The sequence below is a fragment of the Diadema setosum genome, chromosome 19 (genome assembly GCF_964275005.1).
Source record: "Diadema setosum chromosome 19, eeDiaSeto1, whole genome shotgun sequence".
In the NCBI taxonomy this organism is placed as follows: domain Eukaryota; kingdom Metazoa; phylum Echinodermata; class Echinoidea; order Diadematoida; family Diadematidae; genus Diadema; species Diadema setosum.
The window spans coordinates 16670197-16814375 of NC_092703.1; the positions used below are offsets into that span (position 1 = coordinate 16670197).

Consider the following 144179-nt stretch of genomic DNA (forward strand, 5'->3'; position numbering starts at 1 on the left):
AAAGTAGCGATTCAATAGAATTTGCACTGTTCTCTTCTTCTCTCTGTCAGGTGCTATTGGTCTTGCATGGGTAGCGTCCTGGGTTGTTCTAGTTTATGAGGAACCCAGCTTACATCCTTGCATATCTGACAAAGAAAAGGATTATATTGAGAAGCACAGATCCTACGCATTGGGTGTATCGGTAAGAAAACGTACACTGATTATTTTTTCTTTTCCCCACATTATTATGGCAAGCTGCTTTCAGGGACACTATCGGAAATAACAATATTCAGTAGCCACGCAGGTTGTTTTTTATTCCTTAAAATAAACCCCTGTAAGGTCATCGAGTTGTCTGACCTGTTTACAAATGTCGATTGTTGTCTGCTAAAGGGTCGGTGATCTGAGAATTTTTCACCCAATGCTTTGTGCAAACTGCTATTGCCAGTTACCCTGTACATAGATAGGATCACTGTTCGCTATCATTCATTCTTTAACTCAATGGTATAGCCATGGAGATGGTCTAGCGAATATTGGGTCTGATGGGTCCTATTTTGTGTAGATGCAGTACTCAGTGTGGTGCATGACACTACTTTGCAAAGGGGGAAAAGAAATTCAAATGATACATCACAGATTAGGTTTGAATGTGGTTATTCTTTCATGCTCTGTTCTCCGATGATAGTCGTGCAATTATAAAGTCCGCCGCACACTACCATAATAACGACCAGACCGATCGCACGACTCTATAAAGGGTATACACGACCAGTCGCACGACTCGACACCGCACACTTTACGATCAGACTAACACAACTAAGCATACGACCGTTTTGGCTTCAGTACTCATGGGATATCAAAGTGTATCAAGAAGCGAACGCAGTGCGCACTATACGTGCGCTTCCATTTTATTGTAGGTCTCTTGCAATTGGCTGAAAGTCAACGACCTCACTAGCAAATTCAACATGTAAAATCTCTACGACTAGCACAATAAAGACCCAGTTCCACGACTGGAAACTGGCAAGGCTGGTGACGTCACACTTCCAGTTGTAAGGTCGTACGACCGGTCCGATCACATAGTGCAACGGGCTTTACATCAAAAGGACATCATGACAAGCGACGCGATCTGAGTTGACAGGAGATGGTGTACGATGTGATGTCAGAGATTGGGAAGAAGCAACAAATGACAGGGATGGTACAGTTTCGGTTGAGATAGAGCTTCAGGTTTCCAACTTCTTTTGATGCTTTATATATATATATATATATATATATATATATATATATATATATATGAGAAACCCGTTATGAAATAATTATGAAAGAGCATAATAGCCTAACAAAGTTCAAAGTTCAAAGTTCAAATTTATTTATTTCATATTTCCATTTCTCAATGATGAGATTACAAAATTATTGACAACAAAACAAGAATACAATATATATATACAATCAGGTCTTTTGATTGTAGAAGAAGAAGAAGAAGAAAAGAAAATATACTTGACACAAATGTACATGGTCATATCGTGTGAAAAATGTCACTAGTAAGTATAGGAAATATGATGGGGCCTACATAAAAGCTTTAAAGCTTGTAAAACTGTAGGTTCCCGAGTTCATAGGCATATAATTTTACACGGAGAACGGATATGTTTGTCTTGACCAACTAAAATTACACCAGTACAAAAAATCGATGAGTAATAAACTAATGAACCACATAGATATCGCTCAAACCAGACTGCATACAAATCTCGCAGTGTTTGAAAAACAAAAATGCCATATTATTTAAAGATGTATCGGTACCATGAAATAACTTGAATAACTTGGTGCTGCGGACAAGGACCAAAGACTGGGAGCATAAAAAGGATGCTAAAAGCTTGGTAGTGTGTATCCACTAAGTAATAACTGTTTTAATTTGCGTTTGAAGGTGAATAAAGATAAGGAAGAAGTGATATCTGGAGGGAGATCATTCCAATATCTGCATGGGTCCAGTAAATATAATTGTTTTCTTTGCAAAAATAGTGCGAGTACGGGGATGGTGATAAACAACAATGCTTAGAGGAATTAAAAGTTTATTTGATGAAAATTTGTGTTGAAATGGCTAAGATATCCAAAACAAAACGATCCGAGTAAATGGTGGGACCCATCTTTTATTGGGATCGCTTTGTTTTACTTTGTTTTTGGATATCTCAGCCATTTCAAGACCGATTTTCACGAAGTATACGTTGAATTCTTCTTAGAATTGTATGCCCTTTGAACATTATTTTCATAAAGTGGTTTCTAAGTATCTCGCAAAAATTTAGATGCTGAATCCTTCCGTCAACCAATACTATACCATCCCTTTACATATACTATCATGAAAACGCGCAAGTTTACAGTCCCCCACCCCCCCCCCCCCCACAATAAAGTGACCGACATAGGAGTCTACGTAAATGTCATTTTCATCCAGTCCGTAGTCGGATAGGGTGTAATAAACCGTTGCGTTGGGATATGTCTTTCATTACACTAATTGTCGTGTGGTGATGCTTTACATGCCCAGATAACTTTTGACCTTTTCATAGTGAAACCTGGACAGAGGCATTCATCAAATTTGAACACAGTCATATAAATTCAATGTCATATCATCACCAATCTCCCACTGTGGATAGAGTCGCGTTCGCCCTCCAATCGTCTCGATGTTGACGTCACTTCCGGCCGTAGCCCTGTTCGTCTGCATGTTTACAGCCGCAGGTGTGGTCTATCTGTTACTCTTGACCAATCTGCCTCTCTACATGAAACACGTCATCGGTTTCGATATCATGGCTGTAAGTATACCCAAAACTTCTCAAAACTTCTCTAAGACTTCTCAAAACAGTTTTTGTCGACACGACGATATACATATACATATTGTCTCGCAAAGTCAACTTCCCAAAAAGTGTATGTTGGCGTAACGACTTTCATTATCTCGCCAATATTACCAAAAATTGTATGGACATGACGACATCACTTCTTTGGAAGTCGACTTGGCGAGATGAGGTATGTCACCATGTCAACGTACGCTTTTTTGGGGACACGCTGTATCAACTTGGCCTCATTTAAAGGTATAATGTCGTCATGTCGACATACACTTTTGGGGAAGTTAGATAAACTATTTCTTCTGCAAAAGATGGCGCTCAGAATCGTTTTTAACCTTCATATCCGAGCACATACTGACAAGCTTTTCCTTGAGCACAAAATTCTGAAAATAAATGAGTTGTATTTGTTACAACTTGGTCAATTTATGTTTAATTACAACTGCAATCATCTACCCAAAATATTTCATTCTTTATTTCACCGTAACAGCCACGTACATAATTATCCCACTAGACAATCTAAAGAATTTCATCTTCCCTTAGTTAGAACTGTACACACTCAAAATACATTTGTTTATACCGGACCCAGATTTTGGAATAGCTTAGATAATGATCTAAAAGAATCTGTGAAGTTAATTACATTTAAGTATAAACTCAAAAAATATTTGTTTTCTAAATATACCAGTTAATTCTGTTTAATGGAAAAACCCGTCATGTTTCACTTTTCCTTGAGATTTTGTAGTGTGTCCACAGACCTTTTCCATCCCTCTCCTTTTCCTTCTCTATTCTTCCCTGCTACTTTTTCCTCGTTCTTCGTTGTCCAGTATCTGTCTGAGTGCATTTCCTCAAATTTTGTTATTTCTGTGTATTGTGTTATTGTTGTTGTCGTCGTTATGTTTTTTGTGGCCGATTGCATATCTTTTTCCATTCAATTTTCCTGGCACACCTGGCCCCATAGTGTCTGTGCCACAAATGTGATATGTTATATAGTTTATACGATTGCATCCTAAAATCCTAGTAAGTATTGTTTATAGTATCAACATCATTATATCAATTAGTAAAATATACAATAGTATATAGAAGAATTGAAATGAATATGTCTATTTGGTATAACAAATTGGTGCTGTTGTTGTTTTGTTCCAGTGTTCCACGTTTTACAAGCGTGGCTTTTTTAGTGGAACACTGTTTTCCATCATTGTGATTATTTACTATTTTTGTTGCCATGACAAAGTGCATTGTTTCTTTTTACGACACCATTCGTGTATAATATACTTTATATTGTATTGAAAAAAAAATCCTTTATCGGACGAGTGTAAGAGTAATGAAAAAAAAATTGTATCACTTTGGATTATGTCAACTTTTTCTTTTCTTTCTTTGTGATGATGGAAATAAATAAACTATTGAATTGAATTGAATTGAATTGAATTGAATTGAAGTCGTCTTGGCGAGATAATTCTAAGTCAACATGTTGACATACGTGTACACTTCTCATTTAGTCGACTTGGCAAGATAATGCATGTCGCCATGGCGACATAGCTTATTAAAGCTGATAAGTAGACATGGTGAGGTACATAATACTTGACATGTCGACATGATAAGAATATTAAGTACGGCTTGACAGGATGAATTATGTCGCTATGTCGTCAACTCGAATAGCACTCAGAAGCGTCCGTACTATAAGTTATGTCTCAAACAGAATCGATTTTGGAGATATTCAGACATCAAGGCAAACTATATATTTTGTCTTTGTAGGTGGGTCTTCTGTCGTCACTCCCATACATTTGCCATTGGCTGATGTTGCAGGTTTCATCCCATGTAAGCGACTCTCTAATTGGACGGAATCTTCTGAGTAGAACTATGACCCGGAAGCTGATGGCGGATCTCGGTATTGTCATGTTATAGGCCGTTTGATACTTACAAATAATGCGCATTTCGCTCAAAACCCGAGTCTTCCATTTGCAATGAATTTGTATTTGATTTTCTTGTCGTTGTTTCCTTTGTTTCTACTTTTATAGATTATTACATTCTTTAACGCTATATTGAATAAACATGATAGAATATCATAGTTATGTAATATTTATCATATGTATACGGTGAATGTTCATTTCTATTTTCCCCATTTTTTGAAAATCTCTAGATGTATATTTATTATGACACGAATGAAATTTGTAAAAGTTTGATAAAGAAATGAATCATAATCTAGACGCACACAACAAATAAAGATTTCTTAACACATATGTGTCTTGTTACTCGTTATTAGTCTGACCTTAGTATTTGTTATCTTGGGCAACTATACTATGATGCTATTCGGAATACATGGGTTGTAATCCCCCCCCCCCCCCCCCCGAAAAAAAAGAACTACCATATATTGCCTGTCTTCTCGCCTTTGGTACGTTCAAACCAAATCTGGTCTTGAGATAGACTGATACGTAACATCAGCCTAGTTATGGTCATTCTCCAAGGTAAAAAGGTCGACTTGCCTATTGTGCGTTGCATTACGTTGAAAACGCAAAATGTAGATGATTTCGATGCTGACGCCGTTTTACCTATCGATTGTTCCTCGCCAATATCACAGGTGCAATCATCACTGCCGGAGGGTTGATTCTCGTTTGTACCCAGGTGTCGACTGCACCTTCCATCACCGTGCTACTGATGACCATAGCAGCTGGTGGCATTGGCATCTCCTTCTCCACGGCGTTCGTCAACGCCATCGACCTCGCCCCGATTTTCTCGGGCACCCTGACGGGGATCGCAAACTTCATCGCGGTATCGTCCGGTTTTATGGCTCCACTCGTGGTCGGGGCGTTGACGCAGGACCAGGTATACAGCTGCAAAGAGTAGATGGAAAATTTCATGAAGTCGTTTGCTGACCAAATTTGATTGCATAAAGATACTATCAGACCTTAATCATTTATGCATATAACCTTTTATGCATTTATCCAATGTATGTCATAATCGTACATCACGACAACGTATACACCTAGAGAGATAGATTAAGTTTGAATTCAATTCTTTTCATTGACATTTATTTCAATTTTTCGACAGAACATCACATACTCTTCAGTCTTTGGTTTCTTTGGTTTCTTTGGTTAAAAGCAGAGAAGGAAAGGCGCCGCGTATAGTTTTTTGTAGGAAAGATGATTTTGTCTCATTAAAGACACTCCTCCCCCCCCCCAAAAAAAAAAGTGTTTTTAGTGACATCGTGGTATGACAATGGGGTATGGGCCTGTTTTTGCAACCACTGCGAGCTGTAAAGTGAGTTGTCAAAATGCCCTTTAAAGGTATGAAATGTGCCCTTTCGTTGTATAAAGACTGTACACTTTGTTAACTATATTACTATATGGGCGCTACCCATGATGTATCCGTCAGCCCCCCCCCCCCCCCCATTACACACACGCACACACACGAACACGCGCATACACACAAAGTGAATAGTACATGAACATCTGAACATCGAGCTCAGACGATACAACAGACAACAAGTACAGTGTCATATTAAAAAAAAAACACACACACACGAAGAGCATATTGACGTCAGAATGTGGACACGTTTTAGTGTTTAATTTTTGATTTGTTTTCACTCCCTTTTTTTTTGGGGGGGGGGGGGGGCGGGGACAAGTATCACTGTTATTGATTGATTAGTATGAATTTCGTTAATTAGATTACTAGTAATCGTGTATTTTCTTTTTAAGCTCGGATAGAGTGTGCACTTTGAAATATTTTTCATCACGCAGAACGACTCCCGAGGCTGGCACATTGTATTCTATGGCATCGCGGCGGTAGACCTCTTTGGCGCTCTATTCTTCCACGCCTTTGGGTCTGGGGACGTACAAGAGTGGGCAGTCGTGGCGGAGGAGGAGAAAAATGCTAATGACGTCACGCGAAGTGACCATGAATGTAAAGACGGAGAGGGATACATCGCGCTATCCACGTGAAGCTTTTCACTCGAGGATGGTATATCTTAGCTCCATCGAGTCAGTGTGCTTTAATCATTATGCCTTCAACTATCTCAAAAGACGCAATAAGAGTGTGTTAACCGCTGTACATGGGCGCGTATACGCACGCACGCACACACACACACACACACACACACACACACACACACACACACACACACACACACAGACACCAGTGGCGGTTCTACTTTAATTTTCGTTAAAACAGAAGAAATAAGAAGAAAAAATGGGGCACATGCGCCGCTTTATTTTGTAACGGCGCCCTCCCTTTACGGAATTCCTGTATCCGTCCCTGTGCGCGCGCGCGCACACACACACACACACACACACACACACACACACACACAAACATTTTTCTGCAAAAGAAAAGGAAAACTATATTGATATCAAAGAGAGCGTCAAGGACATTCTCCCATCCCACTCCACCCCAACTGGAGCTAGGAGTTGCACCTGGACCCTACCAGAAGCAGTACAAAGTACTCTTCCTGCTGACTGTGCGCAGGTGGCATCAACAACCACCACATTCAAGAAGGTTGTGCTTACTGTACAACCGTTGAGATTTGGTAGGTTGTTTGAAATACTAGGAAGAATTGTTCAGGTATAAACCTCTAATGGTGTCATTATTAGTATCATTTTGATAACTGCTAAGCACTGCAACAACTATTATTGCTTCTTCTGCTATACTTGTGATAATAATACTACTTCTATACTGCTATTTCCCCATATATTATACTCCAACTAAATGTATATTTTCATATCATGTTTTTATACCGAGGCTACAATATCATAAAGAAAATTATATTTTGTATAATGCTTCATCAAGGTGGACATATATTACTATAAAAAAGGACTCTTAGATTTTTCTCTCTCGCTGTTGTATCATTCAGGTTAGACTTCTTTTTTTTCCCACAGCTGGGCTAGTAGGAACCCTGGTAATTAGACCCTGATGCTGCGATGCACAAGTAGATAGTTATTAATTTTATAAATGTATGAGTTATACATGATTTTTACAAGAGACAATTTCACTCTTCGTTCAGACTGACTATGCTTATTGGAGTCGTTACAGAGAATGGAAGAATGGGGGAAGTAGGAAATCCACAGTGCTCATGTCTATGAGTAGAGAATATCTATTGTCTCACCTGCTGTGTAACTGAAATTGTAATCTACTGAAATTTATTAGTCTTTCTTTCCGTGCAGAACCAATAAGTTCCTTCATTTCAATAAAGGTAACTCTCAAGTTATGATATACAATGAAATAGTTCACGATGTTACTTTCATAATGACAAGAGAATAATTTCTTCCATAAAGTTTCACATTAATTTTTTAGGTTAAATTAGCCAAGCTGAAGCTGTGCTTTTTGGAGACTGCTAAAGTCGGCTTGCTGCGTCCTGCATAGTCTTATGAATACAATGGTTTACATGACCTTTCATTCATTCATTCATTTATTCATTCATTCATTCATTCATTCATTCATTCATTCATTTTATTTCCACACGGTCACTTGTTTCAGCTGTTCTTCAACAAATCCGTGCATGTTCATAAAAAACAGTTACATCACGTAATACAAAAACATAATAATACACAAAAATCATACTGAAGAAGAAGAAGAAGAGGAGGAGGAAGAAGGAAAAACACCTGCGTTTACAGGCTACACATCATATTCTCTATCCCCCACCCCCCCCCCCCCCCCCCCGACACAAATAACTCTACGCAAAGTCTATACATGTTTGGACTTTTACATAAGAATAAACAAACAAATATACACAAAACACATGACTCCATCACTGAAAACAGTCTCGTTAATCAAAAACTATATATTCAATTTGAATCTAGTGAAGGACATTTCTTTCAGATTCCTAGGCAATCGATTCCATTCTTTAATTCCTCGAAATGAAAAACTTAAATTGTGACTTAAAACTTGTAATTTGACTTAAATTGTGCCATGGTCAAGCAGCTTCCGAAGACGAGTTAAGTGTGCAATTGTTTCACAATGTAACGGTTATGATACTATACAAATTGTGTGTGTAAGATAATAGTAACCTTAAACACCAGTTGACCGTCGACCGACCGCATACTATAGTACATGGAAATCATGTATAATGATCGCGTTGATTATGTATAGTGGACTAGTCTAGGCGATAGTGTGTTGCAATAAATGATTTTCACTTTGTTGGCAGATAGAGATGTCTATTAAAATACAGAATTCCATGGAATCATTGATTTGTGTTTTGACATATATTACGTTCTTTCTGTTGAGAGATCGAGAGGAAGCGGAAATCTTCCATTGCAACATTTAGCAACAAGGAAGTAGTGTTATAAAAGAGAGAATTAATAATAGAGAAGGCAGGGAGTGGGCGGGAAAAGAACACTGAGGAATTAGACAGTAGACTGTATTATCATGTCATGTCTTTCATCAACTGTTTGTTGCAGTGGTGGATCCAGGGTGGGGGAGGGTGCACCGGGCGCTTTCTTTTTTATTCATTTATTTTTAATACCAAATTAGTTCCCCCTTCCCTCCCCGCCCCCGCTCTCTCCACTATTTCGGGTTCGGTCGCTGCGCTCCCTCGCTTTGCGCCCCCTCGCTTTGCGCCCCCCCCCCCCCTCCCCCCACCACCACCCTTAACGGAATTCCTGGATCCGCCCCTGCTTTGATACATGTATGTAATTATGTATGAAATACGTATGCGTACATGATGTATCGAAGGATAGATGAAGTAAAGTTGTTCAAAATGCTGTTTTCTGCTTAGAGGCTTCGAGTGAGTTTGAAGAGCAATAGTATTTATGTGTGTGTTATGTGTGTTTATATATTACGGCTAATACTATGTATATCAAACATAAAACAGAAACCAAGTTCATGCTGTCATTGCCAACAGTTTATTTCGGCACACAAATTTTCGAGCGATTCGCTGTTCTCTCAGAATCAAGAACACTTGAGAAAGGGCAAATCGCTCGAAACTTTAGGTGCAAAAAAAAAAAAAAACTGTTGGTGATGACAGCGTGAACTTATTCTTATTGCACCAACATGTACCACGTGGACTACTTACTAAATACCATATATATATATATATATATATATATATATATATATATATATATATATATAAATATATATATGAAAATAATGGAGGAAAATAAACAAATCTTCAGTCAAATCCAGATTCAAATGACATTAGAGAAGAACCAATATTTACCCCCCAAAAAAGAAGTTAATACTGTTGTAGAAATTTGAATTGTTAATTCAAATTAGGAACTTTGAAAGTAATTTTGGGTTCCTGAATTTGTCTCATGAATTCGTAAATTCCCGAATTAGAAGACTTAAACAAAGAAAGTATGTCCGTTTAATCGCCTTTGTGGCTGTACTCCCTACGTCAGTTGAAGTTGGAATTGATAGAAAATTCTTATATTTCCCCTTTAGTTTCCCGCTTTGTGTTGTTTGAGACTCTAAAGAGATAAAGGGAACGAAAACTTACTTTTACTGTTTCATTTACGTCTCTTATTGTATTAATAATTTGGTCTTTCGTCATTATTGTTATTGAAGGGCATTTGCATATAAATGACAACATGTCAATTTTTGCATTTGTTCTTGTGTCTTAGAGGACAAAACGAATGTGTTCATTCATGCATAAAATTTCCCTGTATATTGACCTATCAAATACCAACTGACATTAAATACATTCCTCTATCGTGACATTCTATGATATTTGTCTGTCTGTCTGTCTGTCTGTGCGTGTGTGTGTGTGTGTGTGCGTGTGTAAATTTACACGGGCATTTTGTTAGTATACGGAAAGAGATTAGTGGATGCGGGGAAATGGATGGAGATTGGATGGATGGGGAGTATTTTAACAATTGGAATAGGCCGACTTGTTCGAAAGATAAGATTGATGTTCTTTTAAACAAGGTTTTTATGAAAAAGAAATTTATAGAATTCGTTTTATAGGGTGTACTGGACAAACATCCGTCAATTCGAGTCAATATTTCTTGAATCTGCGTATGAATAGCACAAAATTTTAAACATTTAATCATTGATATCAAGCTAATGTATCTATCTCTTGTATATAATCATGTATATTACTGTGCTATCCTAGCGAAGGCAACTGATCAGTACTTTGAGTATATAGCTTTCAAACCGCTGTATGATGTCGTATTATTTTATCGGTTAATATAGTTAGCATTTGTTCATTAGTAGATTGAACGATACTTGGGTCGAATAATTCGCTTTGTATCACACACACAAGCACATGTCGTGACTTTATATTTACAGATCCCTAACATAGGGAAAGATTAAAGAAAGTATATTAATTCGCATTGTCCATTTTAGAAGACACCATGTCAAGTGGATGGACCCCAGCGCACTGCACATGCTGTAATGTCAGAGGTGAATAGTCCTTCTCAATATTGTGTATCATAATACTATGGTAATGAAATCAACAGGCGGAATATTACTATGACATAATATGTTTTGCATTTTGGAGTTTACTTTCCAGATGAGTTTTGCATTCTTGAATCAAATTATGCTGTTACTGTTGTTAATAGAAGACATAGAGTTTGCCTGTCATGGAAGTTTGACGATAGTGCATTAACGCTATTGAATTCACATGACATTGTATTTGGTTGCAGGCGACGATCATGATATCATACATTCAAAACTGTATGCTTTTACAACTTGTTTCGTAATAAGTAATGTCCAGCGCCTTCAACGTGCGTTTTTTTTTTTTTGTAACAGAAACAGAAAAATTATCTTTGAGCATTCCTTCTTTTCCCAGACCTTATTAGATAGAACCAGGTGACTGATTTTGTCTAATTGAGTCCGAGCTATTGTAGGTCAACACTGACTGGACGTGTCCAGCCGGTCACATTTTAAAATCCCGCACTGAATTTCCTGTAATGTTTTTTTTTTTTTTTTTTTTTTTTTTTTTTTTTTTTTTTTTTTTAATTGAACGATGAAAATGAATTGAAGTGAAGTGAATTGATTATATCTTCCAGAAACGATTGGGATTTGTGATTAGCACAACGGAATTTTCATGAAAATTTCCATGCGAAACATTCAAGTGCTTGAGGCATTTCATAAAATGAAGCTCCTGGTTCAAAATTCGATAGTGCAAACATTGGGGATTAAAATTTCTTCTACATCTATGCGCCACTCTTCCTTATAGGGCCTAAATATAATTTAATCTGCCGCTAACTAAACTTCTGCTTCTGCTAGAGTGAGATTTGATGCTTGATTGTTCCAACTTTCCGTCAGACCTGGGTTGTCAATAATCTATACATTTGTTTTATATTTTGGGGTGTTATTTTCTGATATTTGTAATCGAATTAGGTCGTTTTTACACAGGGTAACATTGTGTCTTTGAGTTTGCACTAATTAAGATTTCGGGGTGTCATTTTCCAAAATTTGCGTTAAATTTGTGTTAGTTTGCATTGATTAGTAGTTTCCATTGAGTTTGCATTGAGTTTGCATTGAGTTTCCATTAGTTTGCGTCAATTTGCGTCAGTTTGCATTAGTTTGCATCAGTTTGCATTAGTTTGCGTCAATTAGTAGGACCGGTTGGTTGTCAATGGCGCTGTAAGACGCGTTCGTTCTAGGGGCAAAACTACCCTCGCAAGATGTAAAGAGGATAGGAGCGCATGTTTTCTTGCCGATAAACATGGATGCTCTAGGTGCTGTGTCGTGGTGGGGGTTTTCGCCTGCATTTGATTTTCAAGATAAAGGTAGGCCTATGTACATTATGAAAAGTAAGCTAGCTCCGACTCAAATCGAGGAGGAAAAGTCATTAGGCCCACCCGTTGAAATCTTTGTTGGTTATGCATGGACGTGGACGTAACTGTACGCAGCCCAGTCGCTGTAAAAACGCCGTGCTTCGCACGGCGTCTGGTCGGGCTAATATGGATGTTGAACGCTGCGTTGGTTTCCAAGTATGATGAATGTTGTCCTGGCCTTCAAATCGTTTGCGAATCATTAACTTTTTAACCCCAGGGCGCTCCTTGTACTTGTAGTTCTACTTCTAGGTTCCTACACAGTTTTCCTGTGGTGTGGCGCGCCGTTGGGGCTGGTCGCAGTTAAGGGAATCCTCTGAGTATTACTGTAAATTTACACTGATGGCAGTATTGGCAGTTCCATACCCTTAACTAGACCCTATGTATTAACGGGTAAATTACAGAATACCGGCAACCAATCACGGAGAGCGCAAATCGCTCTGAAAAGAGCGTAATTACGCTTGCCGATAGCAACCATTAAAATATTAATCCGATCTGCGATACGGTCCGTGATTCGGCTGTCGACGATTGCATTTGTTTACGTGTGTTTTCTTTGCTCTGTGCGGTGAGAAGTGTGGTATCTTACGTTGTTCTCGGGGGTTTCGGGGGTGTCCCCCGAATAATGTAGTTCTAGATCCTGACGATGCTAGTCTAGACTAGCCGTTAAAATTTACCCGAATTTACGATATGTACTCACGTTTTTAGGAGTCGAGGATAGTCCATATCCTAGAAAACGATAGAAATTTAGGTGAAACTAGAAAACAATCACTTATCTAATTGCTGGTGCTAGCTTACAGTTTCAAATACGCACTGTGTGGGTGCGCTTGACAGCCCACCATGTTGACTCTATGCACTCACGAGTACACATAACAGCTTATGCGTACGTGTGGCAGTGGTAGCGCGTATTGAGCCTGCAGAACGCGCGCATGTTTAGTAGTACAGTGTACAATACGTATAGCAGTTGAGTGCGCACATGTCTCTTGACAATACGCGTATACGCGCTGCATTGCCAAACTAGTGTGTAGTGTGATTGTATCGTGATGACTTGTGTCGAAAAGAGATGAAGGAAGAAGGGCTGCCAGCTGTGATGACGTCATCACGATTAAAATAGTTCCGTCAAAATCGGGTCGATTTTCTTTATCGTCGATTTACTCGAGTTATCTCGATTTAGAGCAGTTTTCCTCCGAAACCACTCAATTTTCTTAAAAATTGTGTGGTCAACCTACTTTTTGACGGCCGTTCCGTTTCTGGCCTTTTTGGGGGCCCCAAACGTCGGGAAAGACGAATTTCAGCCCTTCGGGCTGAAATTCATCTCTAAGGGAGAGCCGCCGGAGGCGGGGCCGAAGGCCCCGCCTCCGGCGGCTCTTATACGCACCAATATGCTAATTTATATGAGGCAAAACCGGTATTCTGTAATTTCCCCGTATTAACACAGCCAAGTCACTGTAAAATAGCGACAGGGCTGTACCAGGGCAGAGACTCCAACCCCAAGCACCTTCTGATCTGGAGATTCTCACGCCTGAAACCCTGGCCCTAGCAAACTGGACACTCCAACTTGATGTGCGCAAAGCGCATAAAATATCAAGAGTGCTAAGACCTAAGTTTCTTGTGGTCGGGTGCAGCTGGAAACTCTAGGGTTCTAGATGCTCTCTCGTGCTATCTCAGGCTTATTTTTCAACACGGTCGATGGCACTATGTAAGAGATCATTTCAAGTGGGAGAAAATGCATCTTAAGCGGGAGACACAGAGCCAAGGGAACGAGAGATTTTGCGAAAATGGGCTTTCGGCGGGAGGTTTCCCGTCAAAAGCAGGAGAGTTGGAGTCTCTGCCAGGGTGGTGCACAACAACAAAGCGAACACAAAGCGAACATGGCAACTGCGTTGAGTTTTGATACTTGATGTGATTTTTGTCACCTCAAACTCCTTAAAGACAATCTTCATTTAAAATTAGACTTCATTTCTATGTTATCAATATTGACATACACTGTACACAATTCACAACTTCCCGAAAATGAAGATTATATAATGGAGGTTTAAGAGATGGTGTTCCAACTGGCTGTAATTATTCTAACAGTTGTCAGTTTTCTATTGATGTACAATAAACCCTACAAAAGAATTCCACACGTGCATTTGTGCCTTTGATGCCGGGTTTGATGCCGCCGTCTTGCTGAGCAATCTGGAGATTCATTTTGAGCGTTGACATAATGTTGGCTATATTTTGCTTGTTCATTCATTAAATCTAAATGAAATCTCACTTAATGATGCGCAAAGCATGTAAAACAAAAGTCAATCCCGTCCAAAAATATGTGCACAAGTGTAAATCAGAGCTGTATCATGTGAAAGTGTTTAAAACTGTACCCTCCAAGAAAGCCAGTGTTATCACTTTTCCTTTGCGCCGGTGAATACGGTAATTCCGACAAATAAAACTGAAATGGAATAATCTCATAAGTATAAATCTTTATCAATAAATATATCAGATAAGCGGCCGGGCATGGCCAGTCGAGTAATTTTCATTTTTATGTCATCATTCTTTGCACAATTTCTATTCGCGCATCCCTGTGTCTTTACCATTATGATATATCACCTATCTTTTATACATGTAAGTAGGGATGGCGAAAGGTACCATCAGAAAGACATATCTTCCTCAGAAATGGCTGGTGATTATGCAAAATATTTGTCAATTGTCAATGTATTCCTATCTGCATGGCAGATCCAGTTTGGCACATGCTTCAAATATTTTCCAGTGGCAGCATCTAACATGGGTTCAAAGGAAATAAGACAGTTGTGACTCCATTTTCTTGAACCTCCTTGATTATATGCAGCATGTGCGAATGGTACATCGTCTTTCACTGATGGCCATTTTGAATAATCGGGAGTTCATGTGGCCGATCGCGTGAAGTATAGCAGTATTAATGTTGATTTATCCAAATCATTAATTCTTAAAGGAAACCAAAGTCCAAATGAAAATGTGTGCATTGAGTGGAAGCAGCAATATCAGTAGAACACATAAATGAAAGTTTTAGGAAAATTGGACAATCAATTCAAAAGTTATAATTTTAAGTTTAAATTTTTATAATTTTTAATGTTTTAGTGCCATCATCTCGTGATAAGGAGACAACTAGTTTTAGTACCAGTACTTCAACTACACTTCATGCTGTCATTATGGACAACAATAATAAAAAATATACACTGTAAAAGAAAATTCAAAATGTTTCACTTTTCTAACATAATAAAAGAGCACTTGACATACGTCTTTCAGAAAGCAGGAAATGATATTACCATTTAATATATACTGTAGGTCAGTATTAAGTTTATGAAAAATGAGATTTTGTGGAGTTCTTATGTTTTCAGTTCTCAGTTTTCAGTTCACAACAGTTTTGTTAAAAATTGTTACAATTCACAGAGTAATGGTACAAAGCTGCGCACTATTTCAGAATTCTTTGTGACATCATTTTGCAAATAGTACTTCATGATGTGTCAAACATGCCAACATTCTGACAAAACTGAAATTGCCTATAATTATGTGAAGCTCTTTCAACCAATCACTAGAGGATACATTTTTTACCCAAAATATAAAACAAAATATTAAGAAACTGTAAGAAACTGTATCTGTGAGAGCCACAAATTACATATCGTGTTGATAAATGGCAGATATGATCATGCCTTATGAATTAGTTAGAGCACAAAAATAGCCCATCATTAATTTACTTAGGCTTGTTATTCATTAAATTTTTTAATTCACACTCTTTGTTCCCTCCAATCTCCCAGATGTGATCGAGAAGGTCAAGGATTTGAAAGTTGATTCATCGAATGGTGGAAGTCTACAAATTCTTGTGGTTGGTAGTGGAGATATCAGGCATGTTTTGACCACAGTGGCTAGAGCATGGAGACACAGAAGGAAACTGCTGAAAGTAAGTTAGAAGACTTTTCTTTTATTTTATCAACAAACATTACAAGAAATAATACTTAAAAGATGCTTTACAGCAATGGATTAGCATAAGGATTGACATACATACAACTTACAAGTATGCCTGCTTCTATAAAAAATAAAAAAAAAATGCAGTGGTAGTATCATACTGATAATAGGTTATGATTAAATACTACAGTCTTCCTCTGTACTACTAGTATATCAAAGATTGATTACATTAAATTAATATACATATTATATATATATATATATATATATATATTTTTTTTTTTTTTTTTTTTGTACAAGTGCAACATAATCAATGCAGAATACCGCCATTATTTTTTTTTTTTTTTTTTTTTTTGGGGGGGGGAAGGTGTTTTATTTGTTGAGTTTTCTTTCCTTTTTTGTTTGTTTGCTTCAAATAACAACCGATTTCATTTATTGATAGGGCAGAATGAACAGAGTTTCATGAAATGACATCACAACCAGATGATCTTTATTCAATTTAGCATAAATTGTCTTTTTTGGTTATTGTTGTTTTAGGGGCTTATCCAGCCTTCGTCAGTAGGGTCCTCTTCTATTTGTATCGTGTTGAAATCATGGGTTAAAGTCATGTTTTTATTATACATGGCTTCATCAAAGCTGTGCGTGATAGCTTATTCTGAATGCTCTGTCTCATTGTGCCATGAATAGATCAGGGCTAACGGACAAGCATTTCCTTACTTGTTGTTCTGTGTAGTAGTACTTTGCCATAGTCATGAATATGAAGTGTGGTCCTGTCAGTGCCTGTGCTTCAAACCAACTTAACTCTCTACATGTTAAGCCTTAGGAGTGCTGTGCAGAGTCAATGGGGACTTCAGAATTGAGTAGGAAAGGGGTTAAGACTAATCCGCAGTGTCCTCTCATGCCCAGTTCTACATCATAGAAGGTAACCTTGAGGTGTACGTCCGTCAGCTCCTGCTCCTTCACCTCTGGCTGGAATCCCCCCTTGACCTGGGCCTCCAGGAGAAGACGGAGAGTTTCCTGGAAATCTTTGGCAACACCCTCATCAGGCAGCAGACTTTTGACTATGTCATGTCTCGGAGTAATGAGCTTCTCAGGTATGTGTGCACAACACAGCCACCATCAAGGCAGGATGTGGTCTTGTCTTTAGACTACTTTTCACTCCACTTTGTATGCCCAGAGTGTATAAACCTGGTGAAGTGGTCCCACCTCACATCCAACTGGACCTCATGGAAGACCGGCTAGTAGTGCAGCTGAATATGGGCTGTCCATCAGCCTATTCAGATGGAAAAGTGAAACAAACAAACCAAAAAACTATCATGCCATAGTCAAGTGTGGTCCACGGTTTCTTTTCTTTAGTTGTTGCTTGGCATCATCTACTGTACAAGCTGGCAGGAAATCAAACATATCGCAAATTACAATTGTACACAATTACAGTCAATTCACTTCATATCTATGTTTAGATAAATAGATGAGGTGAAATTGGGCTCTTTGAAGAGTAAGAGTTGCATTAAAACTGAATAAAATATTACAGAATTATTAAATCAGAGAATTTTGCATGTTTCAGCATTGAGTGATATTGGTCACAACATCATTTGTACATTAGATGAGGTATTGATGTCATTGATTCACTGTACTCCCATTTGCTTCTTCAAGTCTTCTTAAATTGTCCATCTTCATATTTATAGGAAGAAATTACACACTGGCCTCAAATTAGAACTGTATTGAGTGGACTATAATGACTATTAAGAAATTTCTTTCTGCCGAGATCAGTGTGAGTTGCTAAAGGTCAGAAAAGTTAATGATCAAAAGTTTATCATTTCATTTTATTACAAAGAGGACTTTGCACACGTATCTGCGCTTAAATTATGATTCATTTTGACATGTTTCTTGTACAACCTATAGTGTACTTAGAATGACAGGCAATGATGTGTGCATTTTCTTTCCCCAGGCTGGTGACGGATGACAAATATCTATCCCTGAGAATCCCGTCACTCCATCTATCAGCCCTCAAGTTCAAAGAGAGAGACCACATGGAGGCTATTCTGAAGTTCTGGAGAAACCCAGATCTGAGAACATTTGACATTGCAAAATGCTGGTGAGACAATGGATGCCAATATTTATGTGGTAAATGGAAATATGCGATCTGTTATTGTTGCGTCAATGCGTTGATGCGCGTTGTGTCCATGCCAATGGCGCAGTGTGCGTGTGGTTACGGTTGGCATGGGCACAACGCAACTTTTATTTTCATGAGAAGATGACGCAGATTTAATTGATTCTTGACTTTGATTTTGACTTGTGAGACAAATGGACGTGGACATAGTCTCTGCGAGCTCTTTGATGTCGAATAATCAAAAGTTCGACTATATTTGTTATTCTGTATAGAGTCTAGTTATCCTGGCGCATTGGATGCATCCTGGCGCATTGGATGTACGCATGATACGGAGTAACGGAGTTTATACATGTATCGGGAGACTGAGACTGTTTGATTTGTTCAATAAAATCTATGCAACGTCAACTGGAGACTGTCAGTGTCATCATTAACCCGGCTTACAACAAATGGTGTCAGGAGTGGGATGATGACAGCCTGACGGAGTGATCCACTTCATCCAGTTGAAGAACCCTGTTCGACGAATAACAGCCTCGAGTATGACGGAATAATGGTCCACGTTTCGCTCCGAGGAGACCTGCTGTTTTGACTACACTTAGGTAGCGGACAGGAGTATGGAGGAGTGCTGGGTAATCTTGATCTTGATCTTGATGGTGTAGATCGATCTACGTTGATCAGCCCTGGTAGAGCAGCACTACTCTGTGAGGCAGCTTCATGATGATCAGGCTCGTCGATGGTGGGCTGGAGACTGGAGCTGATGATGGTCCGTCGGGAGTTTTGCTGTGGACGTCGGAGTGCGCTGGCGTGCGTTGGGGGCGGCTGAACATCAATCGGGATGCGAAATCGACGGTTACAGAGCTGCGATATGGCATCTCACGCACTGAGCAAGTATTTTGTAACTGAAATAATGGATGATGCTGAACTTTCGTTTAACCGATTGGACTTCATGCAGATTTTGGACCTATGATGCCATTATTTGGGCATTACGTTTCATGTTTGAAATTGGTCAGTTTAACTGCGTAATTAGTCATGTGTGAACAGTTTGTTCATAAGGATGCGCAAATTGATAATTTCTCTTCATTTGGACAGGCAATGAAAGGATTGTGTGTAAATCTCGCTCTAGGCCATGCACTAATTGAAAAGTTTAGTGGGTATTGTGAAGATGGCACAGAAACACCTTTTTCTAATTGGATGGAAATGTTCAATCTCACTGTTGAGCCTTTCAGTTTAAGTGATGAGGAAAAGGCTAGAGTTTTAGTGAACAACCTCATAGGGCCAGCAAGAGAAGAGATTCGCTATTGTCTGTCGGACGAGAAGCGGAGGAGTTTTACAGAGATTGTAAAAGCTCTCCGCCTGTGTTTTAGTCGAGAGAATTCTCACTATTTGCGGTGTTTGTTCTATAAACGTGTTCAACGTGATGATGAAGACTTGGCAGGCTTCAGTAGGGCTCTCATGCGTCTTTATGCAAAATTGGTAGATGCTGCAGACGATGAGAAGGAAGCTGCGGCTCTGAGGCAGCTTAGAGACGAAGCTCTGTCCAGCCAGTTTGTCAGTGGAACACGGGATGAGAGGGAACGAATTTTGTTGAGGCGTTTGCACATGAAAAATCGGGGATGCCGATTTGAAGTGCTTAGGAGAGAAGCACTGTTAGTTCTCCGTGAAGACTGTATGCTAGAGGGAGATGGGCTGAAAACTGGGAGTGCTGATGCTGGAACACAAGGAGTGTTCACTGACCCGGTTGCTCAGCAGCTAGATCTTTCCTCAGATACAGCGGGACAGGAGAAGGAGGATGCCATATCTACTCTTTTGGATGGGGGATCGCAGATTCTGGGTTGCGTTGATGTAGATGAGGGTGGTGCAGAAATTGATGCTGGGGGACATGGACATGAGTCATGTGATGAACAGGTTGATGCAAAGGATTTAGATGCTGGGTCGCTTCTAATTGCAAAACCTGTGGGAGAGGGTACCAAGAGGGGTCCCGAATTATCACATGAAGGTCAGGATGTCCAAAAGCATGCAAAAGTGCAGCCACCTACAAGCACTCACGTAGCGCCAAAGGAGTGGTCAATTTCAAAAGAGGGGAATATTACTCATGGTAACATTGTTGTCAATGATGTAATAACAAGGGAGGCATGCATACCTATCTGTAACGTGTGGAAGAATGGATGTCATGTTCAGGGAACGGTATGGGGGCCCTGGGAGTCCAATTGGAGACCGAATTTTCATGAAAGCTTGGTCGCTGCAGGTTAGAAATTCGTTGTCCGTCCATGGAATTCGTTGTGACTTGATTCGCTTACTAGAGTGTATATAATTATATACGTTCATGACTGCAGCTGAAACTTGTGTACCATCTCAAGTAGCAATGGAATTAGGAACTATATGCCAATTTAGAGATGCAATGCGAGAAATGGTTATCAATATAATATGGTTGTTTTAATTGATATGTGATTGATAAGAAGTTTTTAATGAGATATTGGAATAGTGATATGAAAGCATTTGAAATCACTATTACGCGGAAAAACGAAGGAACTATGGCTATTGTTTTAATTGTTTTGTTGGCAGCTGAACAACATGGCATTCTGACAATATTAGTGGTTGTTCAGTGAGTCAGAAACTTTTGATAATGAGAATAGATGGTCGAAAATTCATGCTTTGAATGATCCCTTAATTTGTGTGAAGTTTTGTCAATGAGCAAATTGTTGACTGTGACGATATGACACATAAAGCGGGGAAGTTACCTTTATTATTATATGCTTGCTAAAGCGGGGAAGCTCATTTCTGTTAGTAGTGAATTCTAATATTCCGTGACTTCACTTTGTTTTAAGTGTTGCATTTCCTGATATAATTGTGTAATATTGAGTAATTGAGAAATATTACTCTTAGAAGATAGATTATTATCATACGGGTCGTATGATATAATCGCGGGGAAGTTGTCGTGTTGTATGTACAATTTGCATATGTATTAAGAGACCTGTCTATGTTGTGCCTCGATATAAATCTTAATTGATACAGACATTAATGTATGGTTTTATATACGACGCAGAACATTGTTCTGTTACGGCACGTTTGACGTTATTCTGGGCTTATACCAAGACCATTTTCCCGGAGAATCTGAACATTGCTTACTGACAATGTGGAACAACTGAGCTATACATTGAAGCGGAACTGAAGATAACGTATTGATGTGTTATTCTCTTGGCCAGAACCTTTATGCCATGTATCTGAGTTTGTATGATTTACTGTTAATTTGGAAGGTTCAAGAGTTTCAGCTTTTGGCAGATTTCAAAAATAATGTTCGATTTTGTAGTATTTCCGCGTTTGTATATTTGACTGGAAAAGCGGGGAACACACGCTTTCCTGAAATATATTTTAGTGATTATCTACTGTTAATCCGCTCTATATGGGATTGCTGTAAAGTGTATAATGATTTGACATGAAGAGCGGGGAATTTTTTGTTATGTATTATTATGTACAATGTTATGAAAATGATATGATGTAATTGGGATTATATAACCCATGGTTGTGTTATATAATCGCGGGGAAGTTTGTGGTAAATGGAAATATGCGATCTGTTATTGTTGCGTCAATGCGTTGATGCGCGTTGTGTCCATGCCAATGGCGCAGTGTGCGTGTGGTTACGGTTGGCATGGGCACAACGCAACTTTTATTTTCATGAGAAGATGACGCAGATTTAATTGATTCTTGACTTTGATTTTGACTTGTGAGACAAATGGACGTGGACATAGTCTCTGCGAGCTCTTTGATGTCGAATAATCAAAAGTTCGACTATATTTGTTATTCTGTATAGAGTCTAGTTATCCTGGCGCATTGGATGCATCCTGGCGCATTGGATGTACGCATGATACGGAGTAACGGAGTTTATACATGTATCGGGAGACTGAGACTGTTTGATTTGTTCAATAAAATCTATGCAACGTCAACTGGAGACTGTCAGTGTCATCATTAACCCGGCTTACAACATTTACATCTCCATTTCTTCATCAAGACAGAAATGTGTGATTTTAGAGGAAGGAATATTTCTTTTAAATTTTTATGATTTCCCAATAAAACATTGACTGGCTATGTTCCTGCAGTGAGACTACATCATGAGGTATTACATTTCACATGTCAGGGCCCTGTTTTATGAAGAGTTAGAATTGATTATATAGTTGATTTCTATCGTAAGTCTATGGCAGCCTGTGTGGTAAGGAAATTTATAATCAATTATATCTTTTGATAAAATGGGGCCCAGAACTCAACCTTGGTGATAGAATGGTGAGGTAATGATTGAAATTTTGTAGCTGGTCAGCTTAACTCTTTCACTTGCTGTCATTTTCCTGTGCACATTTGAATTTTTATTTTCTGAAATGATATAGAAAAAAAGACAAGCTCTCCCCAGTGTCATTTGACCAATATGCCCTTTAGAATGACAACGAAAATTCTCTAATTAATCTTGTCCACCTCTCACTCTCCATGATGTCAACAGGGACAACAGACTCCGCAAGCACCTTGAAGTGCGCTATGACTCCCGCAAGGGAGCCTTTGACTGGGACTACAGCATGAAGCTGGGCGACCGAGGGAAAGGGGTGATGAACAACCGAGAGTACGGCTATTGGAGGGAAACAGGCATGGGATTTGAACTGCGAGAAGCGGACTACAGCGTGCCAAATAGGACCATGGCCTCGGGACTTGTCATAAGAAAGGTGAAAGTTGTTACAGCATTAGATACTGTAAAACATGATATATTAGTGGCACGAAATTTTCGCGAATTGGAGCAAACGGCCTTTTTCCTGGCATGAAATTTTCGCGAATTGCCACTGGCATTCAATGCATATAGTGTCAACAAGAAATTTTGCGTGCATTTTAATTTTGCGAATCTTGGTGCTCCTGAAATTCATGAAATTAAAATGCATGTGAACATTCCTCGTTTTACAGTAGTGGGAGGTGTATGTGTGCAGATATTCGTATACCATTTGCCATGATTATAAAAGATGTGTGAACCATCTCAATGTAACCCTCGGATGCCAAAGTTGCAGTCCTAAATGTGAAAAAAAAGTCATATAAGGTTATCTCTGATGATAATGATAATTTAGGATTGCTTTAAATTCAAAAAATTGTTATTGGTATCTTAACTATTATGTCTTGCCTCAATTTAAGGGACTAGTAATGATATGAAATACAAGACTTTGTGAAGCTTTTGTTCAGATAGATCCACAAAATTTTTAGAGCAGAATCTATTGCATAATTTCCTACTGCAAACATTGTATGACAGCAAGGGTTTAGTTGAACTCTGTTTGATTGTTTGCTTGCTTTGCATTTCCACATGGTGCAGGGAGGTGAGAGGGTTGCTGAGAGAGGCTACTGGGGTGACATCACGTGTAGCCCCTACCTCAGCTATGGCCTGGAATGTGAGGAGGAGAGCTTCTTCAAGAAAGCTAATGGCGTCTACACCAAGGTGCACATTGAGATACTCTTGGCAGGGGTTTCTTTGAGAGGTTGAATTACATGTGTCACTTTGTAAGGCATTATATACTAATTTAAGTGTAACAAAACTCACTTGCATGGAGGTAATGTTTTCTGTTCATGACAGTGGATCAAGGTAATTTAAGAAGTACACTTTTATATTCTTGCTTTGTAAGAAGCCCTGCTGAATCCAATCATTTTGCAATATTCCCACACATATGTATGTGCTAAGAAGCTGTTGTAGTATGTCTTAGATTTTTGTCTTCTTGACTTAAGTCTCTGATTTTTTTTTTCTCTTTGACTTTTTTGCTTTGATAAGATTTATGTGTGTGTTGTTGTTTTTTTTCATTTTATTATCAGTGTAAATTCAAAATAGCTCTTTCCAAACTGTTTCATGCCATTCCAATCGAAGCTCTGTTCATCTAAATCTCTTCTCAGACATGCCAAGAGATATCCGTGTACAACGTCTTGTCCCTCCTCCACGAGTTCACGCACAGACAGAAATATGTGATGCCAACTCCCAAACCACAGCAAACTGAATCAAAGACTGAGAGCAAGCTAGTCGAGATCACTGAAGAAGATGAAGAGGAAGAGGAGGAGGAGGAAAAAGCAAAGGGGATGGAGGAGAAAGAAAAAGAAGCCGATGATGCTGGAGAAAGGGAAAGATTTGAAAGGCAGGAAGAAGTTGGAGACATGATGTCATCAAAAGAGGAAACAAAGAAACAACAAGAACTCATGCCATTAGAGGATGTTGAGATCCATTATCTACCTGTGGGATCAGCTGGAGAGTTACATAAGAAGAGCAAATACAAGAAGGCATTTGATATAGTCTACTTTTCCAACAGGTGAGTTGTTTGCTGTTTCTCCCTTTGATACGACCATTAACATATATTTGTGTTTCCATTCTAAACCAGCAACTGAATTGGCTTAAGAACATGGCTGTCTTTCTTACCAAAGTTTGATGATCTTACTCAGAAGAATAGCAATTAATTCGTAATCACTGTTTTCAGTGTCACGTCACAGATATTAGAATTCTGTCTATCATCACACTGCATACATAAGCATCTGTTGGTCCACTGGACAGTCTTGATTGCAGATGGTTTGTAGGACTGCAGATTCTTTCAACTTATCAATGTATGGAACAAAGTAACTGCACACACACATACGAGGTGTGTCAGAAAAGTTCCGGGACTGGTGTCATAAAAGATTTATTTCAAACCCAAACTTCAAACTAAGAGGTTTCATCTTCAAAGTAATCTATCTGGGGTATGTAACTGTGATCTTAGCTCTCTGCAGCCATCGGATTTTTTTCTACATGATTTTATATACACATCCTCTGTTTCAGGTCTTTCGGCAATGAGCACAGAGCAGCGAACAAATTTGAAGTTTGCGGTATGGTTGGAGAAAACTCCATCAGAAGCACAGAGATTGCTGCAGCAAGTGTACGGAGATGAGACGATGTCATGCACACATGTTTTTGAGTGGTGCAACAGGTTTAAAGAAGGACGAGAGGACGTGGAAGATGACCCCAGGAGCAGAAGGCCCTCAACAACCAGGACTGAGGTCAACATTGAGCGCATCAGGCAGATGGTGCGTGGTTATCATCAACTGACTGTCCGAATGATGGCAAGTGAGCTGGGCATGAAACTTGCATGCGTTGATTCTTCTGGTCATCACTCAGGAGTTTTGGCATCATCTTTGCGCATATTTTCCGCACATCCACATCATCAGTGAGAATCTTCCAGATGCTGTCCCGATTCGTGCCCAGCTCATTTGCCATCATTCGAACAGTCAGTCGACGATAACTATGCACCATCTGCCTGACGCACTCAATGTTGACCTCAGTCCTGGTCGTGGAGGGCCTTCTGCTCCTGGGGTCATCTTCAACAACCTCTCATCCTTCTTTAAACCTGTTGCACCACTTAAAAACGTGTGTGACATCGTCTCGTCTCTGTACACTTGCTGCAGCAATCTCAGTGCTTCTGACGGAGTTTTCTCCAACCATACCAGAAACATCAAGTTTGTTCGCTGCTCTGTCCTCATTGCTGAACGACCTGAAACAGAGGGTGTGTATATAAAATCATGTAGAAAAAAAAAAATTTGATGGCTGCAGAGAGCTAAGATCACAATTAGATACTCCAGATAGATTACTTTGAAGGTGAAACCTCTTTAAAGTCTAAAGTTTGGGTTTGAAATACTAGTAAGTCTTTTATGACACCAGTCCTGGAACTTTTCTGACACACCTCGTATTGCAACATGTGCATTGGTCACAATCGTGCATTTACAAAACAATTAACTTTTTAAATGATCCTATTTTTACTTAGTGTGTGAAAGAAGGATCTAGTTGCATAAGGAGTGCTATAACATGACCAGAACCTTGGAGCAGGTCAGGTGTGGCAGAGATAAACATGTGCATTGATGATTCCCTGCAGTGTGAGGACAGAACAAATTCAATCCCCTTTAGTTGTTGAATGGTATATTAAAGACTTTTGTAACTTAATACAAATGTATTGGGATTGTCATGTATAAGAATTCAAATGGTCCTGTTCTTAAAGATGTGGCCCAACGGACTTGTAACATTGCGGGGCTGCACACTCTTCCATTTCTTCTACTGGTTCGACCTGTCTGTCGGCCAGTAGGTAACTATTTTTTTTCCCCCATTTTTTACTTGTCCATTTCTGAAATGCAGCGTTGCATATTGTGTAAAGACCATAACATACCATTGCACTTGAGCCCTGTCATAGTCTGTGGTCCTCCAGTGAAATGGATTGTTACGTTATTTCTTAAACTGTATTTCATTGTCCATAACTTGACCCCTTATTGCTGATTATCTTTTCTCTTCCACTCTACCATAGCATGGTCCATCACCTCACACCAGACATCTCTGCCGTGTTTGCAGACAGTGCAGCAATCATCTGTGAGACGGCGAGATACATGCTGGAGCTGAACAGAGAACAGTCTCAAGTGTTTGTGGACAAGGTCACAGCCATGGCCAAGAATGCTGGCTGCCAGGTACATGTAGGTTACATGACCAGGCTAGCTGGGGTTGGGGTAGGGATGTCAGTAGGGATGTGGGTGGGGAATGTGAATGGGGTATAGCTGGCTAGGGTAGGGTGGGGGATGTGAATGGAGTGTGGCTGTCTGGGATGGGATAGCCATAGGGGATGTAGGCAGGGAGTATGAGTGGGATTGTGGGTAAGGGAAGGTAAAATCCATATATGCAAGTAGATCGAGGTCTGCTTTGTTTTGTGATCTTCTCAACTCCTGCAATCTGTGTCTAGCTGAATGTAGCACACTCTCATTATCTGTGTAAAATCTGACATCATACTATTATTTGTGTTAATTCTGACATCACACTGCTACATAGATTTGTAATGGGTAATTAAAATGTTATTTGCATTCCATCTGTTTTGCCAGTCATCACAAATTCCACAATATTCAGTTGGCATCAGCATAGTGCAGTGGACTATCATTATAGAGAACAAGACACAAAATTGAAATCATACTGCTGCATCATAAACTCACACTCTTGTTAGTTTACTTGTCTAATGTGACAAACTCTTGATGTATTACAGAGTGATTTTACCAGGAGGTTGATTTTATAGCAAGAGTTAATTATGTATAGGATGTTGCCTTACACCAAACCGCCTTCTCTTGCCAGAAATTCACAAATTCTTACACTTCCATGAAGCTGTTTGGAATGCTTTGGATTTTTTCATGCTACCTGCTGATATGGACACTTTGATTCAATATCACACTCCTCATTGTACCAAATAGCGTTGGAGTAGGCAAAAGTCGTGCATATGGAGTCAGAACTTTCCTGTTAGTGCCGAGACCCGCTAAGCACAAATACTGGGAATTCAAATTACTCTTTACATTTGCCTGCAGTATACCATGCAAAGTTTCAAGTTTACAATGTATTGTGTGTTGATTGTTTTTATAATGTGACGATCGATGAAGCACATCCTTTTCAACTGAGAGTGTACACATAAACAAGCATTTATTTTGGCTGACACATGATTTTGTATATGACTGGTCATTAGTAAAGTGTAATGACTGGACATTGGCATTTCGGTGACACTATTGTAACTTGGCAAGATTTTGTTATTTGTTCACTCATGGAAAGGGTGATTTATCAAGTGAAAAGGATCTGCTTTATCAATTTATAAAGCAAATGATACACATTATTTTCTTCAGGCATAATTAAAATTACCCACACTCATTTTGAAACAGTCCAAACACCCTCAGCTATCACCTCAGGCATGTTGGACTCTTCCAAACCTTTATGTGGGTAATTCTTACTAATGCCCTCTCTGATGTATATTATATGTATACATATACTTATTTCTGGAGTTTCATTTTATTTGTTCCTGTACTCTCACTCTCTTCAGGTTTCAGGCAAAGTTGATGGTTTCAAGGACTCCAACATGAGGTTCACATTCCAGAGGAAAGACCCCTGACTCCACTCAGTGTCTGGGACCATACAGCCCTGTTATTCCAAATCACAGTGAAAGACTGTCTAGAGAAGGTGCACATTTTGCACCTCTACCGTCTCTGCTACACCTCGATTCGTTCTGAGCTGATGTATTCTCAAAAAAAGAAAAGCAAAGAACTTTCAGTCATATGACCGTACTTATACATAACAAAGACATTTTTCATATTCCTAACTTTTCTCTTCATGGGGGTATTTTGTTTCTTAAGGAACCCAGAGAGAACAGAAACCTCTATGGGAAAAAAAAAAGAGAGGAAAAATTGTGTTGTCAGCCCTTAAGATTGTTTACTATGAATCTGCAGTATGCTTCCAAGTTATACCATACTTGGTATAATGTGTCTGGGACCGTACAGCCCTGTTGTCGATATGCATATGGTTGAGAATGATAGCAACACTGATGTATGTGTATGTGATAGGTCTTACTATACACAGTTTGTTTTCAGAATTTATCTGTCCTCTCTCAACCAAATGGGAGAGTGATGTGAATATTGTAGCCTTTTGACAAGGCCCTCTTGCTGTTTTGGAGCAAGCGAATGAGGGTGAGCAAACCAAGACCAGAGCAGCCACACGATGTTTTGAAATTTTCATAAGGTAAAGTTAAGGAGCCCAGTATAGAATTTTTGTGTTTGTATGCCATCAGACTTTTGTGTGTAATCTATACATGTATGATGTACAGATCAAATGGCCTCATCATTTTTGACCTACATGTATCTACAAAATGTATCTTGAAATACAGTCTGTAATGAAATTTTTGACTTTTTGTATGTAGTAAGCTGTGTACATCTAATCAGTTCTTTATTAGTGAGACAAAGAGTATTTTGTAAAATGTTATTGTATTCCGTCCTAACTGGTATAAATTTCTACAGTTTGAAGACTCTTTTACTGGTACATGTACATGTCTCCTCATGCCTGCCATACCAGATGGCTGTCTGTGATGGAAATTGTGACATGAATTGCATACCTGAATGCTTGAAGTCTTGTAGCTCTCATGTCTGCATAAATGTGTTATACTGTTTACTCCATGTTTCAGGGGATTTCCATTCTTGCAAATTTGTGAGTCAACTGATATTCCAAAAGTAAAAACATGTCAAATTACTGCCTCTTATAAAACAATGCAAAATGCATCCTTTTTAAGTTGGGAAATCGATATTTTTTTCTTTCTTAAAGGGATGGTACTTGAGTCTAATTTCATCTATTTTTGTTTGTTATTTTTTTTAAATCTAGATTTCAGCCACTCAAACAGTTGTCTTTCAAGTCACTCTGCATGAAATAATTGAGCTCATTAAATAACTGCCACATCAGTGTACATCACAGTACTTATCATCTAAATGTGACCAGGCATTTTCAGACAGAACTCCCAGAGTACAGAGTGGTGTCCGTGGGTATGATACACATGTTGTCTGACACTTACAGCAAATATGTTTGTATCATGCCCAAGTGTAAAGAACTGCTGGTTTCCAGGCAATAGGGCAGAATGCAGAATGCCGAGAATGTGTGAAGCATATATCAGGATTGACAATACGGAGGTATCAAACATTCTTTTTGATTGTCATGACAAGCCATTGAAGGTTTTAGAAAGCATCATGAAATAAAAAAGGAAAAAGAGAAACACAACATGTATGCAAATATTATTCTATGCTTCTTGCAATAGACCGGTTCTGTAATGTATTCAGGTTTTATGAATGTTTTGTTCACAAAAGTTGGTTTAAACAACTGCAGAGCTTGCCGGGGGCTTGCCAAACCCAGCAACAACTCGGCAAATTCCTACCTATGGAACTTAATGGGAGAGAGCAATTGAATGAAATGCTCTGTTACTAGGCTGTTAGAAAACAAACATCCATTAATTGTGATAAATTACAGAAATGGTCTATTAAGATCAAGCAAATGGGACCCAGTGAATCCTTGGTGTTTGTGTGTGTTTGTGCAAACTGCAAAAGTGAAAATTTTCCCATACCAGTAGATTACATGCAACCAGAGGCTAGGGCAAAAATAAAAGGCATTCAATTTTTTTTTTTTTTTTTTTGCATGCCATATGTTCCAGTAATTAATGGTCTGAATCTGTGGAATTAAAAACATGTAATTCATCTTACCTGGCTGAGTGAAAAAAAAAAAAAAAAAAAAAAAATTACTTGCATGAAATATCCACTTTTACAGTAGGGTCCTACAGTGTACTCCTGTTATAGCAAACATGGTCACCCATGTGAAAAAGTACTTCAAGTACTGCAGGAAATACTGCAGTATTATTGCAGTACTACTGCAGTACTCGTAGTACTTTTGAAGTACTTGCAGTAATCATAGTATATTTGCAGTACTTTTGAGGTAGTACTGCAGTACTTCTATGGTAGTACGGCAGTATTATAGCAGAACTACTGCAGTACTCGTAGTACTTTTGAGGTACTTGCAGTAATCATAGTACATTTGCAGTACTTTTGAGGTAGTACTGCAGTACTTCTATGGTAGTACGGCAGTAATTGTAGTACCTTCGAGGTACTTGCAGTACTCACGCTATTCTCATTGTAATTTTGCAGTACTTTTGAGGTAGTACTGCAGTACTTCTATGGTAGTACGGCAGTAATTGTAGTACCTTCGAGGTACTTGCAGTACTCACGCTATTCTCATTGTAATTTTGCAGTACTTTTGAGGTAGTACTGCAGTACTTCTATGGTAGTACGGCAGTAATTGCAGTACCTTCGAGGTACTTGCAGTACCAATGGTACTCACGCTATTCTCATTGTAATTTTGCAGTACTTTTGAGGTAGTACTGCAGTACTTCTATGGTAGTACGGCAGTAATTGCAGTTCCTTCGAGGTACTTGCAGTACTCACGCTATTCTTATTGTAATTTTGCAGTACTTTTGAGGTAGTACTGCAGTACTAACACGTCTTCTATGGTAGTACGGCAGTACTTCTATGGTATTACGGCAGTACTTCTATGGTAGTACGGCAGTAATCGCAGTACCTTCGAGGTACTTACAGTACTCACGCCATTCTCGTTATTTTGCAGTACTTTTGAGGTAGTACTGTAGTACAGTACTTCTATGGTAGTATATATACGGCAGTAAATCGCAGTACCTTACATCGAAATACTTGCATTACTCATGCCATTCTCATTTAAATTTTGTAGTGCTTTTTTGAGGCAGCACAGTACATTGTAGTATAGTATTGCAGTACTTGAGAGGTAGTTTTATTGATGATTCTTCTGCAGTTTATAAGTTGGAGTACTGCAGTACTTTTGATTTTTTTTTTTTTTTGAAGTGGGTTATTGTCGGTAGGACCTACTACTATTATAAGTAAATCTGCATTACTGTATAGCTATTGCAATAATAATTATGTAGAAGCTTAGTGATGCTCATGCATGTATTTATTTCTGCTATAAAAAAAAATCATACAATGGACTAAAACTCAAACCTCTTTGTAGTACCTGTGGTTAACGCTATTTTAACCTCAGACCAGATTTTTACTGACGGGGACAATTTAACTTTCATATTTGAAAAAAAAAAAAATTCACTATCTATTTTTAAATATTCCAATTTATGCAAGAAATCATATTTTGACTGAAACAGAGCTGCCAACCTCTGGATGCATGATTTAGTAATTTTTCAAGAAGTGCCCATTTCAATGTCTTAAACCTAATCAATGACTTAATGCAGCACAAAATCACACCGTAAGGTAAATATTCTAGCTCAAATAGGTTTTTACTGTTCTTACATTGTCACAAAATAAATCACACATTGACATAGTGTGAGGTTCCTGCCCGAAGAGACTTTATTCTTGCCAATGATTGACTTCATTAACATAGCAGCAGTGAAATACTCAACATTCTACAATAACAGCACTGTAATTTGTACATGATATTATTGGCCCCCACCCAAAGAAAAATAGAATTACACATGCTTATAAAACATTGGTGTGTTCCTTGACTTAATACCATTATTTAATATCTAAATTCTCTTGTTCACACTTAAAAAAATACTTTGAATTAATCATGTCATGTTAATAATAAAACACAATGGATAATACACTTGCAAATTCTATATAGGCGACTATAAAATCATGAGTTGTAAGTCAAGATACATAATGTTCATCTAAATACATTGCTATCATTGACTCCATACGGCCTTAAAGTCTTTGCTTCAAAAACAAAATCACCTTTCTATTCAATATACCATAATCATGTATTGGTCTCAATCAAGGATTCACACCCTATGGGTGACACTGATAAGTCAACCCATTGCTGTTGTGAATGGCTGAAACAGCAAAGTACTATACATGTATAGAAAAAAAAAGACAGTATAAAACAACCCAATATTCACACACTATCATCAGAAATTTCTGTTGTAAATGGCAGAAACAGCACATTTAAACCAACATTCTTCATTGAAATATTGATACAATGAAACCCCGCTGTAACGAGGTCCGTGGGACCGGCGATATTACCTCGTTACAACCGGTACCTCGTTATAACCGTACGCATCAAAAACAAAGAAAAACACAAGCACGACGTCATGATATTATACCCATCGATGAAAGTTTAGAACATCCTTTGCATTGTTATCACACAATATGGGTATCTATTATCGAGAGAATAAAGGTAAATTATTTGTGAATAAGGCAAAAAAAGTCGGGGTTGAAATGGATATTTTTCTTCCAAAATCTCTTCGAATATAATAGAGCACGTTACATTCTTGAGAAACATAGGCTTATATCATTATCATTAAAATCAGATTGCATAAAATGTGTTTAAGTTTTTCTAAACACCAGCGCAAATAAAGTAACATACATGCGTTGTTTACCGGACCTTGCGAGACATTTTTACGCTGGTTTCGAGCGGGAATGGGATAATTTCATGAATCACATCGGCTGTAAATCTTATACAATTTATGATTGTAGCGGCCGAAAGGATCAAAATGCGTTATTTTCTTTCGAAAATCTCTTCGCGTTTTGTACATCCGTTCTTGAAAAATAAGCGACAGGAATGAATCTAGAAGGTTGTGATTCTTTTTACACATCAGATCTGTTCCTAATAGACCATTCTGAAAGAAAGAAAATGTTCATTGTGAAATGCGTTGTTAAAAATTGTGGTTATGAACAAATCCAGATCTATTCAAATTGTTAAATGCGTTAATTTCTTTTTCTGAACACCGACTAGGTAGCTTAACATGCGTTATTCAATTATTTTGACGCTATATACTGTCCACCGGCGAGATCGCGATGATTAGAGTAACATAACATTATGTGTCGTTTATCGTAACTTGTGGGATTTTTTTTTTTTTTTTTTTACGCTGTTGGTGCCCAGTGGGAATGTGATAATTTCATAAATCATTTCGGCTGTCATCAAGATTCTCATACAATGTATTATCGTTGCACCCGAAGGGATTGAAGATGCGTTGTTCATTTTCTTCTGAAAATCCCTTCGCCTTTTGTACATCCCTTCTTGAAAAATATGCGACATGATTGAATTCAGAAAGTTGTGATCCATTTTACGCAAATCTGTTCTTCGTAGACCATTCTGAAAGAAAGAAATATCTGCATTGTAAACTGCGTTGTTAAAATTGTGATAATAAACAAATCCAGATCAATTCAAATAGTTAAATGCGTTTGTTTCTTCTTCTGAACACCGATTACGTATACATGCGTTATTCAACTATTTTACGCTACTGTCATCCGGCGAGATCGCGATGATTTCAGAGTATGTGCGACGTTTATACCTTAACTTGCGAGATTAGGTTATACGTCATACGTTGTTGGTGCCCATGCAGCGGGAATGCGAAGATTTCATGAATCATTTTGGCTGTATAATCTCATACAATGTATTATCGTTGCGCCCAGGATCAAAGATGCTTCTTTATCTTTTCCCGAAAATCCCTTCGCGTTGTATATACATCCATTAAATTAAATATATTATATGCGACAGGATTGCGTTATTTAACATTTTTTACGCTACTGTCAACCGGAGAGATCGCAATTGTATTAATCATTTCAGCTATAATCATATATTCGTACAATATTTTTGCTAACCAGCAAAAGAACAGGAAGTCGGGACTACAAATGTTACCTCCATTTTCTTATTTGGCACCATGACATAATCTGGTCTTGACTTCTATCCGTTCTCCGTTTCTTTTTCGCCAACACGTACTCGGGGCTTACAGCCAAACAAGATATAGGTCCCGTCATACTTCTCTTTAATCAACCCCATTTCGATTTCGATTTTGACCAGTTATCACTACATGTAATTATTGTGTTAACACCAAATATTTTGTGTTCCACACATTGTAAAAAAGGTTAAAGAACTGGTTTGATTTCTGTTATAATGCTCATAAGAAGTATGGAAAATAAATGCATTTAATTGAATTGAAATGGAAAGGTTAATGTTGAGTTTTACACGCATTCCAATTTTCATATTTGCCACGAGTGTCGCCTAATAAAAAGTTGGAGTGCGTTATCTTTTTTTGCTTGTTGCATTTTGTGGGCTGACCTATAAAATTACGCACACGAAATGATTATGTTTGATAATTAATAGTAGGAAGATCTGATGTTATCTTATTGCATTTTTTTTTTACCAAAGAAACATGGAAGGAACCGCGGTCTCTGCAAAATGGGAAAAACACGGGTGTAAATTCGAAATTTCGTGTTTGAAAAGCGGCAAGTCTACAAATGGTACCTAGTTTACCCTGCCTACTATGCTGATCCTAACAGAATTTTGTAAGCATGACTACCTCCGTGTCTCAGAATAACGTGGCACACAGGGGATTTCCACCATGGCACATAAAGAGTTGAAATCCGATCAAATTTCCTATGTTTTATTTTATCACGATGCGCCGAAAATGTACTAACCGGATCTCCGATAGCCCCCCCCCCCCCCCCCCCCCCATTCGTGTCTACTTAGTATTTTGTGGCGCCAATCGAGTGCACGTGTGATCGCCAGCCCGCGCGCACGCACATATTGCTTCTATGACCACTGAGTGGGGCACATGTAGTAGCTACGCGCGCGTGCGTGTGCGCACACTCGCGATGCGAGTACAGTGTATTACGCAACGAGTCGATCGAGTACCGCGCCGTTGAGTTGCATTTTCAAATTCTGTAAAACGTATAGGGCCTACGCGTATAAAGCAAAATGGCAGCGCAGAGAACGAAGAAATTTTATGCCCTGTGGCTGTGATGACAGCGTTGGAAAAGGTCCTGTGGTGGACTGGATAAAGGACAATGCCCAATATTCACGTTGTTGTTCCCATGAGGAAGTGACTGTAGTATAATGGGGCAGCGGAAAATCTGCAATCAACACATCAAGCAAAGCTGCTTGCAGCTAATGGTAAGTTACGTACAACTGTATACCCTACATGTTGATTGTGTATGATTGAGGAGGGTATGGTAGGGGTCCAACCCACCGGCCGGGTCCATAACGACCGACCGCGCATTATAATGGCATTGCGCGTACAGAAAGAAAATGTACGCATGGGACTACGCGCAACGATGTTCGATTCTTCACTGGGCTACGCTACCGAGTAAAATGTGGCGAAAACAACTAAGTATTCCCTCTAAATTACCGAAATTTAGCAAAATCGAATAAGGTTTATCGTGTAACTACATATAACTAGGCCTACCTTTGCTGACTCGTTGTTAGATGTAGACTATCCTTCCGTAATAAATTTGACGATTTTGACCGCAAAATTGTCACCGCCGCTTGTACGATCGTGCACACACGTTACATACACATACACATGACATACTAGTAAACATTTTGTCGCCCGCTACGACCGTACGAGTTGATGCAGAAACGAGAAATGAATGTGAAAAAACAAACCGACTCATCTAATTTATTTCAATTACGATGAAAAGTTTCCTAATGAAAATCAAGTCAAATTCATCAAACAGTCCTTCAAAAGTAATATCGAAGGATTCAAAATATATTCAAATATTATTGGGGAAAAAAATTACGACTAGAAAAAAACAGCAGCTTGTCGAAAAAACGCGTTTAAGTACGCTTTATACGTATTGTCAATAGAGGGCGGGGTGGTCGGTCGATATGAGCCCGGCAACTGAGTGCGGAAAAAATGACACCCCACGCGTTCGAAGCCGCCATCTAGAGCGCGTACCTCAGATCGCATTTTCAGTGCGCGCTTGTGAATTCGAAGTATTTTCTCCACACGTGAGTAAAATTTCAGGCAAATTGTGAGATTTTTCACGTTTCTATTGATAGAAAAACGTTAGGTGTCCGATATTATGAACACTCAACCATACCACCTATCGTCACCCTATCATATGCCTATTGCATTTGTAGCTTGTTTATTCCAAATATATATTACAAATTCGCCTAAATCTTACCTCAAATATGCCATAAATACTACAGTTTCGAATGTCGTGACCGTCTTGTTGGTTTTAAATCTCCGTTTTAAAATAGCGCAATTTTAGTGCACGCAATCCGTTTTCTTTGCACAACGTTAGTTCTAGCGATCGGCACCCCTCCCTTATAGGTAATACACGTAAATTTCACAGCCATGCGTCGTTACTGAGCGCATGTGTTATGTGTAACATTGTTAGGGCTACACATAACACATGCACATGTGTTATGTGTTATGTCTAGGGCTACTACTATCGGCAGGGCACCTTCCCATCGGCACCCTGCGTATCATGGCTGTATCATGGCTGTAGAACGAAAAGGTACGCGCGGGATTAAGTGTCATTAGCTATGAGCTATAGGGTTCTAAAGACAATAAAAACGAAGAAACGAAAATCAAACTCAAACAAACCAAGCTAAAAATTACACATCCGCTCAGTAACGACGCATGGCTGTGAAATTCACGTGTATTACCTATGGCCTGTGAAATTCACATGTATTACCTATGCTGTGAAATTCACGTGTATACCTACCCTTTTTAGCTGCGCGGAGAAAATGGAACGCACGCACTAAAATTGCGCTATTTTAAAACGGAGATTCATAATCAACGAGACGGTCACGACATTCAAAACTGCAGTATTTATGGCATATTTGAGGTAAGAATAAAGCGGATTTGTGTTATATTTTTAGAATAAACAAGCTACAGATCCTTAGGGTGACGATACGTGGTACCCCCAACCCTACTACTAGTTTGGTTTGTTAGTTTGTTTGTGAGTTTGATTTGCGTTTTTATTGTTTTCAAAGCTAATGACACTTACTGTAATCCCGCGCATACTTTTTCGTTCGTACGCAAACAGCCATGATAAATACGCAGGGTGCCGATGTCAAGCAGGTACCCTGCCGATAGCTGGTACCCTTACCATAAGATATAACGTTAGAATCTATTTACATGTACACTGTATGTTACGTTCAGCCGGGGGAGTTTTCAGCTGCCTCTAGACTCTACAATCAACTTTGCATCATACCTTTACCCAGATATCCTGAATAGTAACCACCTATGTCACATCCATAGCCACAACTACTGACTGGGAACCTGGCTGTACTATTAGATCGTTCAGACCTAAGTTGACCTTTTCCTCATTTTACTTTAAAAAATGAGAATTTGGACACAGAGGCTCGGAATTTGATTTTGCACTTCCTTAAGCATGCAGCTAACTGTAAGGAGACATACGTTTAGATTTAAGACATTCCTTGTCAAATTCCTTATGATTGTGACAAAAGTTCTTGTCAACTAAAGGCTAAAGCTCAGTCTAACCGTTAGGATACACCTCTTCACTCCATCACAAGCATTTTGCAAGTAACTTTCTGTGAGATTTGTGGGTTTAACCACTTGGCTGCGGACCACGTAATATCCTTGGCAACATTCCATTGTGTACTGAGCATGTAATATAATATTACGTCTTCATATAATGTGTAATTTGAAGCCTCAGCGCTGTGCTACCCCTACAGTTCAAACAGCACCTGAATGACATGATTGAATGTACGGGCAACAGGTGCCCCCCAAAATCAGTGATTTAGCTGTGATTTGTGAGGGTTTTGATTGGTCTCCAAGGTGAAAGTTTCTATAGAGTCTCAATTCAAAATGGCGACCTACAGTGGGAAGAAGGGTTTTGATGAATCTTTTGATGATAGTAAGTAAAGCTGCTCTTTGTGAAGGATTTGTGGAGGTATCGCAGATCAGGAGAGGATGATGCCTCACTATTTCATATTTCAAGCAATATAATCTTTGCCAATCTTTCCCCTTCTGGAAGGCATGTTTTGAGATACACATGCATTATTATGCATCAGCACCCAGGTGTTCAGTGTGCGTAATAGCCTGCAGCAGTCCAGTGGTTAATTGTTTCATCCATTGTGAAGCATTATTATTATTATTATTATTATTATTATTACTTATAGTGCGCTTTTCCCACAAGGCCCAAAGCGCTTACAATCAATTCAAAATATGCACGACAGTACGTCTAATCTTTTGAATGCTTTTCTTCATCTGCATTTTCAGATCAGAGGATGTTCACTCTCCATAGGCTTGAAGTATTGGAGAGGCTAGACCAACATGAGGACGTGTACATTCAAATTGCAGAGCGCCACCACAGCAGGTTGCTTTACCAGTAAACATGGAGATTGGTGAGCTGAGGAGACTACGATGCCGCCATTACCCCTTCGAGAGAAAGGCAGCTTTCCAGGAGCTCGACAGCCTTCTAGCTTCTGGAGATTTCTTATGCTGGTAGAAAGATATTGGTGAGCAAAATACTAGTATTCGAAAGTGTTGCCTATATGTGTCATTTTTCTTTCCCTTGACCTCTGTCCTCTGTAATCTGTTGTTAGTTTTTAACCAAATCAATTCAATAACGGTGAACATAGTGTTTATATGAAATCAAATGTCACATAAAATGAGAAATGAGATTTGAATGTTTTTTTACATGTCTCATACAAAAGTAAGGAATTAATCATTTGTCTTGTCAGCTGCTTGTTTACGTTTAGTAAATTCTCTTATTTTATTTAAGGATTTGATCTTTTCAACTCTTTTTCAGACATGCATCCTCAGAATCAGTGGATCCTAATGGCAGGCGGTGTGCGGCAACTCTCTGGAGAAGATTGTGGGTCATGAGATCAGAAAGACCTGCATGGCAACAACGGGTTGAGCATGAAGGGGACATTTTCGTTTGCAGATTTACAAGGTTGCCATGCTTTCGTCTCAAGTACTATTTTCAGTAAGTCAAGCCAAGCCCTCTTCAAAAACAGAATTACTTTCTTAGCCATTTTTTTTTTATTTCCACATTCAAAGTTTTTTTTTTTCCCTTCGTTTTTATAGGATACACAGCTCTATCATAAAGTTTTGGTTGAGACTTGGCTTAAGGTTTTTGTCATGTTTTTTTTTGGGGGGGGGGGGATAGTGAGAAACCTCTTGTAAAATGCAACTGTATGAAAGACCATGTAGTTTCATGGGGATTTCAATTTTTTTTTTTTTTTTTTTTTTTTTTTTTTTTTTAATGAAAATCAATTTTGAAATGGCTGTGATGTCCAAAACAGAGCAATCCTATTAGAGTGTGGAATCCAAATTTTATTACAATCTTTTAGTTGTACTTTTTGGATTTTGTAGCTATTCCATATCCGATTTCCATCAAATCAACTTTGAATTCCTCTTACCCCTAACCAGGCCAGGCCCTTTTTAGTGTTCTGTGGCCTGGGAGGGGTTGATTCAAATCTCAGCGTTTGATTGCACAATCGCTGTGAAATTTGGCTTGTTCATTACCCGTGGTGTAATCTACCAAGCTATACAAAAAGAAATGGAAATTTTCGTCATACAGTATATGCATAAAATCATGCATTTTGCTCCCTATCAGATATTAAAGCTCCTACAACCCTATTTTTTGGTGAAAACATTCTTTGTGGCATTTCTAACAATGAATTTGAAAAAAAAAATAGTATCAAAATCAATTTCTTCAGTATTTTATTGTATTAATTTCTTGGTAATCTTAGGTACATGTATTTTTTTGTTTTTTCGGCCTGTTGATTTATCATTTTTTTCCTGCAGAATTTATGTCAGAACCCATTTCAAGCATTATCATGATAAAATTAATTAGTTTCAGCCCATGAAAGTGAAAATGATTAGATTGTGTTTTCTCTTCTTATTCATAAAGATATAAATATCTTTATGAATAAGAAGAGAAAACTCAATTTGCTTAGACTTTATACACAAAATCACATTTTGAGCCATTTTCAGTCTGACAGGCATACATAAAATGTCATGCAGCGTCATGACAGTATCAAAAGATGTGCAAGACTTGAAAGTAAAAAGTCAGGGAACGATGCAGTCAAAAAATTTTATGTGGCGGAGTAGTCGCCAAAATGTGGAGGGGGAGGGGGTTGATTCAATATCTGGATACTTGGAATAAAATTTCCATGATGTTTCATTTTTTCAATCTTGAAATTCATGTATGTATACACAGGTATGTACTGATAATTTAGCATTTCCTTTTCTATCATCTTTTCTACTGCAGACATGATACATTCGTATGCACAAGCAAAGGGATGCAAGATACCAGCGAGAAAGAGACCACAAACTGGGCTTGCCACTGGATTTCCAACTCGCGTGATCATAAAGGAAACATGCAGACGAGGAGGAGGACAAAGAGTGTGCAAGAGGCTCTAGCTGGAAATTAAGAAAAAGATTGACTGTCGCCTTTGTGATTGTAGACTGTGGTGGGACATTTATCACATTCAGTGACATTTCTTCTCTTTTTTTGTAAATGAGGAGAATGTTGATTGTGTTTTCTTGAATGAAAAGGAAAAGTGTCAGGATCAAGTCGGCTACATACTACTACTTGGACTGTAAAATCAAACCAAGTATTGGAAATTTTTTCATGCATCATTTTTATTTATATGATCATAATTGAAAATACATATAATTCCTTATACATGTACTGTATCATGATATTGACAGAACATTACAATTTTTTTTCTTGCATGCATTGTGAATATGTTCCTTCATTTGCTGGACTTTCCATAATAAATAGTTTAAATTTTATGCTACATCAAGTCTACTCAGATTTAAATTCTTTGTGTTCTCTACTCCTCTCAACTTAACTTTACATCAGGATTGCATGTTTTCGTAATCCATGTACATCATATTGATCACTATTCCCGTCAGCGTTTGAAGTGTCATCTCTTGTGCCAACAAACAGTTTCTGTAATGTATTACATAACAACTTACGGATATTTCTTTTCCAACAACCTAGAAATGAAGCATATCATTCACCTGCTCCCTTCCACCGAGTTCCACAGACATGAATTCCCCTGGCTGTTGCTGGTTTGGGCAAGCCTTCAGTCAAGCTTTGTGGTTGTTAAGGTTCAATTTTGTGAAGAAAGCATGCATAAAATCTTACTAAATTGCAGAAGCGGTCTGTTGTAATTCATCTTCATACATTTACTGTATGTTGTTTGTTATTTCATTACTTTGCAAATATTCACATGAGAGAAATCTGTGTTTCCACCTTGGAAAACAAATTTCCCTTTCAACCTAGCTACACTTACACTGTAGAAGAATATCTTCTAGATTACATGCCTGCCCTGACAAAACCAATGTGGGCCCCATGTGGTGTATATGGGGAAAATATGGAACTAAATTGGCAAAGCCCATTTGGCCCATATGGGCCCCAGATGGGGTGTAGGCCTACAGGGAAAATCATACATGGGTCTCATATATACTCAGTACTTGAATTCTAGAAAAAAAAAACATTGTATTATATTTTATTGATTGTTTATGTATGCTATGAAAGCGGATATAGATTGTCACTTGTTTACCGTTGTAATTGTACATGTATATTCATTTGCAGTAATGAAGTACAGGGTAACCCTTTTATAATGAGGTTGGTGGGACCGCCATTTTTTCCTTGTTATAACCGGTACCTCATTGTAAACATATGCATACTGTATGTTTACTATTTCAATATTTGCAAATTCAGATGAGACCAATAAGATATCCTCGTTTCCCAGGTTTCCCTGTACTGGTACTACTGCAGTACCATTGTAGTACTACTGCAGTACTGGTACTACAGTACTACAGCAGTACCAGTACTGCAGTACCACTATTGGTACTGTAGTACTACTGCAGTACTGGTACTGCAGTAGTACAGCAGTGCCGGTACTGAGTACTGCAGTACCATTACTGGTACTGTAGTACTACTGCAGTACTGGTACTGCAGTGCTACTGCAGTACTACTGTAGTACTGGTACTACTGCAGTACTACTGTAGTACTGGTACTACTGCAGTACTGGTACTGCAGTGGTACTGCAGTACTACTGTACCACTGGTACTACTGCAGTACCAGTACTGCAATGGTACTGCAGTACTACTGTAGTACTGGTACTACTGCAGTACTGGTACTGCAGTGGTACTGCAGTACTACTGCAGTGCTGGTACTGCAGTAGTACTACAGTGGTACTGCAGTAGTACTGCAGTGGTACTGCAGTACCAGTACTGCAGTAGTACTGCAATAGGCCTACTGGTACTGCAGTACCAGTACTGCAGTATTACTGATGCAATGACTACTGCAGTACTGGTACTGCAGTACGCAGTACTAGTACTGCAAGGAAGAAGTGAGGTAGTACTGCAGTACTGGTACTGCAGTACTGCAGTACTGCAGTACTAGTACTGCAGTACTGGTACTGCAGTACTGCAGTACTGCAGTACTAGTACTGCAGTAAAGTGTCCAATTTACTACAGTACTTCTGCAGTACTAGTACTGCAGTACTACTGCAGTACGTGTACTGCAGTAGTACTGCAGTACTTGTACTGCAGTACTACTGCAGTACTTTTTCACAAGGGCAGAACAAATTTCTGCACACAACGAAGTAAAAACTCAGGCTGCATCATTATCTGCTCTATGTTTTCTGTTGTTTATTTATTTTTATTTTTTGTTACAAGGAATGAAAACTGTGGGTCCTGAGGACTTCATTACAACAGGAGTCCACTTTTTATAAGTGCTGTGTGGCAGAAAAAGGGGCAGATATTCACGCACTATATATGTAGGCCCTACTTGAATTGCATTTCTCTTGTTTTTATGATGCTTGCCAGGACAGACTTGATCTCCTTGAAGATTTAGTTTAGAGATACTATTTCTCATCTTCTGCCTGCAAAGAGATGATGGTAAGCAAGACTAAAAGAACAAAATGGAATATTTTAATGAAGAAAAAAGAATGGAAAACATATGCTCAGTTGATGAATATGAAAGAAAAACAAAGACTGCATAATAGAGGAAAGGTAGATAGAGAAAGAAAGAAGAGGGATTTAATGAAAAGTATAGTGTAACAAAGAACGAAAGGCAAAAAAAAAAAAAAGACAGAAGCAACAAAAAGAAAGCAAAAAAAAAAAAAAAAGGAGATCATGATTAAAAAGTTTATGACGTCATCACTTGTTTGCGGTATCGCGATCGCAATCGTCCGATCCAACCACTGATCTAGGAGATCAGTGGATCCAACCGAGCGCACATCAAGATGGCGGCGACCAGGCAAATTTTACGTAGCCTTGCTTCTGTTTCTATGAGAGGATGCTTGACTCGTCGGTTGTCTAAAACTAACCATGGATCCAGACGTTCTGCTTCTGCATTTACATTTATTCCAGATGAGCCATCCCCCTCAGACGGTAAGGAAAAAGACTCTCTTCGCTTTGGATACGGTCCTATAGGCCCAGGCCCCAGGTGGGGTGGTGTCTAACGTTACGTTTGTATCGTTCACACTAACGCTGCGCTGGCCTGGACGTACACGTATACGTATGAAGTAACAAACATGGATATGTATATATGGGACTAGGTACTTCTAGCCTAGAGAATGTTTACGCTTTATTTGCCTCCAGTGCTACTGGAGTCCAGTAAATTTAATAACTGTTAGAGTGTTTAAGGGATTAACGTGTTATGTTAGACCGACAGTTATGATTTTGTAATTTAAACTGAAATGGGATCGGTAGGCCTTTATTTGTCTGGTCCATCTACATCTCTTGAAGTTTAGGACCTACTCTCTATTTAACTACACGCAGCCGCTGTCGCGAAGCGACGCGGCTGCACCTGTATTCCTTCGCAGACGTTGTCATTTTTCAGTGTGGTTGTGCGACTCCTTCATGAATATCTTTATTAATCATGGAAAACTAAAATACAAGGAATTATCGTAATCTATGATAATCATTCAATAATCGGTATGCGATTTTTTGTTTAATTACGTCAAAAACTCACCGAAATCTGTGGCTGAAATCAGGTCTGTAAACGTTCTTATTGCTTCACTCCTCATCTGCGTGTTATTTGAATGGCATTCACTCTCGTATACTACAATGTACAACGTAGGTAGTCGGAGAGCTAGAGGGCGCCTCTCCGACTACCTACGTTGTACGTTGCGTTGTAGTATACGAGAGTGAATGCCATTCATAAGAACACGCAGATGAGGAGTGAAGCAATAAGGACGTTTACAGACCTGATTTCAGCCACAGATTTCGGTGAGTTTTTGACGTAATTAAACAAAAATTCGCATACCGATTATTGAATGATAATCATAGATTACGATAATTCCTTGTATTTTAGTTTTCCACGATTAATAAAGATATTCATGAAGGAGTCGCACAACCACACTGAAAAATGACAACGTCTGCGAAGGAATAGAGGTGTAGCCGCTGTCTCTACAGCGGCTGCGTGTAGCTACTCTCTATTATGAATGCCCTGGTTGGACCTAGGGTAAGGGCACCAGTAGTCGGTCAGCCCCCGGTATTCGGTCACTTATCACTTGTCACCAGCCAGTAAGTTCAACTGTCACAACACACGCAAATCACATTAATTCACATACTTGCACACTCATTCACAACAGGAAAATCCCTTAGTCCCCTCCAAAAATCCATCCAAAATCCCAAATTTTACCGTCAAAAGTGCAGAAACGGCGCTACTTTCCAAAAGTGCGCGCGGATAAGGCCCGGTTTTAAGAGTATGGGCCGCCGAAAAAGCGCTAAAAATCGAGAAATACGCCGTTCTCTCGCGGGATTTTTCGCTTATCGCAAGCTTGGAGTTTAATGGTATCCTCAAAAATGCAAAAGAAAAACAAAATTTCCGTACGTGCCGATACAGTGTCCCAATGTACAAGGGTTGAATGCAAGTGCCGAGGCCCCAGTATTCGGTCACCAACGGTCGCCGCAACGTCCCTGATGCAATTTTGCGCCAACAAGGTAGCGCGTGTGCACGCATTTTTCAGCTGCCTTGAACATGCATTGACTTTGAACGCGCACATCGCGTGACCGAATACTGGTGCCGGTGAACGTATACTGGGGAATTTTCAAGGTGAAATATTTCGGGATTTTGTGCAATTCTGTGAGATATTTAACGAAATGAAAGTTGAGATTAAAGAAATTTGGTATATTTCACATACATTGCTGTAGATATGATGTATGTATGTATTATTTTAGTTTGAAAAATATTGCAAAAAACTTAAGTGACCGAATACTGGGGATGTTACCCTACGTACTGGAAGTTGTATGGTAAACTAAGGGTATGGTAGGTGTTCAACACACCGACCGGGTCCATATCAACCGACCGCGCACTATAATGGCATTGCGCGTACAGAAAGAAAATGTACGCATGGGACTACGCGCAACGGTGTTCAATTCTTCACTGGGCTACGCTACCGAGTAAAATGAGGCGAAAACAAATAAGTATTCCCTCTAAATTAACGAAATTTAGCAAAATCGAATAAGATTTATCGTGTAACTACATATAACTAGGCCTACCTTTGCTGACTCGTTGTTAGATGTAGAGTATCCTTCCGTAATAAATTTGACGATTTTGACCGCAAAATTGTCACCGCCGCTTGTACGATCGTGCACACACGTTACACATACACATGACATAATTATTTTGTCGCCCGCGCTACGACCGTACGAGTTGAAGCAGAAACGAGAAATGAATGTGAAAAAACAAACCGACTCATCTAATTTATTTCAATTACGATGAAAAGTTTCCCAATGAAAATCAATTCAAATTCATCAAACAGTCCTTCAAAAGTAATATCGAAGGATTCAAAATATATTCAAATATTATTGGGGGAAAAATGACGGCTGGAAAAAAAAACAGCGGCCTGTCGAAAAAACGCATTTAAGTGCCCTTTATACGTGTTGCCAGGGTGGTCGGTTGAAATGAACAGGGCAACTGAGTGCGGAAAAAATTACACCCCACGCGTTCGAAGCCGCCATCTAGAGCGCGTACCTCAGATCGCATTTTCAGTGCGCGCTTGTGAATCTGGAGTATTTTCTCCACACGTGAGTAAAATTTCAGGCAAATTGTGAGATTTTTCACATTTCTATTGATAGAAAAACATTAGGTGGCCGGTATTATGAACACCCAACCATACACTTATCGGCAGGGTACCTTGAGTTGACATCGGCACCCTGCGTATCATGGCTTTTTGCGTATAGAACGAAATGTACGCGTGGGATTAAGTGCCATTTGCTATGAAAACCATAAAAACGAAGAAACGAAAATCAAACTCACAAACAAACTAACAAACCATACTAAACACGTTTCAATTACACATCCGCTCAGTAACGACGCATGGCTGTGAAATTCACGTGTATTACCTATGGAGGGAGGGGGTGCCGATTGTAAGGTGCCGTACCCTTTTAAGCCATGCGAAGAAAATGGAACGCACACACTAAAATTGCGCTATTTTAAAACGGAGATTCAGAATCAATGAGACGGTCACGACATTCAAAACTGCAGTATTTATGGCATATTTGAGATAAGAATTAGGCGAATTTGTTTTATACTTTTGGAATAAACAAGCTGCAGATCCTGAGGTGGTACCCTCAATCATACTACTCATCAACCGCCTAATGTTTATTTGCTTGATAAGAATATTTAACACTGAAATTCACGTAAAAACTTGACCTACGTGATTGAGAAAATCCAGCACTATCAAATGCTGTTGTTCCCTTTTCACTTTGAAGTTTCAGTGCAAAAATATCGCCGTCAAACTTACGCGGCCTCTTTTCAGCTCCCTGCGGTTGATCTATTAAAGGACAAGTTCACCTTCATTAACATAAGGATTGAAAGAAAGTAGCAATATTAGTAGAACACATCATTGAAAGTTTCAGGAAAATCGGACAATCCGTTCAAAAGTTATGAATTTTTGAAGTTTTTGTGCAGTCACTGCTGGATGAGAAGACTACTGCAGTGTATGATGTCATATGCGTACAACAATATAAGGAAAATATAAAGAGAATTTCACAAAATTTCATCTTTTGAAAAAAGTACACATTCCCTTGACTCGTTACTGACATATGTTCGAAATTTTGTCCTTGATTCAAACCATTAATGAACAGTGAATTTTCGCATTTTCCCACACATCCTCATCAACAGTCAAAGCCAATCCATTTTTATGTGCTCTGCGCGCAGTGAAGTGCGTACTTAGCATTCTGTGTGCCAATACTACAGTCAATTTCAATAAGGGCGGTCGATGTGTAGTAGGGTTACCATACTACGATGTGGATGTGAAAAGTGATCATCGACATGGTGATGTTTCAGTAGCGTCTACTTTCACTTTTTGGTTTGCATTTCAGTCCGGGAAATCTGCTCATGAGGCTAGAGAGGGGGGCTAGCTCCGTTTCACAAAAAGGCACTCTCCCCCTCATGAGCGCCTGAGGTACTCAAGATTCTCCCTCCCTGCAGTGCTCATGAGGCCTCCTCTCCACTTCTCATCCATCTCACATCTGATAGAATTCTAGTTATGGTCGCAAGTTCGCATTGTGATTTTTTTGTTGCAAACACATATATGCACTCTCCATGATGAAAAGAAGAAAAAGTTTTATCTATTTGTTTGACAAAAATAAAGTTTTAATCAAAACAATAGAATTAATTTTTGACAAATTTTATGTTCCAGCCACCTGGTTCAATCTTCAATTAGATCTAGACCCTTTTCCAAGCTAACTTCTAATGCCAAGTCGAAGTCTAACTCTACTGCAAGTGAAAAACCTTGACATTAGTGAGTCATAAAAATATTTGCACATATGGACAAACATGTGAATACAATAATCCATAAACATTGTGTTGATATATTTTTCACATTCAGAAGAACTTGAAATTTAACACAAAAAATGCACTCGTTTATTAGGCACAATATAAAAGTGAAAGGAAAAGCACATCAGTGGCTTTGTGATGTAGAATCTGTACAACTCTTAGAGCATGATCTCATGGTGGTGATTTGGCTCAGTTGGTAGTTTGTCTGCCTCCAGATCCAAAGGACCTGAGCTGAGTTACATACCCAAATATCATAGAGCAGTGTTGTGTATAAGTACTCCATCCCCTTTAGTAAACAGCAAAACACTCTGTCCCTCAGATAGGATATTGAATGTAGGTCCCGTGTGTGAGTTAGCCATGACTCGCACACGTAAAAGATCCCATTTCATTTATTCATTACAAAAAGTAGGATGCTAACCTGTAGAAGTGGTCCACCTACCTATATACCCACACAAGGAGACGGACGAAAGATGCTGACCCCTCGTGGTTCACCCCAGATGACCAGCAATAGTCGACAAACAGTGTATCAACCAGGCACATTGTGCCATACACTTGAATGAATAAATGAACATCATATTGTCTGTTGAGAATTAGAAGGGCATTAAAGTTGTCTCAGACACTATGGGTTTAGTGGCAACTTAACGCTCTTATCATTCTCAAGCGACGATATGATTGCATACCTGCCAACTGTTCAGTTTTAATCTGAATATTCAGATTTTTCACTGAAAGAAAAGGCATTAATTTCAGTGTGTTCTGATTCTTTGGAAATATCTGTTAATAGTTAAGTATATGAAATTTATGAAAGTTCAGATTCTTAAATAATTTTTCTTTGTTTGTTCAAATTTATTAAGTCTCAGTGTTGGCAGGTATATGATCTATGATCAAGGTTATCAGACAAAACTGATGAGTGAAGACTTCCTCTTTGTAGAGTAATAAATAGAATGAAGAAAGAAAATCCTGTAACCCTTTGTTTTGTGTTCAGGCACTTGTCTTAAGATATTGACTATTTTTAACTGTCAAGCTTTTTCATCAGTGTTCAGTAGTCCATCCAAACTTGACCTACTTGTCATGTTTTCAAGCCCACTCAAGCATAACAATGTGGCTCAGTCAAGTATATAGAGAGGCCATTGTGACACAGTAGGGATAGGGGGTTTTAAAGGACAAGTCCACCTTCATATACATAAGGATTGAGGGAATGCAGCAATACTAGTAGAACACATCAGTGAAAGTTTGAGGAAAATTGAACAATCCGTTCAAAAGTTATGAATATATTTTAAGTATCTGCGCAGTCACTGCTGGAAGAGAAGACTATTACAGTGTATGATGTCTCATGCGTACAACTAAATAAGGAAAATAAAAAGAGAATTTCACAAAATTTTACTTTTTCAATAAAGTGCACATTTCTTCGACTTGCTACTGACGTACATTAAGGGTAATATCATTCCCCCTGCCTTCTGAAAGACAGAAGTCGAGTGTTCTTCTGTTATGCGATAAAAATGGAAATATGTTGAATTTTCTTTATTCTTTCTTTATATCGTTGTACTCATGTGACATCACAAGCTATAGTAGTCTTTTCATCCAGCCGTGACTGAGTAGAAACTTCAACTTCCGATTTTGCTCAAACTCTCACTGATGTGTTTTACTAATATTGCTGCATTCACTCAATCCACATGTTTATGAAGGTGAACTTGTCCTTTAATCTCTTTTCATTTAATAATTAGTTTCCAAACTTCTGTTCCAAAGGCATACAAGGGCAAGTTCTCCAGAGTGTTGACCACATACTTTCAATAGCTACACTTTTCTTTTCTTTAGCATTCAGTAATCCATCCAAACTTGGCCTACTTGTAAGGTTTGCAAGTCCACTCAAGCAGTTACTGTAAAATGAGGAATGTTCACATGCATTTTAATTTCGTGAATTTCGCGAGAGCCAAGTTTCGTGAAATTAAAATGCATGCTAAAGTCTACACTATATGCATTGAATGTTTGAGGCAACTTGCGAAAATTTCATGCTGCAAATAACGCCGTCGGCTCCCATTCGCAAAAATTTCATACCCTGAAAATATGCTGTTTTACAGTAATCAAACTTTTAAAAAATGGTTGTGATACAAACTACATGTAAGAGTAGATGACAGAGATGCTTTATCAAAGTAATGATGTCTATTTATGCAGTGATCATGGTATTTTTGTGTACCAATTAGGTCAAAATAATGTGTTATCAGCTTTGACTTCCCTGTAGAATTATTGTGTACATAAAATCACCAGTAGTATCAAGTACTATGTAAGCAATATACAATTTATAACTCACAATACGACTGCATTGTCTATCATAGTATTATCTAATTTTGTCAAAAATGGTTATTGATATGGACTCTCTTGCACATTCCTTTCTTTGTTCATGAATCATGCAGATTTTTATGGGGGTGATGCATGGTCTTTGTCCAGTAAGATATGGGGAAACTCCAACTATATACATGCATGGTAGATGAAACACAAATGACATCACTTTACAGCACTTTCCTTATCATCTGAGTATTCATGTGATTCATTACTGATGTCATTAATTTCTATGCAGTATGGATTTGACTTGATGTTTCACCTAAGAAGTGAAAATGTAAGGGGCAGAGTGAGGTATTGTAGAATGAGGTTACCCTTTGTCACAGGGGACTTTCCTCATGTGGGGAACGAAAGTCCTCCCTGCGACTGGGATCTTTTCTATAGTCAAAGGTTGTCTTTCTCTAAATGCAGCAGATTGTTAGCAGACCATTCACTCATTCAACTCTTTCGACTTGTGCAACTACAGTGCCTCGAAAGAAGTAGCCAATCACACAGTGTTCTTACAATATAACAATCAGTAAGATTTATTATCTGGTCTCAAATTGTGGTCGTTTACAATAATAACATATTACAAACTTGAATACAGATATCCAATTCCACTTGATCTTGAGCTTGGTTGCTCTGCTCGTTGGTTTATTCTAGAAGCTCCCGTGCTTGGTTGCTCTAGGTTGTCGACGATGCCCTGCCTGAAGTAGCGGGTCGTCTCCCCTTACTTCTGGTCCTCTCTGGAACCCTAAACGTGGTCCTCGCTGGAACCCTAAACGGTGGCTCTCTCCCTGGAACCCTAAACGGTGGCTCTCTCTCTGGAACCCTAAACACCCTGTTAATTTAATAACATGATACCTCCCTTATAATTTGTGGTCTTTGGTTATTCCTGATTCTATTCATATAACTTCAACAAAACATATGATTGTATATTCCATCATATTAACATTGATTAGCCACACATAATTTCCATAATAATGTTTCACCATGGATCATTATCTTTCATTGTTGAATAGGGGTGATTAATCAGCCCATTAAAATCTAAGCGTTGTTCTAATTCTCTATTTCTTTAACAATGCAATTAAAATTCGGTTTGACATACAAACATCACACATACAAATTGTACAATGCAATATCGGGAATTACATAGGAACTTACAAGGCATAAACGACTTCAATTAAGTGATCGTGTACTTACAACAGTCGTTGGTGTTTACACTCGAATCCTCCTAGATTCTCTGCTGGACGGTCAGGCTGTCCAAGCCGAAATGCAACAATCCCTGAATCACACTGATTCCAAATAACACTCTGCTACTCTCTAACTTCGCAATCTCGAAGTAACGTAGCCTGGTCCTGAGTGTTCCGCAAATAATGTGGCATCTGAATTTTATGCCCAAACACTGCATATTTATACATTTGTTGGACCATAGGTCTCCATGTAAAATTAATTAAATGAAGTGACTTCCTAGAAAGTTTTCACAGAAGTCCTGCCCCCTTTTCTTATTGGTTGGCGTTTTCTGTCTGTCAAAACTTTCCTGAGTATCTCATTTTGCATTGGTCAGCCTCTGCTTGACGTCACCACTTCCTGTCTACAGAAACCAAAATTCTTTGAAGTGGTCCTGTTTTGACCTAGCTAGAAACTTGTGTTTGACGTCGTGAATGACGTCCACATACCAGTTAGTATGAGGCATACTACCAGGGATACCCTTTCCTCGTATTTTGACGTCATGTAGGGTTTACTCATCCCCAAAACATTTAATTCCAAATCACTCTCTGTTACCTTGATTGTGCATCGCAGCATCTCCTTATATGGTTATTTTGATGCAAGCTTTTGTCTTTAAAGCTGCACTTCTTTTGTAACCATTGCGATAACATCAATTTCTTACATGAGCTACCTAATAAACAGTAGTACAATGAGACAAATTATTACGTGACAAATACAAAATATGTCATATCATGACACCCTTCAACTGAGAAACTGTTTATTTCCACACACACATGGTCTACATTGTGTGTGCTTAGAGTTCAGACTCATACTACAGGCCTTATTTCTCTAATGAACTTAACACAAGGAGTTTTTAAAATCCCATTACCTTGAAATTAGAGACTGATATGATGGAAAAACTGGTAAGCTTACTTTTTTTTTACTGTGTTAACTTGCAATATTCTTTCAGGTGAGACGGCCAAGATGAATCTGTTTCAATCACTGAACAACGCGATGGACATTGCCCTGGCAACAGACCCCACAGCAGGTGAATTGATAAAAGGTTTTAATCCATTCATGCCTATTTGAAGACTATTGCCATGAATGTTCACTTTCTGACAAGATTCTTAGCTGCCAAGTAGTTTGTTTGTACCATGCAGTGTATTCAGGTGAGTGTGGTTAGTGGGGGTAAGTGTGCAAACCACTGTTGTGATCTACCTTAATCTCATCAGTTTACTGTATACGCCGAATATTTCATGAGGTTTTTATTTTTGCGAATTTCGCGAGTCAGGTGCTATTCGCGAAATTAAAGACACGCGAAAATATTGACTCTGATCCTGAGGTGAATATGACGTACGCGTGTACACTTCTCCGTTCAGTACAGGCCTCCACAATCGTGAATTTAACCACTCACGACATCGTCGGGAATTCCCAATTCGCAAAAATTTAGGCTCGCGAAATATATGGCATATACAGTAAGTCACACTGGAATCCTGAAAATGAAAATACTTTGCTGGCTTTCATGTTAAAAATTGTAGCAAGTTTTCAGTGTGGTGCATATTTGGCTTTTGCCTTCTACGGCAGAGATATTTCAAAGCACTCTCCTGTACTGCAGCATACCAATTGTAGTTGCACAATCTGTTCTTATCATATAAATGAAAGGGTACTAGCAAGCTGGGCAAAGACTTTCTTTTTGCAATATGGCAGGTCCTCTGCTGATAGATATACAGCTTCACAAAGTTTTTATCTAATAAATTCCTGCCATCCCCACAAAGTGACAACATTTATGAAAAAAAAAAACCGAAAAAACGAAAGTAACTTTGGGGGATTGTGCCTTCAGCTGTGCTGCTCCAAGACTTTGGAATAAATCACCTTAGAAAATGAGGAAGGCCTCATCACTTGATGTCTTCAAATCTTTATTGAAGACTTACCTTTTTTCAGAAGCCTTTGATTAATTTGTTATTTATTTTTCGTGTGTCTAATCAGTAACAATATCAGGAGCTCTGTTACATCACAGCGCAGTAGAGTATATTTACATAGTAGCTGCGCTATACAAATTTGTCTAATTATTATTTATTATTGTCTTTTGTCAGGTTGTCACTCTGTAATGATACATCACTTGTACAGTCAATTTAATGTAGAGCCATATATTGCTGGCCCCTCCATGCACCCAGTCACAACTTTAGCTTGTGTGTGCACGATATAGCTAGTTTTTGCCTACTCAGAGATGTCAAACTGTTACTTTTTGCGATATGCTGTACTGCATTTTGCCATAAATACTACAGGTTTCATAGAAAACTGTTTTACTACACATGTCTATTGCAGGAAACCTCAAAATACAGTTTTTCCACCAAATATGCCCTTTCACTTCAGGTCATAGAATACTGCAATGCTAGTTACAAGGTCAGCATCCCTTTTTAGTGTGTGAACATGCATGTGGCATATGCTTTTCTATTATCAAAACAGTGGGCCCACTGATGCAGAGGCGATAACTTTTGAAGTGCATGAACAGATATGCAAGCAGAAAACAAAATTTACGCACTTGATAAATTTTGTAAATGCCATGAATTATTTTGTGTGTTTTTTTTTATTCACAGAAATCATATATCCATGCAAGATATATATATATTTACATGGGTATGCTTTTTCTTTTCTTTTCTTTTTTATTAACAGAAGCAGATTCAGTACCCAAAACTTTTCCCTAGCCTGGTGATCCCCTCTAAAACTTCAGCATGTTCATTATTGTTTTCCAGTGTACAGCTTGAACAGTCAAGTAGAATTATCTTTGCTCTCTGTTGCTTTCCCCCCAGTTATATTTGGTGAAGATGTTGCATTTGGTGGCGTGTTCCGGTGTACAATGGAACTTGCAGATAAATATGGTAAGTACATTGTAGACTGTTATTCCCAAAATGAAGTGGACAAAGCAAATTCAACCATCCATGATTCAGCTTAACATTTATGTTAAACCTTGTCACATCTGAGATTCATTTTCCACTTAACCCCAGTGGTGTGTATTAGGCTCAGTATTTCTGTAATAGAGCTAATATCTACTGTCACAAGTAAAAGGGCAAAGTGTCATTGTCATGAATTTTTCCCTCATCGGGCAAAAGAGGATTGCTACTACACTGTACACACATGTCATGTACTGTGGGCCAGTTCTCAGGGACGTAAGCCTGGCATAATTTCTCTCTTACCAAACATTATATCTCTTTTGATCAGGTAAAGACCGAGTGTTCAACACACCGCTATGTGAACAGGGTATAGTTGGTTTCGGCATTGGGATGGCTGCTGTCGGAGCAACCGCCATAGCAGAAATCCAGTTTGCAGACTACATCTATCCAGCATTTGACCAGGTAAGCAATTATTGATGTATTCCTGTCTTTTCGCAAAAAATGCTAGCCCATCAAGAACATACAGTATATAATAGATCACTGTGGTGTGGTATATTATGCTGGAGGCAAGTCATTATATTGTGTAGCTTTTGTTTTCTACAATTTTTTTAAAGAAAATGATGATTGGAAATGAAATTGGAAATGAAAATTGTCCCAATAAATCAAAATTGCTGATGCAGTCAATACCTGCAGTGCCGCTGTTTGCAACTTGTTGCGAGATGAGTTTAGCAGGGGAATGGCAAATAATTTCACACTTTTGACCAAATCAACAACAAAAAAGTAGAAAAAAATAATTATTTCTTTCTTCAATCGTACCATGCATTAAAATATAAACCAGACAAAGCTCAAGTTCTTGAAGATAAGATAGGATGACTAGAGTGATTTTATCTGTCTCAAATTGATCTTGTATCTCCTTGTAAGATTGTCAATGAAGCAGCTAAGTATCGCTACCGCTCCGGCAACATGTTTGACGCCGGTGGTCTGACCATCAGAACTCCCTGGGGAGCAGTGGGTCACGGCGCCCTCTATCATTCACAGAGCCCAGAGGCTTTCTTTGCACACATCCCTGGAATCAAGGTAAGTTATTAAAGTCAATGTGAGGTGGAACAGAAAATATTGTGTTACCCTCAATGCAAATATGGTGGCCCCTGGGCCGGGAGTGTCCATTTGATTAGTCCAAGGTGTGGTGTGTCAGCTGTGTCATATTTGTTATTTCTATGTTAAAGGGGTCAAATGTCACTACATATAATGCGTATGAGTATCAGTATGCATATGATCAAGGAGTTGATCCGTGTATGCACGCCTGTATACATATATACAGGCAGCTCACATTATAACAAAGTCCTTGGGACCAGCAGTTTTCTCTTGTTAAATATCAAATTTTGTTAAAGGCCTAACTGAAGGGAATTTTGCGCCATAAACATTAGTGATAATCATTTTTTGACCTGAATTTTTGCTTTGTTGTTTGAAGTTACAACTATGTTCGTAGTATAAGGAGCGCCCTGGATATGGTAGGCCACATTCATCAATTTCTGTTATTAAAAAAAAAAAACAACAACAACAACAAAGGAGAAGCCAATCATGCTTTGACCTAGCTGTGCATTGTTCACAGTTTGCCAACCCCACAGATTATAGAGCTTACGTGCAGATGTAAGTATGAGTAGGGAAATCCATTTTGGATGGTCATTAAGTGCATGCATTTCATTGTTGCTTTATGAAAGTGAAGTGTATACTGTAAAACGAGAAATTTTCGCGTGCATTTTAATTTCGCGAATTTCGCGAGCGCCAAAATTCGCGAAATTAAAATGCACGCGAAAGTTTTTGTCTACACTGCATGCATTGAACACCAGTGGCAATTCGCGAAAATTTCATGCCACGAAAAGGGCTGTCGGCTCCAATTCGCGAAAATTTCATGCCGCGAATATATCATGTTTTACAGTACTCTGCTTATCTGCAGTAACAATATGACTCTGAACATTTTAATCCGAAACTGTTTCATTTCCAGCTGCCACAGTGGTATTTAGTATAATCTGTTGATAAAACACTCATAAATGTTTAATTGAGCACACAGTGTGTGACTAAAGTCCACTTAGTATTAATTTGTAAAGTAGATTTGTGACAATGGGAACACAATGTAACCAGGCTTTTGCTCAATTTCCTTTAGCTGTATCAATGTCTGTCAAAATACATTGTGAACTTGAAGTTTTGTCAGACTTGAAAAATTAAACTTGCTATCAAAAGGGAGCTTTGTCACTTCTGTGGCATCTGTATTGAGGGGTTATCTGTAACATAGACCGATTGTTGAAAGAGAAAATGTCATTACTATATGTTATACCAAATGGGAATGCCTGTAGTGTTACATTTGCTTCATTATAGGTTATTGAGAATCCAGATATACCGGTAATCATATTTCTTTCATTTACATTCCAAAAGGTGTATTTTCTCCCTTAATTTCTGGATGATTTTTACACTTTTGCATGTGAAAATACTATTAATGTGTAAAGCTGGTTGTATTGGGTACAGAATTTTAGAATTTATAGTGATTGGGAATGAGGAATAAGAATGTTTTCAAAATTCACAACAAATTACAATAAATGAGGATTATGACATGCCAGCTTCACATAAGAGTTCTTTATTGGATGCTCAAGGAAGCAGAATGATAAAGAAGAAAGCATGCATAGATTGTACACAGTACATTGCTGCATTACTGGAAAATGTGAGCCTTCTCTATCATCATCCTTGTTCAATGTATTATGTGTGGAATTTTTAGAGTATTGGCTAATCTGCTTGAGGACGGCAATAATTTCCACATATTTATACATAGCACTATCAATTTATGTACTATAGAAGTACATGATGTGAACTTATATAAATTGCCCGGCATGTCCCTTTAATTATTGTCTCTTTAATGAATGTGAACAGGATCACCTGTGTGCAGGAAGTCATACAAGCTGTAATCATTACTTTATCAATGTCATAGCCTGTTTGAATAGGGATATACAATGTGTGTACAGTAAGGCCTGCCTATGATTACTTTGATCTGGCAAGAGGCCAATTGACTGGTATCAGATTGTCTACATTTATCAGATGTGGTATTTTGGGCCCTCTCGTGTCATCTTGTGCAATGCAGAAGACAAAATATAAGTGGTACAGTGAAAGCATGATAAAGTCTCACATAGTTAGACAGCCCACTCAGGTGTAACATTGTGTGTTAATCCATCAGGAAGACCATGTGACATGAAATGGATTAAGGGGGATTAGGTTATCTCTGTGCATTTGCCATCAGTTTCCACATGTCTGTGCCAGTGGTGGCAAAGAAAGCACCCCAGCATGACATAGTGTACCTATTAGTGAACATAGCACAGTAAGGGTTGATGATAATTGGCCTTGTCTTCCTCCATTATCATCTTCATCTTTAGCCCATCTTCATCTTGTTCTCTTCTTCCTCCACCTCCTCCTCCTCTTTCTCTTCTTCCACTATGTCTGTCTTGCTCTTCTCTTGGCACAAGACTAAGGTCAGGTTTTGGCAGAGTCTTTTACACAAAGACTTGATATGACTTTGATATTTTCATCTTTTTATATGGTCATGTTTTAGGTGGTTGTACCAAGGAGTCCAATACAGGCAAAAGGTCTTCTTCTTTCATGTATAAGAGATCGCAACCCATGTGTTTTCTTCGAGCCCAAAGTCTTATATCGCGCTGCAGGTGAGTGTCATACTGAACTGTGTCAGAGATTTATAGCACTGACAAATAGTATGTGATCCCGCATCAAAGAAAGAGACAATAAAAAAAAAAAAACAACCTGCAAGGTTAAAGAAAAAAAGTAAGAGAAAATAAGATTAAGCATTTTGGTTAGTATGCCAGTATGACTGAAAATATGATGCGTTTAAACTGCCCATTAAAAATATTAAACATGATTAATATTTCACGAAATTGCAAATAGAGTTTAAGCCAACCCCAGTTATTACAATCCCCGACCTCATGGAAAAGATTTGTGCAACGTAAAGTGAGGATGATACCAATCTCCTTTCAATTTCGAAAGCCAACCGAAACTTTCCAAACACACATGATATTTGTGACATCACTGAATGGAATCAGTAAGCTAATGCAGACTACATATTACACTGTATATAGACAATGCGTAGGTTCAAAGGTGTAAATTTTCCTCGTTGAGTGTTTTATTGGTATTGAACTGGAATAAATGCCACACCAATGCAAAGTGAATCTAATGCTTTTCTGTGTCATTTAAATGATTATTTATAAAAAGATCAAGGGTAAGTGACAATCTTTCAAATAGAAGTTAAATTCCATGTCTCTCAGGCTCTTGCCCACCCCGAACACTTCGACAATAGTCATTGTCAGCATTTGCGTGGCCATGCTACTGTGTGAGCATGGAGATAGAACCCCCCCATGGTTTTTCCAACTCGAAAATGTGATCGTCCTTGCATTCTAAAATCTTAAATATGCCCTTCCAGTGATGTTTTTTATAGCCCAGTCACATATACATGCCAGATCACCCCGGATCTGATCCGGGGAGAGATCCTTGTAGACGCCTTGGGCATTGTGGAGGTCCCTGGCAGTCCGTGTAGGTCTGTGTTCGTCCGGGAGGCCAACACGGCAGTTTTGGATGTCAAAAACATCCGGCGTCATCCATGGACTGCCATGTTGACAGAACAATCCGGGATGGTCCGTGTGGCTACAATGTAGTTGCCATGAAGGTCCGTGTGGCTGCCTGGAGTGATGGTGTAGGCGCCGTGAGTATCCTCGGCAGTCTGTGACTTTTTTTCACATCAGAGCAAAGGGTGGTGGTTCTTCAACCAGTCAGCCATGTCAGGTTCCTGCTTGTCAGTCAGCATCAAAGTCTTCTATGGTTTCTTCTCTGTCATGGTGGGTACTGTGGTCTTAGTAGACGAAGCATGAGACAAAGCAGGAGAGCTTACTTGTTACTTGTTGCAGTAATCCCATTTGCAGCTCCAAGGAAGCTATACCGGGATGCAAATGGTGTCATGTGCCAGTGGAGGTGCCAAAGTGACAAGGTTGTGTGTGTCTCTCTTATGTACAATAAATGCATACTTGCCAACTAGTAAGATTTTATCAGATTCAGTAAGAATTTTTTACGTTAAAAATAGCAAAATCAGATTTTCTGTCAGAGAAATCAGATTTTTAAAAAATATTTAGATATACCTTTCATGTGTATTTTCTGAAGATTTGACCGAAAATAAGATTTTTAACTTCAGTTTGCATATAAAATAAGATGTTTGCAATCCACAAGTAAGATATTTCATCTTGAATTGTTGGCAGGTATGTAAAAGTGAGAGTGTTTGTGCAAATAAAAACATTGGTCCCTTACTACAGCATGAGAGCTGCTCCTCAATCTGGATCTGTGAGGCTCAGGTTCTGGCTCCTCCTCAACAACAGGCAGTTTTCGTTGCTTTGGCAGACCAACTTTCACAGAGACTTTCCTCCTCTTTGGAGGCTTATGTTGAAGCTCAAGAACTCGTCTTAAAGATGCAATGCATGTATAAAAGAAATATATGAATATATGATTAAAAGAATAAAAGATGCATGAAATTTTTGATAGTTCACTCAGGAAGCAACAGCGATGTTGACGTGACGAGAACGAGAAGAAGCTTGCTTTTTATGGCAGATTTTCGTCTGCCGGCGTGGTACGTGTTGCTGCTGTGTTGATCTGTGTAGCTGCCGTGTTGGTCCGTGTAGACGCCTTGATGGTCCGTGTAGATGCCATGCTCTGCCAGCATGGACCATGTAGTTGCCGGATGGGTGAGGTCCGTGTAAGCACTGTGTAGACGCCGTACTGGCCGGCCTCATCCATGTAGCTGCCACATTAATACCATGTGTACAGTCATCAATGCTCGTGGACACTCCATCCAGGGCAAAACTATCCTGAAACTCCCCGGATCATGGCCGGCATGATCCGGGGATCGCCGTGTAGATCCTTGAGAATCTGTGTTAATATGTGACTGGGGCTTAAGCTGGGCACTGGTATAGTAGCGTTTTGTGCCACTGTTCTTTTTCAAAGAATATCAGTTAGCTTAATTAGAAGTTTAACCTCTTCTTCAGTAGCAATTAGTGCACTTACAATTTGTGTTTTAGCTGTGACAAGTGGTCTGCTGCTGTTAGATTGATCCCTTTTATGACGTCAGTAAAGCCTTCACAAAATTTTCCCAAATTCATCCGAAGTGCTTGCATCACCACAGACATCATATGAGTTTTCTCTCTGCTCATGTTGCATTCCTCATTGTGGAATGAGCAAAAGTCTTACATTTTGTCCTTTCTAGCATAAACTCTACATTTGTGCCAAATGGTAATTTTCGTTGAATGTTCACTATAAGGTCAACTCTGGCGATTTTGGGTTTGCCGTTTTCTACAGAGTTGCATGTTTTCTTTCTCAAACTTCAAACTTGGAAGTTTAGGAAGGCATGTGAAGGCATGTATATTTGTTTATTTTTTTAACAGTACCCATTTTTTTTACAATCTTAACAATGCTCTCTCTGTTTTCTGTTCATAAAGTTTATGAAAATGTGTATCTAAATCTTAAAATTACTCAGCAATTTTGCTACTTAAATGTAATCATTATTTAAAAAAAAAAAAAAAATGTTAATAAAAGGATCAAGTTTAACCCATTGAGGACAGAGTGATTTTGCTGCAACACACATTTTCCATAGACACCTGCCCGAGTATACTTGGAACTCAGGTTAAGATAAATCTGTTAGTCCATTCAAAGGGGTTGACATGGAGTCCCCTGTACCCTGTTTTGTTTCACACATAGTACCCACAATTGCTCAGTTCACTTGAGTACACCATGAACTTCAAAACCTCCTTCTTCAAAAGTATCACTTGTACATTTTTTTTCCTACCATTTGAGTTTTGATGAGTAAGAAATGTCCAATCTTTCTTACTTTGAGATCATTTAAAAGCTTCCATAGAACCTCCTTTTTCTTGATTTGACCTTAACTGAAATACATATATCTGATGACTATAATGGGCTTTGTATGACAAGTTCATGTACATATTTTCCAGCAGTGAAGTGTGTTTTCAAATCATGCTCATTGTTAGCACTCATTACTTAGCAAAATGAGCACATTACTCAGATATCTTTATTATTCACAAATCATGCAAATGTAGAATCCATTATTACACTCAATGTAAGTTATGAAGCCAATGTATTGCAATGTCTGTAGGGTAGCAAATAAAAACCTAATAGCTTTTAATGTGTTAGTAACATTAGACATTAATATTTAGTTATTCCCAGCTGATACCCAGAATGCTTTACTGGGTGTAAGATTGACTGATCTCATAAATTCGCACAAGTGTTTTTCTCTGCTGGAAGAAGACTTGGAGAACCTGCAATAAACCTCTAAATAAACTAACTGAGGATGATATTTTTTTTTTTAAGAGTAGAGACAGATATTGATCGTTGATATGAGGAGAAGTGTCACAAGTAATGTGTTACTTCGGGTTATTAAAGGGATGGTGGAGTATTGGTGGAGATGAGAATTGGGCTTTTAACTTTTTGCGAGATACCAAGAAAACACCTATGAAATAGTACAGAGCATACCATTTTAAGAGGAATTCAAAGTTTATTTGATGAAAATCGGGTTTGAAATGACGGTAGCATCCAAAAACAAAGTAAAACAAAGGGATCGTAATAAAAGGTGGGCCCTACACTTTATTAGAATCACTCTGTTTTGGATATCTCGGCCATTTCAAAACCAATTTTCATCAAATAAATGTTGAATTCCTCATGGTACAACATGCTCTTTCATATTTCAAAGGAGGTTTCCCATTATCTCACCAAAAAAATGTTAGAAACCTCAAATTAGTTCTCAACCAAAACTATAGATCCCTTTAATAACGGAACATACCCAAATACCTGCTGCAGATCAACACTTGGCAACTTTGCTTCCTGTTATCCATATTAAGTCTACCATTGTAGATTATCCCTGATGCTTTCCCCAACACAGAACTGAATGACATATAATTTGTCTTCCTGCTTTACATCCTTCTAGTGGAACAAGTGCCAGTCAAGGACTACATGCTGCCTCTCTCCAAGGCTGAAATCTTACAGGAAGGTAAGATATCTGAAATTCTCAGGTTTCTGGGGGGGGGGGGGGGAAACACCCCCAAAACAAAAACAAAAACAAAGCAAAACAAATATGGTAGCTATTAGACAAGGACACCAAGCTGAAATCCAAGGACTTACATTACAAAAATAAGTGTATGTTTTTTTGGTGTAAATTACAATAATTCCTGTTGATTTTCCACAGCAACAGAGAGAGACACGTAGCTGATTTCATGCCTCTATGCTGGCTTAATGACACATCTAATGTTGCATTCATTGTGATTATATAATTTATATATATAATTGAATTTTTTTAGAATAATTATAACAATTATAAATATGTGTTATAATTTACCTTATCTTTGTTATGCTGAATCAAATGTGTTTTGTGTTTACCCATATACACATATCTGAAATGCCGAACATAATGATAATAATTATGTTACAATAATTCTAAATTGCTTCAAGCAATGAGACCCAGTAGGGCTGGATGAGAGGTATACTATCACATGATCGACAAAAATGTGATACAATGTTGGTATAGTTATTCTCTTTATAAAAAAGTTCTACTTCTCAGTCTACATGAATTAATGATTAATTGATGGAGGTCTCAAACAGGACATTAATTCATAAGTTAATCTAAAAGTGAACACTTTTTGGGGTAAGTAGGCCAGCACTCTGCGTGACTCTACTTGGGATCTTGCAATATCCTTGTCTTTTCAGAAAAACTAATTTGTCCGTAATGATGCTGTGTGGCTAGTGGAATATGCAATGATTGCTTATGTGAAAATGAAAGGGAATTACAGAAATAACCTGTAGTCATTTTGAAATTATGCTTCAGGTACAAAATGTTGACACTAGGAGAAAATTAAGGGGGCATTTGAAGGTTGCCCAGAGAAGTAGTAAGCTGTAAGGTGCTATCTCGTACAATACCCAGCTTTTTTGCAGTAAGCTGTATGGTGTGTGTGAATGAAAAACGAATGTAAGCACTCTTTTTCACACAAGTTTTATTCTCAAATTTGATACATCAACATTTCGCGCACACATGCTCAATGATTCTCCAAAATCCCGGCATGGAGGTTGCATCAATCGGTAAAGCTTGAAATTTGTCAAACATTAGATTATCAGATAATATGCAAAAACATGTAGAAATATAAATTAAGTTAGATATCAAGGTTTATAAAAATGATGAAAGTTTTGATCAGAATAAAACCCCTCTGCATTTTTGTTTTTGCTTTTGTTTTTGTTGTTGTTGCTGTCAAAGTTGGAATGCAGCTTATACGGCGGTGCAGCCTCACCACCACCAAATATGTATATCTATACACTCACAAGTATGCTTTGATGCTGACAAAGTTACATGTTGATTTTACTACCACATCAAGATCCTATAACAATGCACAAGGACAAATCAAACAATATCTCCTTTGTGAAAATGTCTACTCTTCAAGTGCATTTAACACGCCGAGGTTGTTACATCTTCATGTTAAACACAAAAATTGCATTGTAATATATCGTATCTCAGCTTGAAATGAATCGAACAATAAGCTTCTTTGTGTCGGGTAAACATTTCTACTTCTCAAGGATGTTTTAACGTTCAGATTGTTGCACACAAAAGTTCCATCTTGCCTTAGATTGAATATGCACAATAACAAATCTAACAAGCCTGCTGTGTAAACATTTCTATTCATCAAATTTATTTACACAAAGGAAGATGGAGAAATAGGAAAAAAATGTAGCATTCTGATGTGACTAGCTGTTTGATTTCAATGTCTGTTTGTATTTGTACAATTTTTTCAATTTTGTTTTTCTTTAATTTTCTTTTACTCGGAAACAACAGGAAAACCTATCTATTATTTGTTAGAAATAGTATATGATCTTTGCACATGAGCTGTGGTTATTTGCCTTGCTTCAAATTCAAATTTGCAATTTCAGTTATTAAAGGAGACCTCCAGATGAGTTTCAGACATATTCATTTGAACAACTGTAAATTAGTTATACTGCATACAGAGTTTCAAAATTCATAGTGATTGGGATGAGGAATATGAATGTTTTCAAAATTTATAATAAATTACAATGAACAAGGATGATGACATGGTAGGGTCACCATAAGAATGCATGAGTTGGGGCTCAAGGAAGCAGAACAAAAGAAGAAGGCATGCATAGATTATACACAGATGAACTCGCAAGCTAAGCGATATTGTAATGGAATTACACTGCTACATTTCTGAAATATGTGAGCCTCTATGTCATCATTCTTGTTCAGTGTAATTTGTTTAAGGTTTTTCAAAGTATTGTTTCTCTGCTCAAGAACCACAATAAATTCCGCAAATCTATACATGGAGCTGTTGATTTATGTACTACACAATGTGAAATTATGAAAGTCGTCTGGAATTCCCCTTTAATCATAGCCTTGAGAGTGATTATTTGAATACTGATTTATTTCACAGCTGCATTCTGGATTTTAATTTCAGATATTTAGTATTCCAATAACTGATTACACTTTCACAAGTAATCCTGACAGTTTTGGCAGTTGACCAATGTTAATCCCATAGATTTGCATCTAGTAGAATGTAGCAGAATACTTGCTGCTGATTGATTGCCAGAAAAGTGGAACTCCTTGTCGATAGTTCACATTGACACAATCAAACACTTGCCTAGATACTGTTTTTTATGTGCTGAAGGAAGTGCAATTCAAACAGCTGATTAACAGGTGGTACAGTTCCCAGGGTTTGTGGTACCGATATTCAGATTATGACATACAATTACGCGGCATATGTTATGTATCGATCTGCAGACAGCGTCTTTTTCATTTCTGCCTATCATTGCTCCAAGATTTTCTTTGATAACCAGTTTTGGGCATATTTCTGATAATTCTGTTGATTAGTTGTTGTTGTTGTTGTTGTTGTTGTTGTTGTTGTTGTTGTTGTTGTTGTTGTTGTTGTTGTTGTTGTTGTTGTTGTTGTTTAAAATTAGATATAATGTAAAATATGTCTAATACTGTGAAAAGAACCTAAATTCAATATGCTCCATGTGCTCTGAAACCCCCCAGTGCCAAGATTGATTTTATGGACACCAGATATTTATGAGCAGCAAGCAAGAGCACGCATAGAGTTCAGTAGCTGGGACTTGTCTGTCTTTTCTCCCCTCACCAAAAAAAAAAACAAAAAAACAAAAAAAACTGTTCAGAGAAAGGTTGTAGTGTGTATACTACCTGTGTCCAGTGAGGTTGAGAGGCAGATCAAACCCTGGGTAAGGTACAGCTATTGACAGCAGATTAGTGCATGAAATAATACCTAACTGTAGACCCTCTAGAGCTAGCCAGGTCTCTCAATACTGATGAGTGCTCTCATTCACCTTTACTAAAAGACCAAGAAGCTATAGATTTTTGGTCTTGTATCTGTTATGGCTTGACTTTGCAATGTACCATAGAAAGAAGCCCTCTACATGTGTATCAAGAAGCATTTGTGCCTGAGGTCACTCCTTGCAAATGAGCGATTACCCTGGAGTCAAACCTGGTAACTGTAGGGCAGCAAAAATTTCAGTGAAAGTGAAACGTATACTCTGGAGTGCAATGTAGAGACATGGTTTTCAGGGAGATATAGTGCCAAACTAATCACAGTAAATAATCTTTTCTTCAGAAATGTTATGGACACTTTGCTGTTTATTCATATCAATGTAGAAGAAAGAAAATAAGTGCATTGTATGTACACTATATTCAAGGTTGTTTTTATTTTAATGCTCTCTCATATAAACCAATGTGGAGTTCTTTCAAAGGGAATTTGTCATTACTTCAACCAACTGTAAAGCAAGAAATATTCGCAGCATGAAATTTCCGCGAATTTGAGCCGACATCCTTTGTCACAGCATGAAATTTTTGTGAATTGCCACTGGCATCCAATGCATTATAGCGTGACAAGAACTTTGGCATGCATATTGTTTCGCGAATCTTGGCTCTTGCAAATTGATTTGCGAAATTAAAATGCACACGAAAATTTAGGGTTTTACAGTACATTTATTCTGAGGATCCACTTGGAAGCCACTTAAAATATGATTTATTGACATTCAAATACAACCTTCTTATATTTGTCCAGTCCTACCTGAGTATTTACTGATCATATTGCTATGTGCCACCATTTCCCCCTCCCTTTGTTTATGTTTTGAACTTTCTGTTTTTCAAGATGCATATATCTCTCCTTTAAATGTTCATGAATTCCATTCTCTCTGTCTTAATTTAAGTGAGAGTTTCTCTGAGATATGATGATGTTGTTTTCAGATTTGATAACTAAAATTGACCATAACAGGTCAAAGTTGAACCTTGTTTCACCATGGTCAAAGCATATTTTGTAACCATAGATATAATGATTTACATGGATGTCCATGGTACAAAGTATGCATGTAGTTGATGGGAGCTATTCTGCCTTGTTATAACTTTTTGCACTTAGAAATGACAGGCTCCAATTTATTGAATTCATATTACTTTGACAAGAGGCATGAATATTGATTTACTTAGGACTCTGTCTGTGTTTGATCACGCACTGGGAGTGTTGTTATGTATTTGCTGCTTGTATTTACTCTGATCAATATTGAAGTCCACCAACCCGATGTGGCAAACTTTGTTGATTTGGAGAAAGAAGGAGAGCTACAATGAGGAAGTTGACATTTAGTTTAATTTGCCTTTGTTGTACAAAGAGCACACTGTGATTTCCAGCTTGAGTTAGGATGGCAATTTGTCAAATAATGTTAAAAAAAAATGAGTAATGAAGACGTGATGATTTGTTTTTGTTTCCTGAGGCATAGATATCAGTCAGTGTGTTTGCGTGATATTATGGAATTCTTGCGTTTGAAGGTTGTATTCTTTTGTCTTTGTGTAGCACGTATGAGCTAGATGAGAAATGATGCAAAAAATGAATAGACTTATAATCTGTCTGTCATGTGCGTGTTTGTGCCTGTGAGACAGAGGTTATGAAGTTGATTCCCTTTGAAGTGAGTGACATCTATTGATATTTTGTGCATCTCACAGTCATCCTCTTCATTTACTCATGCTTTCGTTTTCTTTTTTTTTCTTTTTTTTTTTTGGTGAGAGAGTGGAAAGTTTATGTTTTTCTCACCCCATAAATTAAGCAGGTATTCATCATGCTTCATCGGTGAGCCACATTGTGTAATGTTTGAGAGCCTTGTTGTGTTTGAGATATATTAGTAACTCCACTCACAAATGTAGACACACATATCCTCACATATGTATCCCCACATTAGGAATCATCAGGAAAAAAACTTGATAAATCATTACCTTTGTTTTACGTCATATTATGCGCTGCAGGCAGTGATCTGACACTGGTTGGGTGGGGCACACAGGTCCACGTGCTACGAGAGGTTGCCCAGCTAGCCCAGGAGAAGTTGGGAGTCAGCTGTGAGCTTATCGACCTTGTAACCATTCTACCTTGGGATAGGGACACTGTGTGTAAGGTAAGAGTCAAGTGGGACTACATGTAGTACACCACTGTGTATATGTTGATATAAAAAAAAATAAGAGTAACATCAAACAGATGGATGGCAAGTTTCATCAAAATCGGACTAGAAGTGAGAACTTTATGGAATTTTTGAGTTTCACATACTTTATATGTTTACATGAAGCAGTAATGTCAGCAGTAATCATACGTATTATGCAAATAAGACAGTTCAATGATGTCTTTACCTGTCATTAGTTTGTACATATAAATAGTAAAGAACACCTTTTTTCAATATTGCAGCAGTAACAGTAACACATTTCTGGTTTACAAAGTCATTGCTAAATCAAAACTCAGGAATGTGCATATAGATAGATAGATAGATAGATAGATAGATAGATAGATAGATAGATAGATAGATAGATAGATAGATAGATAGATAGATTTCTGTATATTTCTTTAATTCATGTCAATAGGGGAATTTTGAAATATGGAATATATGGAAGTATGTGAGCAAGCAAATAGGGTACTTGTGAGATCATAGCATCATTGCCAGGTCTAATTTGCATAATTTCCCAATTTGCACCATGTCTGAATTGCAGATATGATGATGACAGATATTATTGTTCTAAAAAATAGGTGATATCTGAATTTCCCAGCTTTCCTATTTTACATCTGATTTTAAAGAAACTTCTACCACTCCATTTCTTTGATTTTTTTTTTCACTCTGTTCACCAAAGTCAACCTGAACATTGAGTGAATTTCTCCTGTAAATGGAGGGTATAGGTTTGGTTATGATGGAGATTCAGCTTTTAACTTTTTACTGAATAATTACAAGACCACTTGTGAAACATGAACTATATAAGAGCTTACAAATCTAAGAGGAATTCAAAGTTTATTTGATGAGATTCGGTTTTGAAATGGCTGAGACATCCAAAGGCAAAGTAAAACAAAGCAATTCTAATTAAAGGTGGGTCCTACCTTTTATTAAGATTGCTTTGTTTTGGATGTCTCGGCCTTTTCAAAACAAATTTTCATGAAATAAACTTTGAATTCCTTAAAATTATATGCTCCTTCATATTTCATATGAAGTTTCTCATGATCTCACACACGCAAAAAAAAAAATGTTGGGAACCTGAAGCTGACCATCTCGCCTAATACTACATCATCCCTTTAAGAGACCCATCTTTTATATGGCACATAAATGGAGTCCTGCCTTATCTTGCTGTAGTCTGTCTGACTGTCTTGCCAATTTAGTGGATGTATACGTCACTGTGAGGCCAGGAGTCATCTGAGATTAAAGAAACCAAGCCATGCATGGTGGGAGATCATGGGCTATGCAGACATATTGATCAGAAATATGTCTCATGCAGTTAATATGTAATCTTGTCTCGATGCTGAAAATGAGCATTGCAGCCATATAGTGCTGATATTTCCTTTTTTGTGTGATTTCTGTTGAGACGACAGTACCGTCGTATTTGCATCGTATGTACAGTGTATGTTTTCTTCTTTATGATCATAAGTAGTGTGCATTTATCTCTTTGTTGTTTGTTCACTTTATGGCAGCAGGAATAAGTGTCATTTTTTTTTTCTTGTCAAATATTGCATGAGATAAGTACTAGTTCTGCAAACATAATGTTAAGTTGATGATTTTAACCATCAATGCGAGAATGGTTGGTTGTTGTTATTATTTTTTTTTCTTTAGTAGTTCATTGTCTTCTTTTGTTTTCGGTGTAGGTGTTTGTGTTTTACTGTTTACTGGTACTCTGACTGAAGTGCAAATGCACTGATAGAGAGTGTTACAACCACAGGAATTAATGGGTGACACATTAAACAGAGCAATGCCCCTGTCAGAAAACCGTTGTGAAGTGCATTTGAGTGGACTGGTAATGATATCTCAAGCTCTTAGAACGAGAAAGCCAAGTAGACTGCTGATGGAGGGAAAACAAAAATATGACAGCCATAATGGCATCAAAGCAATCTCATTGATTTGAAGACATTAATCCTTTTACTACCGACAGGAGTGTAAAAGGTAGTCACAATAGTAATGCTGTCATTATTGTCCCCGCCGAATGAGTTCGAGCAGGGGACTATGAAACGGGCTCCGCACGTGTGTGTGTCCGTGCGTCCGTGCGTCCGTCCGTGCGTCCGTGTGTGCGTCCGTGTGTGATCAAAATGTTCAATTTGCTACTTCTCTGTCATTTATGAGCCAATTTTGATTCTGTTTGCTTTATATGATAGCACTACATGGGAACTTTAAAACTTGTACACAGAATTTCAGTTGTGACCTCTGACCTTGACCTTTGACCTATATTGTACATTTTGCTACAAAATGCTACTCCTTCGCCATTTCTAACCCGATTTCGATTCCGTTTGCTTTATGTGATGGCACTAGGTGAGGGCTTCAAAACTTCTACACAGAATTTTGACCTTTGACTTCTTTGACCTTTGACCTTGATTTTTGACCTATATTGTACATTTTGCTACAAAATGCTACTCCTTCGCCATTTCTAACCCGATTTCAATTCCGATTGCTTTATATGATGGCACTAGTTGAGGGCTTCAAAACTTCTACACAGAATTTTGACCTTTGTCTTCTTTGACCTTTGACCTTGATTTTTGACCTATATTGTGCATTTTGCTACAAAATGCTACTCCTTCGCCATTTCTAACGCGATTTCGATTCCGTTTGCTTTATGTGATAGCACTAGTTGAGGGCTTCAAAACTTCTACACAGAATTTTGACCTTTGTCTTCTTTGACCTTTGACCTTGATTTTTGACCTATATTGTGCATTTTGCTACAAAATGCTACTCCTTCGCCATTTCTAACGCGATTTCGATTCCGTTTGCTTTATGTGATAGCACAAGGTGAGGGCTTCAAAACTTCTACACAGAATTTTGTCCTTTGTCTTCTTTGACCTTTGACCTTGATTTTTGACCTATATTGTACATTGGCTACAAAATGCTACTCCTTCGCCATTTCTAACCCAATTTCGATTCCATTTGCTTTATGTGATGGCACTAGGTGAGGGCTTCAAAACTTCTACACAGAATTTTGACCTTTGACTTCTTTGACCTTTGACCTTGATTTTTTACCTATATTGCACATTTTGTTACAAAATGCTACTTCCGGCGGGGACATATATTACGCACCGCGTAATTTCTACTTTTCCTTGTTATTATTATTGTTGATATGAGTAATGGGCCCCATGGCATGAAACTGTGGTAAATTAAATTAATGGTAACTCTGCAATCTTTGGTAACTACCATAGCAACACTCCTATTTAATAGCCAATCAAAACTAGGAAATAGCTGACAGTCACCACTGAGTGCAAAATTACCATTAATTTTAAAGTTGCAGTGATAGTTTTATATATTATGGGGCCCTGATGGCAAGAAGCAGCAGCAGCAGTAGAAGTAGTAGTAGTAGTAGTTGTTGTTGTTGTTGTTGTTGTTGTTGTTGCTGTTGTTGTTGTAGAAGTAGTAGTAGTGGTAGCAGTAGTAGAAGTAGTAGTGATGGTACTAATGTTGACTGTCATGATAACAGTACCGTTTTATTTGTCTCGGCTAATCCCATGTGAGTATATTTGTGTGATTTATTACCAATGATATCTTTGTAATTAGTAAACTTTTTTATTGTTATTTTTGTTTAATATTTCACTGAATCTTTCAAAATAGTTGATTGGCAAGAAGACTTTCATGCTGGTTTCCATTATGGTGATTTTTCAGTCTGTACTGAAGACGGGCCGATTGCTGGTAGCACATGAAGCACCTATTACTGGAGGCTTTGCATCAGAGATCAGTTCTACTGTCCAGGTAAGACACAACACATGGGTAGCTTAAAGATAACTTCATTCTCAAGGTGCAATTCAACTGTTTTGGGTCAACTTTTATTAGTTCAGGTAGTGTGAAAGCATACAAACAGTCAATTGTATGGGCATCTTCCTGTCCAGTGTTATGGTCAATGTCAATGGCCTGCTCAGCAACAGCTGAACGACTTTAAATGGTTAAGGCCTATTAAAATTGCCCTATTGTGTTTGTCTGGTATGTGATTGACTAGGACCACTACTCTTGGCAAATGAGTGTTAAAGATAATAAAAAGTTTTGGTACCTCAAAAGTGTCCTTGAATTTCCTTGTCTTAGTTTGTGTTTCAGGTTAAAGTACCTTTCATATAACTAACACTGTGAGACTTACTCGCCCCAAAGTGCTCTCATGTCTTAGTAATCATGCAATTAACTGCGACCAGCAGCCCCATACGCATAGCGACCAGCAGTCCCATACGCATAGCGTAGTCGGGCTTCGCATTGTAGCATTCAGGATCATGACAGATTTAGTATCGCAGGGTAAATGTCAACTTAAAATCCCATAAATTCTTCAATTTGAAGACTTACCAATTAAGTTGAAGTATTGAAAACAGGCTTCGGGCAACGTTTGGTTCTGCCTATAGTCCCTTTCTGTTCGAATTGATGACTGAATGTGACTCGGTCGACAGGACCTTAGGAGAGCTGCATACAGTACACTGAATACTACAGCCAGTGCATGCGAACACATCACATGCACACAAATTTCAAATCCATGAACGGATAAGATGTTTGTGTGCGCATGCGCTGGCCATGGTATCCAGTGTATGTACAATGTAGCTCTCCCAAGGTCCTCTCGACCGAGTCACATTCAGTCATCAATTCGAACAGAAAGGGACTATTGGCAGAACCAAACGTTGTTCAAAGCCTGTTTTCAATACTTCAACTTAATTGGTAAGTTGTTGGATTTTAAGTTGACATTTACCCGCGATACTAATTCTGTCATGATCCTGAATGCTATAATGCGAAGCCCCATTACGCTATGCGTATGGGGCTGCTGGTCGCAATTAGCTATGCGTACAATGGGCTGCACGCTGCTGGTCGCAGTCAGTGGTTTCGTACAATATTTATCGATGCTGTACAGCGTTGGCACTGGTACGAAACCATTATTGCATGATTACTAAGACATGAGAGCACTTTGGGGCGAGTAATTCTCACAGACAACGTACTTTAACCTGAAACACAAACCAAGACAAGGAAATTCAGGGAAGCTTTTGAGGTACCAAAACTTTTTATTATCTTTAATGAAGGGATCTGGATTAGGGAGTTTAAATCCTACTTTGAAAAGGGACCCTGGACACACACTGTCACCTCTCTATGCTCCAGTGAACCTAAAGCATCACCAGACAGATAGCAAAAGGTGTGAAGGAATATATGACAATAAGAAAGTCCACAGTAGTGGACAAAAGCTGGCTAGTCAAATGTAAAGGTTGGGTAAAGTTTCATTTTGTTGTGACATAACTGCTTAATTTTATTTGTGGTTTTGATGAAATTTCCACAATTCTTTAAATCAGATGTTAGTCTGTAATGTCAACTTTAGCTGGTGTAGATTTGCGCTCGAACCTACCCTTCAAATATCCAGGAAATACCAGTAGGCTCTTTTCATGATTTATTCAAAGCCAGGCAGATATCAATAGCAGAGCTGGCCAGTTGTAACCACAGTGTTTTACCACAGCAAGTAACAACTAATTCAAGCAGCTTTCAATTTGCAATCTGATCAATTTTGACAAGAAACTTGTCAGTTTTATGCAGCAGATTAAACAAAAAGAAATAATGTTGTCAGCTGAATTGTTGTTTGTTAGTTTTTGTTTTTGTCAGGATAAAAGATGCATCCATGTAGCTGATTCATAAATATTGGAGTTATATCACCTGTAGCCATGAGTAATTCCCTTCTGGTATTGGCTGGCATTTAATTTCAGATCAGATTGCCTTTTTCTTACACTCTAACTTGCACTCATTTGATAAGTATGTCTCAGTATACAAGAAGTGACCTGGCAGTAAAAATGGACAGACACACACTCACACACAGGAAATCTAAGAAACACGTGTGTGAAGTGGCTAATATTAAAGATAATAAAAAGTTTTGGTACCTCAAAAGTTTCCCTGAATTTCCGTGTTTCAGGTTAAAGTATCTATCATATAACTAACACTGTGAGACTTACTCGCCCCAAAGTGCTCTCATTTCTTAGTAATCATGCAATTAACTGCGACCAGCAGCCCCATACGCATAGCATAATGGGGCTTCGCATTGTAGCATTCAGGATCATGACAGATTTAGTATCGCGGTAAATATCAACTTAAAATCCACAAAATTCTTCAATTTGAAGACTTACCAATTAAGTTGAAGTCTTGAAAACAGGCTTCGGGCAATGTTTGGTTCTGCCAATAGTCCCTTTCTGTTCGAATTGATGACTGAATGTGACTCTGTCGAGAGGACCTTGGGAGAGCTACATACACTGATTACTACGACCAGCGCATACACACACATTACATGCGAACAAATTTCAAATCCATGAACGGATAAGATGTTTGTGTGCGCATACGCTGGCCGTCAATTCAGTGTAGCTCTCCCAAGGTCCTCTCGACCGAGTCACATTCAGTCATCAATTCGAACAGAAAGGGACTATTGGCAAAACCAAACATTGCCCAATGCCTGTTTTCAATACTTCAACTTAACTGGTAAGTCTTCAAATTGAAGAAATTTTTGGATTTTAAGTTGATATTTACCCGCGATACTAAATCTGTCATGATCCTGTAAGCTACAATGCGAAGCCCCATTTAGCTATGCGTATGGGGCTGCTGGTCGCAGTTAGCTACACAGTATGCGTATGGGGTTGCACGCTGCTGGTCGCAGTTATCTCGCACAATACGTGTACTACCTCGCCGCTGTCGTACAGCGGCGGCTCTGGTACTAAACCTTTATTGAATGATTACTAAGACATGAGAGCACTTTGGGGCGAGTAAGTCTCACACTGTTAGTTATATGAAAGGTACTTTAACCTGAAACACAAACTAAGACAAGGAAATTCAGGGAAACTTTTGAGGTAATACCAAAACTTTATATTATCTTTAATTACTTATTATTAGTGCTCTTTTCGAGGTAAAACTGAATTTTGAAAGCATAAAATCAAGTGAAAGTACCCACTATTATAGTTGTTGTACATGTAGGCCAAAGTTTCTGTCATCTTTAATAGTTGCCTTATCTTTCCACCCATGAAACACACTAAATTATAGACTCCCTACCAGATATATTAAAAACAATCACATAACCATTAATAGGATGTATTCACTAACTTTGGCAAGTTTCAAAACAATCACAGAGAACTTAAATAGTTGACATATCCCATTGATAGGATGTACTTAATAAGTTTGACAAGTTTTGGTTGATTTGATTTTCACTCTATTAAAGCTTATTAAACCCAAATCCTCTTTTCTCAAAAGTGACATTCTTGGAGACTGGATTTTTTCCCATGCTTTTCAGTTGAATAGGAAAATCCAAATTTAATGAGTTTACATCATTCTGAGGCTAAGAATCTTTTCTTTCAAAGTCCGGCATAAGCTGCCGAATCTGATTTAGCAACTTTGCTGATTTTGTTATATAAGGCTCCATGTTCTTGCTATTCATACAATGATGTCCATGTGCTCCACAAAGGTGGCAGCTATTGTTAAAAAAGGGTGGTGGGGGGGAGGGGGGGGGGGGTAAGAATTAGGGGGCTTGTGAAACTGAATGCAGTTGCTTGCTTGAAGCTCTTTATTTTATGTAAAAGCTGTCATACATGTGTATGTAGGTGTGTGTTTGTTGTCTAGATAGCAACTTAGATTTAGAAATCTGATTTATCTCTATGACCACATCTGAAAGATGCTGAAAACATTAAAGGAAATCAAAACCCAAAGAGAAATGTGGAGTGAGTGAAAGCAGCAACATTTGTAGAACACATCAGGGAAAGTTTGAGGAAAATCAGACAATCGATGCAAAAGTTATTAATTTTCAAAGTTTTGGTGTTGTAATCACTGGATAAGGAGACTACTAGAGTTCATGACGTCATGTGTGGACAACAATGCAAAGAAAATATAAAGAAAATTCCACAAAAATTCATTTTTCATGAAAATTGCAAATTCCATCAACTTGATACTGACATGTGTTAAGGGTAACAATTATTCCCCCTGCTTTCTGAAAGCGGTTAGTCAAGTGCTCTTTCATAATGCTAGAAAAGTGAATTTTTGTTGAATTTTCTCTGTATTTTCTTTGTATTGTGGTCCACTCATATGTCATAACATCTAGTAGTCTTCTCATCCAGCGGTTCTGACACCAGAACTTTAAGAATTCATTACTTTTGCATCGATTGTCCGATTTTCCTCAAACTTTCCTCAAACTTTCACTGATATGTTCTACTAATGTTGCTGCTTTCACTCAATCCTCATTGTTCTTTGGGTTTGTGTTCCCTTTAATAGTTGCCTTATCTTTCCACCCATGAGACACATTAAAGGAAACCTCCGGACGATTTTCAGATTTTTACATTTGAACGACTATAAATTAGTTATACTGAGGACAGAGTTTCAGAATATGTGGTAATTGGGATGAAGAATAAGAATATTTTTATGCCTCCGCCACGAAGTGGTGCCGGAGGCATTATGTTTTCGGGTTGTCCGTCCGTCCGTCTTTCCGTCCGTCCGTCCGTCCGTCCGTAATGAATTTTGTGGACAAGGTAACTATCAAAACCTGTTGAGGTATCCTAATGAAACTTGGCATGTATGTGTATTAGGGGATGAAGTTGTGCCTATCAACTTTTGGGTGCACATGCTCAAGGTCAAAGGTCAAAAGGTCAAGGTCAAATACAGTTGAACCTCTCGTATCCGGACAAGTCGGGACCGGGGCTCATCCGGATAAGGGATTTGGCCGGATACGGGAGACTCAATGCTTTATACATGTACATATACATACACATGTACTGATGTAGCCCATTGTAGTACCACATGTAGTAATGTGTATACTGCAACCTTTTCATTGTTACATTTGGGGATGTTTCGGGATGTTGAAATGTCTGAAGGTAAGCAATTTGGAAGGAAATTTGATGCAATGTATGTTCATCATATTGGAAGTAATATGTAATTCATGTGTGTTTGGGTAGGAGTTCTCAAGGAGTTGGGAATCCCCCTTTCTTCCCGTAATTATTAAAAAAAAATCACGGCGAGATTGCGTCCGGATAATAGAGAGATCCGGATAAAGGGAGGCCGGATAATAGAGGTTCAACTGTACATAAAATTTCACTATTTCCACCATATCTATTGAAAGCCTGAAGATATTTTCTTGAAACTTAGTGTATACATGTATTACCCAATTAAGATTCTCTGGTGAAAGTTTGGGTCATGAGGTCAAAGGTCAAAGGTCAAAAGGTCAGGGTCAAATACATAAAATTTCACTATTTCCACCATATCTATTGAATGCCTGAAGATATTTTCTTGAAACTTAGTGTATACATGTATTACCCAATTAAGATTCTCTGGTGAAAGTTTGGGTCATGAGGTCAAAGGTCAAAGGTCAAAAGGTCAAGTAAAAATATTAAAACTTCTTTTTTTTTCTCCATACCTTGGAAAATTGTTCAAGGTATCTTCATGGAACATGGACTGGAAGTGATTATCTAGAGAATGTAGGGTTCATGGGGTCAAAGGTCAAGTGCAACACTTTAAAATTTTACTATTTCCCTCCTATCATGCAATGCCAGCAGGGTTTTTTTTTTTTTTTTTTTTTTACACTTGGTGTATGCATACATGTGTAACCTAATCAAAATTCTCTGGAAAGTTTTTTTTTTTCTTCTTTTTTTGCCTCAAAGGTCAAAAGGTCAAAGATCAAGTGAAAGTGCTGAACTAACTTTTTCCTCCATATCTCGGAAGTGGCTCAAGTTATCTTGAAACTTAGTACATATTATGCATGTTCTACCTGAAAGTGATTATCTTATGAATTTTAAGGTCAAGGGCCAGATGAAAATGGTAACAATTTACTATTCAATTCAGAAATTGCACTTTTTCTCCACACCTGTACCTTGAAAATTACTCAATGCCTAAATGTATGAATGGGTCAAAGTCGAGTTAAAGTCCTTAAATCCCTAGATACGTGCTCTCCTATTCATCCAATTAAACCTAGGTCAAGGAAGGTGAACATTCAACACATTTGTGACAAACTTGTCAAAATATAGAACAAATTGCAATGAAAAAGGATGATGACATGGCAGAGTCACCATAAGAATGCATGAGTTGGGGCTCAAGGAAGCAGAACAAAAGAAGAAGGCATCATAGATTATACACAGGTGAATTCGCAAGCAAGCGGTATTGTAATGGAATTACATTTCAACATTTCTGAAATATATGAACCTCCTATGTCATCATCCTTGTTCAGTGTAATTTGTTCAAGGTTTTTATGCCTCCGCCACGAAGTGGTGCCGGAGGCATTATGTTTTCGGGTTGTCCGTCCGTCCGTCCGTCCTTCCGTCCGTCCGTAATGAATTTTGTGGACAAGGTAACTATCAAAACCTGTTGAGGTATCCTAATGAAACTTGGCATGTATGTGTATTAGGGGGTGAAGTTGTGCCTATCAACTTTTGGGTGCACATGCTCAAGGTCAAAGGTCAAAAGGTCAAGGTCAAATACATAAAATTTCACTTTTTCCACCATATCTATTGAATGCCTGAAGATATTTTCTTGAAACTTAGTGTATACATGTATTACCCAATTAAGATTCTCTGGTGAAAGTTTGTGTCATGAGGTCAAAGGTCAAAGGTCAAAAGGTCAGGATCAAATACATGAAATTTCACTATTTTTGCCATATCTATTGAATGCCTGAAGATATTTTCTTGAAACTTAGTGTATACATGTATTACCCAATTAAGATTCTCTGGTGAAAGTTTGGGTCATGAGGTCAAAGGTCAAAGGTCAAAAGGTCAAGTAAAAATATCAAAACTTCTTTTTTTTCTCCGTGCCTTGGAAAATTGTTCAAGGTATCTTCATGGAACATAGTATATACATGTACTGACTGGAAGTGATTATCTAGAGAATGTAGGGTTCATGGGGTCAAAGGTCAGGGGTCAAAGGTCAAGTGCAACACTTCAAAATTTTACTATTTCCGTCATATTTATGCAATGCCAGCAGGGTTATTATTTTGTTACACTTGGTGTATGCATGTGTAACCTAATAGAAATTCTCTGGAAAGTTTTTTTTTTTCTTCTTTTTTTGCCTCAAAGGTCAAAAGGTCAAAGATCAAGTGAAAGTGCTGAACTAACTTTTTCCTCCATATCTCGAAGTGGCTCAAGTTATCTTGAAACTTAGTACATATTATGCATGTTCTACCTGAAAGTGATTATCTTATGAATTTTAGGGTCAAGGGCCAGATGAAAATGGCAACAATTTACTATTCAATTCAGAAATTGCACTTTTTCTCCACACCTGTACCTTGAAAATTACTCAATGCCTAAATGTATGAATGGGTCAAAGTCAAGTTAAAGTCCTTAAATCCCTAGATACAAGCTCTCCTATTCATCCAATTAAACCTAGGTCAAGGAAGGTGAACATTCAACACATTTGTGACAAACTTGTCATTTCAATATTTTGCCAATTTTGTGAAAATGTAATCACACATTGTCCACATGTACTATCTAGACCTATTGGGAAAATCATGCATTATGGCGGAGGCATATCAGTCGCCAAAGCGACATTTCTAGTTCAAAGTATTATTTCTCTGCTCAAGAACCCCAATAAATTCCACAAATCAATACATGGAGTTGTCAATTTATGTACTACATGATGTGAAATTATGAAAATTGTCTTGAATGTCCCTTTAATTTATAGACTCTCTACCAGATATATTAAAAACAATCACATAACCATTAATAGAATGTACTCACTAACTTGTATAGAACTTATAGAGAACTTATATAGTTGACATATTCATTAATAGGATGTACTCAATAAGTTTGACAAGTTTCAGTTGATTTGATTTTCACTCTGTTAAGGCTTTTTAAACCCAAATCCTCTTTTCTCAAAAGTGACGTTCTTGGAGACTGTTTGTTTTGGTTTTTTTCACGCTTTTCAGTTGAATAGGAAAATCCAAATTCAATAAGTTTACATCATTCTGAGGCTAAGAATCTCTTCTTTCAAAGTCTGGCCTAAGCTGCCGAATCTGATTTTGCAACATTTTGCTGATTTTGCTATACAAGACTGCATGTTCTTGCTGTTAATACAATGATGTCCATGTGCTCCACAAAGGTGGCAGCCACTGTTAAAAAAAAAGGGGGGGGGGAGAATTAGGGGACTTCTGAAACTGAAGGCTATTGCTTGCTTGAAGCTTTTTATTTCATGACAAAGCTGTCATACATGTGTGTATGTAGGTGTGTCTTTGTCATCTAGTTAGTAACTGCAGTTTAGAAATCTGATTTATCTCAGTGACCACATCTGAAAGATGCTGAAAACATTCAAACTTTTTTTGGTTATCTTCTCTCCGCTTGAGGTAGGAATCAGCTTTTTCATGTATGATCTTGTACTAAAATCTCTCAAATCAGATAAAAAATAAATGGATAATAGTATGATGTAGATTACCTGAAGTAGGCTACAACTTTTGTGGCTATGCAAAAGCAGTTCATAAAGAATACAGTAATAAAAAGAAAAAGATGATAAGAGATAGGGAATTTAACCAACATAAGGTATTTTTTCTCATTGTCATAGAGGAAAAATGATAATACCAGGAATGTTGATATGGATCAATTGCATTCTATATTCAGCAACCTGATACTCTTAAAAGATCATCTTTAAATTTAACCCATTGAGGACAGGCTGATTTGGCTATAACACCCATTTCCCATAGACTCTTGCCCAAGTATACTCGGGACTCGTCTTCAACGGGTTAAGAAGCAATCTCACACACTCGCTGAAATTGTACTGTGGAAGTCAGTTTTAGACTGAAACATGAGGTACTGTACACTTCTGCTGTCAAAGCAACAAAACCCAGTGAGTCTGTAAAAATGGAAGGAAGTCAGAGGGGTCACAGGTATTGTATCAAGAGGATCGTGCACTTGGCACGCTTATGCTACATACAGGTGTCCCGAACAAAGAGTTCATCAACTCCTTGCATTATTATGACATACAGCAGTGCATGTTGCATTCTGCTCATGCCAAGTTCTGGTTCAGTATGGTACGCTTTTGGAGGAGTCAGAAAGTGGTCCACTTTTGGCTCAGTATGGTTAGGTAGAGGACACTTTTTGAGCGTTCAAGCGCTCCTCTGTTATGGTTATGGTACAGTTCGGTTCGCTTTCAGGGAGCGGTCAAAGGCAACCCGACATTACTGATTGTATAGTGCATTTCATACATGGTGGTGTTGAACGTGATAGACAGAAAGAGAGAGGAACAAAGGAAAAATGTATTGATGTTCTCTAGGGAGTACATACAATAGCCAATGCTGCACACTGGCACTGGTCCAACCGGCCAGGACCAGTAAAAATCATTGTCGGACCAGTAACTTTTACTGGAATGGACCAGTAAAAAATGGAAAAACAGGGTACCTATTGATCTGACAGACAGGTTGGACCTGTAGGAAAAATGGGGTTAGTGTGTCCTGCAATAGCTACTTGTTGTTGGTGGTTTGTATGTTTATCCCTTTTCTCGCAAAGTGCACAGTATGAAATCAGAGTAAGAGCAAAGTTATTGTGCATAGTAACATGACCATAATATTGTTTTTGTTTTGTTTTGGTTTGTTTTGTTTTTTGGTTTGTTTTCATTCTGTATTTTGATACTTTCCAGGGTTTATATTTCATGTGAAGGCATATCCGCTATGTTACAGGACCTGGTAAATACACATTGCTTGCCCAGGCATGTCGTGTTTGATATCACAGACAGGCAAGTAATTTATTGCTTGACTGTATTTCCGGTCATTTTACTGTCATTTTTAGTGGATTATGTGTTTTTATCTTTGCCCCTTTAAAGACAAACAAAGAAGTGATATGGACTTAAATGAAAACTTTATGACAGTATTAAGGTGCAGTTTGTGAATTCATGCTCTGGCATACCACAGAAGAAGTTCCATGTACACCCCCCCCCTTTTTTTTTGGGGGGGGGGGTCATGTTGTAAAGAAAAATGCCTACGTATTCCTGTGCAGCTCCCAAACTGTGGAATGACCTACCATTAGAAGTTAGGAAATCCCCAACTGTGGCAGTCTTTGAATCATGACTCAAAACACATCTTTTCATTTATCTGTCTATTATCATCAAGTACATCAGAAGCTTTTGCAGGGCAGAAGAATATGTCTATAGGTTTTGCACTTTATAGATTGATATATTTGTATTATTATATCTCATACCATTTTGTGCATGAAATGTTGCTTATTTGCCTTGATAAACACATGTTGCATGTTAAAGGGAAAGTAAACCCAAAGAGCAATGTGGATTGAGTGAAAGCAGCAACATTAGTAGAACACATCAGTGACAGTTTGAGGAAAATCAAACAATCGATGCAAAAGTTATGAATTTTTAAAGTTTTGGTGTTGGAACCGCTGGATGAGGAGACTACTAGAGGATATGACGTATGAGTGGACAACAATACAAAGAAAATATAAAGGAAATTCAACAAAAATTCACTTTTCTAGAATTATGAAAGAGCAATGGACCAACCTCTTTCAGAAAGCAGGGGGAATAATTGCTACCCTTAACCTATGTCAATATCAGGCTGATGGAATTTGTAATTTTCATGAAAAATGGATTTTTGTAGAATTTTCTTTATGTTTTCTTGGTATTGTTGTCCACTCATACGTCATAACCTCTAGTAGTCTCCTCATCCAGCGGTTCCATCACCAAAACTTTAAAAATTCATAACTTTTGCATCGATTGTCCGATTTTCTTCAAACTTTCACTGATATGTTCTACTGATGTTGCTGCTTTCACTCAATCCACATTGCTCTTGGGGTTTATCTTCCCTTTAAGGAAACGGGATTTTTCATATAGAGCTCAGGAGGGATGAAATCAGGGCTTTGGATGAGAATTTATCAGGGCAAGGTCACTTTCCTGAAGACCACTTTGTTTTGATTCAGCATAGAAAAGAATATTGAGATAAGAGCACTACTGATATCCCGAAAGCCAAGCGCAGTGCTGCTGAGGGGTGGGGCCTTTTCCCAAAAACTATGATAGTTTTCATATTTTTCAAATTTCACAGTCAAGTTTTCTAATTTTTCTACCTAACTTCATACATTAGTATCTTAGGAAACCAGCACAGAAATTTCTAGGCATTTACTGTTACCTCTTGTCATTGCTAAGATATTTTCATAATTGTGAATCATGTGTGCATTGTTGATGTAGTCCTGTGATTTTTCTGTTGTACCTTGTGCAAAATGCATATTTTGACATCATCTGTATCTGTGAAATTTCATTTTTATGATGAAACTCACTTTTTTTCTGCACTAGTTTGATAAAATTGAATATGTTTAAATGAAATAGCCTGGGTTTTCACTTTTCAAAATACATGCTGATGATAGCAAAAAGACACTAGATGTACATGTACATAATGTACATAGCCATGGCCAGAAAACTGACCCTTAGCAGTTAACAGGATAAAGTTTTGACATCTGAATGGACGACAAGAAGACCTCCATTTGCTCTTCATAATTTTAAATGCCCCCAATTTTTTCATTATCTTCTCCTCGTGACTCTCTTCTCTGTCTGTAATTAAGACATTAATAACAGAAATATTTTGACCCTCCCATTAGATGCAAGCAGCTATTCCATGTCCTCCCTCAGGACATTATGGCTTGAATTGTTGAAAGCAAACACTTTACCAGGGAGAAAGGGAAAAGCATTTTTTAAGAGGAACATCTGATTAGACATGAATGATCAAATCATTAGTACTGCAATATCTTCCTCTTCTTTTTTTATGGCCCTGGGCCACAGGGCCTAATGTTGAGCCCTGGTTAACCTGCGCCGTGCTATGTTTGCCACTTGGCATGTCTGTTGAAATTCTGTGCCAATTGGCACAGGTGGCTGGAAACTATTTGTCAATGAATTTAGATAACCTTATCCCCCTGGTCTCTATTGTGTTGCCCTGGCCTTCCTGGTGAACGGAAGCACATTGCTACACCTGAGCCGTAGGTTTGCTAACTTTACAACCAGGGGTCCGTTTCATGAAGTCATCACACAAGAGTTTATAAATAGATCTCAGAATGGCCAAAGTTGTACATATGTACCCATGAAACACTTCAAAGAAAAGTAAAATACATTTCATGAAGCCTCTCTTAAGCGTGTCTTATGAGTTAAAAGTCTCTCATATGACTTCCGTGAAACACACCCCAGGTTCAGTTTGGATGGATCACTGAATGCCAATGAAAAAGCTTAGGGAGTGTAACTACTGCAAGTGCCTTGACACACAAGGGGTCAGGCGACCTCTTCATAGCATAGTATGTTCAGAATAGAAATAGAATTCAAAATAGAAATGGACTGAGAATCATGCACAGACCACCATGAAGGGAACTTTACACCGACATGGAGAAAATGTTTTTGTTACGTCCATACATTTCCATTATTCCTTCTGAGGGTCAGTTAGATCCCAAGAGATTGCATACCTGTACATTCATGTATGCTAAGATGATGCCAGTTGTCATGTACTGAGGAAATTACAGGTGGAGTGCTCGGAGGGCATGGCAGTGAAAGGAATCTTCCAAGGACATCATCTTCCTAACTCAGCTGTGACAAATGGAAAAAGAAATAAAGGACAAAACAAACTAAAACAAACTAGAAAAGCACTTTGAGAGCGCAGACCTCCGTCAAGCAGCTAATTTCCACTGATGATCTTGCTCTTCCACAGAGATCAGTGATTTCCACTGTGTGCATGCTGAAAAATCGTCCGTTTTCCCAATATGGAAGCCTTTGTTACGTCATAAACCCTCAGCTGTGCGGCGCGCATCGACTTGCAGAAACTAGAGCACACACTTAAGTGCGTGTATGAAAACCTAAAAAATGCGCAGCTTGAACTCCCAAGTTCACTGACCCTACCTGCCAAAATATAAAAAATCCTTCATAAGATCCTCAAAAATTTCTGAATCACTACCAAAATTGAATCATCTGTTCCTTGTGTCATTCTCAGTCTTTCCTGAAAGTTTCATCCAAATCTGTACCCAGCTTTTTGAGTTATTTTGCACACAGACAAACAAACAAACAAACCAACGATAATGAAAACATAACCTCCTCGCTTGGCGGATGTAAATATACCAGTCAGTATTTCCCAAGAAGGAATTAAAACCATTGTTGATATCATTGATAACCTCAGCCGACTGTTTGTGATTCTTGCATTGATTTGTATTTTGTACTTATAAGGCAACAAAGGTGTACAAGTCACATGTATGACAGTCATTTACTGCATAACAGAAAGTTCTTCCATGCGTGACAGAGGCGTGGCGTGTAAGGCAATGCTTGTTGACTTTATTTCATTTGTGTCATCCAGCATCATCATGATAACCTCAGCCGACTGTTTGTGATTCTTGCATTGATTTGTATTTTGTACTTATAAGGCAACAGAAAGTTCTTCCATGCGTGACAGAGGCGTGGCGTGTAAGGCAATGCTTGTTGACTTTATTTCATTTGTGCCATCCAGCATCATGAACACCCCTTATGTGGGTGTGAACAGGTCCAGCATTTGGAACAGAAGAAGCAAAAGGACGTAAAAGTAGAAATTCCAATCTCGCTGATGCATACCATTGCACAATTGCGTCATTGGAGATTTGGCTGTATCGCCACTTTTTTTGCCTTTGACATACCCTTTGCTGAGCTGTTTGATATTTTTGTATTAATCAAAAGTGCTGTCAAACTGCAACGTGTGTAACGCTTTTACACAATCATGTACAACTCAAAAAGATTTCCATATTGAAGCAGTGTGCAAGCACATTTTCGCATCACACATGCAGGAATGTTTTCTTCAAGCAGGAGAGTTCCAAGGCAGAATTATGATATTTTACAGTTTCTTCTTGTTATTCTGTATTTTTCCCTATCCTCTGTCTCTATCTCTTTAGAATGAAAAGCCACCCAGTGGAGATCAGTAGAATGGCAAAAGTTTCAGAAATGATGAATTAGAACCGGATTATGACCTGTAAAAGCTTCTAAACAAGTTCATCAGGAGCAGTGACATTGTTCACTACCACAAAGTTAGAAAAGATGATGATGAAACCTCACATTTCTTCCCTTGGTTTGACCAAGTTAACAGCAAATCCTATTTTAGTTGATAATTCAAGGGCTGATTTCTTGGAGCACGTAAACATTTGTGAAGGATGCAAGTGCGAAAAAGGCAAAATTCAGCATTCACATTATTGTTTGTAAAATATCGCCATGCTTCTAGGAGAATTTAACATCATGTACGCCCTATTTGTTATCATGGTATCACTATAAAGCAACTTATCATTTGATGGACCTGCCATTGTGATACCAGTATAAACAAGTAATGAAGCGTGTAAAGTATGAATAAAATGAAACCAAACAAACAGAACAGGAGGGACTTGTCACCTTTTAAAATTTTTAGAGAAGACATGAAATTTGAAAATTCCATATCATTCCCATTTAAATTCACTGTTGGCAAATATAGAACCATTCTTTGTGGTTTATTTATCTACAGGGATCAAATTTCCCTGTAACATGGAGTGATACATCACTCTAAGTGATGCTTACTAATTGCAGCCAGCAACTAGCAACCCACAACCTGCACTCATTAGCCAAATATATTTCAGGATACCAGAAGTGACCTTCAAACATAAAATGTGTGCAAATACAAAGAAAAAACATCACAAGGAAGTGCTATGTATTTCTATAAACAGTGTCAAATTTCAATTTAACTTCTGCCATTTGCTTTTTGATTTTATTCTATTTATACAAGCCAACTTGAATACTGGAGTGGAATGTCACTTCTTCAGACACCAGTGCAGAGATGCCAGTGAATACAATTTTATAGTATTTAGTACGATAAACAGAGTGAAATATGGTAATACGATATTGCGTCTTGAGAGTACAACTTTTTTATAAATACTGAAAAAAAAAACCCTGCAGCCCCCAAAATTGCAGAAAACTGCAGAAACCCATGTCATCATACAGAATCTACTAAATTCCTGTAACCCCTACAAAAACATTGAACAACATGCCTAAATGGCTGGGAAATGTGCGGATGCCGTTTACAATTTTCTCATCAATGTTGATGAAGTAAGCAACATTTTACTTGCCCTTCTTACCAAGGAAACTTTTTTTTTCTTTCTTTTTTTTTTTTTTTGACATTTCGATGGCCCAGGACCAACGGGCTGATAGTGGCATCGAGATTTCATGAAAATCTGATTTTCCTCTCCAAAATCTGTTTTGTTCAGGATATTCTGTCTGTTTTGTTTTTTTTCTCTATGTCAAGAAGTTGACATCTCTGCCATTGTAAACAGCTTCTGTCAGTTCCTTCATTCATTATCTTTACTTCTGAACATTGATCATACAAAGGGTCCACCACCCCCCCCCCCCCCCCCCCATTCCTTTCACACTGAATTATTATCTTTCCGGTAATTTGTTTCTTAAATTTCATTTTTTTTTTTTTTGAAAATACCAGCAAGTAAATTGTAACCAATCCAATCCTGACCCCCACCCCCACCCCCACCCCCACAAAAATAAAAGAAATGAAGACAAAAAAAAAAAGTTTAACATGCGTTGTAACCATATCTTTTCCTTGATATTAAACACCAATGAAGATACACGCTAGCATTAAATGAACCGAACTTGAGAGGAATACACAACTTGTCTCCTTTGATTCTTGAACATAAATCTTCACAAAACACTTGACTGTAATATCACTCCCACAAATATCCACTTTGTGTTTGCAGTAAGCTCTTTGACACCTCCCTTAATGTATCCTGGGCCCTGTTTCATAAAGCTGTTCGTAAAGTTACGAACAACTTACGAGCGACTGGTGATCAGTTCTGATGTGCTATACTTATCAGAATTTCCATAATTCAGCACAAGAACTGATCACCAGTCCCTCGTAAGTCGTTTATAACTTTATGAACAGCTTCATGAAACACCCCCCAGGGGTGTGGAAAGGCTTCATTCCTGCCTTGCTGTTTCCACTTCCAAGATTTTGTATGCCAATGAAAGGCTTGTCTTTGTGGATTAGGGGCCCTTGTAGATTAGGGGCCCTTGGTACTGAGGACTATAGTAAAGAAGTATTCAAACCCACCCCATTCATGTACGAAATAGGAAATACATTGTTGGTGATGTTTGTTTGTTTGTTTGTTTGTTTTAATGTGTGACAGTGATTTGATCAATTGAGTGCTTGGAAGGGGTAGTACGTTGCTGATATATGGTTCTCCCCCCCCCCCTCCCCCTCCCCCACGAATGCACATACAAACTGACATCAAACAGATGCTTCTCATCTGGAGTTACTGATATGTCCATTGTTCCAAGACTGTCTTAGAATTGAATGTTAGACCCATGTTTTCTCCCACAATCTGACATCTTCTGAATATGATGAGAACACTGCCTTTTAGTAATCTGACCATCAGTAGTGAGATCAAACAAAACATTACATGCATGCACACATCTAACAGTATGCTCTTCCAGTAGGGCCATCTGTGACTGTGCACTCTGTGCCTGCACCAGTACATCTGTACCTGTATGTCCCTTGACCAGCCAAGACAAACTGTGTTTCTTGTTCAGGTTGAAAGCTATAGCTCGTGATCCAGTGATTTATGACATGATGTCCCAATAACAAGATTTTTGTAGGGGAGCTTTCCTGTCATGGTTTTGTTTGCAATGACATTGGAGCACCCAAATTTCTGTGAAAGAGGTGATGGTTTCCATTATTGAATGTTCTATTACTTCTAGGCCTTGATAAAACCTAATCAGTATCATGAATAGAAAAAAAAAATGCATGATAACCATAAATTGTTAGTTTTCACTATCGGTCCCCCCCCCCCCCCCCCCCCACCATATTTTCATCATCAAACATATACCTTGGTATGTGTTTTCTTTGTGTTTGTCACATCAAATACATTTCCAGGAGTCCCTACAGTCCTTAGTTACTACATTTTTAAATGTCATATATTGCCTCATTATGCGTTTATCTTGACCAGAGTAGCAGAGGTCACAAGCAAAAGGCTGTGGGCCAACCTCCCCCAAGACAATGTGCTTTTGTATGCAGAGTGATGTTTATCCAAGGCTTGAAACATTAAAGGTGTGTTGCCCGGGAAAGATAAGACAATCTGAACATTGGTTTCCCACATGAGTATAAACAGCTTAATAATCAGATAGGCTGGAGTTCAAAGAAATGTTGCTTTGAGCTGGGGAACAAAGTTCACAATGTTTTGATCAGTGGAAATGGCACCATAAATTCTGCCATGAGTAAACAGTTTATAAAAATATATATTTAATGGACACAAACTATGAAGAATTGATTGGAAACCTGTTCCAGGGCTTTGGTTGGATTACAACAAGTGACTACTAAAGCATTTGTTCCGCTGATGACTTATGCATGGAACAAATTCTTCTACCAGTGAAGTCCAATACAAGAATCGTTCACTTAATGTATTTTTTGCAGTGGTGACAGGTTTTCATATTCTTTAAGATACCCCTGTGTTTGTTCAATCACATGAGTGCTGATAAGATTGTTTACCTATGAGGCCGTATCTGGTGGAAAGCTTGGGACTACGGGCGGGTGGGGTCTGTCTTTAACCCTTTCAAGGCTGATGGAGAATGTATGATATTACCAAAATCAGATGGTTTTCTTTCATTCATAGTACCCCCGGCTTGTTGATGCCATGAGTGATACCAGACAGGCTGAAATTTCCTATCCTGGCTTTCTTAAAGCCATACAGACGTGGGACCAAGGCAAATATTTCAACTTCTGCTAGTTTTAGATTGATTGCAAAGATTTGAAACCATCCCAAACCACTTATGTAAATCTAGCACCACATTTACTGGCTTTACCTCTTTATGTGCCATGTTCGCATACCCGACTTGGGCGACGGCGTGCCAAGTTCGCATATTCCACTCAAACGCACAGACCTGCCCAAACCAGTCAATAAATCGCCAAATGCCAGTGTACAATGAAAGCGTTTCTCATCATTCCATTCCTGTCACATGTAGTTTGCATTTTATGTGGTGATTGACTATCAAGCAGTGCTCACTACTAGATTTGTGGGTAAAATCCAAGTTTCTGTCACTGTTTTGTGTGCAAAAGCCATGCCTCTACAATAATGTAGCTACAGGTCATTTGAATGAATCTTAGACTTGTTGTGCAATTTACATTGAAGCAGAGGATCACTTTTTCTGTACAACTTCGCTCCTTACATGTCCAGGGTAACACAAATTTTTGAAAGTTACATAGATTTGAAAAAACAAACTGTTTTTCCCAAAGCATGATTACGTTGCTGTCTCAGAGTAATGTGGCACACGGGGGTTTATGCCACGGCACGTAAGATTTAAAGCCAGGGAAAACAAATCATTGCTCTGAAGTATTCAATGCTAGCTTTTAGTAAAGCCTTTCTTTTTTAGAATATGACCATCAAACACACCATACACACACACCCACACACACATCACACCACCCCACACACACTTGTCTATTTGGATATTTCATACACATTTTGTGTAGTGTAAAAAAAAGGAGCACACACATAAAAGCCCTCTCTGAAGGATGTGACTTCCATTGTCTTGGGTGATCTGAAAAAAAAAAATATGGAGTCCTTGCGAGGTTTTTAGCAGAATCAGAGAATGCGTATCTTGTGAGAAAATGTGAAGTAAAGGAATATTTCACAGGAAACATATTAACGAATCCGTAGAATGTAACATCATTCTTCTTTTGTTATATCGATATTTATCCGAACGTACAAGTATGAAGTGTATTGATATCTAGATGATGATTTTTGACCCTGGATTTTACTTTGTTTTATTCAGAATTTTGTTATGATTTATAGGAGTACACTGTACATTGTTTTTTGAGGCCATGTAAGTTGGCCTGTGGACATTCAAAATGCCATAACTTTTCCCAAACTTAAGCTGATCAGTCTCATCAATTTCATTAAATATGACTTTCTGTCTTGATTTCATTTTCCTTTGAATATTGGTATCTCCACAGTAAAAGGGTACATTTCAGGCATGTCAGGCTATTTTTTGTTTCCAATGTGCATTACTTTCCTCCCCCTCCCCTATACGAGATGATCTTTTAAACAACTGTACTGATAACTTCGCCCCTCCCCAGCCCCCCCCCCCAAAAAAAAAAAAAAAATGTTCAAACAAGCTATCTATTAGAATATTTGCCAAAATGAGAAATTAACACAAATTTAGTGAGATTACTAGTAGTGTGTAGATGCATCTTGTAAGTTGAAGACTAGTTCAGCCAAGGCAGTATCACTTCATCTAATGTGCATGTATGTAGTAACTACTAATGTCACTTTTTCATTAAAATGTGAAAAACTAAGATTCCATTATCATATCTGTAGCTTTCTTAGTTTAGGTACGATAATGTAATGAAACCTCTACTCATTGAATTTCTCTCAATTTGCTAACATCACCTTGCTTTGTGTTAACTCCTGCAAGACTGCAACTGAATGCTGCCATGTCTATCACTATCATCAATATGTGAGGCAATAGTTAAATTGTTCATTTGTTTGTTTTGTTTGCTTTGGTTTGCCAGGAGGAATGCTTCCTTCACTTAGAGTCACCGATCCAGAGAGTGTGTGGCTGGGATTCCCCGTTCCCCCATATGTTTGAACCGTTCTATCTCCCCGACAAGTGGCGATGTTTGGATGCCATCAAAAAGATGATCAACTACTAGTCTTCACCCCAGTCCTCATCTCAAATTAAACAGCATGGTGAGTCTGCAAGCTTTATGGCTTCCATTGAAGAGATGTACAGGACAGGTCTCTGTCAATAGTAAATGACAAAGTCGTGTCCGATCCAAAGAGGATATACAAGTAGGTACTAGAGTGCTTTAATATTGGCCTTATGCCCAGTATAATTGTTTTGTGAATGCGCAGAGGGACATGAGGCATTAGGCTTACCCCTCATGGCAGACAGTGCTCCTTGCTAGCTAAATCAAGGAGTGCTAACTCATATAGAAGTTCAAATGTTCAAGTACGCCGTGTACTGTAAAATGAGGAATGTTCGTGTGCATTTTAATTTTGCGAGCGCCAACATTCGCAAAATTAAAATGCACTCGAAATTTCTTGTCTACACTATATGCATTGAACGCCAGTGGCAATTCACGAAAATTTCATGCTACGAAAAAGGCCTTTGACTCCAATTCACGAAAATTTTGTGCCGCGAATATATCATGTTTTATAGTATGATTATTCTGTGAGCGCGCACAGCACGCACACACACACACACACACACACACAGAGTGATGTCTGTCATTACAAAGTAGGGCACTCCAGCCTTCTTTGTGATCACAGACATGATGACACAGACTGCCCTCTATAGGTAGTGAGTAAATAAACATCTTTGGTACTATCAGAGCTGCCAGTATTTCTTCCTCCTCTTCCTCTTTTCCTCCACCTTGTATTCTTCCACTAATATGTTCTCATCCTTCTTTCTCCTCCTCCTTGATCTTTCCCCTCATCTCCTCTCACCTCTTGTCCTCCTGCTCCTCCTTCTCTTCCTGTGGTACATATTTGGTTATAACTGATCACTGAAGATTACAAATCACCTGTGATTAACTGCAAAGTGCTGGATGCTGTTCATTCATTTTGCAGACGATTTATAAAACAGACAAATTCAGCAGATTTTTTTTCCCTACTTTTCGCAGGAAGTGATTTATGTTTGAAATTTTAAAAATATAAAAATAAAAATGCACGTGCTGGGAGTGTTCTACACATTGGTCACCTGTTTCATGTGTCACCCAGAAAACAACATTTGACTTCAGCCCCGTTTCATAAAACTTGTTATTAATATAACAAGTTACAATAGTTGTTACTGAAGTTACTGAAATCCTTGCATCTGATTGGCTGAGCGCAAATTTGTCATAGAAATGTGGTACAGGTTGTAGTTGTTACTGATAACAAGTTTAATGAAACATGACCCAGGTCATGTGGGGAGACATGTTTATGTGGTCTATAAAATTTGCATCGATCTGCATTCACTGCCCACTGGGGTACATGCAAATTACAAAACCACGAATGGTGACCATCAGTTAGTATGTGCATTGAAACGTCCACTCATCTGTAACTTTAGTGGAGATTCTTTGGCTGTGTGAGTACCGTAATATATGGAGATCAGTAATAAAGCTGTACACAATTTGTTACAGGGATTCTCAAATATTATATCCGAGCTAGGCCAGCCTTCCCACTCTGAATTCCCTCGCTAGAGGGTCTTTAGCAAAAGGGATGGTAAAATAACACCCAGCTTTGGAGGCTCAGTTGGTTTGACTGGGACTTGAACCAGAAGCCTCGCGAATGCGAGTCATGCGCACACTGAAGCCCTTTTTACACTTGTGTTTCTTAACCCCGGACTTTCTCTGACCCAGGACTATCGTTAGTCCCATACCAATTTTTTCAGCTTTTTGCACTGGCCAATTAGTCCCGTACTATCTCTTGTCTGGGGCTAAGGAGAAAACTGACCTTTTTACACTCGTATTTCTTAGCCCCGGACTTTCCAAACCACATGAATATTCATGATTACGCTATGCACTGTACACGTACACGCACGCACCGGCAGCACTTGATTACCTCGTTTCTGATTGGTCAGTGGGGGGTCAGACTTCGCCTCCGTCGCTTAGCCCCGGATTATTTTTTCGTTCTGTTTACACTCACTTGCTTGGCACCGCAATTGCGGTGCTAACCCTGCTATTTTGCAGGGCCAGATAGTACGGGATTATCGGTGGGGCTAGCCCACTTTGGCAAAAACGAGTGTAAACAGAAAGTGGGCTAAGGATAGTCCCGTACCAACGGTGGGGCTAAGGCCCCCCCCCCCCCCCTTAGCCCCACCGTTGGCCCGCCTTAGCCCCACCGTTGGTACGGGACTAAGCAAAAATTTACAAGTGTAAAAAGCCCTTGACTGTAGTCACTCTTGGCACCCTGCCAGTAGTGATGGAGCCAGGTTTGGCATCATGCCAACTTTCCATGTTTGCCCTCGGGCTGTCTTTGAATGTGGTAATCTTTGATCTGTAAGGAAAAAAAAAAAAATCTTTGTCTTACATTTTTCTTACTTTCCTCATACAAAGGGATTTTCAAGATGGCCTCTAGACATGTTTTTTTTTCACCTTGACAATAAGGCTGTGCATTTTCTTTTTCTTTTCCTTATTTTTGTGGTGTGGGAAGTGTTTTGTTATTTTGCACAAACACAAAATTTTCATTTTAATCAATTACATAACAGGATTAGACCATTTTGACATTTTGATACATATTTATTTGTTCATTATGTAATGCATGTTAAAGAACTAACACCTACTAGCACTTGTGCTATCTCTTGGTTCTTTTATCAACCTCATTGTGTAACATTATTACCATCAGTTGCATGTTCAATGAAGCTCTTTTTTGATTAATAGTTTAGATTACTTAATCATTTATTCATTATATAGTTGATATCTTTCTTAGATTGTTTAGACTGCTATATGTGTGGTATTATATTTATTATTTTTGATGTTAACACAGAAGTGTAGTGTTAAATTACCATTTCAAATTTTCTTGTACATATGCTGTTGTTATTAACGAATAAACTCAAACTCAAAATGCATTTTGTGCACATGGTACGTTAACATACTTTATGTTTGCACTAGTATGTCCGCTACTAAACTGTGGAAGAGCTCATTGTTTTCAGGCTTAAGGGAATATGGAGGTGCTTCATTAGCACTTACTAGACCTCTCAACTTTTCTCCTCCTCAAAATTAACCATTCCTATGCAGTTTTCACCATCTTGTAGATCAACATGTACATTACAGTAGGTTGCTAAACTACATTACATTATATGGCATCAACACAGCACAAGGATTTTATATACAGTGTAGAATAGGCTGATGTCAATCCCCACCCCACTCCAACAACCCCACAACCCTCTTATGATTAACTGGTTGTCATTATGGGCAGTTGAATTTTGAGGCAGAAAATGCTGGAGCTGCCACAACTCTCATTAGTTACGTTCAGACGGGAGCCCTTAACCTGGAAGTTAGGAAACTTCGAGGTTAGAGCTTGTAGTTAGGGACCGTGAAGATGCACTCGTAGTTAGCAAACCTCGAGGTTTGCTCGATGTTTCGAGCCACGAGAAATCTTATGGGTAGCGCTCTAACCACGAGCTGCGGGGGGTCTCCACTCGTAGTTAAGCACTGTGTGGACACAAAAAACAACGAACTCGAAGTTAAGAGTGACCTCGCCATAAACTCCAGCCCCCACAATTTCCCTGTGCTTCCGGGTCAACCTCCCAAACGTACACCACAAATACACTACACATGAAAAACCTATGACGCACGACACAACAACATCATCTTTTCTTCCCATGCGCTTGATCTCTGAAACTGAACACGTCAAACTCGCTTCTGTATTCTATATTCTTCTCCGACGCTAAAAAAATGTTTTCGACGAATATCTTCATAAAGTCATCAGTGCAGTGCTATCTCTGCATACCATGACAGAGAAAAAGAGTTCCTGTAAGCGAGTCCGACAGGGTTGGACTAAAGAATAGATAGACGCCTTGTTAGCAGTGTGGGACCCACTCGTACGTTACGGGGGGGGGGGGGGGGGGGGGGGCAGAAGCTTAACCTTGAGGTTTCGTAACCTCGAGGTTAAGATTCGTTGTGTGGACACACGTTGTAGTTAGGGGGCAAGAGCTAAACCTCGAGGTTTCCTAACCTCGAGGTTAGGGCCTGCCGTCTGAATGTAACTATTGTCAGAGTCTCACAAGCACCTTACATCCACATTGAGCAATGAGAGCAATTGAAATGGCTTTAGCTGTTTGAATGGCATTCTGTATTTACTAGCCTTGCCATGAGAAGGTCCCATGGAAGGTATTTTGAGGTGAGATTACTTTCCTGTTCTTTTGTCATGATGCTTTATATCTTTGGTGAAATATTTGATGGCATTTTAAAAGCAGTTTTTTAAATGACTGCAAGGTCCTGTATACTTCTGAGCTCCAGGTAAAGATTGGACTTTTTCATCCAGATGCTCTGCATGAGTGGGAATTGCCCACAGATCCTACCACCAGCAGAAGTAAGCCAGGTCTCTGGGACTGCCCTTCTATCTCACTTGCCTGGTCTAAACACTGCCAGCTATATGCTATATACCACACCATTATCCTTGTCCTACAATTGTATATTAGTGCACCAACTGATAGATGAAGACTGCAAGCGATACACTCTGTTTCTGGTGAAATTTTCAAAATTAGATGTTTGGAAAGCCCAAATGCATACAATACACTTTGTACCACAGAGTGTGATGTGTAACTGAGTGAAAATGTGAAGAAGTTAATTTATGGAATGAATCCAAGTGGGGATTTTGTAGCTTTATCATACAGTTGAGAGCACTGAACCAAAAGTTTATCCCAAGATTTATGCCCACGTTACGTGTCAAATTTCTTTGTCGTCAGTTGATCAATTTGTGCTATTTGTCATGGAATTCTGAGAATTAGGAATAGGAGCAGCAAGTTGTTATTGGGAACATAGAAAAGCAGTGTAGTTGGCTCATAGTATGTGAACCAGTGTATGCATTCGAAAACTATACTCTTGCAAGGCAAATAGGACTTCACACCTCACAGAAATTACTGAATGCATTATTATATCCACCATAACAATCAGTTTGTAACGTTGCTGTGCTCCTCAAGAATTCAACTTTCTCAAAGTTGACTCAGTTACAAACTATCTACTTAATGTATAGTGACTAATGTTATGATGTTGTTGCATTCAAGCATGTGTGCCTGGTATTGCTAAAAAAATTGGTCAGCGGAGAGGGGTTAAAGGCTTAATTCACCATGCTTCAAATTTAATGCTTCAAAATATATCTAAAATGTGAGTGAGGGAAAGAAACAGCCAGTTTAAAAACGTTAATCAGTATAAGCGGTGTTAAAGGGATTGTACAGTTATGGTTTAGACCTAATTTCACGTTTCTAACATTTTTTGTGAGATAATGAGAAACCTCTTATAAAATGTGAAAGAGCATGTAATTCTATGAGGAATTCAATATTTATTTGATGAAAATTGGTTTTGAAATGGCTGAGATATCAAAAAAAAAAGAGTGATTCTAATAAAGTATGGGACCCACAGTTTATTACGATCGCTTTGTTTTACATTGTTTTTTGATGTTTCAGTCATTCCAAACCCGATTTTCTTCAAATAAACTTTGAATTCCTCTTAAAATGGTATGTTCTGTATATCATAAGTGTTTTCTTGGTATCTCGCAAAAAGTTAAAACCCAATTTTTCATCTCCACCAAAACTGTATTATCCCTTTAAGTATTGTTAAATGTAAAAAAAAATTTTAAAAAATGTGAACAATAGTTATAATAGAATTGTGTCTAGACTATAACTGTCTACATGTATGGTTTACTGAGAAAAATGGTGATAACTCCTTATGTTTTAGGCTTTAAAGCCCCAAAAAAGTTCTGGTACGCCTGCAAAAGTTGTCAAATTTTGCTCCAAAATGTGAACGTATGCCTAGGAAATGTGCGGAATAACGCTGCAACAACAAGATATTCGATGGGTAACGACGAAAATGGGAAATATTAACCAAAAACGTTCAGTCTCAGAACTTACCCAAACGGGGTCAGGCTAGACTCGGACTCGGGGATAACTCGGCCTCGCTTTGCTTGACGGCGGGATGAGTTGTATTGGTTGTCCCTCTGGATTGTACAGTGTTGTACTATGCATATGGGAGTGGCCTGTATAAACTACATTGTAGCGTTCTGGCTACTCGCAGTAATGGTCCGAGTTGTTACAACGCGTGCATCAAAAACCTCTTTGGCGCGCATGCAAAATTAGTGTGCGCCTCTCAAGCACCTCTAAAAACAATCAGAGACACTTGATAAACAACAACAAAAACTTCAGAGACCGCGCGTCTCAGCAACTGAGGTGATGTGCGTATACTAGTAGGCTTGAGGACCGCGCGCTGTCCATTTGTTTTGTACAGGATTAGCACGCACTTTCCTGTCTGCTCAGTAAGGCCTCGTTTGGTACCCGTAGTATTATAGAGTACTGATGAACATGGCGATCACGAACTGTGTGTAAATTGTCTGAAATAGGGTCGAGTTTTCCCTGAGACCGAGTTAGTCTTGAGCCTTCTGGAATAAAAGTCGGTCTACCGACTTTAATTATTTTTCTCAAAATACACCAAAACGACTCATCATTCCGGCAAACCGCATCAGCCAGGTAAGTTTCTTTGTAGACTCTTTCGATATATTGCAAGCAAATATGAAATGGTGCCAGACGGGTTCTCAAGCCCTTACCAGAACTTTGTTTTCACTTTAATGCAAATTTTTTTTATGGTAGGATGTTTTGTGATACAACTGACCTACACATATGCATCAAATGTAATAACTCGAACATCTTTGAAATCGCCATTCCCAATGGTAAACAGTTCCTTTAAAGGAAGATTTGCATCATAAGAAGATTGTGTGTTGCATAGCAAATAGCAGTGAGTTTCAAATATAGAGGATAGTTGTCGCAAGTCACTATTCTTCGTACCACGTACTTTCATCACCCTAGTTCGCCTCTTACAAACCTTCTCCTATTTCCTTGTCGAGCTACCACATACACACAACAAACTGCGATGTGCACTATCACCCTGCCATGCAAAATACTCCTCTTCCAAGAAAGATCTGAGATGAGGGATGAGAGAATCACAACCCACACACTTAAAAGATCTTGCTCCAATCATTCATCGCAAAGAGCAAGAGCCATGCATACAGTAGCCCAATGAAGTGGTCCACCCCAAGAACTCACAACTGGACGTGATGGAAGACCAGGGCCCTGTTGCATAAAAGTGGAGATCTAACGTAAGCCAGGAAATCAAACATAGGTGTTTGATTACTCAATTGTGATTGGCTAATATCAGTCTGACTTATGCTTGATCTTTTTCACTTATGTTTGATTGCATCTTGTTATGCAACAGGGCCCAGCTAGTGCAGCTGCATATGGGCTGTCCAGCAATCTTGTCAGATGGAAAATGAAAACAGACAGACAAGTAAACAACAGACAAACAAATTAACTTACTAACTAACTAGCCGACTGACCAACTGACTAACTAACTAACTAACTACCTTACTAACTGCAGATCTGTCCCTACAAGATTCTCAAGTCTCCATAGACTTTATACATGATTGGCCATGTTCTAGCAGGCAATGTGTTGAGTAAGACATGCATAGCTGTGACACAACCATGGTATATTTAGTATGCAACATCTACAAGATTCTAGCTATCTGATTGGTCAATTGCCCATTACGTCACATGCAGTTAAAAGTATCATTGCACAGTGTTGCTGTAGAGTGTGCAATATATGTCGAGCAATTTGGATATTGCACAGCTATGGTCACCATTTACATTTATTTATACTTGCTCTTTAAAAATCAACTGCAGAGTTTCTACACCATTGCATGTCTCTGACGTCACAATACACACATGCCTTTGCTTCATGCACTCAAGGAAGTTACAAGCACGCATTCAGTCACTCATTTTACTGTCAACAACTACTCAAGCAATGTCTTAATTTTGTTCCTGACTGTGTTGCAAAACAATGTGAAACCTTTGCCACACACTGTCATAGCCAGTTACAAGGGTGTACTGTCAACAACAAACTTATAATGATTGCTATTGCGTAAAACTATGTCACAATATATTGTAAGACCATTTGTCTTTTGTGCAAAATGGTTGCCATTTCTGTACTGTTTTCAGGAATCAGTGTTTACCACATCAGTTCAAAAGTCCATGGTGTTGTGTAAAAACAAATACTATACCAAGGTCTCTACTCATGTAACGGAACAAGACTTCACACTTGGTGAAAGATGAGCCACACTATTCAACTCTCGTTTCCTCCTTGAATAGACTTCCCCTATCTTTCTCCTGAAATGAAATCTTGCACCATCCCACATGTGATCATTCACTGTCATTCCACTGACACCATGGCACTGTTCAGCTAAACATGCCTAATATTTGCATTCAATGGCAGGCAACCATATAGACACTGGTATCCGTCACATAATGCCGAAGGACAACAGGAGGGCATTAAATATATAATATTTACACAGGTCCTGACTGGGGCTGTTATGAGAAACAAATTTAGACATTATTCACCAAGACTTGAATAGTGCTTCGCAAAAACAGGTGTAATAGTATATTTTAGTAATGCAGAGTACAGTGTATGTACATTGTACCTGCCGGTATGCATTATCAGTCCATAAATAAAAATAGTTCAATTGGGCTAAATTTGTGGATTTAAATGATCTTTTTTCTGAAATACTGTCCAAATTCTGACTGTCGATCTACTAGGTTTCCTCAATGGGGATTGGGGATTCAACATCTACATTGTAGGGTAATGTTTATGATGACATGCATGGTCGCTGCATTAAGTTGCTTTTCCAGTATACACGCCATTGAAAAAGGAATTAAGGCTCAAAGCACTCTGTTCCACCCCTAATTCTATTCACACTTCAATGCGAGATGAATGTAAAGACACTGTGTTTAGATACAGCATAACAAATCCGTTTTGATACAACAGTACTAAAAGGAATCTCTGAATCTCTTTGAAATCAGCTTTAGGCAAGATTAGGTGGCAGCAAAACTTGGACAACTGCACCACAGTTGACTGCCGAGTTTGGAAAATGTGTAGAGTGATGTACAACATTGCTCAGTACAGGAAGGTTCTTCTCACCTCCCTGCTCAGTATAATCTTTGTAGATGGTAGATAGCAACATTTCTAGTTTGCCAAGAATAACATTTATTCGGAAGTAAAGCATATTTACAAGCAAAGAAATCATAGGATAACATCTAAAAACCAATTCCCTAAAGAAAAATAAAACCCAAATATATGTCAATTGCATGAATGCAGCAACATTAGTAAAACACATCAGTGAGGTACATATGACAATCCATTGAAAAGTTATGAATTTTTGAAGTTTCAGTGCAGCCATCGCTGGAAAATACTACTATAGCTCTTGACATCACATATGTACAGCTACATAAATATGTAAAGAGAATTCCCCCAAATTCAATTTTTATGGAAAGTACACATTCCCTTGACTTAAGACTGACATTAGGGTAATATCATTCCCCCTGTTTTTTGAAAGAGGAAAGTCAAGTGCTCTTTTGTTTTGCTAGATGAGAGAAAATGTGTTAAATTTTCTTAATAATTTCTCTGTACTGTTGTACATGATACACTTGTATGTGACATCACAAAGTTTTTTTTTAGTCTTCCCATCCAGCTTGGCTGTGCTGTAACTTTTAAAATTCATAACTTTATTTGAACATATTGTCCAATTATCCTCAAACTTTGCTGATGTGTTCTGCTGATTTTGCTGGATGCCATCAAATCAAATATATATTTTGGTTTCATTCTCCTTTTAAAAACAGTAAGCAAATTCAACCAAGCATAGAAGGAGGCCAACTTTGATCAAGAGAAGTGAAGAGAGAACCTTTTTTAAAAGGTAGAGTGTGACCTTGGGGGGCCTCTTAGTACTGGGTGCCTCTTGGGGTGTGAGCCTGGCCGGGGGTGATAGCAGCTACTGTGTGAATCAACGGAAAGTGGGTGGACGGTCACCTGTTCACAGCAATAGGTTAGGATGTTTCACCCCCATTTGTGTGTGTGTGTGTGTGTGTGTGTGTGTGTGTGTGTGTGGCTCAAGGCGCTCAAGGTGCAGGGTGGAGATAGCCAAAACCTTGGCCAAACTCGAGCCAATTTCCCGTCCACAAAGTTACGTTTGTCCCTTGACTGAGCACTGTTTTGAATTGATTGGTTTAAAGGCTTAATTTACTATTTGCAGATGAAATAAAAACCCAGTGAGTTAGGGATAGAAACAACCAATGTAAAAATTTGAACCAGTATGATCGATGTTAAGTGTTATTAAGTATACAAAATGTGAACAATAGTTATAATGAATGTGTTTCCAGATTAAACCATCTACAGTTATGGTTTAATGAGAAAAACAGTGATATCTGTACATATATTTTAGGCTTTATTGCAAAAATATTATATGGTAGGATGTTTTGTGATACAACTTCCCTACAGATATGCATCAAAAGTGATATCTTGAACATTTTCTTTAAATTGCTGTTCCCAAAGGTAAACAGGATCTTTTAAAGAGGAGAGGGGAAGGGCAAGATGCTCAAATCAAGTCCCAGCAAACAGGCTCCAGGATAAAGTGCCTTAGACCCACTTAAAGAAAGAATAGAGCCTTCTCTTTGGTTGCTCCACATCTATGGAACTCCTTCAATCAGTCCAACTTAAGGATTGTTAGAACCTTGAAATCTGAAATAAAGACCTGTCTTTACCACCCACGTTATTGATAATGTGTATGTATGATCCTTTGAATGTTGTTTTCAGACAAAATGGTGCTATATTATGGAAATGCTGTTTATCATCATCAGCATAAATATATATATACAAAGTTTGTATTCCATGCAGCACTGAAAAGTAAAAGCATTACACAGTACAGTTTGGTACATATTGGGTAGAAGAGGTTTTAGCCTTTGTCAAAGACCTTCTAGATGTACAATATAGTGTACCACAGCTGTATCAAAAACTGTTGAAATATGACATTTTGAATCTTCTGTGCCATAATCTCTTCAGTTTTTTAAATGTACACATACATATTGTACAGATTGTATGCAATGTATATCATCAAAGTACATGGGATAGGTCATACTAAGGGGATAACTTTTGTTTTTTTAGGAATGTACACTGTGTCAAACCTCGGGGTTTGAAAATCTAGAATACTGTAAAACCTGAAACATTTGCAGCATGAAACTATTGTGAATTGGAGCCAACTGCCTTTCTCACGGCATGAAACTTTCACGAATTGCCACTGGCATGTAATGTGTTATGTAGAAAAAAAAAATGTTTGTGTGCATTTTACTTGCACAAATCTTAGCTCCTTGTGGAAGTTGCAAAAGTCTCATGCACCAAAAAAAAAAAAAAAAAAAAAAAAGTTCTGGTTTTACAGTAGATGATAGCTTCTGATGTCTGGATTACCCAAAGATATATGTCAGGTTTGATGTTTTGCTTTGGTGAGGTCATAAATCTCCCAACTTAGTGTGAGGAATTAATCCATTCTCCTACAATTTTCTGAGAGCCTTCAACTGCCCCCAAACAAGATTCTTTTTGCAGTTTGATAGAAAATGAGCAGGTTGGTAATCTATCCTTGTGAAAGCAGTGAAGTAGTACATTTATCCCCTTTCATCGGTCAACTACATGTGCCATTGAACAATGAAGATATCAATCGGGTGTGAGGTATGAATAGAACGTGCTCTGATGGCCCGCAACCTCTTTTCTTCTACATAAAAGAGCACCTGAATGGGGCTAGTGAAGACTAAACTTTACTAAGCTCTGCCTTGATTGCTATGTACATCTTCATACAAATTTTATGGCAAAACGAGGGCACTCAGCATTGAGAAAAAAAAAAAACTGATGCTGTGATACATGCAGTTTTCATACAGAAAGAGAACAAATATTGATATAAGAAACTAATTTTCCTATCAACGCCATATTTTTGGCAGCATGACACAAATATACATGAATTTAGGCCACAAATGCAGGCACTTTTGTCTACATTTTGAGAACCTGGTATACAAGGTTCCCATATATCAGTTGACTCCACGGGAACCTGGTATATCAGGTTCCCATAAGGTCAGGAACGGGATAAACATACTTGCTTGATAATGCTTTATGCTCTTCGAAAGGAACATTCAAAGTGTTCCTTGCCCTTCCAGCCATCATCCATATAGAATTGCAGGCACTTTGTCAATCATTCAAATCTTGTCCATTGAAGTTGTTTAAAGGGGAAATCCGGTCTAAATTTAAGTTAGTCTGATAAGAAAGAATAAAACACTACGAGTTCAACAGTAAGATTTTGATGGAAATCGGGTTAAAAATAAGGAAGTTATGGCATTTCAAAGTTTCGCTAATTTTTTCAGGAAGCAGTTGAATGGTCAATATGAATAGGCAAATGGCAAAGCAAGCATGTCATCCCCTCACAATTTGCCACATGATATACACATAAAATTTTGAAATTTCCAGTTTTTCATTTAAATGCAATTATGCCTGAGGCTTAAATCTTGTTAACTGATCCCTATTTCAAAGTTATTTAACCCAGAAATAACATCACGTTTCAGATTTCAATGACAGAAACATTGAATTTTTGTCATAATTTTTTGTACACAATCAGTGGAAAATTGTGAGGGTATGACATGGTTAGCTCACTCATTTGCATATTCATATCCACTGTACAAGAACTGCTTTGCAGAAATTAGCAAAACTTCAAGATGTAATAACTTCTTTATCTTTCATGCAATTTCAGTCAAATCTTTACCATTGAACTCGTAAGATTTTACTCTTTTTTTTTTAGAAGACTAACTTATATTTGGACTGGATTTCCCCTTAAAGGGGGAAGCTTTTTTCGGCTCAAGTTAGTAAGGGAACCCGAGTCATATCATGACCAGACATAATGTTGCAGGTACTTTGATTGTAAGAAGAGACAGTGTGGATGTGTAAAATGATGTCGTGTTTTGCTGCCGATTGGGAAGCAGTTTGACCTTGGTCTGCATTCATGGCAACTTATTCAATGAGGAAAGTAATCAATCTGAGCTAAGTACTAACAAAGTAGATTTTTTTTTTTTTTTAAGGAAAGCAATAAGGGATGAAATAAGTCTTGCCTTGATTGTTTTCTTCTCCAAGATGTGTCAGCGTAATCAAGTTTCCTATCACCTTTCATGGAGAAGTGAATCTATGTTACTGCTAAAAAGCACTATTTAGTATAGCTATGAATAAAGAAATACAAAATTTTAAGGAGAGGCAAGCCAAAGTTGCTTTTATAATTCATTCGATCAAATATGTTATCTAGTTAATTATACTTTCCCAGGTTAGGTAACTACTGAAGTAGTCAAATTAAGGTCTAACCTGATGAAAATGAGACTACCAAATCTTATGCTTTGAGATTTTGCTCTTTCTGAAGTAGTTTCAATATTAAAGCTTGTGATATATTACATCTCTATGATAAATGCATTAATGTGTGTCTGTATGTATGTATGTACAAATATATGTATTTCTGTATGTTTGTGTGTATGTATAATTGAGTATATTTATATGTGTGTATATATGTGCATATTCACATATACATAAATTGTTCATAAAACTGTCAGTATAGCAACGTTATATCTCTAGTTTCTCGCTCAATTTGATGATACGTCTTATATGCATACCAGCATATATCCATACATGCATTTGCACAAAAATCATATTACTAGTAATGTATCTCAAGATACTGTGATTCTATTTCACTATGGGATGTCATAGACACGTTCTATTTTCCTGATTTGACTTTGCCATTCCCCCCCCCCCATCCCCTCCCTCAATACCAGATGGTGTTTTGATCCTGTCAGCGGATCATAATAAGCAAAGTTTTCGTCCCCATTCCGCTTTGCTGCTCTAGCTCCAAACCGTGACCAGTAAAAAGATATGAACCAGTCAAGCTTGCTTTTATGTTTCCACTGTGTTGTGTGGAGGTAAGTTTACCCTGCAGCAAGGCTGCTGCTGATGGGACTATCACGCACCAACAATACACTGCAAATACTGTTGTTTTCTCCACTCATGCAAATACGATTAACATTGTTCATCTTGTTTGCAATGTTCATGTTGTTTGTGCACATTTACATATAATTGTACCTCCCCTCCACTGATTCCATTCTTTCCAAGCTTCATCAAGGTAAATGATAAAAGGGAAAACTGTAAGCCACCTGTATGAGGAATGCTTTAATTAATAGATGGCATTTTAAACCTCGTGTACAGAACAAAACAGCAAAGCTTGCATGAAATGCAGAACTGTACATTGTTCTCACAAGTTTTAGGAAAACATGATCAATCTTTTTCTTTTAGACTTACAAGAAATAATCACTTGATGACCATGAAATACAAGTATGTTTCCAAACCCTTTAACCAGAATGCAAAACCATTTGAAAGGGAAGAGATAAGGCATACCTGCATGTACATGTACAGTAATAGGAGGGGTTATCTTGTCTTGCAGTCTGTTGGCTTGAAGAGGTCTGTTTTATCTATCAAGCGGTCCATTTTGGTGAGAAGGAAACAATCTTCGGGGTATCTTAAAATGTTTTATTTTTTTCTTTTTCTGCTTGTTTTATTGCTGGCAAGTGGGGAATTTGGCCATTAGTACGTTGCATCAGAGTAATTATGCTCGTAATATCCACTAATTTTCTTTACAATAATGCTCGTAATATCCACTAATTTTCTTTACAATATGCCTCATAGGTAGTCTGGAAAATGAGGGAATTGATATCAAGCAGCAATATTTTGGAAGTCTGATTATTTCTGTCAGTCTGTCTTTCACGATTCATTTGATCCAAATGTTGGGCAAAAAATTTGAGAGCATCCCCACAAACCCTTTGCGAGACCGATGCCCAATCATAAAAGTACCAGAAAGTTAGTAGATGTCTGTACAAGAGGTTTTCTCCTATCTGATAGGCCGTGCTGCAAGAGCCCTGCAGAGGAGTCTGCCTTTTCATTTTGGCATTCTTTCGCATCTCACAAGGAAATGAAAGGCTGCCCAGCCAAGCATGACAGAATGATTTCGCTTCGCCTCTATAAAGAGATCCCGGAGTCAGCCAAGTGCACCGCCTGCCATTCAGGGTGACTTGTTGACAAGCCAACAGGGTGTTTGTCGTGAGACACTTGCAAATGACATGGTACCAGTGCTGCGAATGGAATAGACAGTCATTAACCCAGGGCATGCGGGAGCTGGGTTTACTGTGTATTTAATCCTGGGTGAATGTTTCGTCAGTCAGTAGATTAAAGGACCTGTGCAATGCAAATCATGCATATTGACTTGTGGCGATTTATGATACCCTAATCATCACTGATGTGGCTAAAAGAATATCTAAATATGTATTGTCCATAGCTTGTAATGATTTTTTTTTCCAATTTTTTTTTTTTCAGATTACATGGATTTGCCCATTTTTTTTTTTTTTTTGGATCTTTCAAACCAACATAGTTGGTGACATGTGTCAGTCATCTGTCAATCACTGCTTCACGTGAAGCGCCAACATGAATTTGATAACAAAAGACATTGCATGGAAACAAGTTATATGCTCAGTCTAGGGGTAGGTGCATTTCAATGTCTTTTGTCAATGATATTAATATGTTAGCATTGAGTGACAGTTAACATCATTGGCAGAATCTTGGTTTAGAAGGTTCTTTTGTGGGCTTGCACGTTACTGAAGTAAATAGTAGTAAATATATGAAATATTCTGCACATTTTAAGTTGTTGGGGTTTTTTTGGCCATATAAATGTTGTTCAGGATATTTTAAGTCAGTGCAAGCCAACATGAAATTGCATGACATTGGTCCTTGAAAGGTCCTGTTTACCTTTGGGAGCAGTGATTTAAAAATGTTCAAGATATCACTTTTGATGCATATATGTGTAGGTCAGTTGCATCACTAAACATCCTGTCATATAAAAATTTCACAATAAAGCCTAAAATATAAGGAGATATCTGTATTTTTCTCATAAACTGTAACTGTAGATGGTTCAGTCTGGAAACATTTCTGTTATAACTAGTGTTCATATTTTGTATATTTACCAACACTTAACGTTGACCAATTTTATTGATTCATATTTTTTACAGTGGTTTTTTCTATCCCTAACTCACATTTTAGAACTATTTTAAAGCACTAATGCTGTGTTTTTGTTTCTACATGTGTATCTGCAAATGGTAAATTATGCCTCTTAGTGAAATTTTCATCTGTCGTATCAAGGCCGTCACTTCATGCCTCTTTCTTCAATCTGCACTCATAAACATTTATAATGCATAGTCTCCATCAAATTTTCTGATGTGTTAGAAATGCTTATTAATGCACTAGGATTTCTGTGAATAGGTTGGTGCCTAGGTGTGTCAAATTCTGTGCAGGACAAGCTTTCTCTAGGCACAAATAAAATTCACCTGCATGGAATCAAATAAACTTAATTCAGCAGTGATTGCACATATGCATGTTCTTTGATACTGAATACACCTACTGTAAAACACAGGATATAGGACAACTGAATTGACTGGGGATTCCTACACAAAATGGGGTTATCGCAAGCATATGGCATGTGTCCAGTACGAATCCATATCAGCATGTTGTGTATGAGATGAATAGATGACCTTCATGAACATCAGATATAGCTTGTACTTCCTTCATACATAAAACAGGTGCAAGAATGCACATAGTGTCACCAATCATCATTTAAAGGGAAATGCAACTCTGTCATTTTCAGTTGTGTAGTTGATCGAGTGATATCACACAAATGGAGCAGTGAAAACTCTGTTTAGTTTCATGGCAATTGGACATGAGATGACACAGATTTTTTTTCTAAATCTTAATTAAGGTTTAATATGTTTTCGCAAGACAAGTATATTGGGCATCATTGCATAAGGAATTTATTGTAGACATGGTGATGTAGTCATAATATTAGCTGCAACATGAGATGTCTCTATGAACAGAAATAAATGCTCTTGAGAGCTTTGCCAAGAAAACTCTTCCCATGGATGCAGGTTTTCTCAACCATGAACGAGGGATTCATAAAATGATGACATCACACAGCATACTGCAATCTTTTGAAATGATTTCAATTTTGGTTTTGCAGAGGATTCAATAGTAGGGCCTACATGCAGCGTACTGTATTTTGTTTGTTTTAAGACTTACTGGTCAAAAGTCAATGAAATTCTAATAAAAACATGATTATTTCCGTATGTAATTAACTGTGTTTTGATAGTGCTCTCCAGGAAATTCTGAGATCAAGTTACCCAGCTAGAGAAATGTTGAAAGAAGGAAATGTTTGTCAAAAAATGCTCTTGCAAAAAAATTAGTGTAAAAAGTACTTGCAATTTGTAGTTTAAAAACTGTATAGGAAACAGGGAGAATTGCTGGATATATTTCATATGCATTCTTTATCTTAACACAGTTTGCAGTTGATGTGGACAACAATCTTCTTCCAATATACTTCAAATATGACAGGCTTTTTATCTACAGATACTACTAATGGTGTCTCCATCCATTCCAGTTGTTAACACCACATCCTTATTACATGTAATTATGTATTAGATTGTTAGCTGAGAACTATAAGGGCGTTATGGCATTCTAAGATTTGAGCATAAGTAAACACGAAACAATCAATTTTCATGTAATAGAAAGTTCATTCATTCAAAACTGGGTAGATGTATTAGCACTGTTCCAAAAATAGAGTAAACAAGCATCCATGTGGTTTTATTGTTTAGCATTTTTTTTTTAAATAGAAATAATTCAAAAATTTACACTATAATGTAGGGGATATAAAGCTCTACAATATGATACCAAAAACTCATTACACCCCAAAAGTGCGATGAAGCCCTTCTGATTCTCAGCCAACGAAATGCAGTTTTTATAGGTGAGAAGTAAAGCCTAATTTTACCTGTGTACATAGATGATTACTATGTAAGCTATAAAAATACAACAACAACAAACCCTAGTGAACTTTCTAGAGACAGAGAGGAATTAATTGCTGATTAAGACATTAGTATTCAGCTTTCCTGTGGTCCTCACACGTAATTTGCCAAGAGTCAGTGCAGTGATAAGCATTTTGTACACTGTCTGCACGTTTATGTATGGTGCAATTAAAGGGGAAATCTACCCCAAAAGTAAATCAAAAGTAAATAAACTTCAAAAGAGAAGGGAAAATATTCCCTACAGAATGATACAAAAATGACATAAATTGGATAAGAAATAAGGAAGTTGTGACATTTTGAAATTTCACACTTTTTCAAAAAACATTTCTTGACCAGTCCTTATGAATATTCAAATGAGTGAGTTGATGATGTCAAACCCTCACAATTTTTGTATGTATGTTATATATGAAAAAAATTTTAGCTAATAGAAATAAAAGCTTGCTCCCATAGCAAGATACATCAGAGTAAACATGTTGTTGTTGTTGTTGTTTTTTGGGGGGTGGCTTTAAGGCAAGTTATATATTTATACATCTGAAATATGAGATTTTTGTCATTTCTGTATATGAAATGAATAAGAAATTGTGAGAGCATGACATTGTCAACTTGCTGAAATGAATATTCATAATGACTGGTCAAAAAATGTTTTCTTCACTATCTAACATCTTCACCCAGAGTTTGCAAAATGGCACTCCCCCTGGACAATTTTTCTGGCAGTGCTTCAGACCACTATTTGGTATGGTTGTGTAACAGAGTTTGCTGAAATGTCACAATTTTTGTGATGTCACACTCTTTCACTCTCAATGTGAAAAGCCCTTTCCAATTACATAATTTGGCTTGAAGTTCAGTATTAAGTTTTAGGTTTTGAGTGAGGGTTTACCAAACTTTTGCTGTCAAACCATGCTGAATAGGAATACAACTTACATCTGCAAAGCAACACAATCACATACGTAACAAGCCCAGCAACATGCAGGAATATGTTGCTGCCACACAACATTTATCCATTTCTGGTGTTGAATAAATCCAACAGTAACCCACGTGTCAGAGTGGATGTATATAGAACTGCAGATTTGATCTGCCGCAAAGTGTTTCATATTCTCTCATCAAGGCAACTCAGTGCAGATCTACCAGAGTACTGTAAAAGTGGATATTTTTGTGCGACTTAATTTTCACGCCCAGCCCAGCAATAAGAGTTTTGCATGTTTTTAATTCCGCGGAATCAAGACATCAACTACTGAAACATATGGCAAGCAAAAGTATTTGCGTGCTTTCATTTTCGTGCTAGTTTCTGGTTGCGCGAAATGCGCAAAAATTTCAACACCGCAAAAATTTCCACTTCTACAGTAGCTCTGGTCTGCCTGTAAATTATGAAAGTGGGATCACACATACTCTGTGGAGTTTTCGTTTGGCAGATGTTTTACCTGTACGCCTTCAACCAGATCAAATGTCCCAGTTTTCTTACCTTTTATTGTTTACTTTTCACAGATCAAAACTTGGCATCTCAAGTGATGTAGTCATGTAATTTCATTTTTGTTGACTTACTTCGGCGTGTTTGAGCTTGTCCTATCAGAGAGAATCTATTATATGATTGACCTTGAATTTTTCTATGCCTGGTAACAATACAGCTCTCAACATATGAAACACAATGTGGTCCAAAGGTGGAGTGAGATATGTTGGCACAGTTTTGTTGTACATGATGTAGAATCTGTAGATTTCAACACATTTCATGCATTCTGGGCCTTATTTCATATAAAAAAAAAAAAAAAAAACTTAACATGATAGCAACTCTTGATGGAATGGCAATTGCCATGGTAACGACAAGAATCCAACTTCCCGATTGGCTGCTGCTATTGGAAGTTGCCATTCCAGCAAAAGTTGCTATCATATCACAACATCTTTTATAAAATGGGGCCCTGGGTTTTCCATCAGTGTTGCTTTTCTTTCTAGCCTTTTCTTTTTTTAGCAGAGGACTTCACAGACAAATCAATGGCACACCATCAGCTCAGTTGATTTATTGAATAGAGTGAAATTAGATGAACAGAATAGCACAAGTTCATCAAGATCTGACATAGAATGGGAAAGTTATAGAATTGTGCCATTCATTCACTTGATAGTAATTGTTGACTGCAACCACGCTTTGATCAAGAAAAGGGATGTAGTTTAAAGGATAGTAGGAATTGGCTTGATGGGAAAATGTGTAAAAGAATTATTTTTATCATACTTACCGTTCAATATTGAATTTGCAGAATGTCAAATAACTTTGCGCTTCTGAACCGTGATTAGAGTTGATGTGAGGAGAAAGTGGTCCTTGGAGTTAACTTTTGATATTATTTGCACTTTCCTGTGTGTAGATAACACAGCACAACTGATTCCTGTGTATGAAATTTGTACATATTCTATTATGTAATGAGTGAAAAAGGCAAATTAAAGATGGAAATTAGTGAATGAGAGAGAGGGGGGAGTGTAGAGTTTGTGAATCCAAAGACAGGAGAGTGGGATGATGAGTGAGTTGATGACTTGACGTGGACATGTTTTTGTGTGGAAAGTTTGTTGAAAAGTGTACACTTCCAGAGTGAATTAGTGAATTAACATTCAAGGAGAAGTTGTAGAAAAGCATGGGAAATTTCTTGGAGAAGTGGATGGAAAGAATACATGTAATTGATGGAAAGCTGAGTCCATCTTGCATTGCTATGGCAACACAAGAAGTGGCTGGAGGTGAAATGATGTTCACAAGGAATTTATGAAGAATGAGTGGTCGCTAAAGAGTGGACAGGAGTGGTTGGTCATAAAAACATTCTTGGAGTTAAACCTTGAGTGGATATGGTCAGAGTTCAAAAGCAAGCCAGTGAGGATGGCCAAAACCAAGTCTAGAGTGACTAGAGAGAAAAATGAAAGTGTTAGTGATAGTGATGCTACTACCCTACAGCTCTATCGAAATGACTCTGAAGTTGGGGAAAGTGTAATTCTAAATATGTCCTGAAGCAGATTGTTTAGACTTGTCTTTAAAATAATGTCTAGTATGACCCAATTCTATGTCCCTTTTAAAATAATGTCTAGTACAACTATAACCCAATTCCCAGTCCCTATCATATGCTAAAAAACAGGTCAAGTAAACACTCCGCAAATTGTGCTAAACAGTGTTCTACACAAACAGAGAAAGTTGCTCTCAGTGGTCAGGTCATGTTCAAGATCTCAACCTGTTTCTTTCCATGAATGAACCAATATATCAATATCAGTGTTTCCCACCAACAACACAACAGCCCAAAATTGTAAACGTCGGCCTGTGTGAGCCAGCACATTGTATATATGTACTTGTGGGCTGTTGTATCCTTTAGGTAAATTGCAAACGCACCAGCAAAGAGTACATAGATGAAACAGGCTTATGTGAGGCCATTTATAATGATGACATTGATGGCCTTCCTTCTCCTTACATGGGAAAGAAGCAGGATGCTTTTATTGAGTGCCGGAGCAGGAAATTTAAGTGCTGGCGTCTCTCTCACTCTCTATGATGAAAGTGATATAAAAAGAGCAGATCAGTGAATACAACATAAATTTGCAGCATTTGACCATGTAACAAAGAACTTGAAGAACATTTGAATGAAAGTGAAACTTCTTTCATATATCGTATATCATTACCACCTACGCAAACCTCAATGGTTATTCAGTCATGACCCTGATTTCCGAATATGCCTTTGTTTCTTGTACTCTCGAAAGACCATGTTTATTTTTAATAGCTTGTATGAGTACATGGACAATTTTTATTGACAAGAAATGAAAGAGGAAGACGTCACATTTTTCACATCATGATTATGGCTTGGTCAATGACAGTATTCTTCTTTCAGGAAATGTTGAAATCAAGGAGATTATAATTTCAAAAAATAAAAAGAAGAACTTCAGATAACATTACATAATTGCTGATAATTAGTATATAGTGTCCTTATGATGCCATGTTGCTTGTTAATGTTCATATTATACTAAAATTGTCATAAATTTTGCGTTTTTTTTTTCTTCTTCATTGATATCTGTATTTGACTTCTGTACTGTTTCCATTATTGCATCCATTTCAAAAGTGATTTTTGTGAGTTACTCTGAAATGGAAACAACGAGTGCAGTAGTTTTATGATGTGGATTGGATCATCAAGTGTGCAGTGTGATTAATTCCTATGGCTTTGTGTTTGTTTCAATTCACATGCAGATCTCCTCACACAGCCAACATCCATCTCTGAAGGAAGTCAAGCATGCTAAAATCATTTGAGTCTACAGCTATAGTCTAAGGGTCCACACATCATAGTATCACGTCATGGAAAAGTTTTACTCACAAGAAAAAAAAAACCCAAACATTGAACTGATGTAAGGACTGACTTTGTAAACTTTCTGCTATCCATTTTTCTGTGTGGAGGGATGGAGAGAGAGTATAAGAGAGTTATATTTTTCATAATTGTACATTTATTTTATTTTTCTCCACATCGCTGTTTCATTATAGGTTGTTTTGAAAAGGAAAACCTCTTCCATTTGTAGTGACTGTTCTTCAAGAAAACATATTAATAATACCTCTGTGGTCAATACTCTGACTTGGATTCACTGCTGAATGAAGGGGAAAAATGTTTTGAACCTATTTCACATATTCATCCGACTTTTCAAATCACCTTACATTTCTACAAGATTTGTTAGAGTAACAAGTGCAGTCAGAGATCACTACGTAAGCATTAAATGCGGCACAAATCTTCTCCAATCCTCTTCATCAGGTTTAGGGAGTTGTTTCAAAGTTAAAGTCACAACACCAGTCATTCAAGTCACGTCCATCTTAATGCTGGAAGTTACTGGTATTAAATTTGCAGCAGTATTCAATTTTGTACCATGTCTCAGCTATACCCAATGAAAATTCATTTGTCAGCAAGTAAATTCCATGTGATATGAAAAGACAAAGATATGCAACCGCTTGACATGAAAATGAGTACAGTTGTATCCCATCTCGTGTAAACGACTGGATTTTTCTCTTTGTCTACAAACTTGTGAAGTGGTATTCAGTGTCAACATCATTGCCACCTTGTTTAATCCCACATTTCGTGGGAAGTACAATAGGTTCTGTTATGTACATAGAGTTAGTCCCGTACCAATTTTTTCAGCTTTTTACACTCGCCAATTAGTCCCGTACTATCTCTTGTCCGGGGCTAAGGAGAAAACTGACCTTTTTACACTCGTATTTCTTAGCCCAGGACTTTCCAAACCACATGAATATTCATTATTACGCTGTGTACTGTACACGTACACGCACGCACCGGCAGCACTTGATTACCTCGTTTCTGATTGGTCATTGAGGGTCGGACTTCGTCTCCGTCGCTTAGCCCAGGATTATTTTTTCGTTCTGTTTACACTCACTTGCTTGGCACCGCAATTGCGGTGCTAGCACCGCAATTGCGGTGCTAACCCCTGCTATTTTGCAGGGCCAGATAGTACCGTACTATCGGTGGGGCTAGCCCACTTTGGCAAAAACGAGTGTAAACAGAAAGTGGGCTAAGGATAGTCCCGTACCAACGGTGGGGCTAAGGCCCCCCCTTAGCCCCACCGTTGGTCCGGGGCTAAGCAAAATTTTACAAGTGTAAAAAGCCCTTAAGTCTCAATATTTTATTTGTACATGACGTGTGTGAAGGTGACGTATGTGCAGTATTGTTTTGATGGGATATTGATTTCTTCATATAAGGCAGCTGCCGCAGACAAGATATGTAGAACAAAATGGAAGAAAATGATCTGGAAGAAAAGTATAAATGGGTGCTTTATTTCTTGAGAAAAACTGCATGTTGTTAACCTGTTTGAATTGTCGATTCTGTTTTAGAAACATCTGTGGATACATTTGGTAACTAGGGGAAACAAAGTACCATGAAGTAAGACAACAACAAAAGCTGTAATTCTAAAATGTGTAGCCTTAATGCTAGGAATATGCTTCCGTCTTCCCTAATGGTATAATTCTGTAACCTTTCAGATATAAAAACCTCTTGTTCTCTTTGTTTTCAGTAAGTATATAAGAAACAACTGCATAATATGTGGTGCAAGGCTTGATATAAATCAGCAAATACAGTCTTTTTTCTTGATGTGATCAAAAGTTTGGTTGAAGTGCTTCATTTCTCTATGACTCATTTTGTGAGTCTTGAGGTAAATGTGAAAATTTGTTATATATTCAGATCATAATGAATAGACAGAGAATTATGTGCATTTTTTTTTTTTTTGCCAGAAGTGTTGCTGAGATCTATCTGTAGAAAAGTACATTGTGTATGGTATGTATTGGTAAAATGGGCTAGAAGTGGTCATGCCATAAATGGTGTTTGAAATTGGTGTCTCTGATGTACATATGGAACATATATGCTGTGTTTTCTATATTACCTGATAGTGTACAAGATATTAGAGGCACATCTGTATTGTCAATTTGCTTCATGTGGAAAGGGAGATAGAGTGTGTTGTATGTGGTCTGTACATCGTACAAGAAAGTGCTCATTTTTTACTTCCATGGTGTATTATAAATGTTTTATATAAGATACATTAATGATTGTCTCTTGTTAAAGTTAAATGCCTTTAAACTTATGACAATCTTGCAACTTGGGGTAGTGGTTTACAAGTTTTGAAGTTTATCAATGAATATTATACTTAATGAGTTCATGCAGTTTATCCCGGTACGCTAAATGTGTATTAAAGGCAAACAGTGTTGTAAAGGAGAAAATACAAATGCAAAGCTGACATGGCTGAAATCATGTGTTTAAAAACTTTTCTATGAGTTTGGCATAATTTGGACAGGACTCTGTGACAGTTTGATTGTGACAAGGTATAATGTATCTGTATTTGGTAGCTGCACTGCAAATATACATATTGTAAGTGCCAAATAATCAATCATATATTAAACATGCATTTCCATCCAGGCAAGTGACAGATGAATAAAATTCGTACTTGTCTTTTCAGCAAATACATTGTACCAGCAGACTCTCATGGGGAAACACATGTAACAGAGCAAACTTACCTTTGAGTTTACCCCCAATGTGTTGATGTAACATTTGCGAGAGGAGAAATTACATCTAGGAGACCCCAGTAAATTAATACATGAGAGGTGAGTGAAAAAGGCAGTAATAGTATCCTGTAGATTTTACCAGAGGCTCCTCTAAAGAGTCTCAACTCTTGATGGTTGCCCTGTGGGACCCAAGTTTGATCTCTTTCTGTGAATTCTTATGATAGAGTATCCTTCAGGAACTTAAAACAGTCATCACCGTTGCTTGACCAGCATGACACATGCCAAAAAATACATCCTCACTTTGTTTATGCAAAAGAGGAAATGTTATCTTTTAATCTCAGATTTGTAAGGTGTCAAGTTCATCTGGTACATACACAGTGGAGTGACATTCCAAGAATATGCGTACAGATATCTTTACATCAGTGACAGTATGGGGACCAAGATCACTGTTGAAAACTTGCTATCACCCTGCAAGATGATTCTGATGATTATAGCTTTCTTCACATACTAATATCTGATGTCACTCAGAATGTTTCGTGGCCTGTTCCATTTTGTTTATTCTACATGCCGTGCAGTTTCAGCATGAAGCACTTTCTTCCAGAAGAGTTTACAGGAAGGATGGCTTTATATTACAAAGAGAGGATTCAGTTTTGTCGCTGGTTCAAGTGTGTCCATAAAATGGACATATAAACTTCAGCAAAATGAGGAAAATACAATCATATATTGCATCATGATATCTTGGGTGAAACTTATTATGTTTACTGGTGGTGTGATACCTTCATATTAAACAGCTGTGAAACTTAGTCTTAAAGGCCAACTGTTGTCCTTCTTTTTGCACTATTTTTTTTATCTTTACAATCAAACACTAGTTCAGGGTTTATCAAGAAACCCTGCATTTTGGAGAAAATAACAGTCAGAACAAACATCCAAAATACATGATCACATATGATTTTTTTTCTTTCTTTTTGAATGCACCAACTAGTTTGTAAACCCTGTGTTCCTTGTTTGGTCAGTTTGGTGCAAGTTCCTGAAAACTGTCATATGAAATAGATGGTGGTAAATGTATTCACATGACCACTGTGTAATCACAATTGTTGAACTTGAAATGTTGATATCAGACATTGATGGCAATAAAAGTCTGGTTATGTCCTGTATTCATAAGTGGATGCTGTCTTTCGTATCTGGTTGCTGTCGTGTGATTTACCCAGCTTTAAAGGGGATGGCTAGTAACTGATCAGTGGGAATCAGTGGGAATGCTGGGGGATGATTGTTCCAATCGTTGTGGGATTCATTTAAGAGTACATTATATATCTATTGTTGTGTGAAAATTATTAGCTTCAGAATGGTCTCATATTCAAGTAATGTGCAGTTCAATGTTTCCAGGTTTTCCAGGTGATCAGTTACTAGCCATCCCCTAGATGTTAGTCGACCAATCGCCTGTCAGAGTAGCCATAATTTTGATTAATTAATTGTTTGATTGATTGATTGATTGATTGATTGATTGATTGATTGATTGATTGATTGATTATTCTCTATTTGTATTAAGTGAACCCACCAAGTCCTCAGGTAATTTTGATGCAAAAAGAATCACCTTTTGAATATCATAATTGGATTTGTACCATTCATTTATACCCTGGAGTTTCACTGCATGTCTCATATTGGCAAAAGATTACAGAGAACTGGCTTCATTGATTAAATCTCCACAAACTCTGAAAGAAATTAGAAAAAAACAGTCATTGAAGGAGACACACACACACACACACACACACATACACACATACACACACACAAGAACTTTTATCTTCTAAAACTGGTCAATGAATGTGTGGAAATGAATTTAGCATTTAAGAGGTTCTTTTTTTTTTTTCTAATTCTGCAAAAGAAACAGCCCATGATGTATGAATGACAAAGAGCCCAAATAAAAGAGAAATTATAACACTATACTATGAAATACTAAAGCCATGCATTAATAGAATGACATTGAAGAGATAAAGCAGGCAACTGCAGATTTTTGTTTTCTTGGACATGGTGAGTTAATGAAACTGATGCAGGACCAGCTGGAAAAGCAGTGTTGATACAGATTAGAGGTCACCCAGGACAAATAAAACCATAATGGCTGCTACTTGTAACGATAATCATCATTATCATCATAATCATCATTGTCATTGCTGCCATTCATGATGGAGGTGATAATTAAACTTATGAAGATGACAGGTGAGGCCCCCAAAAAAGGGAAGTATTAGTTTTAAGTAACTGAGTACTGAGTATGCCATCCTGTGAAAACATGAATAAAATCACCAATCACAGCCCCTTGCTCCAACACAAATGGAATGACCATTATATTTTGCACTCGCGCATCTACATACAGACTTAGATACAAACACGAACAAACATGCATGTGCACAGAGGCTAATGTCTAAATTTGTGGTCAAAAGTGAGAATAGAGAATCTATACATTTTGTTGTTGTTGCAGTATGGTGTTTAGGAACGTATTACATGTATTACAAATTTATCTCAGAATGATGTCATAAAGATGGGGTTTCATTCTAGAGTTATCTGCAGCAATTGATATTTTGTGTTACACAGCAAATGAGTATCACATATTCACTCAAGTGTACAGTCACATTACAAAGCGCTGTGAGTGTTGGCTTCAGAAATTGAAGCGCTATCAAAATTAATGTTCTGATCGATATGAAACTTTGCAATGATGTTCCTTTAACCAACTAAATCTCACTTTGGGGTGATTTCCCATGAATATTGCCAAGCTTGCCTGACATCTAAAAAGTGCAAGGAAATCAGGGGGCTTATTTTTCACTTTGCAGTCAAGTAAAGTGTGCACCCATCACCTAGCAAAGTGTGATGCTGTTGGGATGTCAATACATTATACTAACAGTTATGGCTTACTTTGTTCTGTGTCATGGACGGTGTGTTTGTTCCAAAGGAGCATGTCATGAATATGCATATATCTTTCAAATATGCAAATCAGTGTATTCGTGAATTTGTTCAAGGAAACTCATGTGGACGGAAAAGCTGCTAGGAAGAGAGAGAGATGACACACATGGCTTGTGAGGAATAAAGTCAGTTCTTTTCAATTCCTCCTAAAAGTTTGGTGGTGATGTAGCCTGATTACTGTTCAGTGTCACGGAAATGGTGCATGTGTGCTGTTGTTGTTTACTACTATCTCCTCCTTGAAGTTATAACAACAGATAAACTATTGTTTTTTTATTATTCTGCTTAAAACTTGCTGTCATTGTTCTGATTGTTATGGCCAGGTGCCAGAGATTAACCCAATTTAATTGTCACTGATGCTATCATGTGTAAGAATACAGACGGTGCTATGGCAGAGAGTATCTAAGCACTCATGTCTCATATGACCACTGCCCAGTTCATTTGCTGGTGCGATAAACCAATGAGCGCACTGATAGGTGATAGTCCAATTAATGCATTAGATAAGACAACCATGGAGAGAAACAGATTACATTTCACAGCCAGAAATTAATGATTGCTAAATGGCCCGTGTCATTAGCATCTCATACCCCCATCTGTGAGGCATGGCTCAGATTTCCAATGGGTGTCCAGTGACTGCAAGGAAGTCTGGAGTTTCAAATGTGCAGGCAATATCCTGTGAGCATTAGATTTAGATTGTTCATTTCTCAGTGGGATAATTGTTGTTAACAAATGTGTGGAGGTACTTCCAATGCTTAACACAAGACTTCTTCAGTGATAGTGGCTCTTGTTTGAGACTCATTTTCTGTATCATTGGCACTAGAAATGAGGATGACATCACAATTCTTTGAGTGAAAGTTTTTAAAGGGTTTAGTAGTTATGCAAGGTCATGTAAGCTGGATGTTGGAATTTATTGTTTGTATGTTTGTTTGTCTTTCATAGACATCTCAGGTCCCCATATATGAGCAAATCTGTGGAATTTCTGTTTATGAAATATCCTCAGACTCCCAATGAGTGAAGATAACTATTCTTCTGTTTGAGTCACGGTACCAGTAATCCAAGCATCATTATTCTTCTATTTCAACTTATTCTATACTCATTAGAAGGCAAAGGGGGAATGGGCATTCCATGGAGGAATGTTCAATTTCTGTTATGTCTGTTCACTTGTTGTTGTTTTGGGGTGCTTTTTTTTTTTTCTTTCTTTCTTTTGCAAGTCAACAAGTCAGCAAGTCTGCACCTGTTCTTGGAGTTTATGAACTGTTATTTTGTGTTCAGTCAGGCTTTGTAAGTATGTTTGGTCTAGTGGAGGTTGTTTAGCTGAATATCAAATATCAGGTTTTCAAGGAAAAATTAGAATCCATACTCTTTGTTAATTGTATGTCAAGATAAACTTATGTTTTTGCCCAAATCATCAGTCATGAAGATTTTTTATGACATTATAAATGTGGATGTTTCTTTCTTTGTTTATCTATTTGTTTGTTTGATTTGGCAATTGATGGCAACAAATTTCACCTTCATAAAGTATTTGTCACTACATTAAGTAATTAAAGGCTTCTCTTTTATAATAGTCTGAAATCACTACCACCATGGTTTGTGACAACAGAAATCATACGAGCCAGACATCACATCAACAGACATTGTTTTTCTTGTCCTTATTTGAACAATTATGTTCAAGTAATCAGAACAACAAGGGATGGAATTTTAAATCCCACTCAGGCATGTATGCCCATGACATCTACCATGGCTGCTACTGAAACACTGAAAAATCAGTGTTTATTAACTTCGATAAAGGGCAATTTGTCAATCAGTTGCAGTATGAGCACTGTGGCATAGCATATAAGGCTCTGGACTTTAACAGATCTCAAGTTCAAATCCTTGTTTGCACATGTTTGGATGACTGTGTCCACTTTATCCCAGGTGTAGCAATAGATAACTGGTCCTGCTTGGGTGATAACAATGACAGAATTATCCTCCTTGGAAGAGCAGTATACCAACATTAAAAAGGCTACACTGGATAATGAAAAGACCATTATTGTCATCAAATTGTAGGAAGGTGCACCCAAAGAAGTCGTTTTTTGGAACCGCTGTCCAAGACCGATAACGTAACTCCTTTGAACCCATCAGATTAATTGAGGTAAATATCGTACCACAGTCTTCAATAACATGTATCTTACCGATGAGCAATTTTACTGGTCTAGACTAGCGAAATATAATTTGCTTTTCTGAAAGACAATATAGCTGTTTTAAACCTTTCCTCAGTAGGGTTGGCATCAACAAACTTCTGCAAGACTATGACAGCAGTCATCATTCGGCTGAGCTTTATGTATTTGCATCTTTACCTGCAATTTGATGATAATTATGTAGCAGAGGGCTTGTTATTGGTCCCTTTGCGTCATACATGGTAGCTTCATCTGGTTTGGAAAGCTTAAAGAGATCGTATATAGTTTTGGTTGAGACCTAATTTCAGGTTTCTAACATTTTTTGGTGAGATAATGAGAAACCTCTTATAAAATATGAAAGAGCATGTAATTCCATGAGGAATTCAACATTTATTTGATGAAAATTGGTTTTGAAATGGCTGAAATATCCAAAACAGAGCAATTCTAATAGAGTGTGGGACCCATACTTTTTTTCGATCGCTTTGCTTTACTTTGTTTTTGGATGTTTTAGTCATTCCAAACCAAATAAACTTTGAATTCCTCTTAGAACGGTATGCTCTGTACTATTTCATAAGTGTTTCCTTGGTATCTTGCAAAAAGTTTAAAGCTCACCATACCATTCGCTTGTAAATAATCTGGCCTGTATGATTCTCATCTCCACCAATGAGATGGTCTTTAGTGATGGAGTGACAATCTGCATGGTGGTAGGCCCTATACCCTACAGTTCTAGAGATATCATCTGTATAATCCTCTTTGCCTCCTGACACCCACACACAGACAGTTTTATTGTGCACAATCATAAAGAGCAAAAGGGATTATGCAAGAGCACAAAAAGATTCAGGGAAGACCAAGGATGATCTGAGGAGTATGGACCAAGTAGCCCTTAGAACCCCTGGATCAATACATAAAATGAATGGGCTGAAGACAGACTCAGGACTTCGAGAGAATTTAGGAAGTACCTACATATCTCCTACGCACCCTTCCAGGAGACTGTTTTGTTGATTTAAAGGGGAAGGCTAGTAACTGATCAGTGGGAATCAGTGGAAATGCTGGGAGATGATTGTTCCAATCCTTATGGGATTCATTCAAGAGTCCATTGTACATCTATTGTTGTGTGAAAATGATTTGCTTTAGAATGGTCTCATATTCAAGTAATGTGCAGATTAATGCTCCGTCACTGACCAGGGACGCTAACCTGGAAGCATTAAACTGCACATTACTTGAATATGAGACCATTCTGAAGCAAATCATTTTCACACAACATTAGACATACAATGAACTCTTGAATGAATCCCATAAGGATTGGAACAATCATCTCCCAGCATTTCCACTGATTCCCACTGATCAGTTACTAGCCTTCCCCTTTAAGTCTTGCATGTCTGGCATGATAGACAATGATGGCGGAAGATTCAGATTGAGCACCTACATACCACAGTTGATTTACTACTATAAAACCATCAATTTTTTGCATTGACAAAAGTTTTGAGAATTTTTCAAGGAGCCAAGATTCACAAAACTAAAATGGATGCAAAAGTTCTTGTCACAATACACTGAATGTCAGTGGCAATTTTTGAAAGTTTCATGCCTCCGAAAAGACCATCCAATGGTCAGCTCATAATCACAAATTTTTCTAGTTTTACAGTACTTTATGGTAAAAGTTCACATCTAAAAAGGAGCGATTTGAATCTGTCTTTCAGATGGTTGGGGGGGGGGGGGGAGGGAGGAAGGAAGCAAGAAGAAGGTGAAAAACTCAAATACATTCTCTCTTTACCTCTCTGTGAATCCCAGCCCATGTACCGAGAAGAGGAATCAAGCTTTGTTGAGCATTATTTTGGTTTGCTTTGTTAATGGTTACTCATCCTTTATAATTCAATCCAAAAATAAGACCGTACTGCTAGATGAAACTATATAAAGACCATTTGCTTGGTGTTATCTTCATCTTGCATTGTAGAGGATGAGTAACCAAACCCAATGCTCAACAAGGCATAACACTTGATAGTAAGATATAAAAGCTACTGATTTGAGGATTCGTCATGGCATGTGGTCTTTGCCATTAAATGCTCATTCTACTACCTACTTTTCAATTAATAGTGATAGAAATTAATTGCTTTGTGTGAAAACGGCCATGTACATGCAGCAGATCAAATATCTTTGGAGAAACAACCAAAAAAAAAAAAAAACCCACAAAAAACTGAAGGCGGTTAGTCTTAATGTCGCTATGAGTCCTTTTTCAATCTGCCTTGTTCTTCATGACAAATATTGAACAGGAACAAGTCTAGAATATGTTGGGGGGGTTTTCCACTATCCCTTTCGCACCTGAACTACATACCTCTCTTGAATAACACTGGACTGTCTTCAGCCAGCCTTATGTGTTTGATGTGTTTGTTTGAGCATGCATGGTTGGGGGGGGGGGGGGGTCAGGTATGAAATGCCGGAGTTTCTTGATGTTGTGAAAAAAACAAATGGGTACGGTGGTACTTGGTACTGTACTTCAATTTGACAGCCACATGCACTATGACCCTTTATCCATGAACAAAGTGAATGATGTGGTATTGTACCTTCCACCAAATAACAAGGCAATATTTCTACCAAGAATGGGTCTAGTGCTTAACTAGAATTGTGTATCAAGGCCTGCTTGTCTTGTATTTAATTTGGACTAATTACAAACATGGGATTACCCAGCATTTCTCAGTGAGAATTTCGAGTTCCAGTAACTTAGACCTATGAACAATGTCTTCTGCATTGTGTCATGTTTAATTTTTTTTAATCTCATAATGAACACACAGACACACACAAGCACACACATACACACACACACACACACACACGCACACACACACACACACACACACACACACCCATAGTAAGCTGTGGATGTTCACACATATAAAAGGTGCTATATAAACTGGTTCAGTGCTATGCATATTAAAACACAGGTTATTCCGTGGAAGAGTCAACCTTGCCGAAGTCGAATATGGACTGAAGAAATAGCTTCGACTAAGAGAAAATTTGACTTATGAGGAATTACAATCAATAACATATAAAGAGAAGAGGACTTATAAGACCTTCGACTTATGCGACTATACGACTTGTATGAGGTCGACTTGAGCAAGGTTGACAGTAGATTCTTGTCATTTGATTGGATGTTTGATATTGATCATTTGTTCCATTTTACTAACTGCGTCATTATTCATGCACTTGTGGCTCCATTTATTGTCAAATCTTGGATCCACGCGATTTGCTCCATTGCCAGCACGCTGATAGCCCAGCACACTACATGTATGTACGAAAAACAATTGCATTTGCAGTGTGTATGCGATCAAGTGTATTGACGGACCTTCTCGCTTGTTCCTTAATTCATATATCATTAAATGACAAGGTACTATTTTTAGGTGTTATATGAAACAAATAATGATTTTTTTTTTTCATTCGTGCAATGGGCAGAATATTTTATTTGCTTACTGATCCATTCAACGAGGTGCAGCCGAGTTGAATGGATCATTTCACACAAAAACACCAAAGCACAAAATCACAAAATTCAATCACACAAAAGCACAAATTCAGTGTTGGACACAGAAAGATGTAGCTTCATACAAACATGTACACTTTTTCTCAAATAGATTTTTATTTATTTAACTTTGAGAGGAAGAATCAGTATTTCTTGCATAAAGGGTCAATCATGACTTAATGAACATAAGACCAATAATCTCTGGGTTTCCTTTATGGTCACACTCAGTAAGACGTACACAGTATTACAGTACATGACCTTAGGCCCTCAAACACACAGACACAATAACACAAAGAATACAAGATAAAGGAATTTATAACAAACAAAAAGAGCACAACAACAGAGCATAAAATGTACAAATGTACTAAGGGTGGCTAATTCATTACAGAATATTTACATGTTCGCACATTTTTTTTTTCTTTGTGACAGGGGTTGGTTTAAAAGAGATTGTCATTGACATACACATTTATAGCCTGCACCGGAGAGATCTTTTGTACAGTGGAAGATTTGTTTAAGAGACAAAATTATTTTTCTTTCTGAAAGATAATGACTTCAACCCTAACTGAAATACAACTTGGATTTTGGAAATTCAAAGGCTAAAAAATGCCTCATTCACATACAATGTATTATGGTACAACATTGATGTCGATGATTTTCAGCCCAACACACAACTTGGAGTATGTATATACATATACATACAGGCATTACATAGAATAATCCCAGTTTATGTCGAAGGACTTGACCATCCACAAATGAAGCATACCACAGTGTGTGTATGGCCATGGTCCAGGGGTTTAAGATTCTATTCGGCAACAGAATAGAAATCACTAAGGATGTTTCAGGGTTTATCTTCTACTGGGTAATTCCAATTAAAAAAAAAATATCATTACAATGTTCAGGGCTTGTCACGCTGTATGTAACATTACTAGCTGTGACTTTTAATGGATGAGGTCTATGATATTACAACACAGAATCTTTCTATGTTCTTCTTTTTTTTGGCTAATACTCAAAAGTGGCATCCACATCTATACATGTATATGAATACAATAATTGCGCCAGGTCACTAAGAGTCATCCCCAAAATTTTTTCTGCCTGTAGCGATAATTCAAGATTTCAAAAGTCCACAAGAATAGATATTTCTCTTTTAGAATGTAATATGAGAGGTGCATTTACACATGTGAATGTGTATGCTTACATATACCCTTGCTTGTCTTACCAGTGTTCCCTAATTATAAGGTGATTTACATCAGCAAGTGGTCTATTTCATAAATGGCATAGGTCATTATAGTAGTTCCAGTAGTCCCTGAAGTTCCTCTGTAGTGTCTGCTTTTATATGAGTTTAGAATCACCTGGGGGTAGCACATGATGTGATGTAGGAATTTCCCATAGCATGTATACATGCTTGTACTGTCAAACATGATATTCCTAGCATAAAATTTTCGAAAATTGGATCTGACATCCCTTTTTGTGGCATGAAATTTTCACGAATAGCTACTAGCATTCACTGCATACAATGTAGGTAAGAAATTTCACATGCATTTTAATTTCCTGAATCTTGGCTCTCGCGAAATTCATAAAATCAAAATGCAAGCGAGCATCACTCATTTTACAGAACCTACATTGTACAAGCAACAGCATTCCCAGTCATATTTTACCTTTTGAAATATTGGGGGGGGGGGGGGGGGCAGCTATCATTTCTACACTGTCATTCCTGCTTGAAACTTTGACTACCGGTATGTCAAAGGAATACAAAAGTGAGCTACTGTCAAGCCACACATACATCTTACAATAATCATGTAAGTTTTAGTACATATGCCATACACTATACCCTACGTATTGTGTAGTACGAGAAAACAGAAACAGACATTTTGGTCAATTGCTTCACAAATGTACATAGGCATTGTAGACCCAAAGAAGAAATGAAAAACCACACAGCATGTTACAATGTAAGCAGTACATTATATACAGGTACCTTGTAACAATGAATGTACATATGTCTTCACAAGTGAAAGTGTGTTCACATACACAGATTAAAGCTTCTTCATCAGTTGCCCATTTGCAAATACCGTACATGGCAAGCATGCATACTGGACTTCTAGTATCGATCAATTTAAGAAAAGTAACAGCAATCTGAACAGTAACATCACAGAACTTGAATATCGAAGGCACTTCAGTTATCCTGTGCTGCTTTAACAATTTCTAAGAATCAGGACGATCTGCTCACTCATTCGCATTCCCGACAATTCACAAGAAACTTGAAATATACAGTTCTGGCGTAAACCGAAACAGACCATTTTTAGCAGGGCTGAGACAAGTGCCACAGCGACACACTGAATCGTACAGTGTTATTGGCATACAATGTTCAAAGAGAAGGCCAAATATGAGTGGGTGAAAATCAAAATCATGCTCAACAATATGAGCATGAAGATTAGATCTTACTAGAGTCTTGCCAGCAGTGCTGTACAAATTGGAGTGTTTTGAAACAACATACATTGTATAACATTGTAAATGCCGAAACATTTCCAACATTTAGCTACTACGGCAACAAGACAGGATGACTGTTTCATACAGATGGAAAAGCGTTTAGCACAAATCACACTGAATGAGTTCCCCCCCCCCCCCAACAGCTATCAATTCTGTATTTTCTTCACATTACACAACTAGTGTAACAAAGCAATTAACACAATACAACACATAAACTCAGTATTGTTGCAATACAAAGATTTATAACACGGTTAATCCATTAACTGATTTATGCAACCACATCGACAACTTTACACATAGAAGCACTCACAGGTTTTTCTGTTTTTGTTTTTTTTGTTTTTACATTACATGTGTTACTGTATACAGGTTTGTTACTGCACATTTAAAGGTTTTATTTATTTAGGATTGATCATCAAAATAAGTTTAAAAGTGCTGCAATCTAACTTGTTATTTAAAGTGTCTTCAATAAGAAAAGAAACTGTTTTTACAGATTGTATTCATATACAGCAGAGCAAATGTGCTCGGAAGAGCCCGATGCAAAGATAAAGTTTTCATCCATTCCTATACAAGGAGATATACAGTTCCTAAAATGCTCGGGCTGCCTCAGTTTGGAGGTTAGTGATATGACTCTGTCCACTCTAGAGAAATTATCAAATACCATTACCATCACAAGCCATGCCCATATGGCAAAGTGTACATAGTACAGTACCTCATCCCATATCCTTTCGTCTCAAAAATACTCTTTACTTCGATTCACCCTCGCCCTCCTAGCTGCCTTCACAGCTGGAGTACTGGGCAAGACTCAAATGCAGCCCTGGTCTCCACTCGAGTTACAGTTCTTCCTTTCAGCACTAATGATCCTTCCTATCATACACAGGTTACAGCGTACACTGTATATCCCTCATTGAAACACAGCTCTTTGTCTCTACACTATATATTCTGTAAGCTAGTGGCAACTCCACAAAAAGGTCAAAGCACATGTACAGCATACTCTGCTCTAGGATGTTTTTCTCTGTTCTGCAGGTTATTGCTGAAGTATAAAAATAACATTCCTTTTACTGTAAGTCACACAAATAATAATAACCCAGGAAAATGAAGTTGCTTCCACATGAAGATATAAACATTTCTTAGGCAAAAAAAAAATAATAATATATTTAAAAAAATAAATAAATAAAGACAATATATCATGCTGTCTATATCTTTACATACAAATTTTTATAAGCAACTAGTACTCAACAGAATCTTGTAGTACACTGTACATATACTGGAATGCAAAATAACATTGTCAATGTTCACAGATACAATATACCAAGATAGACTCTTTAGTGAAGGTTTTTTTTTTCTGTTTGAGAACTTAAAAGTTTGAGACATTTCTAACATATACTTTCTAAAACATCTTTTAAAGTGCATTTTTATTCTTTTTTTTTTAAACAGCAAAAGGAATGCAAACAATACCTCATACAAAGTACCTTTGAAACATCATCAGCTTGCACAATTACACACACATACAGAGTATGAGACTGGTGTGTATGTTGTAGCATCGCTGTTCATGCAAATATACAGATTACTAGTGCATGGAGGGGAAAGGAGAAACAGGGGGAAGAGAGAGATGTATGTGATTGGGGAAAACCATAATGCCCAGGCAAATGGATTGGGAAGGGGAAAGAGAAAGCACAGAGTTCATGTCCACTTACAGCTGCCACAGCTCAATTGTCTGATATACGGAAGCCCAAAATCACCTCAATATTACCACCAAAAAAAAAAAAAAGTTAAAATGAATAATACATGAGGAGAACTACATGAAATTCCAATCTCATTCAGTAAATTAATATGCCATCATATAAATATTGGCACCTCAAAAATAGTACCCATCCCATTGGTCATTTGACCACTTTTTCTTGCGTTGGCTTCCCTATTTTATCAATCATTTTGCCATCACTTTCCCATATTTTGAAAGCTCTCCAAAGTCTTTTGAACAATAATACAACTTCTCCCTCCTCCATGTCTAATATCGCTGTCAAGCAATGATAGCAATACAAGAAGAATATTGGTTGTACAATTAGCTGTGTGGTTCACGTAACAGTAATTAGTGTGTCAATATGTTGACTCAACCTGCTTCATAAACAAAGTAATTTATAACCTCATTAAGATATGAATCCATTGACATTGATATGGATATCATATCGGGAAAGCAGAAAATGTTCATTCTTGTCAGTACTGCCACAATAAATAAAAAAAAAGAGAAAAAAAGGTTAAAGCTCATATGGCGAAATTGTTACTTTATACATTTAAATGTGAGAGGCCCAAACAGCTACCTACCCTCTGAGTGTGTCTCCTGTATTGTACTGTCCAGCTACTGAGGCAGCAGTCTGCATGTTTCGCTTAACTGTAGACGTATGTGTGCAAGATTGAAATTGCACTGTATATAATATGTCATATGAGACAAACATCCTGCACCTTCATAATATGCACTGTGCTTTAAGATATGGTCCACATGTGGACAAATGGGGTGGTTGCAAATGCTGTACATGTGTAATGCAGCTGTTTGCTACTTTTCAGCTTATCCTGACAAAGAAAAAAAAAAAAAAAATTGGCACAAACTATACTTGGTGCTGTCTCCAGAAAGACCTTACTATATCACACATACCATACTTCAGTCCAATCACCTTTCTCTCTTTTCATATACGTAGACACATGTGTTGTATAATGCATCAGACTTGCATACTCTTTAAGTCCACTGTCAGTGAGGTGGAGTCCACGACATACCCGTATAATGTATTTTTCACCCTCGAACACTACACTTCAAGCGTGTTCAGGTATTTCTCAAGCGAAACTGTGGCCTTTCTTTGTAGTTCTTTTGATATACACTTTATGAATACCGTACTACACTGTACATGTCAAGCTGCTCTTGTGATGAAATTTTTCGTCAAATTATAATTACGTACACGATACATACCCACATCTACTATTATCATTACAGTTAATCCTATAAAATTATAATCTCTCTGGTGACACACTCACCTGATGCGCACATCTAAAAAATAGAAAAGGCTAAAGTTTCATTTGCACATACATTGTAACATCACCCAGCACCCAACTCTGTCTTTAGATATCATTGTACAACATAATATATCTCCACAGAACATTCATCAAACATATGCTGCACTACTGCAGAAAACACAAGAGAATCAAAGAATGAAGAGTACTCACACCAAACCAAGTGGAATAGACTACTTTAGTGCAAACTTTCCATCACTCATATAGTGACCTTTGCAGTGATACAAGGTCAATACCCTCAGCAGGTTTCTCCTCTATCATAATAGCATATGGCAAGATTTGACTTTCTTCAGACATCTGCCAGCCTTCTTGTGACTTTATGTTCTGGCATGACGAGCAAAGGGCATAAGAATTAATTCATTTTCAACAAGCACAGTCACGACGAATTTTTAGTGCAATTGCAGATTCTATGGATAAAGGGAACTCGATGCTTTCTTCACCTAGGTTAGACATACAATGTATGATACCATGTCTTGCACTGATCACTGACCAATCATTAGTTTTCCACATTACGCTAACTGCCATATATAATGTGTGATTGCCCATAGCCAAAGAGAACCACTTTCTCCAGCTATCCCCTATCAAGAGGTACAAATATGTGTTTTGTGCACTGTGTCTACATTCTGAGCAGTTTGCTTTCAGTCAAAGAATGACTCTTTTTCACAACTCCTGCATGGTGGCACAACAGCAGGATCGTTTGATCACTATAGCACCTATTCATTCAACCATTAATCAAATTCAAAGTAGGAATCACTTTACATTAATGTTGTTACACTGATTTCAAACTCAATGGTAAAGCTTATGGAACATGAATGTAAAACAGGACTTGTTTGGTCTACATATTGAATATTGCTTAGGAAATCTATGCATACAAATACACAGACAAGTACAATGAACTTCTGTACATTGTAAGTTCTGGTTGAAGAACCCTTTGAAAACAAGATGTCACACTTACAATTGTACAATGTATCTTAGTTTCAACCTTAGAGTGCCATCACAGTGACTATTTTTGGCACTTCTTTGTACAATCTTAAACTTGACAACACAGACACTACTGAGCGCAAACAAGCACACACACACACAATCATTTTGGAGTTTACAAATCTGTCAAATGAATAACAATTTAGGTGCATGTTGCTCTATCCTGGTACAAAACAGACTCAATCATCTGAGTACATGAGGTCACATTCAATCGATTTCAGGAACCCTTGAATAAGTTTCTTGTGGAAGTAGCTTTTCCTCTTTCGCACTGCGCCCCAGTGACAGCCTATACCATGTGTGAGTGGGAGATTGAATTTCTCAGAAAATACACTGTCAGCAAAGTAGCTTTCAACAGACAGGGTTGGGGGAATAACAGCTCTTTCCTCATGTATGGAATATGAACAGCACTTGCTGAAAACAAGTTGTCAAACACAATACTTCAATTGAGCATGAGATGATTTTCAGAGCATCTGGGATAGTGACTTAAGTTTAATCATTCAACATTTGTACCACTTTCAGTAGGCCTATGTATATGATTTCCATTTGGAGGACAGATATACAAGGCTGTGTAGGCCCTACACAAACATCACAGGAGCTTGATGAAAAAACATTGTAAATCTGATGCAATTCAATAGTACTTTCAAGAAAAATGGATCTGAGAAACTTGTTTATCTTTTTTTAATCAATTTCACACTATCAATGTGTAAAATAAATGAAGCATGTAGTAGTTTACACCATAATATAATGTTGTACATGGCTGCACTCGGTACAATGTAAAATCATGTTAACACCATATGAGGAAAGAGGCCAACTCACTTTTATGTCAAAAGATAGTCCTCACAGAGGATAGACAGACAAGATAATTATTCAAAAGAAAACAGATTACCAGGAGAAAAAAAAGATAAGTGCATGTACAGTAAACACTGCACTCTGCCTATTATTCTTCCCACGCACTTTTTTTTTTCTTGCAGATCCAAGTTGGCATGTACATGTATTTCACAGAGTCCAAAGGTCATGCATTCAGGCTTCTGTAAGCAAAGCTGGGTATTGCACAACTGGAAACTTTGGGTCATACCCAGGGGGCCATACCCAGGGGAGCAACCACAAACCAGGACATACTGTATAGTACTAGTGCATCTGCACTCGAAGATCTGTCAACAGTCCTCTGTGTTGTAATCATATGTCTCATAAGTTTCAAGGCCAAAAATACTGCATTTCAAGATGTCAGCAGAATTTAAGTATGGGGGTATGGGGGAGGGGGAATCGAGTAAAAAAAAAAAATAAATAAAAAAAAAATGATAATTTCAACAGAGGTTTGCAAACATGATAGCTCTCATTTAGAGCAAGGGTATTCTAATTCAAATAGAAGGCATATACTGCAACTCCCTCACTTGAATGTACAATAGGTACACTATTAAAATCATAATGAGGTTGTCAGTACCGGTACTGAAAGTGTTTGGTTTTCATTTTCATTATTGAATAGAGGGTTCATGTACTTTATAGTCAAACCCTAACTGAAAATTTCAACATGCACATCATATAGTAATTTGGCATCGATTTCCTACTGTGGTTTGGTACTGCAAGAAACTGTGTCATCATTAACATGTGCTCTTCAAAATGATGGTCTGCAACCAGTTTTCATGCCTTTACAATTGTACTTTATAATCAATACTTGGAAACAGCACTTTTGATGATTTTCCCTTTGACTGTGAAGGAGAATCGATTTTATCCAAAACTATCATTGCTTCGTAGCATATGTATACACAAAGGAGGAAGGGGCCTAGGAGGAGAGTGTCAAAGCATCACGATGAAGACTACAATGTACACTCCCTGTACACTGACACAATTATCAACCTCCGTCAACATGTAAAAATAACATACTTTCACCAATGCTCAATCCAATTTGACTGTACAGAACATCAAACACACTTTACTGATTACATGTACAGACAGGTGTTAACTCATCACATACTTTTCATTATTGCCACAAACTGTGAGTTAATCAAGTATTTTACAGTGTGACCTGTTTAATGCACTTGCGCAATCTTAGCACCATCTGTATGACTTTACCATGTGTAATCAAGCTATCATTCTGAACTGAGATGACAAAAGCATAAATGACTGCAGTTCACAGAGGGCTGCAATGCAGTCTACAAAATTCTGTACTCAAATCAATGGCTTTGAGTATGAAATCTATTGCCAAAGTTATATAAAGCGCACAGCAGGTATTGCTGGTTTAGCCTTCATTTGTCAGTCACTAGTACCTTATCATAACATACCCAATTTATAGTACAAGGGAATAAACACAAATTTAGAAAGATCAAACCATTTTTTTTTCTTTGACACAGACTGTACATTAGCATGTATTTCACAGCCAGCATGCACGAGATTCAAGGAAACGTAGAGCATGAGCCAGTAGTACTTTCAAGTATTGTCGCACGAAGATTGAGTGGAATTACTCTCTACAAAGAGAAGAGTTTTTTTTTTTTCATCTCATTTGGCTGAGGGTCTTGCACAGATATCAGTTATGGCATCATGACGACCACTTTTGCTGAACACTTCGGGAAACGTTATTGTTGGGGTCGTGCCGGTAGTGGTAGGGTCTTGGCATGAATTGTGGCTTGGTGAAGTGATTGCTGGAGTTGTGCATTGCGTACTTGCCCTGTCTCGACCTACATGGAATGATGGGCTGCCTTCTCTGTCCAAACTGCTGATGATGAAACTGTGGATGCATGTGCGGCTGCACAGGGTGCCAGCTGTTGTTGTTGCTGCTATACGAGTTCAATGAAATTGGCGCGTGTAATGCCATGGGAAGCTGAGAATATAACCTCATTGGTTTCTTGGGTTGCGACTTGAAGGCCAGTGACCACTGCACACTCTGTGCAAGATCTGAAATCAGCTTCAATGTCTGTCTGCGTTCGTGGCTCATCAGGCACACAGTACTTGCATCAACCACCCTGTGAAGGATGAGAAGGTATTCATACTTCTCTACGTCGTCTCCAGCAAAATGTGTGTTCAGGTAGCTCTCCAGTTTCTGCTGCTGCTGAAGGAGATCAGAGAAGTCGATGAAGAATCGTGAACACATGTATCGTTCCATTTGCTTGATTTCCTCTTGGCATGCAGGGCTGTAGTCACGAGTTAACAAATTGCAGTACTTTAGCAAGCCACCCCCACGAATTTCCTCTGGATTCCGCGTAGCGATGAGCTTATTGTGTAAGTGATAGAGGGCCTCTTCAAAATTTCCGAAGACACTCTCTCCAATCACGGTGGGATAGAAGTGCCTCGTCATTGGTACTTCAGATATTTTGTTGAAGAAGAGGAGTGAATCAAGAACAATCTGAAAAGAATCGACACTGAACTCAAACTGTCTCCTCATTTGGTCCACAAATTTCAGCTCGATATTCTCACCAGCAATGTTGAGGAGGCTAATGAGGCTCCACCTGTCATTTTCATTGTATATTTTTACCATTTTCTCTGTGTAGGCTTCCTGCATAGTACATGCATTCATTCGCTCTTTACTGACTTCCTCGGGTAAGAAATTGAGTAGGCATTCGAAGACGGCATCTCGAATAATACTCGTATTCTCGGCCTTAGACAGGTCAACTCCAAATATCAAATCCAAATCGTTGTAGGACTGGTCCTCGGCGGCGCTGTTGAGCACGAAACTGGCTGCTCCCCCGTTGAGTCGAATGCACCGCACATCAATTTCATTTTCTTCAAGCTTGTCGCGAACATTCTCCACCAAATCCAAAAGAGTCACTTCTAGAGTTGGAAAATTACCCCTACCGTGAACGTTCACAGGGGTTTTCAGTACTCCATCCAGGCGTCGAACCTGCGGATAACTCAGAACCTGGAATCGAGCCGCAGATTCGATGGAAGCCATGGTGAAAATCGGATTACCAGTTCTCCGAGCGAGTTGAATGCACGTAGGCCTACAGTCGGAATGTTCAGACTTTGCTTGCACCGACAAAATGTAGTTATCTCAAGCTTCGAAACCGACTACTAAGAACGACTAAGAAGGGCTTTCAGCCTTACTTACAATAGTTTATACAGCATTTATATTCGGTGTTCAGTCACAGCTGTTTGGTTCGTAGATTTCTCACACACGTTCGTTCGCGAAGATTCCTACTGCTGTTTTGATAGTCGTGCCCGATGGCTGCGTCGCATGTATGTAGTGTGTAGCAGATGGCTGGACGGACAGCTATGGCGCAGATAAGAATACAGTTCACGAATAGCACGAGCAAACTTCAATGTGAAGATTATGTGTTATGGGACTGGTCGGCCTAACAGCTGTTCGACGTGCGTGCAATCGCGACGCATCGTCGTACGTACGTATTTGGTACGATGCGTGACACAGAAGTAATTTTCCAGCTGGGACTTGCCCGAGCGAGTCAATAATATCCCTCCGCACATGAATTACAACATGGGGACGTAAATTAACATAAAAAAAATCTCAGACAAATCTGGTCCGAGAGCGTTAAAACTCTCATAAGTTCTTGAGACACGATGGACCCTCTAGGGACCCATACTTCCATAGGCCTATGTTTATAGGTTTAACATAGATCTGCTGGAATTATAGCGGAAAATTTATGCAGGGGCAAGCCAGTGGTTATTTTTCACATGTAAAATCTACCATACACGAGTGATCAGGTCGAGTTAATAAGTGTGTTGTGATTGGGCAGTTGTAGTATCCCTTGGTGATATGTAATCGGAACCGCTCCCATGCCTTGAATGGTGATTGTGCAAGTTGTCGGCAACTGGCACACTCCCGAAATATTGAAGCCATTGCATAACCAGTGGTAACGGAAATGAAATTTCTGCAATGGAAAATCTTGTTATCTTCTTTCATCGAGGATTTCCACCCGGCCATGAGTCATCGCTCAATCCTATTCGCGGGGTATTTCAACCTATATATAGATACATATCATATTCTATACTTATTATTTCCTTCTTTTTTTTTCATTCCACTCATCTATATACAATACATCCCACTTGAATGCACTAAAATGTACAAATCAAATTAAAAAAAAAACACACACACAACTTCTCATATCAAAAGAATTATACAATAAACAGATGTGAGGGAAGTCTCAGTAAAAATGACCCTCCTCCCCCTCCCATTATGCATACATCAAAAATCCTTTTTGAATCATTTAGCTATCAAAAGAATTTCTATATGATAATAAACACTTTCTAAGTGCGGCCTTTTTAAACATTCGTCCTGGTAAGCATAAAACAAATATTGAGTGGTATCAGAATCAATATCACGAAACAAACGAGAACCTCTCCCTTTCCTAAACATAGGCCCTTTCTTTCTATCCTGGATTATAAGCTCTTCTTCCCACACTCCTTCTTTCCTATCATTCCTTTACCTTCTATACTGGTTAACTGTATTTCGTAACCCACGAACACACACCCCACCTACACACACCACACACACAAACACACACATACAGTTATTGCCATGGTATTATTGTCATTGTTGTTTTCTGCATAGAAATAATAAAGATCAGAGTGAAATAAAAATACAATGTATAGACATATCAGGGGGTGCGTTTTGCAATGTGAGGGCCCGACTTTATGGGAACAGGGACGTCGAATTGTTTTCAGCGTGGGGGACATTTTGCTCTCGCGACCACTTTGTCTACCAAAATTTTTGTTTTTGACTTTTTTTTTTCATTCCGTGTCTATATTGCTTTCATTCTTTCTTCATTTTTTTTTTTTTTTTGGGGGGGGGGGGTGGGGTGACTAGATTTTTTTTCAATGCGTTGTAACTTAAAGGCCCTATGTGATGCAAGTGCATGTCGACTTAATTGTGTCGATGTTGATACCTCATCATTTACGTAGTCAAATGAATATATCACTGTGTGCCGGGGTTCTTTTTTTTTTCTTTCTTTCTTTTTTTTTTTGTCACTAGGATACGCCGAAAAAAAAAAAGAACTTCCAAACCAGGATTTTGTCGACGACATAATATCTTTGTTAAACTCCCAACATCATTAACAAAAGCGTTGGAATGCAATGTCCTGCCATGTGGTTGAGACGTATATCATAATAATGGTCTACAGGTTGAGCATAATTTCTATGTTTGCCTACAATGTCTCTTGTTAAATATTAATAGTATGGAAACATTCAAGCTAGCGCAGTATTGAAAAAGGAGCATTCAAACATGTCATTTGTTAATCAAATTACTAATTTAACATTGATGGAAAGATGATGTCAGCATCGACGGAGTCTTCATTTGGATTTTTTTGCGGGGATGGGGGCGTATACATACATAAAGTATAATCAGAAGGAAAGTAGAGAAAAGAAAATATCATAAAATACATGGCACGTATTAATTTAGGTATTCATTTGGTTACCGGAGATTGATGATCAATATTTAATCAGGATATCATAAATGAGCACAAGTTAACATGCATCAATTATTATTGCATCACATGTGCACGGTTTGTTTGAAGTGCTCAAGTGCATCGTAGGGGGCGTAATCAAGACGCAATAATCTACTTAGTATACTTGTATCAGTTTTCATGTAAGTAATCACCGATCGTTATACCAAGAGATCAGTGGTGTTTGTATGCTATATGGACGGTTATTTATAGATGGTGTACATTTTTCTTTTCTAAACCATCCCCGCCGATTATTTTTCTGATTTTCCGTTCAGGTCAGAACGCAAAGATGATTGGAGAGAATTGAAACTGAATTAACTTCGGAGTATATAGGGATATTGGCAACAGACACATTTGAAGTATGATTAACGATTATTTATATCATCTCTCCCTCTCTCTCTCTCTCTCTCTCTCTCTCTCTTTCTCATGCTTTCTTTTATAATTCAACAATGTCATATGCATAGAACAGGTGAAACTAGATAGCTTAAGGTGGTTAAAAAAACTCGTCACAATACACAGCAGATTCCTTGCACGCAGAGCAATTTCAATGCAAATTCTCGGAAATTTGTTGTGCATGTCAGTCATTGTGGTTTAATCGATTGATACATTCAAAATCTAAGAAGTATTTTTATTGTGAGTTGTGGAATATAAAGAATGTATCTGTAATCTCTGACTTGTTAAATCCTTCATTTCCTGGCCATAAATTATTTGAAGAATTAGTCCTTGATTTTGGTATCCTTCAGTCACACAGAAGAAAGTATGATTTTTTAATAAAGAATATTCCAAGTGACTGGCTGGAAAAATCAAATATATGCAAGATGTTGATGTACATGAAGCTCTCATTGTTAAGTTGAAGAGTTCAAAAAAAAATACCCAGTCTTGCATACAATTTACTGAACTCCAAACAAGTTCCCAACAAGCGTTATGAATATTGGGATAACAAGGTTTTCGTACTGGTCAATCTGGATTGGGAAAAAGTACATGTTAGAAATTTTACATGCACTATTGATACTAAACTACGCTCGTTTTATTTTAAGATTTTTCATAGAACAATAGCCCTAAACGAATTTTTGTATAAGATTAAAAGAAGAGATTCTCCAAATTGTTCTTTTCGTGTCAAATTTGAAGAGACAATAATTCATTTATTTTGTGAATGTGAGAGGGTCACTCCAATTTGGGAACTTTTACGAGGTACATTAGTGCAATAGCATGATTCTAATTTTAATTTTACTAATTTTAATAAGTTGTTTGGTGTATTATCTGACAAATTCATAACGTATTAGTTAGTGGTAAAATATTTTACATTCATTTGTAAATTTAGAAACAACATTCCAAATATAAATGCATTCAAATTTGTTCAAAAACAAAAAGAAATAGAATACCATTTAGCTAAGAAAATGAATAAGCTCCGTATTCATTTAAAAAAAATGGAGGTTTGATTTTTGATACATGTAGATAAACTCTATTGGTGGTCAGTGTACTTATCAAGATTCATGCTGTGCTAGTGACAGTACCTTGATACGTTATTACCTCTATCAGTGTACACAAAGTGTATTACATGCAGTGTATGTCATGTTCATAAATCATATGAGTTTAAATAATAATTATGTGTCATTTAGTCACCATGGAAGGTAGTGTCTCCATAAGTTAAGAGTTGTTATGTGTATGATTATCCCAAATGTTTCTCTTGTCTTTTTTCAAATTGTTGCCAATTGTGTGTAAATAATGTGATTTTGATTTGATTCAATAAAACATATATAAGAGATAGAAAAAAAAAACACGTCACATACCGAAAAAAATTGCATACTATAATAACAAAGTCAATATCATAAATGCACAAACTATGAACACTCATCGCGTATGTTGTTTTTCATCATCGAGCAAACACCAATAAAGTATTTATCTTTATTAGCTCCTTCCATTTAAGAAAGATGAAGACATAATCTTTTATCAAATTAAGACGTTGCTCCTGGGCACTGGCTGCTTATGAATTCAATGATGAAATTCAGCTCTTCCGGTCAAACAGCGCACTTCCGGGGAAATTATTTCAATTCAGGGAAGAAGTCGCAGAACAGTGCACCCTCTGACCGATTTCCCTCAACGCCCCCGCAAGTAATCAAGACAGTGGAATCAGAGGGAAGCTAGTCCATATATATAAAATCGAATAAAAGAAAACAATGCGATTTCAAACAAAAAGTGCAAAAAGGATATTGCAACTTTTTCTACGTCCCTTTGGAAGAGACGTGTAATAGAACTTTAGATGATTAATTAGGGCCTCATAATATATGAATTGTGCGTTTATGGCTCTTGTTTGCGGCCCTTTCCTTGTCCAGTGTGTTGTCATAACCTATAAAAGTGGAATGACATTGGGGTATCATTTTATTGACTAGCTATCAGTCTGAAATGAACTCACTTTATTCCGGATTCAAATGGAATGGAGTCATTCTTAACTCATAAAAGATTAAGATGTATAGCGAATCACGCTGCAACTGGGATATATTATTCAATTTGTGTTTGTTGTTTTTTTATTTTTTGTTTTTATTTGATAAAATGACAATACTTTTGAAATAATAACTCATAATCGTTTACGAAATTATTTTACATTCATAAATTATTGATGAAGTCTGTAAATATTTCACTTTTGTGTATACCTGCGATTACCTATAAACGCTCATATTCTTTGCGTATGATGTTCATCTTCGTTTTTCATCTATCATCCACGTATAACAGTATATAGTTAAAACTTTATAGTAAGCCCTACCCCTTTTGTAAATGAAATAAATAAACGAAAAAAAAAAGAGTTATACTAATGCCTGCTTCGGTGTCACTAGTGTTCTGATGTATAACGAGTTTGGTAATAAGTTACTCGAGCTGAAAGTGGCCATGCATTTTTCGTTGGAAAACATCCGTTCAGTACGGTCAGAAAATGTCTTTAAAGACTGTTTTCCCCCATTTTTCAAATGATTGTAGTTTGACACGGTGTTCTGGGGAATACTATGAAGTAGAGAAGAAAAAGACGAAGTTGTCTTCAACAGAATGTCAATGTGAGACGGCTTACAATGCAACTGCACTGAGATCATGATGTTTAATAGGCCTATCGACGATAATAACAAGTTTGCAGGAATTTACCCCCCCCCCAAAAAAAAAAAAAAAAAAATTGTTTAGGTGTCAATGCGTGGTTGGCCTATAATAATAAGTCAACATGATAAGCTTGCAGCAATTGTGTAGGTGTCATAATAAACTTATATGCACATAATAATATATTATAATGTGTCTAAAAAGCTTGCGTATTAAGTTCTCACATAAGTTATATCCACTTAAGCTTGTAAAAGATGATTTGTACGATACCTAACATTAAGGAGGGCAAGATTGTTACGTCTTCTCGCAAACTCGTACCTATATGACGAAAGGAACTTGACCAATCTGACAATGTACTATGATATTTTGTACCTCACATTTTATGCACCACAAAACGGGTTAATCATTGTTGAATCTTCTTCCTTCTTAATTTGTCCGTATATAGCTCATGATTGTATTCCTGCTGCCCGTTTCCTCCCTAACGACGATCGCAGTCGTGATCGAGTATCATTAATAGTCGGTTGCGAAATCCGGCTGAATGTGGATTTGTTGCTTGCTCTTAAAATGAGTATCTTTTGGAACACACGCAGCGACCTTCGATCACTGCTGATGTCATATCTGCCATACAGTAACGTTGTCATGATAACCAACACGTGATGTAGTGTGTCTGCTGATATCAGGTGAATTGGTTTCTTCGATGCGTAAGGCCTTAATGGTATGAACACACTGGGTATTAGATATTTATGAAATACAATGCTTCAGAGATGATGAAATGTTTGGATATTTATACGGAAAATTACACAGTCCATTGTTTGAAAACGTTCTTTACTTTAATGAATACCATACTTTCGTTGGAATATAATGTCACTGTTTTTACTTTGATGTGATTTACACACACACACACACACACACACACACACACACACACAGAGACATATATATATATATATATATTGCATTATTGCTGTGTTTGATAGTTCAACGCCTTCTTGTTGACACAGTCACCGTTGCGCAAGTTTAAGCAATCTGACGTCATGGAAAAGTCAGATGACAGCATCAGATACCGGTTTAACATTGTTTTTCACCATCAGTAATGGCTACGGCCATCCTGAGCCCTGTCTTATAAAACTTGTGATAGAAATCAATCAATCACAAATCTCTTGAAAGCGCAATCAATCGCAACCTATGATTGATTGATTGCAGTTCTCTGTCTTAATTTCAATCATAATTTTTTTATAAGATGGCTTTGCATTCAATCGCAAAGTTGTGATCGATTTGAATCAATCACAAGTCTTTATTAGACGGGGCCCAGAGCTGCCAAGGTGTGAAATAGAATAACTCATCATCTACGGGAGATATGAAGACCGCGTGCGACGCTTACTGTCGCCCACGTGATTCTAGAAGCTCCCACACGTTGTAAGACAATTCTATCTATTCGTTGACCACTTCCATTCATACTCTCCTAGAATGAGTAGTAAACATTGCCCACGCATTTCATACACCCACACAACAGCATCCAAGACTGGCTTGGGAGTTGTGATGCCGCGGCGTCACCATGGGAGACCACAACCAACCAACGTGCGCCCATCTATTCATTCATTCATTCATTCATTTGTCGAAGTAACGAGCTACGCTCCTCCTTAGGATGGCATCACCAAAAGTGCAGATGAAAATAGTTCCGTCTGCGCTATCAATAATACATGAATATTAAAGTAACTGTGTTTGGATGACAAGATGATTTGGGAATCAGCACCTGTTGTTTACACGTTGATACAGTTATTAAATAACACTATTTTCCTTTTCTAGTTATTTTCGTCGAAGATGATTCTGTAATCAAATGAATATATGTTTCCCATTTTGTTGCAAATAGTGCATTTTGCTTTATGTTTGATGTGCAGTGTGCCTGTATCCGTATTTTCCCCGTTGGATTAACCACCTACGCAAGCATGGCAAGTTTGACGTCAAAATCGTCACGACCCAGCCATGAACTGCGCATTTCACAGCATTTGCTTTAAGGCAGACATTCTCTCAATCTTGACCCACGGCGCCGCGCAAACCTTGGCACAAAAATAGATGTCAAAAAGGGGATTACAGCCTAAGGATATCGTTGAACGAAATTGCCTTCTAAGACACGATGGGATAATCCTTCAGCACTAAAAATCATGGAATCATGAATAAAGAAATTAATGCTTCAAAATCTTACATAACAACTTACACAAGCAACAAAAATGATATACAGTAATCCGTACTACCCATATGCTAAGACTTACACACACACACACATACACACACACACACACACACACAAAGAGGAGGCCGAACGGAAACATGAGAATTCTATTATGTCTCTTCCTCTATGCACAACATAATATCTGTATATTACAGTTATAAAGACATAATGTTTCTGTCACTGCTTGTGGGTTGCTTTTGTTAAGAGTTCTCAAGGTAGCAATAACGTAGATTCTGTATGTACACACAACAGTGAGAAGAATTTTTTTTTTTTGGGGGGGGGGGAAGGGGATTTTGATTTCAGGCCTTCTTTCTGCTGCAAAATATTTACTTGAACGAACTCATTTTCTCCAGAAAAGCCAACAGAACATAAAACTCATTTCCGATCCAATCGGTTCCTGCTTTGCAATCGATAACCCTCGCCAATGACCGTGATATATATTGTAACTTAACTCACATCTGCTATCTACGCGTATATTGGGCGTGCGTCACACGGTTTACAGGTGAATGT

General features: G+C 38.0%; 4 protein-coding genes and 1 long non-coding RNA gene across 5 annotated transcripts in view; 4 read left to right on the forward strand and 1 right to left on the reverse strand.

Annotated features, from left to right (window-relative positions):
- LOC140242308 (sialin-like) overlaps positions 1-6824 on the forward strand; it is an 11185-nt gene extending 4361 nt beyond the window's left edge. The window contains exons 5-10 of the mRNA XM_072322050.1: positions 51-181; positions 2610-2765; positions 4545-4687; positions 5214-5254; positions 5368-5612; positions 6527-6824. Of these exons, the coding sequence (XP_072178151.1) occupies positions 51-181; positions 2610-2765; positions 4545-4687; positions 5214-5254; positions 5368-5612; positions 6527-6727 (917 nt within the window). The 3' untranslated portion in view covers positions 6728-6824. The remainder of the gene's footprint in view (positions 1-50; positions 182-2609; positions 2766-4544; positions 4688-5213; positions 5255-5367; positions 5613-6526) is intronic.
- Positions 6825-12323: 5499 nt separating this feature from the next.
- On the forward strand, positions 12324-30093 carry LOC140242556 (dynein axonemal assembly factor 3-like). The gene is made up of 9 exons (XM_072322299.1): positions 12324-12457; positions 16270-16412; positions 17324-17511; positions 18366-18512; positions 23011-23227; positions 23857-23979; positions 24426-24832; positions 26843-26999; positions 28379-30093. The coding sequence occupies exons 1-9, from the start codon at positions 12394-12396 to the stop codon at positions 28445-28447; spliced, it is 1515 nt and encodes a 504-aa protein (XP_072178400.1). The 5' UTR covers positions 12324-12393; the 3' UTR covers positions 28448-30093.
- A 5479-nt stretch (positions 30094-35572) lies between these two features.
- LOC140243045 (uncharacterized) lies at positions 35573-41365 on the forward strand. Its single transcript, XR_011902161.1, has 4 exons — positions 35573-35787; positions 38870-39108; positions 39402-39581; positions 40872-41365. It is a non-coding gene; the product is annotated as an uncharacterized lncRNA (long non-coding RNA).
- A 2339-nt stretch (positions 41366-43704) lies between these two features.
- On the forward strand, positions 43705-115214 carry LOC140243072 (2-oxoisovalerate dehydrogenase subunit beta, mitochondrial-like). The gene is made up of 11 exons (XM_072322808.1): positions 43705-44014; positions 52906-52983; positions 54746-54814; positions 55155-55288; positions 55748-55903; positions 58422-58530; positions 62856-62918; positions 68226-68371; positions 72083-72169; positions 91884-92061; positions 114042-115214. The coding sequence occupies exons 1-10, from the start codon at positions 43867-43869 to the stop codon at positions 92022-92024; spliced, it is 1131 nt and encodes a 376-aa protein (XP_072178909.1). The 5' UTR covers positions 43705-43866; the 3' UTR covers positions 92025-92061; positions 114042-115214.
- A 10332-nt stretch (positions 115215-125546) lies between these two features.
- Positions 125547-136316, reverse strand: LOC140242665 (terminal nucleotidyltransferase 5C-like). Its single transcript, XM_072322423.1, has one exon. The coding sequence runs from the start codon at positions 135856-135858 to the stop codon at positions 134509-134511; it is 1350 nt and encodes a 449-aa protein (XP_072178524.1). The 5' UTR covers positions 135859-136316; the 3' UTR covers positions 125547-134508.
- Positions 136317-144179: the final 7863 nt, after the last annotated feature.

Bases quoted from the DNA above. Each gene is read 5' to 3' on its own strand.
- LOC140242556 (XM_072322299.1), top strand. From the start codon at position 12,394: ATGGATGCTCTAGGTGCTGTGTCGTGGTGGGGGTTTTCGCCTGCATTT. The intron at 17,512-18,365 runs GTATGTGTGCAC...TTCTTTCCCCAG, and splicing joins CGGAGTAATGAGCTTCTCAG to GCTGGTGACGGATGACAAAT. The intron at 23,228-23,856 runs GTGAAAGTTGTT...CACATGGTGCAG, and splicing joins CGGGACTTGTCATAAGAAAG to GGAGGTGAGAGGGTTGCTGA.
- LOC140243072 (XM_072322808.1), top strand. From the start codon at position 43,867: ATGGCGGCGACCAGGCAAATTTTACGTAGCCTTGCTTCTGTTTCTATG. The intron at 54,815-55,154 runs GTAAGTACATTG...TCTTTTGATCAG, and splicing joins GGAACTTGCAGATAAATATG to GTAAAGACCGAGTGTTCAAC. The intron at 58,531-62,855 runs GTGAGTGTCATA...ACATCCTTCTAG, and splicing joins AGTCTTATATCGCGCTGCAG to TGGAACAAGTGCCAGTCAAG.
- LOC140242665 (XM_072322423.1), bottom strand. From the start codon at position 135,858: ATGGCTTCCATCGAATCTGCGGCTCGATTCCAGGTTCTGAGTTATCCG.